The sequence below is a fragment of the Clinocottus analis genome, unplaced genomic scaffold, assembly GCF_023055335.1.
Source record: "Clinocottus analis isolate CAN_PGR_092001 unplaced genomic scaffold, fCliAna1.0.p SCAF_22, whole genome shotgun sequence".
Lineage (NCBI taxonomy): Eukaryota > Metazoa > Chordata > Actinopteri > Perciformes > Cottidae > Clinocottus > Clinocottus analis.
The window spans coordinates 7,870,717-8,014,895 of NW_027175954.1; the positions used below are offsets into that span (position 1 = coordinate 7,870,717).

At 39.5% G+C, this 144,179-nt stretch overlaps 10 protein-coding genes and 1 long non-coding RNA gene across 20 annotated transcripts in view; 6 read left to right on the forward strand and 5 right to left on the reverse strand.

Moving 5' to 3' along the window:
* Positions 1-1,293: 1,293 nt before the first annotated feature.
* lonrf1 (LON peptidase N-terminal domain and ring finger 1) lies at positions 1,294-12,976 on the forward strand. Its single transcript, XM_068588981.1, has 12 exons — positions 1,294-2,029; positions 4,419-4,528; positions 5,334-5,456; positions 7,140-7,331; positions 7,453-7,666; positions 7,858-7,963; positions 8,072-8,186; positions 8,299-8,420; positions 8,526-8,684; positions 8,852-9,014; positions 9,241-9,393; positions 11,403-12,976. Exons 1-12 carry the CDS (start codon positions 1,426-1,428, stop codon positions 11,559-11,561), a joined length of 2,220 nt encoding a protein of 739 aa, XP_068445082.1. The 5' UTR covers positions 1,294-1,425; the 3' UTR covers positions 11,562-12,976.
* Positions 12,977-13,909: 933 nt separating this feature from the next.
* On the reverse strand, positions 13,910-30,862 carry LOC137793125 (calcium-binding protein 2-like). Its single transcript, XM_068589106.1, has 8 exons — positions 30,807-30,862; positions 28,916-29,017; positions 28,398-28,533; positions 22,729-22,759; positions 22,263-22,406; positions 17,686-17,795; positions 15,938-16,085; positions 13,910-13,938 (listed from the first exon to the last, which is right to left on the reverse strand). Exons 1-8 carry the CDS (start codon positions 30,860-30,862, stop codon positions 13,910-13,912), a joined length of 756 nt encoding a protein of 251 aa, XP_068445207.1.
* A 16,728-nt stretch (positions 30,863-47,590) lies between these two features.
* Positions 47,591-76,980, forward strand: doc2g (double C2-like domains, gamma). The gene is made up of 11 exons (XM_068588828.1): positions 47,591-47,761; positions 49,704-50,109; positions 50,593-50,672; positions 51,268-51,342; positions 54,711-54,820; positions 60,276-60,402; positions 60,618-60,674; positions 61,351-61,475; positions 70,005-70,086; positions 70,318-70,414; positions 73,084-76,980. Exons 2-11 carry the CDS (start codon positions 49,722-49,724, stop codon positions 73,221-73,223), a joined length of 1,281 nt encoding a protein of 426 aa, XP_068444929.1. The 5' UTR covers positions 47,591-47,761; positions 49,704-49,721; the 3' UTR covers positions 73,224-76,980.
* An 11-nt stretch (positions 76,981-76,991) lies between these two features.
* serping1 (serpin peptidase inhibitor, clade G (C1 inhibitor), member 1) lies at positions 76,992-78,018 on the reverse strand. The gene is given in 5 exon segments (XM_068589425.1): positions 76,992-77,329; positions 77,331-77,351; positions 77,353-77,383; positions 77,634-77,845; positions 78,008-78,018. Coding segments are annotated over 5 exon segments (468 nt in total). The 3' UTR covers positions 76,992-77,136.
* Positions 78,019-78,304: 286 nt separating this feature from the next.
* Positions 78,305-79,673, reverse strand: LOC137792970 (uncharacterized). The gene is made up of 3 exons (XR_011078176.1): positions 79,417-79,673; positions 78,604-78,702; positions 78,305-78,443 (listed from the first exon to the last, which is right to left on the reverse strand). It is a non-coding gene; the product is annotated as an uncharacterized lncRNA (long non-coding RNA).
* Positions 78,485-82,086, forward strand: tmem134 (transmembrane protein 134). 2 transcript variants are annotated; one of them, XM_068588829.1, is made up of 8 exons: positions 78,485-78,708; positions 79,476-79,729; positions 80,388-80,455; positions 80,545-80,631; positions 80,710-80,786; positions 81,185-81,229; positions 81,569-81,622; positions 81,730-82,086. In XM_068588829.1, exons 2-8 carry the CDS (start codon positions 79,520-79,522, stop codon positions 81,810-81,812), a joined length of 624 nt encoding a protein of 207 aa, XP_068444930.1. In that variant the 5' UTR covers positions 78,485-78,708; positions 79,476-79,519; the 3' UTR covers positions 81,813-82,086. The 2 variants fall into 2 exon arrangements, with proteins under 2 accessions (XP_068444930.1, XP_068444931.1); XM_068588830.1 differs by lacking the exon at positions 78,485-78,708 and adding an exon at positions 78,903-79,094.
* Positions 82,087-83,809: 1,723 nt separating this feature from the next.
* aip (aryl hydrocarbon receptor interacting protein) lies at positions 83,810-87,266 on the forward strand. The gene is made up of 7 exons (XM_068589453.1): positions 83,810-83,930; positions 84,476-84,658; positions 84,737-84,925; positions 85,062-85,238; positions 85,365-85,506; positions 85,905-86,134; positions 86,256-87,266. Exons 1-7 carry the CDS (start codon positions 83,832-83,834, stop codon positions 86,259-86,261), a joined length of 1,026 nt encoding a protein of 341 aa, XP_068445554.1. The 5' UTR covers positions 83,810-83,831; the 3' UTR covers positions 86,262-87,266.
* An 847-nt stretch (positions 87,267-88,113) lies between these two features.
* cdk2ap2 (cyclin dependent kinase 2 associated protein 2) lies at positions 88,114-92,455 on the reverse strand. The gene is made up of 5 exons (XM_068589090.1): positions 92,375-92,455; positions 91,167-91,322; positions 90,627-90,718; positions 89,399-89,519; positions 88,114-88,825 (listed from the first exon to the last, which is right to left on the reverse strand). The coding sequence occupies exons 2-5, from the start codon at positions 91,219-91,221 to the stop codon at positions 88,758-88,760; spliced, it is 336 nt and encodes a 111-aa protein (XP_068445191.1). The 5' UTR covers positions 91,222-91,322; positions 92,375-92,455; the 3' UTR covers positions 88,114-88,757.
* An 11,658-nt stretch (positions 92,456-104,113) lies between these two features.
* Positions 104,114-111,729, reverse strand: LOC137793262 (G-protein coupled receptor 83-like). The gene is made up of 4 exons (XM_068589300.1): positions 111,295-111,729; positions 109,895-110,020; positions 105,318-105,451; positions 104,114-104,825 (listed from the first exon to the last, which is right to left on the reverse strand). Exons 1-4 carry the CDS (start codon positions 111,727-111,729, stop codon positions 104,114-104,116), a joined length of 1,407 nt encoding a protein of 468 aa, XP_068445401.1.
* Positions 111,730-118,964: 7,235 nt separating this feature from the next.
* ankrd49 (ankyrin repeat domain 49) lies at positions 118,965-125,666 on the forward strand. 5 transcript variants are annotated; one of them, XM_068589369.1, is made up of 3 exons: positions 118,965-119,125; positions 120,578-120,802; positions 124,936-125,666. In XM_068589369.1, exons 2-3 carry the CDS (start codon positions 120,584-120,586, stop codon positions 125,407-125,409), a joined length of 693 nt encoding a protein of 230 aa, XP_068445470.1. In that variant the 5' UTR covers positions 118,965-119,125; positions 120,578-120,583; the 3' UTR covers positions 125,410-125,666. The 5 variants fall into 5 exon arrangements, with proteins under 5 accessions (XP_068445470.1, XP_068445469.1, XP_068445472.1 ...); XM_068589368.1 differs by having other exon boundaries at positions 118,966-119,121; XM_068589371.1 differs by lacking the exon at positions 118,965-119,125 and adding an exon at positions 119,284-119,499 and having other exon boundaries at positions 120,649-120,802.
* Positions 125,667-138,919: 13,253 nt separating this feature from the next.
* Positions 138,920-144,179, forward strand: part of LOC137793020 (glutamate receptor 2-like) — a 43,955-nt gene continuing 38,695 nt past the window's right edge. For 2 of the 5 annotated variants that reach the window (XM_068588924.1, XM_068588923.1), the window contains exon 1: positions 138,924-139,208. In XM_068588924.1, coding sequence (XP_068445025.1) covers positions 139,106-139,208 — 103 coding nt within the window. In that variant the 5' untranslated portion in view covers positions 138,924-139,105. Of the gene's footprint in view, positions 139,209-144,179 lie in introns of all 5 variants that reach the window. The other 3 variants (XM_068588925.1, XM_068588926.1, XM_068588922.1) reach the window with 3 other exon arrangements.

Genomic DNA, 144,179 nt, shown 5'->3' on the forward strand with positions numbered 1-144,179 from the left:
CACAAAATAATATTTAATTTAATAGACGGATGAGCTAGGCAGAATACTGATCTTTTTTTTAATTGTGACTTCACAAGACAAACTTGTTCCCAGTATTGGACTAAGGTAACAATTTACAGAAAAGCTAATTAATCCCGAACTTGACCAACAGAGCGTTTGCAAAATAATGGTATGCTTATTTTGTGGTACGCTTATCTTGCTTTTTAAATTATTGTTATTCTTCTGCTGTTTGGCTAGTGTCACGACAGCACTGTTTGGATGTTGTAGTCATTAGAGTAACACTTTCATGCTTTTTCATTGGAAATTATCAATATAAGTGACCTTCAGCACATTATGTTTCCTAAAACCAGAGCTGTTTTTATGGCTTCAGATCAGGAGGTTTAGTGTCGTTGACATTTATACTAGATCTGTTTTATTTGTTTGTTCATTGAATTGCCTCAATACACACCACTATATATGTGGAAGGTCAATTGCTTTCTTATTTTTTGTTGTTGTTTTGTTTTCTTCCTTATTTTTGTATTTATTTACACAAAGCAAATTAGTGGTTATAGGCCAGCAGTAACCCATTGCTCCAGGAGATGACAGTGCAACATGTTGTGACAACAGATATGTATGTATGTATTGGGGCTAAGATATACTGGGTTTGGGAAGGAGGCTTTGATGGACTTCTGCCAAAAGGAAGAAAATAAATGCTTAATTTGAAGGAACAATCTGCCATTTTCTTTACATTACATTATTCACACATCATTCGGGAAACTTATGATAAATAGAATATAATACAACTTGAATACATTTGGCTCACAACAGCATAAAAGCAGCACAAGCACATATAACATACTATACAGAAAAGCACAAAAGAATGTGGCAACTAGATAGTTAGTGCCATAATAAATTAGACAGACAGCGAAGATTACAATGTTAATATAAATATGGTAACGGGACAAAATCCTATTACATAACCTCGTATGACAGGGTTTATCGTGTACGTTTTCTGCCAGCTCCCAAAAACGCACAATTGATAAGAAAAATGATTATACAAAACAAGGATGTATATGAATTGTTTGTGTGATATTGTTTTGTTTTATATTTTCGTGCTGGTACAGCAAGGGGGGTTCAGAAGCAGAGGACTATGGGACAAATGGGTGTGCTGTAACTTGGCATATTTTCAATTAACTTCACTACGTCCTTTCCGTAGTTATGAAACTTTCGAGCGCAGGTTTTATAATCACGCCGTCCTGACCAATCAGGGCTCGAGTTTGCGTTCACGTGACGGTGTTTCTTTTATGCAACAACCCTGTGTCTAAGGGAAAGTCGGTCCTCTACACACTGTGAAGGACCGCGCCAGCTATTGAAATGAGTAGGCACGTTAAAATAAGAAACCCGGAATCCACATAACATTTGTATTTTTCTTATTTTGACGCCGCAATGTCGCTCCAGCCGCAAGTGGAGGACGCACAGGGTGCGAGAAGCGGCTTCTTCATCGGCGTTGACTCGGACGGCTTCTTGGAAGAAGAGCAGGACCACCATCCACTCATACTTCAGAAAGCCAACGCGCTGGCATCGAACAACTGCCTGAAAGAAGCCATCGACTTGTTTTCGGTAGCTATGCGGTACGGCCCCGTGCAGCCGGAACAACTGGGCACCTTGGTGGACTGTATCCTCCGCAACTTCAAGAGAAAAGGGCCATCCTCACTTTCGTGTCGCGGCCAGGACGCGGAGGAGAGCCGCGGGGAGGACGTTTTCGACTGCCCCAACTGTCACAGTTTTTTAGGCGAACCTGTGACGATAGCCTGCGGACATTCGTACTGTAAAAGATGCTTACAGCGACAGCTGCTCTCCAAATGCAAGCTGTGCAGCGCCGACGTCGGCGGCGGCGAGGAGAAAGCCAACGTCATTCTGTGCGGACTTTTCGAGAAATGGTTCCCCGACGAGATGAAGCGGTCGAAAACGCTGTGCGAAGTGGACGAGCTGTGTAGGAGAAGACGCTACCACGAAGCCGTGTCCTTAGCAACCGATGCAATTCAGTGTGGTGAGTGTATATGTACTAAAAGAGCCTCCATGCATGTTTCCCAGAAGTATGTGTTCCGGGTGACGCGTCAGCTGCGCACTCTCACTGAGCATTCCAGGAACATGAAGTGTCACTGGGACGTTTCTGCGTAGAAATGACACATTTACACGCGATGCAGCACTCTGCGTCCATCGTTCTCATTCGAGTAAGTTATGCTACTGACCCACATTTTTGCAAACCTGTAACGTTTTACCAGTCTGTTGCTCGCCTCCTCTCAATAAGCTGTGGTGGTATTGTAGGTCGAGCCTGCTTACGAAATTGCTTACACGCTGAGCATGCGCGACACAGTGCACGTTGCATAAGGCAGGTCGTGACACGCAGTGGGACATGTTTTGTAACTTATTAAAGGACATTTGGATTTTGTAACTGGTATCGCCCTGATGAACTCCATACATGCTCCATTCACGAGTCAATTTATGAGGCTGGTGGTCTACTCTGAGCCTGGCAGTGAGTTTACTCCTTGTCACGGATCCTGACATGTGTGTCGTGAGAGAATCACTGGACACAAAGCTATCTTTGTGTCCAGTGATTTACAGTTGACAAGACAGTGACGGTGGAGCTGGAGAACATCCCAGTAATGGTTGCAAAAGCTTGTATAAATGAACTCATGTGTTTCTTTCACCAGTCACAACAAGGAGCTCAAGTGCCATTAAGCAAGGCACTTGATGCCCTAGCTGTTCTCGTGGAAGTGACCTGGAAGTTGGACGTTACCTGTTTGTTCACTGTTTAAAAGAGGATGATGTGTTGTTGCTATGGTGGATGGATGGATTATCCTAAATGTTGTTTGTGGCAGCAACGAGCAAAGTTATGAAAAATACTCAATACTCACAGCAGAGTGTGTTCAAGTTAAGAGAATCGGACAACAAAAATGCAAGGTATATGAAGTGTATACAGAGAAAGATCTTGAGGAAGTAGTTGCAGATGCCAGAAGGACCAGGTGGTTATGAGCTTTTAACAGCATTTTTATTTATTGTTAACATAATGTGATGATTGTGCTGCACACTGGGCCTCACAGTGTAGATTCATATCTGAGCTGAGCTCCGACACACTGAAAAGCAGATGTCTGGTTGTCCAACAGTATGGCTTGAAATTGTTCTGGGCCTTCACCCGGTTTATGGGAGCTTATGGAAGACATTCATGGAATCTGGGTCAAGTGATGTAACTTAAATGTAACGCTGCTGTAACTTACCTCGGACATTCCACTAGTTGATTGGCAGTAGTGGACACACCATAGATCCACAGTGTCTATGGTTGGACGCATGTCTAACCGCCTCTCTCTGCTTGTTTCCTGTCTGCCTTTTCTGTCCAGTTGAAAATGCCCAAAATAATGTAAGAAAAAAAAAAGAAGTTATACATGCTATTTAGAGGTCAAATGAGGGTAACTGGTGTGGACCTTTCCAAGACAGTCACTTGACATTGGGTCAAAGATGCACACTGGCAGTTAGTAGAAGAGTGCTTTTGACAGTTCTGGTCCTCAGAGCTGCAGACAACCCGGGAAGAAGCAGGACAGAAACCTCCAGATATTTAAGGTTTTCATTGATGTTATATTGGCTAGACAAACTGCCTGTGGTCCTGCTTACATTAGCATCTGATAAACACCGGAACAATTAACTTAATCCCATTTGTCTCAGTGAGTGGTTATACATTATTTGCAATGGCGAGACTCAAAACAAAGTTGAGTAATGAGATGAGTACCGAATATCTGCTTTTAACGTGATCCACATTATTGAAGGTCATGGACACATTTAGACTTAATTACTGTAAAACGCAAAATAATTTAGCCATCATTGCAAATGTTAAGCGTTGGATAAGGCCAATAGGCCTCGTATCATTTGCTGTTGATTTTGAGTACGTGCCAGTACGTCAGGCTCTTGTGTTCCCTAATAATATAATGTAATATTTGCACAAATTCTGGAAAGATGTTCCTCAAGAAATCAATTAATCAAACAGTGGTCATATCTCCTTCATCATGCATTCTTGTCATAGATAATCCACCAAATAATCCTCCAAATCCATTATACCTCCTGAGAATCCTTTGCTTGTCATGTGGCTAAGTAGTGTATCGCATGGGAACTGACAGAGTTTAACAACTTTCTCATACCTAGAAAAGTAGAAAATGGTAGTGTATTTCTCTTTAAATTATAGCCCATTTAATTTAGTCAGTATACTTATTATTATGACGTATCTTGTGTTATGATCATAATATTAGATTAGAACATAAGATGTATTTTTTTAATGATATTTGTTGAAACTAAAAGACTGTGCTTTCCGATATATCTAAAGATAAACGCTCAAATAAAAACCTTTTCTTATTGCGAATAAAGATTTTTCTTCCACACTTCTCCTGCAGATCCAGAGACGACGGTCGCAGCACGACTGTCTCGTGCGGAGGCATACATGGCTCTCAAACTGTACCGTTTGGCTTTGGAGGACACAGAATGTAGTCCCTGTTCTGCTGAGGTACGTCACTCACTGACACTGCACTCATTTGTTATCCTGTGCTACAGAAATGTTATTTTGGATTAAATTGTCTTGCCAGTCCGCCTTCTCCGATATATTAGTCAGCCAGTTATTATGAAGATAAGAGGTTTTTTAAAGATTTCCAAGGCCACAGACAGTGAACACCTCATTAGTCATGTCATGGGAACATAGTGACAACTTAATTTTATGCCAGTTTAAAGATGTAAGATTGTGATGGTGAAATGTTGATGTGTTTCTTAGCATCTGAATTCATCACAGTCTGAAAAAAAAATTCTTAGGATTGACCCCGTTGTTTGTTTGGTTACACGCCTATTTTTAATGACCTGCTATTTTTAAAGTAAAAAGCCTCTTCGTAGGTTAAGTAGTGACAAGAGCATTGTGATTAAAGAAGGTTTTCTAGACCACAACTGAGAAGGTCAACATTGACTATTATATTTAAAACGTCTATATTTAAAACGCCAAATGTCTGGGTTGAAGCTTTGGATATTCTTTATTCACGGTGAAAAGTATGTCTTAAGTATGTCATATGAATTCATTGGGTATCATTGAAATATTTAATTTAAAGCTGCATCTTTTTTGAGTTTAAGAAAATAGTGTTCTGTCTGGCTGTTTTAAAACAAAAGTTCAGCATGTCTTGGAATCTGTTGTTAAGATGCATTTAAAGCACAAACACCTGTCATTAAGAGTTATAGTTAAAGATGGACCTTGCACGTGAGTGAATACACAGTGAAACACAAATATTGGTCCAGAAGTATAACTTTTCTCTTATCATTCTTCCTTTCAGGCTTTTTTTAGGAAAGCTATGGTGCTGCATGAGATGGGCCAAGTGGACGAGTCTCTCCAAGTCTTCCTCCACTGCCTGGCTGTAGACGAGGACTTCCCCAGTGCTAAGAGACAAGTGGAAAAGGTTCAATAAATTAACTACTTGTGATTAGTCTGCTGACAATGTGGGACAAGAAAAAACTAGTAGTCAGTTGAGTTAAAGTGGCACTGTGTTAATGCAAGTGGAGTGGAGGAGCTCGCTTCAATACAAGTCAAAGCTTTAAGTAAAACCTGCGCCGTTGCTTCAAGGAACCTTGGAACTGTTTGATTGGGCAGCCGGGAATGTAAAGCTCAACCTTTTTATTATCTTTTTGCACAATAAAACACGTTAACATATTGTGCAATAAGATAATATTATTGCACAAAGCTATTTGTCCTGTTTTCATAGCTAGCTCCTATTATACAACATTGACTTGATGATACATCTTGCTGAGGCATGGATCTTAAAATCACACTCAAGCTTTATTACTTGGATTACAGTATTTTTTTCACCCTTTTCCCAAAAAGGTTCCAAATGGTGAACCAAGCGGATTGGTTTCCGAGCAGGGTGTGTCTGTGACAGGGCCGGGGGGTGTGTTGTGAGTTATCGTGATAGACTACCGAGGTAGCGATAACGGATCGCTAAAACCGCTCATTGTCCTCTATGTACAAACAATGTCTGGTGTGTCCTTACAATGGTCATTTTATTCTGTCCATCCATATTGATTTCACTCAGTTAGAGCATTTGTCACACAGTCAGACACAAATGTGTATATTTTTACTTTCTCTCAGCCACGAAGGTTGTCCAGTCTTTGTTTAAACTTTATTTATCAGGGAAATGTGCAGTGCCGCAGTTGCAATACAAAGTGGGAAGAGTGCAAATATAAAAGTCTCAGGTTACAATAATGTACATATGAGGTGCAAATCCAAATAAAATGTATCCAAGTAAAAATAAGGTGAACAGTAGGGATCAGTCTCAGTCTGTCATGGACTTGCGTACACATGAATAATGTCTTGTGACTCTGTCTGTAATGACATTAGTACCACTTAATAGATTGACCACAGGATTGTAGTTATGTCAGAGCTCAAGTGGACTCCAATATGCAGTACAGCATACGTTTTGGTTTCAGTGTGTTGCATTCAACCCAGATAGTGTGCATTCATAGCACGTCTAATCAAGTTTGTGTCGCCTCTAACCGCACTTGACATAACCGCACTCAAAGACCTTCCCAAAACCCATATAATGAAAACAGCTCGATAATGCGATGGAAAATAACAAGATGACATGACATGGTCGCCAACTGATGCCGAGCATAAGATGACATGTTAGTTGAGGAACTAACTATAAAGGAAGTGGAGAGTGATGTGAAGAGTGAGTTTGAGAATACACTAGTATAGGACTAGCTGTACTTATTTTTAAATGGATGAACTGGGAGATGAGGTTGATGGTTTCTGTTCCTGGTCCTACACACAGGAGGAGTTACAGTATTGTGTAGTTGAACCTTTGGTCAATAACCCCTCTGAGGACAAAAAAGTCAATATTTTCTTCACCATGCACTACACGATTTGAGGCTTGGTTGAAAAAAAACTAAAAACTAAACCGTGTTGTTTAAACACAGTTTTCTTCTTAAAAGAATCACAGTTTTGCTTGATTTTTCAACTAAACCTGCCAATTTAAAAATAACAGAAAGTTTGATTTTGTTTTTGCACCCAGACCACTTTTCAAACATAATCTGCCTCTCACTTTTAACAATGATGTACTTGCTGCCAAACTGAATGCTTTTTACAGATCCTGTGTGACTTGCTCTCCCCCGCTGATGAGAATGTCAAGGTCGGCCTGAGGGAAACGACACAGAACACGTCACCTCACTTGCGTAACAAAATCCTCGTGGCCGATGCCGAAGCTCAACCACCGAGCCCGGTCCAAAGACAACACCAGGTCCCCGCCGCCTCGGCACACAACCATCTGGAAAGCCCTGAGGTACGAGCAGAATGCGTAATGGTATCGAATTGTTTGAAGAATGGCTTCAATGCTTTTGTCATCACGTTTACAATAGAATCATCGTTAACCTCTTAACGGTTGGCCTTCTGTTGTTATTCAGAAACGGCGGGAAAGCCTTGAGCAGTCTGGTCTGAGCAGAGCTCATTCGTTACGCGCACATGGCTTGAGTGGTGCCGAGGAAGGGCTGAAGAGAGTTTGCTCTGCCCCTGAGTTGAGGGACGAGGACAAGGGGAGCGTGCTGAAGAGGAAACTGTCGGTGTCGGACACAGAACACTGTGTTGTTGACAGTGGAAGTAACAAACTTAAAAAACAAGGTCAGTGGCCAATGTTAACGTTTTACTGCTTTCTGTTCTTCCTAATGTTTTCATTTCAATTTCCAAGTAAATTGTCTTCTGTTTCTGTTCACACCAATATCTTTTATTAGAACTTCTCATTTCCCAACAACCTACATAATGACTTCATAAAAAATTCAAGGTGAAATGTGTTCTTCTTTGGTTGACTTTAGGTGTGGTGAAAGGCTCTAAACATAAGGCAGCCAAAGCAAAACCCTGCAGAAGTGTTCCTAAGGACCAGCTGGACCCCAATGACTTGGAGTGCTCTCTCTGCATTAGGTAAGGTCACACACTAGTAGGCCAAATGCACACATTTACAGTGAAGGTGACCCACATTGAACACTTGTAACAACACCATTTCATGTTGTATCTCTGTGATCAATCGAGGCTGTTCTATGAGCCTGTGACGACACCATGTGGCCACACCTTCTGTAAAAACTGTTTGGAGCGCTGCTTGGACCATATGCCCCAGTGTCCCCTCTGTAAAGAGAGCCTGAAAGAGGTGAGAGACCGGCCTCTGCATGCATTTGCTCTGAACATTCGTCTTTTTGTGCTGTAAAAAACATGCGTTCCTTGCTTCCAATTGTAATCAACGCATATCCCGCTGTCTCCAGTATCTAGCATGTAGGAAGTACATGGTGACAACTGTCTTGGACATGCTGATCAAACAGTATTTGAGTCAGGAATCTGCAGAGAGGGCTAAAACGCACATGGAGGAGACCAGTGAGCTTTCTGAGTAAGCGTTTCTCTCTCTCTGGCCTGGTTAATTCCAATGTTCATCCTCCTGAAGTTTCTGTAGCAGAAGTTTATAAATGTTTACTACTTATCTCCTTTTGTGTAGTCTGACGAAGAATGTGCCTATCTTTGTGTGTACCATGGCCTACCCCACCGTGCCTTGCCCCCTGCATGTCTTCGAACCACGTTACCGCCTCATGATTCGCCGCTGCATGGACGCGGGCACACGGCAGTTTGGGATGTGTATAAATGATCCCCAAAAAGGGTAAGCATATTCATTGGTATTGATTATTGAATAATATTGTAGGAACTTAAAACCAGAAATATCTCCATATCAATAAAATTGTTTCTGTTTAGGACATCAGAGGAACCACTGGCACAAAACCCAACTTTCTAAAGAAACCAAAAACCAAATTGTGTCCTTCTCTGCAGGTTTGTAGATCATGGCTGCATGCTGAACATCAGGAGTGTCCATTTCCTCCCTGACGGACGATCAGTAGTGGACACTATTGGAGGAAAACGCTTCCGCGTAGTGTCCCGAGGAATGAAGGATGGTTACAGTATTGCTAACATTGAGTACTTGGGTGATACCAGGGTAAGAATTACAATACCGTTTAAATAATATTCACAATATGTTGTGCTGCTATATTCATAATCTGCTCTATTTCCGTGCCAAGTCTTTAGTGGTTGATTTTAGGAGGTGTTACACTTTAAGTAGATACATTTTTGACATTATTATTCATTGCCTATTTTTGCCAAAGGAATGTGTTTTGAAGTTGACATGTTGAAATGACTATATTTAATTGATTCGTCTCCACAAGGTTGAGAGCAGTGATGAGCTACAGAAACTACAAGAGCTGCATGATGCGGTCTATGAACAGGCCCGTGTCTGGTTCCAGAACCTCAAGATCCACTTTCACAACCAGATCCTGCAGCACTTTGGACCAATGCCAGAACGAGAAGCTGACATCCAGGTAAACATCCCACCTTCTCCTTCCATCGCTAGAGATTTGCCTATTCTTGTCCAGATTAGTTTATGTAAGGACGACATTTTAAACTGATTCCACATGAGTATAATCTTCAACTTCACATGAAATATTAGACATTACTGAAGAGTAATTTCTGCACAAGCGTGTAGATGCCTGAGTTAGAGCCAGGCCAAATATTCCCTTTTGAGCAAGTTTAAAAAATAGAAACATATTTTTTATTTCCTTTTTTCGAGGATTTACTGACAAATAAAGTGGTTCCTTGCATTTGTTGTCTTATTACGTGCATATGTTTGCACTATGCTGATATATTGGAGGATTTAATTGTGTGGTTCTCATTGGCCGTATTAAAAATAGTGCTTTATTAAACCTGGGGGGTTTCAGGATAAGAACTAAGAGGAAAAACAGTATTTGCATTGACACTAACTGTCCCTTAAGGTCACTGAGACCTCAATTGATATGGTAATTATGACAATGTTGAACACGTGTATACATTTCTAAAAGGATAAAATTATGAAGTGACGACATCTTCACCAGACGTGAATGTAAACGGCAACTTGACCGGTTGGTGGAGGCATACAACTGCGAGGCGGTAATTCTAGTTTTACAGTTTGTAATTTGTAAAAAGTACTGTGCAGTGAGTATTTCACATGTCAGCAGGTGGGGGGGGGGGGTCTGTTCAGAGCAAGAAATAATTTGGTTAATCGCCTTCCTCCAGTACGTAACTTTTCAAATATCCAGATAATCTCAGAAACACCAATCTATAACTCATATACTCATATTTTTGATGTATTATTATTATCAGAACAAGTGTCAGCTGATCTCTAGCAGTACATTTCTTTAACATTCTGCATGGTTAGTAAAGCTTTTATTATCTCATCTGGCACCGAAAGACCCTTTAGATTCTTAGACTACAAATGGATCATCTTGTAACCCAGTTGCCTTGAGAGGAAACCCACTTTACCAGAGATTCATCAGCTTGAGAAGTCATAACACCTGTGTGTGTGTGTGTGTGTGTGTGTGTGTGCGTGCGCGTGCGTGCGCGTAGCTCCGGCTCATAGCCTGGAGGGTTGAAAGGGATTACAGCTCCGCTCTTAGGACAACCACGGGGTGGAGTCCATTGACAATATAGGCTAAAGAGCTTTATGGGTGCTTCATACCTAATCCCACCGGCTCTGTTGCGTCAGAAGAGTGGCATGAAGAGAATCCCCAATTCTACCACATGCAGACACACACTATACAAGGAAACCAAGGAAAAAATTATGAATTTTGGTGTTGTGTAATTTCGGAACATGTTTGTTCCACAAAACAATTGTTGGGGATAATGGCTCGTGTAAAATGAAGTGCAGTAAGTGTAATTCACTGGAAATCCTTTGGAAGTGCACATTTTGTTACTAGGCATCTGTATCGTCTGTTTGTTTTTTTCCAATACCGGTGCTATAACGATACCGGTGCCTGAATCGATACTTCAAATTGAACAATTTTAAGAGTTTAAAGTATACTATAAATACAAAACACTTGACTTCAAACTACAGCTTCAAACTTTTTAACTTTGAACAATATATTTAAAAAATATATAATTGACACAAGCGTCAGGTGGCCGTGTGCAACAGAACTCCACTCAGAATCAGTTGGATTTTACAAACTGCTGATTTTTTGGACCACACGTCATCATTAATATCAACTGGGAGAGCTTTTCTGAACCAGACTGAGCTGCTCTTGAATTCGGCAAACATCAAAAGAACCGAGGTAAAAACATGTCTCATGATAATCGCACTTTGTGCCGCAGCTTGGAGGGTTTCTCATTCAGATTCCAGCGTTTAAAACAGATGTTTTCTCTCTCAGAGTTTGGCTCTTCTTCTTTAAACGCAATTGTTTTGTCACCGGTTTTTGGTACCCAACCCTATGTGTAACTGGTTCAGGCTGTTTTTTAGCTGTGTAATTCTGACACAAACATGCATTCCTCTGGGTCTTATACTGGTCCTCCTCTCTTCTAGGCAACTCCTAATGGTCCGGCATGCTGCTGGTGGCTCCTGGCGGTTCTGCCCATCGACCCCAGGTACCAGCTCTCTGTCCTCTCCATGACCAGCCTCAAAGAACGTCTGGTGAAGATCCAGCACATCCTCACATATCTGCAGAGCATCCCTGATAACTAGCGCTTCCTCTTCACATCGCCGCAAACATCTTTTGGACTTAAATGACTTTCAAGCAACCCATCTCACTAACTTTTGTTTCTCCCACCAATTGATCGACAAGACGGTTCTTCATAAAAGGTCTCCACGAGATTAAAGCTTCCTTTTCAGAAGAACATGATTGAAGAAAAGCCACTATTTCAATGTGTTCACATTTTGTTGTTGCTGTTGAACAATCAACCTTTAGTGCACCTGCTTGAAGGGCAGTACTTGAGGTTAAAAGAATAAAAGGACTTTTTTTTTTGGCTGCTAGCTCTGAGATTGATGTTAATATGGAGGAGTGAGGTGATTCTGTGAAACTAAATCCTAAATGCTGAAAGTCCAAAAAGTGATAGCAGGATGTGGTTTAGTTGAACCATTGAAAAGAGATTTGTGCAAAACCAAGTGCAACTTAAGATCAGCATATGTTTACCAAACACTTATGAAAGTATTAATCTATATCTTCCGAGCGTCTCTTTCGAACTCCCTCCTCCCTCATGCTGACCATGCACAACGTCCATCACTGCCTCTTAGTAATGGCGATGACTTTCTTGTTGAAAGAATGAGACAAGCTGAGTTCCTTTCCATCGTTTCCCGCTTTGAGTTTCTTCCAAATTGTTAGCCGTTTTACCCCTTCTGACATTAGGTCGGAGGAACACTCGGCGCTGTAATCTCCTTTTAATTCGAAGCTTTCAAATGCTTTTCTTCCCCCTCAAAACTAATCGTGCATAAGACTTATCTTCCAAAACGTTTGTTTGATATGGATCTCTGGAGATCCCGGTGAAGGGCAAGGATTAAGTGTTAAAGGTTCAGTGGTTCTGTCCATGTATTATTTCTCTCTCTTCTGAACCAAAAGATTTAGCTACCCGTTACATCAGCATATTCTTAATTAATTTATAAGTAAAAAAAATACTATTTGTACATTCTTCCCATGTATTTGTACGAGAAATGTTAAGAGGGGGGGGGGAGTCTTTTGATTTGTCAATATTATGACAAATCAAGACAAACAGTTTGCAGACAACTGATGGCTAAGCATTATTCTTCATTCTTTGTCTACTTGGAGGACGGAGGACTTTACTTGCAGTGCTTCAGTGTGGCCTGCGTTTGCCTTACACCACTTTGCATTGTGATTTAAATTACACGATCAGCACGTCGGCTTTATTCCCATTCCGTTTTGCCATAGTGAGAAGTATGTTTTAATTGTATTTTTGTTCTCTTAAGTTGGTTTAAGGCACCATTTGTTCACATTGTGTATTAATATATATTAAAGTAACACAAATCAATTCATGGCTGTTATGTAAATCATCTGTAAAAATGCTCTTTGGACAGATCTTGGCTTTTCAGTCAGATGTTTAAGTTATCAATTTGCAATAATAAATGCACTTCTTTTTTCAACTTCATCCTCAGTGTCCAATGCTTGATCAATTGCCATAGAAGGTGCTGAACCTTACAGTAAAGACCTCACTTAAAGCCCAAAAACATTGGATTCAAATCAAGTCATTCTAGATAATATCGACAATACATGGTTTAAAAAGCATCTCTATTTCTTATTTCTCCAGAATTTCAACACAAAAACTCAACTCGGGACTGTGTGGGTGTGGTTTTATTAGATTTGACAGTAACCATATTAACCATATCAGATTCTAATTAAAATATTGCTAAATTCTGTTTGGTGCATTGTAGTATGTGACATCACCTTTTCCCCAATAAAGCCCTGACCACTTCAGTCAGTCAGATTAGCATAGAGGTGAGAAAAAACACAAACCTATGATGTGAAATAACCAAAGATGTTCAATCTTTGGCCGATACTATTAAAATAATAATAATAGAGTGAAATTGACCCATTTATGAGCAAATAATATATATATATATATATATATATATATATATATATATATATATATATATATATATATATATATATATATATATATACATACATACATACATACATACATACATACACACTACACACTACACACTACACAGTCCTCCATGAATCTGAAGTGAATCTCTAATCATTGGGTAAAGAAAATGAATCTGGCTCCAGGCTGATGCTCTGAAGAGTCTGTACCCATCCTAGCCACAAGGGGGCGATAATGCAGCATTATTGTTACATACATTGAAGCGTTTCATAACTCACCCTTTGCCCTCTGTACTCACTAAAACTCAACTTTTATAATGAAGATATAAACAAATCTTTTTGACTACACATTGTGTATTTTTACAATCAGACATTACAAATGCACAATGTCCCAGAAAACCGAATTATAACAGCAGGAAGAAGAATATGCTGACATCCAGTGTTGTACTCCATCTTCTTCCATCAGACGTCATCGTGCAGAAAGCATCATAACAAACTCTATAGAGGGAGACAGAGACAGCAGCAGATCCATCGATAAGGACTAATGATACTAACATCATAAAGGGACTGCATGGGATGCAGCCACATCCCTTTCAGACCGTGAACTGGAAACTAACAGCGCATGGTGTGATGTAATGACTAAATGTTTCCATTATCACGAGTTAATGAAAAGTCGAAGCAGTGACGGCGTGATATGTCAAAGAAAAAAAAGGATGCAGGACCATTTTAGTTAAACATTTAAATATGTCAGTTTCCTTTTTTATCGTTAAAGTAAGATAAAGCATGTTGGAAATCAGTTTGATTAACACTTGATTCAGCTCCTTGTGGCCATTATTGCAGATTTACTTGTCAATCAAGACAGCTATTGATGTGTCCCTGTCAAAGAAACCCAGCTGCAAATAGCTTGAGGCAGGATTCACTAAATCAATCCAGTCAATCATGTCCTCCATTTCCCATTGTCCTCGCGAAGAGCTTTGCCCTGAAAGGCTTCTAACTGTAGGTGTGAATCTATCGATCGTCTGAGTAGTAAAGCTTAATTCCGGACTAAGCCATGAACATTATCTCTTAAGATACTCCTCCAAACATTTTATTCCAAAAGAAGTAAATCGAGCGGAACAGCAGCTCCGAGTCGACGGAACCCCTGAGCTTGACCTGCGCCTGTATGCTGAGTACGAGCTCCTCACTGCAGCTGTGGATGCTGGTTTTCTGCATGTGTGGCTGAGCTGGACAGAGACGCTCGAACACTGCCCTGGCAGCTCGTTGATGATTTTGAGGAGCCCCTGTTTATTGATCCCTTCTGGGACCGACACACTTATTCATATGTTACCAATCACTGCGATTGATTGGATTGCTGAGGCAAGACAAACAGGATCACACCTCGAAGCTCTTTGTGAGCTGCAGGCCAAGTATGTGCGTGTGTGTGTGTGTGTGGGGGGGGGGGTGCGGGGGGGGGGGGGGGGTGTCCATGTGTTCATGTGTGTGTGATTGCATCCCATTGTATTGTTTATTCGCATGCAAAATTTAATATAATAAGGGCATTTCTGCAAAGTCCTTAAGCTGCCAAAGTGTGTGTTCTTGTGTGACATGTGACAGGTGTCCAGACATGTGTATTGATTGGCTTATGCACTTGGATGGGCAATTCCAGCTCACCCACCTTGACTTAACCAACCCTTCTTTCAACCTTTTCCCCCTCCAGATTTCTTATAGATTTTCTCCTTCTGACCTCCTCATGCTGAACCCATTCCAATGAGATGCATTGAGACGTCTGCTTTGTCTTTCTTAGTTCGCTCTTCAGATCCTGTAGACCAGCCAACTTTTTTCATCTGATGAATTGGCTGTTTCAGTACTGTACATATACTATTAATATAACAAGTTATTGGCAGAAAGTTGGATGTTAAAACCATTAATACATTACTTTTATCAAATAATTTTAACAGTTATTTCCATTACTTCCAGCTAACTATTTCATCGTCTCTATTACTTTAATAATTGCATTTACATTAACAATCTATTTGAACCAGTTATTATTTCGCCAACTATTTTGACAGATCTGCTTGCTTCTTATTTTCACACTAAACTGACTCAGCGTGGGTTGCTCATGGTTCATTTGAACTCCTCCTCGGCTCAACGAGGGTTAGGGTTGGATTTAGATTAGATTATTTTTCTATGATACTATACAATATTTTTGATTAAAATCCTACTATTTGTGCCTTTTTACATTTACGCAGCATCACACCAATGTATTATCCTATTTAGTTTTTTTTTCCTGCTTAACACTCATCAAATCATGATTTTGTTATGTTAGTTAAATGTAGTACTTTGTTCATCTTTTCAAGTGCCTTCTGGCAACGGCAGAAGTATCTCCTGGGGTTCAAGTACCCCTGTGTCAGTGTTTTATTGTACATTGTTTAGTATTTAATTGTTTTAATGTCCCCTCACAACTTGCTTGTAGCCTGCACTCCTCTCCAACACTCCCCTCAAATCCCCAACCGCTCACCATCAAAGTCAATGTTGCCGTCTTTGTTGAGGTCAATGTCGCTGAGGATCTCCTCCAGCTCGCCTTTCTTCAGCTTCTCCCCCAGGAGGGTCTTCATGCCCTCCTTCAGCTCATCAAGCGTGATCTTTCCATCACCATCACAGTCAAACTGTGACGAATGTGGTTCGTGGGGAGAGCATCGAGGTTGGAACATGCACATGTAGTGAGGAGAGAAAAACAGAAAACAGATGAAGAGGATTAGAGATGACACAATAAATATATAGAACACTTATTATATGTCTCTGTTACTGATGTGGAGGGTGAAGATTGATTATTATGTGAGGAATTGGGGTGGAGGAAGTAACACAGAAATAGAGAGAGAGAAAGTTATCAAGAAATAGGCAAACGACGAGATACAGAAATAATGTAATGCAAAAATAGAGTTTTACATTGACATTGTGTAGTTACAAGATGGCTGCACGAGGTGCCTGGAAGTCTGAAAACAGCTTGAGTGGCAGATGGGGCGATGCTGACTCATGAGGTGTTAGTCGAGTGTTAGTGTTGGTACTGAAGTGACACCGACGTTTTAAGTGAATATGAGGTCTGAGTTAGGATGAAGTGAAAATGTATTCTCATCTGTCACAGAGTGAACTAAATTCTGAAGTTTGGAGGTTTCTGTGCACAAGTAGTGTCTGAGTGCTCATTAAACCATCCCCACCAATAATTTTGAAGGTCAGAAAATGTGAATCTTCTAGTTCGGACCTTGATGATGACGCACATGTGATAAAGACATGGCAGATACATTTGGAGATAACTGTGACCTTGCATTCTCAAAGTAGAGGACGCATTTTTAAACCCTTTTAGGCAGAGGAATAATGGGTTTTTTTGTGTCTTTTATACTGCCTTTGATAAAAGATGGATCAAGCAAGTCGGCCAACGGGTGGGAAGAGATGGTTTGGTTGAAATAGAAATATTGTGATAAAGCTTTCTGTTCATGATCAGTAAAAGAATAGGTTATTTGATTGGCACGATTCCCTTTAGAGTCCCAAACTGTTTTTACAATTTGAAGTGTACAATGGTGCGTTTCCATACATCCATATCAACAGCCATCACGTTAATGGCAATAATAACTTCACTAATTCAGCTGATGTCCTATTTCTCCCCTTGCTTTTAACAACAAAAATAGTCAAACTAATTGCCTGAGGCTACATTTATTATAGATAAATGAATCCTTGTAGCATATTGTACTCTCTGATTCATTTTTCCAGTTATAATTATGGATAGTTATTGATCAGTGTTGTCTGTTTAGCTGTAACCATTAAGAACCTATCCCGCTGTAATGTGTTCAGTGGATGAACTCAGATGTGTGAAGCTGTGTTTATAAATAACGTGATTGCCTTTTTTTTCTTGCTTGGTTGCTTGGACTACGTCACACCAGGGCTTGCCTTTAGGTGACAATCAATTTTGCACGTGTGTGCCTGCCTCTGTATTGACGTCAAGGAGAGCAACTCAATAAATATCTCCTCCAGACCAATGAAGCACAAATTAACATGTGAGTCAAAGAAGTGTATATGTAGTCTCACTTTGGATGGCAGAGACTTTTCTTTACTGAAAAAATAGAATATCTGAATATTTTCCTTTGCCCTTAAACCCACAACTACCCCTCTTCCCACAGACTGGTTGAAAAGGAGCTTTACAGGAAAGGTCCCGGAGCACACATCTGAGACTATGACACTTATTTGTGCTGGCTTAAAGTCAAACATCTTCACCTGTTTGAAGGCACAGCGAAGCTCCTTCAGCCCGACCATATGAGCCGTCTCTGCCAGCATCCTCGGCCCCATTAACTCGCAGAAATCATCAAAATCCACATGACCACCCCCTGCAGAATGATAGAGGTCACACACATACTAGATGTTGACACACACACACACACACACACACACACACACACGTACAAGTCGACTGGGCTGAGGTGTTGTTGATAACGCTCTTTGGGTTCATCACTGTGGGAACCCTTTCAAATTAGGCTACGTGTATCAATTTGACCAATTGTTAGAAATATTGATGAGATATGTTTTAGTAAAAGTAGCAACAACACAATTCATAGAATCAGTTCAGAAATGAACTGGACTATCACACATGTTGAATCTATGTCATACTTGAAAGCTCCGCTGCCACCATCTGCTAGCTAACGTTAAACTGAGAGAAAAAAAACACGTTAATAATTCATGTCGGTTACAGGCAGGTTACAGTAGTTTTTTCCTCCTCTCAAATATAGTCCATCTGTATTCACAGAGCTTCACTTTTTCCACATTTTCTCATGTTACAGCCTTATTCCAAAATGGATTAGATTCTTTTTTCTCTCTCAATATTCTACACACAACATCCCACACTGACAAAGTGGAAAAAAAAGGTTTTGGGGAAATTTTTGCAAATCTATTAGAAATAAAGAACGAAAATGTAACATGTACATAAGTATTCAGGATGCACTGCATGCATTTTGAGTGTAATGGCAAAGGCTGTGAATACTTATGTACATGTTACATTTTAATTTTTCCTTTATCTCTAATAGATTTGCAAAAATTTCCCCAAAACTTTTTTTTCCCACAAAAATTGAGCTCTTGCAAAATTTTTCCCAAAACCTTTTTTTATTTTGTCACTATAGGATGTTGAGGAATTTTTTTTTTTTTTTATCAATTTTGGAATAAGGCTGTAAGTAAAGTGTAGCACTGTGAATACTTCCCAAATGCACTGTATAGTGAATCAAAATATTAAAAGTACAAGTACCTCAATATTATATACTTAAATGCAACATAAGTAAAGGTAGTACAAGTGAACCATGGTCTTTATTGACTTGATGCCACGCTTCTGTGTTCAAAGTTATTAAATGTCTTAGTGCATGGAGGCGATGACAATACATTCATCTCTCTGCACATTATGTTCTTTTAATCAACTCAGTTAGAAACAGTTTTGTTGTGTTTGATCCCCATGGCAATTATCAACACAGACTGATACAATGGGAAGACTCATGTTATTAGTTTGACAAAAGAAAGGCCTATTTGATAGTGTAGACCAATAGACTCTGTCTGTTTCCATTGTCTGGGCTTTTGGTGGACGTGAAAGCGTACTCCAATAAAGCCAATACGGCCATTATGTGGTAAAAAATGTAATCAGCGTTCAGGGTCTGAGGACTGTTGAGGATGAAAATCCTCAAATGTCAAATTGTGCTTGCTGAAGGATTCTAAAAATAAAAGACCATTCATAATTGTATTTGATTATTCTCTGATTTTTGATTCAGCAGACGATTTTCATACCTCAAGGTATACTGGCTTTACCCTTGTGGAGCAGCAGTCTTTGGGGGGATTGCCTGACATCTCCTTGAAGAATTGTGCCTTAAGTGGGTCGGTTTATACTCATGGAGTGGAAGAAATTCTCCCAAAAGTCCAAATAGGAGATTATTATTAATTTTTAATTAATAGTGCAACGCTAGTTATATAAGAAAGACTGCATTTCATGGTATTAATGGCTCTGTAGGGATTACACTTCAGAGATTAAGCTAGGGATGTCTGAAGCTCATTCTACCTCATGGGTCAAATTAAGGCATCAAGGAACAGATTAATAATTCATATTGCACAGTATTCAACATAGCAGAAAATATCAAATGTAGTCACCACCACCACCACCAAAGCCCCAATGTTATGAACACTGTCCCTTTTCAGGTCGAGCTATAACATGCTTTTCGGCACAGTTTAAGGCATCACCTATTGTGTCATTACAAGTGCTGAAGTGCCAGTGAAAGATCATTTCAGACAGATTTCCCTGTTATTCAACATGATGTATTTGGCATTTTTGTGAATCTTGACAATAATTTAAAATATGACTGTAACCTCAATTTCTTTGCAATCGTGCACATCAAATGGGAACATTTATTGGGCATTCATTTGAGATGAATGCGGCGGTGGCTCTATCAATTTGTTTTACAAAGATCCTTGATGTTGTTGTTCTAACCATCTGATCAGAAAAAAACAATTACACCTGGGATCAGGTGAAGCTAATTAACTTGCTGGTTGTACAAAAGCCAGCTGCACCCTGGACACTGAGGATCACAGTGGAGAAACACTGCCTTACGCAATCCAATGTGCAAATGTTTTGAGGCTAATAGTTTGCATAATTATTAGTAAATATAAAATGTCTAACCACACACACCTGGTTAAAAGGTTGGTTCAGCCATTTACGAAAAATATATATAAAATGAATAAGTTTAGTTCTATTTTGCATACATTCCTTTCATAGTTATGTGACGTTTATAGCATTGGAAATAACAAGGCATAAACAGAAACATGGCTTTCTGAAACAAAGTTCTCATTACTCTGAATTTTCCACAAGTGATCTCATAAGGACTATTTAGCCATAACACATAAGAGATAGAACACTATAATTAACTATTTCGGTGAAATCATTATTAAGTCCAACTGAAATCACATCAAGCCAGAAGTAAAGAAAGTAAACAAAAACATGAGATCAAAAGGAAAAATCAAATCAAATCAGAAATGCTCCTTTTTCTACTCAGCGGATGGAGGGGCGCGCGCGTGTCGCTGTCCGTTTGATTGACAGCAGCTGGCAGGATGAGCTCCAGCAGGGCAGCCAGAGACTAACCCTCATGGCCCGAGAGTGTTCAATAAGCAGCTGTATTAAAGAGTGAGGACCCCACGCGCTTTTAAAAGAGCCGACATGACATTTACAGGTAAGTTTACAAGCTGTTTAATGTGCTGCAGCTGCTCAGCTAATGAGGAAGCTATAGCATGCAAACTGAGGCTGGCAGTGTGTGTTTGGTCACTCGTTCAACAGTTACAGGGTGAGGGTAAATGCTAACAACACGTGGTGTAGCAGAAATAGACAACAGTCCTTAGTGAATAGATTTAGTGATGTCAGTTACACAATATCTGTAAAATTAGCAAACTGAATTAACATCAGCCACTCCACGTTACCAAGCTATTACTTACTTAGTTATTAATGAATATTTATTCTGTCCAATGATATAGAAGTCTATTACTCTACTTCTTACTTAATTTATTAAGTTAACATGTTATTAGTTTATTTTCAATTATTAGTTCTAAGTCTTCTTCCTTACAGCATGATTTTTTATATGGTCTCACAAAAAAAGACAATAAAGCAGAGTAAGCTTTAAGCCGTGGCTGACTCTTGATTGACAGGTCCCGCCGCTGTCCTGTGCACATAGCTTTAAGTAGGTTTGTTGTTTCGACCCAAGGAGATTCCTGGCGCAAATTCCTCAAAGCAAACTTCTCCCAGGTGCTTGTTGGGTTCTTTAACAGTGTGTTTTCAGTTAATGAAAGTTAAGTGTAACATTTTTAGTTGCCTTAAAATGTCTTATTCAGTGGTTGGTTGTTTAGCACCCTCTCGTGTCCTTTCTGGTTGCAGAAAACAAGATGGCGACGGCGGAAATTCCGACTTTGAGGCTTCAAAACCGTAGTTGCCAAACTAATGGGTGACGACAATGTGAGGACGTCCATTTCTTACATACAGTCTTAGGCCGACCAGGCCAAGTAAGGCAAGGGTAAACTTTTGTATAATAATCCAAAATGTATTTTGTAAGAAATTCTGTGTGCGAAATTCTGTGTGCAATTCTGTGTGCGATACACATCCCCCAAAAATGTTTCGATGAAGTGTAGGTTTGCCATAATTAATGTTTGCGTAAATACACCTGGGTTTTTGCACCCATGTTAGAATGATATTTCAAAACATGCAAGGTATGGTGTCCTCCATGTGTCTAAGTCCTGTGTGTATATTGCAGGTTTATGTAAGGTCTCTTGGCAGATGCTCGTAGTTCAGCCTTGGCTCTGACATGAGGTAGGTGTTACAGGAGGTGGTTCTCCAGGCTTATGGCAAAAATCAGTGCAGTGATGATTCACCTTAAACTTTAATCACACACCACACTCAAATCTATACTTGATCATTCAGTAAAGATGGTAAAGACACAAACAACCTGATTAAGAGCAGAGAGTGGAAAGTTAGATCTCCATTAATCAGTCTGCTAAAATATCTTGAATGTCCCGAACTTCAACAACAAACATCAGTTCCTCATCGACTCGTAGGAAAGAATGTGCACGTATGCAAGTGCACGTGTTTGTACAACAGACACATTAGTCATGCAATCACACCTACTCACTTCAGAGAGAGTCTTGCACACATGCGTGAACCAATCAGGGGGAAATGAAACCCACACACACACTCACTCTCACACACACACACACACGCACACACACACACACACACACACACACACACACACAAACACACACACACACCCCAGATGATATGTACCCACATTTCATCTTGATTTGCTGGATGATCTCTATAATCTCCATCTCTGTAGGCATGTAGCCCATGGTCCTCATGCATTCTGCGATGTCTTTGTAATGGATGAAGCCATCCGCATCGTAGTCAAATTCCTTAAAGGCCTCCTGGAGCTCTGACAGGCAGACACACATATTATAGCAAGTGCAACAAACCGTAAAGTACGGTAAATATTTCTCCCCAGAGTCAAACAGGCAGGTAGTTACACTTTGTATACAAGTTTAAGCTTAAGTTGTTGACTCCAGCAGCAGATGGAACTAAAGCCATAGCTCTTAAGAAGAGCAAGTTATGTTGTTTTCATTAGTTTGGTATTCATTAGCAAAAATTTCAGTCTGAGAAACCTTCAATCTTTTTCATGATTAACAAAGAGTAGCAAAAATATCCATGTTTTTCATTGATCATGTGTTTGCATCATAATTACACTAACAACAGCTTACCATCTAACTCCTCTGGCATCAGCTCTCTCTCCTGTGGGGCAGAGAAGAAAGACGGCATCAGGGAACGAGACGTAAAATCAGGGTGGCTTTAAAATGGCAAATTCCCCAGGGAAATGTCCCAGTGATAATCTTTTTTTGACGACCAAATTCGACTAACATGCATATCATGTCAACACAGCTGCATGCTGACAGTAAATTGTAATAGGATTTCACCCTGCGACATGTCTGAACTAATTAGCAAAGTTACACAATACCACCACACACACTGCATGCACGCACACTCGCTACATCTGCAGCATCCCGAGGGACATGCAGCATGAGCTAATGTCTGTGTGCACACAAATACACACCCACGCACAACCACGTGACTATGAGTTGCACAAAACCTCTCACTGTCGCAAAGAAACGGATACATGTAAACTAAGACACGGATACACGCGCATACACACACACACACACACACTTGCCTACACAGACACAACACGTAGCATTTGCATAAGTGTGTGTGTGTGTGCGTGTAAATCATTGAGTATTCTCTGCCTTGTTTTGACATTTGCTGAGGGGGATCTCTCCTTATCTTTCTCCTTCTTTCTCTCCCCTTTTTATGTTTTTTCAGTGAAGGTGAGGCAAACCCAGGAGCAACATCTCCACACACAGTCATTCTGGGGAGATGATCGCCAAAAAATGTAGGTGTTATAGAGATTTAGTGATTCTAATACACGTTAGAATTTAATGACCAAAGTTGCAATACTGTACCAATGCATATCCTCAGGCAAGACATTTTCGTTTAAAAAAGTATGTTTGCCATAAATGTGCTGATGCATTAGTTTCTTTGAGGAGAGCTGTATTCCAGCACATAACACACAACAATGACAAACTCTGGTTCCAGCTAAACTCAGACAGTTATGGTTAGAAAAAGGAGGCGTTTAAAAGTAGGGAAAAGAAAGTACAGATTTAGACAGGCGGTGAGAAATGCTAAGTGACAGCACTTGTAACGTAGTGGCCACACAATCTTGACTGTGTCAAAAAAAATCTTTTTATGTGCACACAGCCTGTCTACGCTCGCTGGTGGCAAAATGTACTACTTTTTCGTGGGAATTACAAATGTTACCATGTACTCACACGAGGTGGAGTGGCACTATTTGGAACTTTTATCTCTGTACATTGTATATTAGTTAAGCCTTGTACTGTGAACCTTTAGTCAAATTTGCACATTTTTGCACAAACATACTAATTTAGATACATTGAAAAAGCGGATTCCTTGTATGTGAAAATGTACTTAGCAATAAACCTTTGATCAATAAGACATCCTACACATTATTCCTTAAAACAATGTTCTGATTAGCACATTTGTAAACGTGTACATACTTAAATTCACATTTGTAAAGCTTTGATATAAAATTCATCTATCATGTATAAAGAAGGTGTGTGCCAACAGCATCTTGACAATGGGGCCTGTCAGCAATCTGCAACTCTTCTACTGAGGGATCATCTCATTCAGAGGGAAAGCAAGACACATGCAAACTCAGTCATCTTCCTATAGAGCAACCAAGCTTGACATATAGATAACCCCAGGCATATGCAGTCGTTGTGCTCTGCAATATATAAGTTCAAAGACCCAAGACTGACACACAAGCTTTTGAAAGCTCTGATTATTGCGAGATGAAATTAGCTAAGGGCTTGTTTTCCTCCCATTTCATTCAGCGAGGAAGCCTCTTGAGACTGAATAGAACTGAGAAAAGGGCACACTATTGAATGGTATCCATTCATATCCATCTATGATACTATTGTTTTCTATTATGTCAGACATTACTTTTATTCCGCTACATTTCAGAGGAAGATTTTGTCACATTTAAATGATTTCCATATATGAAAGGTTTTGCATGAAGAACTTGACAAATGTGTTTCATTGTTAGAATATCCTCTTGAGAAGATGGAAAGCCTTGAGAGTTCAAACAATTTGAATGCATCAGCGTCAAGTGTTTAACCTTTGATCATAGTCAATGCTGATGCCTACTCTACTTCTACATTTCTTTTACGTAGGACCTTTGCTTTATTTGAGACTTTTTGTCTTCCATTAAAGAATCTTGTGAATTACAGGAGAGAGGGGATGACACGCAACAAAGGGGCTAAATATAACACGGGCCAATGCCGATAAGCTAAGCTCAATCCCGGTTGTACCTGGATCTTTGCTTTTGATCCAAGTGTCTCTTTCAATAACTGTTTGTAATTTTGACGAAGGAAAAGGATTTTTCTAACTTCAGATGTTTTTTACTGCTGAAAATGTGAGTAATAAGAGGGCAAATTAGAGCAGCAGTGGAACTGAAATACAAAGACAACTTTTATATTTTCCTCTTAATACATTTTGGCACTCTGGGTGGCTAATACATAAATCATACAAGGTCATCCTGCTCAAGTGCACAATGGCTTGAGGAAAAGGAGTGGATCCCAGTTTATTTGGAAGCTGCTTGCCATGGCATCTGTTCAAATGATTCTTTACTGTATAATATTGCCAAGAGAGTTGAAGCACAATTGTATTGCCAAGATGCAGTTACCTCACTGCATGTGTATTCTGCCTCAAATTCTCGAAAACCTTTTATATAAAGCTCTGATTCTTTTCTTTTTTCACGCTGCAGCATAACAAAAACACAACCCATTGTCCAAAGTCCAACGTTGCTGTTTATCCTGCACAGGATCCTTTAGCCTCCAAGGGCATATTAAGATAGCAAGGTCAACACATTAATTAGATTTCTTTTCACCCAGAAAGGATTAGACGGCATGCAATGCAGACTCTCAATTTATCCGTCAGAACGATCCCATTAACAGTTAATTTCATTCTGTCTGCCGTCTCATGGTCCATCGAGCGGCCCGCTGCTTTGCAAGCATGACGCATGACCACATGTAAGTGGTATGTGACAAGCACACGGTCACCACAGTTACACATGATGCTCTTTGATGGGTACAGTTGATTTTGCTTCACATCCATCTGTGCTGTGGCTTTGACCTGTAATGCATCGATTGTTTTTCTTTCACAATATATTTCCACAGGTCCACTCTTCAGTTGGGTCTAATGAGGGCTGACAGTAAACCTTGCTGAGGGGGTTATTAATACTTGTGTTGATGACTGCTGAGGGATGGATGGTCTCCCTGCCTCAGTGTCAGGGTAGCAGCCCAAACTGTGTGTCCTGTGGATACGTTGCAGACCTCTCCACCTGGCTACTACTGAATTCAAACCGGGGGATGTCGCAGTAAAACGAGGCAGATCAGTCGTGGCAGGTCAGGCAGTAACTCAGAAGAATGTGGAAATCGAGTCCACAGTAGCCCAAGGTCGCTGGGAAACGGTTTCTCTTCCCCATAAATTGCTCTAAAACAATGAAACGGACCCATTTGTTATTAGGACATCTAGTTATAAAACATTATTTTTAAAAAATCATCAGCATATAACTCCCTTTGGCATGGATTTCTTTGATCTTATGTTATCTTTTACACTAAATCCCTTTCCTGTGATGAAGGCATTTATGTAAAAGCCTTTAGCTCTGCTTTGTTATATGGTCTGACTATATGGTTCCACGATTAAAAGGCTCTGAGTATCATGCTATATGATGATAATAATTTTAATATTCCCTTTTTTTTAATGGGATAAGTACTTTAAACATGTATGTTAGGATAGTACCATATTCTTTCTGCCTACAGATTCCTACACATTATTATGTTTGTTGCAAATCAGATTGATGGAGCCTATATAAATACAATTATATTATACAATGAGTCCTTGTGAAGTCTACCAATTACACTACACATCTATATTGTTATGGGACTATTAACTTAACTAATTGTGTGTTTATTCTGAGCAGAAATTACATTTATATACAGTTAATTTGCAGCAGCAATTATATTTTGAGGGAAACCTATTGTTGGCCAGATTTATAGATGCCGTTATATTTCAAACCCACAACATAATTGGGGAATCAATTTAGTTCTATATGAATCTAATTTCTAAGATACAGGGTTGTAATGGAGCTTAGTGTCCATGCCAAACAATTATTTATACTGATAAATAACAATCATTCATGCAGGGATACAGCATGATAAATATAACCTGTCATGACTCACTGTAAATCTGTACAGTCATGTCAATGTTGTTTGCTTCTGCAACTCCCTCTACCAACCAAACCTCCTCCTTATATGTCATGTATAATTTATTTAAAAAGGAACATTTAGGGTAATAAATTGGCAGCATTGGAATATGATATTCATAACTATGGTTTAATCAGTGTATATTTTTATCAGAATCTCCTTGTAGCTACATTTACACAGGAAGTGGGTCATTTTCCATAAAGTCTGCCATCCTGTACCGGCATTTTTCTACAGCAGCCAAGAACGAATGCAGTTTGCATTATTTAAAAGGTAGGGATACGTTACGAAACCCGATATTAAACAGACACCGGTGCTAAATGAATGGAGTATTGAGAAACCCTGACTTTACTGGTGTTTTTATTAGTACTTTTTATTGTTTTGGTGTAATTTACTCTCACTCTACAGCACACATTTGGGCTACTCTTTGTTTGGCTGAGCCCTTCCAATGTGCACACACACACAAAGTGAAGAATACACAAGTTGAAGGCAACTACGCATGTTAGCGTACATGCAATTAAATATTTGCGAGAAAAAAGCCAATACTTTATCAATACATCTGTGGATTAAAAATGGACATGTCAACGAAAGTGAAACCTAATTCAGTCTCATCCACTACTGCTATGTTTACATAAACACATCATGCACACTGGGTCAAAAGCTTTTGTTAACTTCTTCTGCTGGCAGAGACAAAGCAGCCAGGAGTACAGAGGACAGGAAGAAGGACTCTTCATGTTCTTGATTCTTCATAAATTTCCCTCAAAAGTGTTATTTATTTTTGACGTCAAATTTAGTACATTTTAAAGATATACAAATGGTGCGCTCTATAAATCAACTAATGTGTTTAACAGAAATGGGAAAGGTGCAATTGAGCTGGATCATTTAATTGGCTCATTTCCAGTCGTAATTTTTCCCAAATATTCAGTGATGCCCTGCAGCAATCTGGGATCAGGGTATTGGGCTTGAACAGAGCCAATGCTTCACTTGATCCAGCCAGGGCAGTAATGGGAGCCAGCCCAGTGTCCAGGCAGTAAATCAACCGTGAAGTGGAATTACTGGAGTGACTTCTTGGAGAGGATGTTGTGTTTTCTTTTTTTCTTCTTTTTTTTAATAGCAAACACCCATCAGTCCCGATCAGATGGTCTGACATTTTATTGAATAGAGGTGGGAACTGATATTGTCTTGTCCTGATATTGTCTCGACAATTGCTGGTTTGTCAAATGGGGCATTCATTTTTTTGGCATTGTGAAAAATGTCAGAATTAAATGTAAAAAGTCAGGAAACAATTTACATGATGTTGACATTGATCCTACAAGCGGTTAAGGCGTGTAACATAATTGCATTAATTGATGCAACTGTTTAATCAGCTGCCACACTAAATGCTGATTCCTGACACATCTACTTGTTTCTAATGGTGTTTTATATATAAAAAACAGAAGCGTGAAACTGCAACTGCGTCCCTTTTTTGGGACGCAAGAAGTGCCTCAAGACTGTGACAACAGGCATTTGAGTATGAGTGGTGATGTTGAACTGACCTGTCCAAAGAGTTTATTGAGGAAGGAAATGTAGGCAGCGGCCACCGCCGAGCTGTTGCTGAGGCTTCTTTTACCGTTCCGGCCCGCATCCTCCTCCCGAGAGCCCTTCCCCTGGGCCGAGGACTCTGACTTTGAGCTGTGAAGTGTGTATTGGCGTGCCAAGTGTTGAGACCCGTCATCATCAAAGCCATGCCTATAATTTCCCCTCTGAACTTACTTTAACAAACACACTTAGATGCCTTTTGGGTTATGTTTTTACTTCCCTTGAAATAATTGCACAGCTTGAGCAAAATGATTGCAAAACGTCAGCAGTCCAATCACCCGACATTAGCAGTTACGTCAGTCACTAAAAAAGTAAGGAAGCGTTTATTCAGAAGACAATTTCAAAATCGTTTTTTTTTTTTCTTTTTTTTTCGTACAGCTTACGTACCAATCGGCACTAATTAGGTCCACAAATCTACACAACTCCCTCTCCTTGTGCTAATCAATGTTGATTAGAAACAGAAAATGATAATAACCAGAATTTCTTGGAGAGGCTGAGCTGAAGAGCCTTGTTTTTAAATCTCACAGACGCGGGCGATCTGCCAGCAGCTGCACCCTTCCCTCCTCGTGGAGCAATGCTAGGAGAGAAAGAAGCCGTAATTAATTGAAAGTGCACTAAACATTTTGTAATTAATGTCAATACTTCTATAAAAATATTTATCAAAATCAACACTGAACTGTGGCTTGTATTATGGATGGACCTGTTGAGGAAATCAAGGTGGATTGAGACTGCTGATAGACAGCAGCAGCAATGCGAGACAATTGTTTGGATTTTGGAAGTTTCACAGAGCTTCACCTAGAAACTGTAAAAATGTAAAACATCTTCTCAAAGCAAGCTAGCATCTCTTTCTTTCTTTTCATGAACAGCTCACTCGTTACAGGATGAACTCAATTTGATGTCTCTTGTTTATGTTGACTTAATCTAGTAATGTTTTAAAATGAAAATCCTATCAAGTAGGAAAACTATTGACTTAAAATAGATTGTTAATGTGACTTTATTTTTGACTTAATATGGACTTTTTTGTTGCTTTGGTGCCCATCGTCCTCCTGACAACAACTTATGTTTTTTTTTAATTTAAAATATAGATATTTATCTTAAATAAAGATAGTTATCTAATGAATATAAATGTTTACCTACTCTAAATATAGAATGGTTGCGCACAGAACCATAGAGATCGGAAAAGCTTATCTGGAGATCGGACATCTCACTTAATAAGTTCAACTTATAGTTCAACGGACTTTGAATTTTGGTTACGCTGAGACCCTGACAAACACAGTTGGGAAGGACCAACAGCACCTGCCGTGGGTGCCCAGCACAGCCAACGGAGATACCAGAAAGGACGGCTTTGTGGCAAAAGAGAGGGGCTACATGCTATGCTAAAGGCTAAGGCTACTCGACCACCACTACCTAGCCTGTTGTTACTTAATGTCCGCTTTCTCGAAAACAAGATGGATGAGCTGACAACTGGGACTACAACCCAGCGTGAGATGAAAGAATGTTGTGCTCTTATTTCCACAGAAACCTGGCTTTCAGACAGCATTCCCGACTCTACCATCCAGCTTGCAACACACTGTCTATCGTGGCGATGTACAGCGGCCTTGGAAAAGACGAGAGGTGCCGGCATCTGTGTCTACGTGAACAACAGGTGTTGCTCCGACATACAGGTGGTTAGAGATACTGCCCGGCTAGTGTTGAACTGTTGGTGGTGAAATGTAGACCCTTCTACTTGCCAAGGGAGTTCAGTAGAGTGTTTATACTGATTCACACTGGCAGTTTACATCCCGCCATGAGCGGACTACGCAGCGGCATTTGGACTGCTGCATGACGTCATCAGTAAACAAGAGACTAGACACCCGGACGCTGTGTTTGCTGTAGCCGGCGATTTCAACCATCGCAACCTCAAGAGTGTCCTGCCGAAATACCATCAAACGTGAACTATCCGACAAGGAACAATAACACCCTGGACCATGTATACAGCTACGTGAAGGGAGCCTTCAGGGCTGTGCCGCGGCCACACTTCCGGACAGTCCGATCACATGTCAGCATTCCTCACTGAACTGTGAACGACTGCTGTGACTTCATGTCATGACCAAACTTGGACATTGTAGCAATGCATAGTGTATAAAGATACAATGAGCATTACTATTATCATATTTTTGTGCAATACTATTATATCTTTTATATTTTGTGCCTTATTTATTTATTTTTTACCTTTACCTTAAATCTGTGTTAGGAGGACCGAGGAATTTAGCTTTTCATTGTATAGAATAACTGTCTGTTATCTGTGCATTTGACAGTAAAAATATATTAAATCTTTATAAATGCCTTTTCATTTCCTCCACCACTTTTAGTTGGATTTAACTGACCTGGCAGCAGAGGATGGTCTACTTTCTGGTCCTCCCTTTGCATTTTTCACTGACATCCTGGAAGAAAAAAGATAAATGTGGAAAAAGGGATGAGGAATGAGGGAATCTCCAAATGGAGTACTGAAAACAGACGAAGAGTCCAATTGTATTGCATTTTTTTGCTTTGCATTTTAGTCAAAAAAACCCTGATCTTTCACTACTAAATGAGGTCATTAATGCAGCTTCGAAAATATTTTACAGAATATATTGCCAATATATGTTGGCAATCTTTGCCAACATGTTTTGGCAAAGATTGTCCTATTTAGACATCCCTCAGACAACATTATTAACATTCATTTGTAGTTGTGATTCTGCCAATAAAATGGATTTAAGTCCGGTTGTCGTTTGCTCTATTTTGCTAAGTTAAATTCTCTGTTCATCAGCAAGGTGCCAACTCTTTGTATCTGCTGCTCGATGCTGGGTCTTTTAAAAATATACATTTAAAATGAGCATCCATTTAAAAAATCCTTTAAAAAATAGTTATTTAATAAATATTCAATCAAATGAAATCAGACATGATTGCACAGCGCTGTGTATACAGTATTTTTTTTTTTAACCAAACATGCTTTGCACTGGTTAGGGATACTCAAAGAAATTTTACATGGGGTACATCACTGAAAAAATATTGAGAACCACTGGTGTACAGGGACTTTCTCTAAGCTTTTTGTATTAAAACAGCTTCCTGCTGTTGTGGGAAACAAGGTTTACTAACTACAACACTAAATGTGTGGGCCATTAAATGAATAGAGTTGAGGAGAACAGTCAGAGTGATTTGATTCATTGTATATATTATTCATATAAAGCTATTGATTTAAGCAGCTTCAACCATTGTATTTTCACAGCAGTGTTCATTGACAAGGGAATGAATGACATCCACACGTGAGGAATTTGCAGAAAAAGAGGAGGCAAGACTTATGGCTGTCTGTTCGAGGGGCAGATTAATGTTCTGTCATGGGCCTCTGCGGTTCTGCCTATCAACTCCTGTTGACGAACGGCACTGTATTCCACACTGATGTCCTATAAATATATTGCCTCACTTGCATGCTGCAGAGACTTATACCCAAGATATGTTCCAGCGGTCGCTACGACGCCTTAAAGACCACAAGGGCCATAATGAGAAGTGCAACAAAGACATGCAGCCAGTCCTCTAAATTACACTTGATCGTTTAATGCGGCTTTGCCAAACAAGCCGCATTCTCAACTCCCACTGGGTCGAACAAAACGGGCCATGACGGGAGTGACTGCCTGCCTGTAATGCTTTCACACACTGAGAGAGTATGTTCTACTTGCAGATTGCAACACTCTAAGAGCATGTTAAGCTCTGTAGGGAGGAATTTTCAAGTCACACATAATTTACACAATTACAGTTATGGAAGTCTTTGAAAAGCAAACAGTATTTATATATATGTACTTATACGTACTTTATAGTCATAGGATAGCAAAGGTTTATTTATGTAAATATGTATGCAGCAGATGATAAATTCAGCTTTGCATTAAATGTATAATGTCTGTTTGATATTGCCCACATGTTTGTGCCCCCAAACATTAAAATTGCACATGTGAGTAAAGGGAGATCTGTGGATTATCTTTAGCAATGGTCTAAAAAAAAAAACTCCTCAAGAATTTTCTCTCATCTTCAGTAAGCACAATTCCCATCAGAGTAAACAAACGCACCGCTGGACGTTTCACTACACAAGCCATTGAGCAGCATTGTTGTGTGTCTGGTGCTCTCCTCCCTAAGTGGCCAATTGCTGTCAATCACTGAGCAAACACAAGCAATTTTAGATCCTAATTACGCTAATTGAAGTAATGAAATAGAGGGCCAGGTGGACCGCCCCAAAACAAACAACTGATGATGGAGAGCGGGCTGCACTTTAAGCCCTGCGATGTTGTGGTCTCACTTGATTTGGCATTTCTGGAGCATTAAGTGTTAAACACTAAATGGATATTCTAAATATATTTCACAAGGGCCACTAGAGTGAAGGACTCCAAAATGCGTTCTATTTATCAAACAATCAGGTCCCGCATATAATACACACAGACACACAAAACCGACTCACTCAGAGAGGTCATTACTCCACCAAGGTTGCAAGATATTTTTAACCTGTTATTAACTACTACATCCTACTTCTGGATGTGACAGAGAATACATATTGGCTTAAAATGATTACATTTTTTTTAGGCCCGATAATACTGAGATGCGTCGCTAAACACAGGTCACTCGCAAAACGATTACAAAATTCAGTGTAGCTAAAGATAACCCTTTTTTTTATTCTGTGCGTCCTTTTTCCTTGGCAAAATCTGACACCTATATTACCCACAATGCAACTTGACCACCAATAATGTGTTGGGAGAATCGGGTGCGCTATGCTAGTAGGGGCGAGCGTAGCCTCGAGCCACTTGCCTCGATTAAAGTTGAGGATCAGGCTTCAGAGGTCGAGCGAGCGCACTTCTTTTTGACTCTGACAGATTGGCATTTATTTTCCAATTTGTAGTGTATCGAGGCAATTTTTCAAATTTCAAGCATATTATGTTTCACGTATACAGTCGTACTCCACACATTGATGTGTAAAATGAGCAGAGTTGCTCTTGAAGCCGTTATGTTCCAACGTAGGTGTTAACATACACGTGTTAATGGAAGCACTTATTCATGGACATGATCTAAATGTACAGCACAATGTTTGAGATACCCTTCCAAATAACAAGCAAACAGATACGTGGGCACAAAAATGATCTTCCCCGGCAGACGTAAAAAAAACCCACACACAACATACAACCCTGCACCACTCAGATTGGCAGTGAGTTCAGGTGAGGCTTCACTCCTCTTTGTGCGTCTACCTCTTTGTTTTCGTATTATCTTTCTATTCGCCTGCTGTCCAGTCAGAAGACAATCAATCCCATGGGCCAAACCAGCCTGTGTCTGATCCATAAACAACCGATAGTAATGCAATCGGGCCTGGCACTCTATCTTATCTTCACCTATATCAACACCTCTCCACCCACTTCCCCCACATCACCCACCCCCCCCTCCTCCTCCCCCAGCACTGATTTCATGTCATGGCTCTGAAATGAGACTGTCACCTTCAGTATTGGCGCAGATGGGAGGGAACGGAGAGCGAGAATTACATTGTTCACATTCTCAGACATATTTTCCTGTCTCTTCATTTGGAACAATCTCCTTATTATATCTCATGGATGCTCCGTGTATTTCTCGTCTAATTACAACCTCTTCCTCGTATTTCTGGAGGCTGGCCTGATAATCACACAGTGGAGCTGGTTTAAAGTCTGTTGATGCGATTGCCTTGTAGCAAGTGACAGGGGCACAAATATTGAACCAAAACAAATATAAACAGTGGGCTGGCCATCTGTCGCCTTGTACAGAAAAATATGCTCGAGATCCAGATCATTTAATATTATAAAGCTGAGAACAGACATCTGTCAGTCTCTATTGAGTGTAAGTGGCTCCTTCTGGTTTCGCACTACAATGAACCTTTATATAAAACGTTGCAGATTAAATCCAGCAAATACGCTATTCACTACAAATAATTATCACAGAAACATAGACTTTACCTTTTGCTTACCTTCTGTTATCCTTGTTTGTTTTTGTTGAGTGATGTGAATGAGGTGTATCTCTAGTGCATGAAGCCTCACCTAACCTGAGGATTATACAATGCAAGGTGATTATCCAGCTAAATATGTCTGGATTAGAGATGTAACTGGCTGCCTCTGTCCTCAAGAACAAAAAGGGCAATGCTATTGTTTTACTGCAGATATGTTGGGTAGGCAGATTCCATTAATCTAGATTTAATTTGAATCTATTTTGGTTGGAATTACTTTCAAATGCAGCTGCAACATCATTAAACCTCTTAATCCCTGACCGACCAACCTGTGGGTCCATCATTACAGAAGCTTGATTCACAGATACACTTTGTCAAACACATGTATGTTTATTACAGATAACTAAACTTCCAGAATTGGTACAGGACCTTGTTATGTAGTTCCCAGGTAACAGACAGGACAGAAACAATGGCAGCCAGGCAGGTCTCCCTAAATAAAATCAGTGTGCCACTGGTTGGAATGGTTTGGACGACCAATTCAACCACAGATGTTATGCTGAGTTCGGTGGAAATGTTTATAAAATGATGCATTTGACATTTCGGAAATGTACACAATATGTGCACTGCAGTAATGTTACATCTATTAAACCATGTTATCTTTGGTAATCATTGGATGTTAATGGAGTGGAGCAAGCAGATGGAGAATATATACTGTGTATATGGTGATGAGATGAGAAATACAATCCATTTAACTAACCAAATAGAAAACTAGAGAGAAAATTCAAGGTTCAAGAGGTTAATTAACTATTAATAACAGATGAAGAAAATGTAAATGTTCATTTAAGCCTGATGTGACAGGTTCACTTACCAACTCATGGGATGTTAAATATCTCCAGTATAATGACAGTGGAGCTAAAGACTGTTTGTAAAGCTGTCTTGCTAGTGGTGTGTGTGTCTGTGTGCGCACTGTATCTGTGCGTGCTGTACTTAGACATAGCTTGAGTGACAATTCCTTCCTCTTTGTACCGTCCATCCTTCCATCGCAGAGTGTTTCCTAACTGGCAGAATTCACTGATCGACTGCTGTTTGTTCGTTAACTCGGGCAAAAGATGGATTTTATGAACCTATTTCCTATTGAACAACACAGTTTTTATTGACTCGTCACAAACAGTTCAACATGTGAACGAGGAATAGTCTTTAACTTAGTGGATTGGATATTAGTTATTTGATTGATAAAAGTAACATAAATGACACATCCTCAGTCCCTCCAACCATCCAAGAGGTGCAACTGTTCATACAAACTCAGTTCTTCCTGTCTTTGGCATTTTTGTTTGCCCTGCAGAGGTCAGTTTTGGAACTTTGTTTCACTTCACTGGACAAATCTGCAGCATGACCCATGACTCTTGTAAATGTCACACCTCGCTTTAAAATGCAAAAAAAACAACGCAAAGTTGCTTAGTCTTCTCTGCCTTGTTAATGAAGTGAAAAAATGCTGTAATGTTACAGAAGACTGAGTTGTCTCCTGAAACAAATGTACACACTAGGTAGAAATATGTTGTAAAACAAAATACTTTGTTATGCCCATGAGAAAAACTGAAACTGCAGGTGAGGCAGGATCTAATTTCTCTGCTTTCTTCCTCTGTTTTGGTTTCTCTCTCTTTTCCTTTTCTTCGCCCAGTGAGTCAGTGCTGCAGTGGAAAACTGTTGAGGAACCTATTCCCCTGTGCGATCAGACCCTCGCCACGCTCAAATATGCTTAGCTCGTCCAACCAAAGCCCTTATTTAGCGCTTTGCTTCTTTGAAGAAGTGGAAACTTATTTCACCCCTTACCTTCACATAAAAAGAAAAGGAGTGCAATAATGTTGTTGTATTTCATGCACTCGTCAGCTCCCAATGGAGTGTAAGTATAGCACTTTTGAATTGTTGAATCAACTTTTGTAATTGGCTTAGCTGTGATTGGCTAAGAGCAGTTTGAAGCCAAATCTTGGAAATTCCGCTTATAAAGCCAGGTGCTGTTTAAATGCAGCGATGTAGGGACGTTTTTCTAATTCTGACTCTGGGAATAATTTAACGTTAATTAGTTTTTCCCTTTCTATTCTGATTGAAGCGCACTAGCACCTACCAAAATGCAGTGCTTTGATACTTGAGACCAGGGTTTGCATTCTGGGTCCTGTGGTAACAGTTTGGGTAAGGTTGAGGAAAGATTAGGGTTTTGGTTCAACGTTAAAATAAACACATCTTCAAGTCACTGTTGACGAGAGACAACTTACGTTTCCAAACCTTAAGAAAGTGCCATGATTTGCCTAAACAGTTCCTTGCCACTTGAGAGATGACTGGGCCCACTGTCCACTTTCTGCAGTCGTTGTTGTCATGTGTGTTTGAGTCATTTTGTGTCTGGTATTTATTTACCTTATTGGCAGTGAAAATGTTACACTCAGCAAAGCTGGGCTGAATAAACACTTTTAGGGCTGATTTACTCTAAAAGACAATGCAAGTTGACTCGAAAGCAGTCACTGACGTGGCAACAATAAGGCTTCAGAGACAGTAATACGAAACGCTCTGTGGGAGGACACCCTTTTGTATTGAATCCTTGAATATAAGATTAAAACTTTGTAATTTCCCACAAAAAATATTGTCTTGTATTCAAACCAATATTATTATAATGTTGTATTTGCCGTGCTTTTGCCACATATTTTCCAAACATGCGTCCATGCTTACAATCTATAGATACTAAACGAAAAATGTGAATATTGGGGAAATTATCAATTGGATAAGTGTTTGATTAGCAAACTAATGACTTGCCAGATATAGTGTTAGTAACATATGCACAATATTTCTGGAGGCAGGGTTGATGTTAAAGGAGACATATAATGCTCATGTGAAAACATAATCACAGGACTCGGCTGCGGAGAGAGGGACACCGTGTCCTAACCCCAAGCACGACGTTACATCATGTTAACGAACTACGTACATATCATCTGTGCGCTCATGATCAGACTGTAGACGTAACCACCTAAACGATGTGCGAGTAGTTCGCGCTATTTTACAATGTTTGTACAGAACAGAATCCAGACGTTTTTAATTTGCAATATTTACTGATAATGACAATCAGTCAATAGCAGGTGTTTGTGTAGATTTTGAGAAGAACATTGATATTCTGTCAGTCGGCTGCACGGTGGTGTCACCTTACGGCAAGAGGGGCCCGCGTTCGATATCCGATCCCAGGCAGTCCTTCTGTTCGGAGGTTCTCAGACCCACAGACCAAAAGCATGCAGCTAAGGTTAACTGGAGACTCTAAATTGCCTGTAGTTGTGAATGTGTGCGTGAATGGTTGTCTGTCTCTCTTTGTGCCCTGAAATAAACTGGCAACCTGTCCCCTTCGCCCAATGTCAGCTGGGATCGGCTCCAGCGCCTCGTGCACTGACCCTGAATAGGATAAGAGGTTTAGATAATGGAATTCTGTCAGTCTGCTTGATGTTGGTTATTTTAAAAACGTGTACCCTCCGTTTAAGAGCACATGCATGTGCAGTTTGTATGTGAGCTAGAGACGGAGGCTATTGAGGGTAAGTGGTAAATGATGTGTTCACTTATTGGTGACGGATATATCATATCAGAAACTAATTGCCTGCACTGTTGCCCCATTAAGCACAGCATGACGTACTGCCACGGGGCACTGGCTGCACACCTCCGCACAATCACCATTTCAATACGTCCCCCTCTTTACTCTTTCATTTTCTGCTCAGTTGTTCATTCCCCAGTCATGTACTGCATTTGTACTCCTTCCATTGTTTGATAGTTGAGCCATTTTTGAAAGGATTTAGAGATATAAAGTTCTTTTTCACAAATCCATTTCTAACTGTGGAAATGCTTCTCACGTCCTCATCCATTCCAGCTTTTTATTCATCCGTCCTGTCAATTTATTCCTGTTTCTCTGGCATTTTTTATTATTGTCTCTTCTTGCCATTTTTATTATTTTTCTTGCATTTTCTTTCTCTTCATCGGTTAATTTTCTTGACTTTAACCTAAGCTTTTCACTTCGAATTCATCTCTATCTCTGTGTCTTTTTCACTTAAGTCACCTTCACACTCCTGATCTGAAGCGGTTGGCTCGTCTCTCTCTTCGTTCATTTTGCACATGCCTATTGTCCTGCCTCTGGGCCACACTTCCACCACTCCTCTCCCCCTCTTTTATTTATGGAAATATGCTGATGGGGCAAGACTAGGTAAATATAATATGTCCAGTTACACAGTGTGAGAAATTGAAATGTAAAAAGATGACGGGGAAAGAGTGAAAGAGACCACACAATTAATCATGGGGCAGTTATTTGTCGTAAAAAGTAAAGCCATTCATCAAAAGGAACAGGAAAAATAGGGAAAGGGTGAACAAGGGAAAAAGAAGAGAGAGAAAAATATGTATCACAGGATTCATGCAGGGTGTAATTGGGTCAGTAGGAAATAATGTGGCTGTGTTACTGCTGAGCCTTGCTTCAGAGCTGTAACAGCAGGCTGGTTGGAGAACAGTATCAGCAAGGTGATTCAATCTCACGGGAGACAAAACATGAAATAAAGCCACCTGGACAACATGAGTATGTTTCCAACTCAATACCACGTGATAAGTTGTCAGATAAAAACATGGAATTGAGTCAAATGTTATTTTCTCTCAGAGCACCCGAAAAGAGCAGGAGGAAAAGTAGGAAACAAACAAAGGAAAAACAAATTTAACCCGAGGAAATATCATTCAGTCGCTCTGTGATTTTATTTGACAGGGGTCATTCTTTCTTTTGCATTGCTGGCTGGGCTTGTCATAAAACATTAGAAAAATGAAAACTTGTTCAGTCACATTGTGTATGAATTTAGAGTACAATGTTTTTAAACATGTCCATTCTTTTTGTTTTAAACCCCTGCTTGTCAGAGTTTAGGACAAATCCTAGGTAGGGTCAGTGCGATCCGTCTGTGTCAGAACGGCCCTCAGAGAGAGGACGAGTTGTGTTGGTCATAGATGATGCTGGAGAAAGAGAGAAAGCAGGTGAGCTGCTTCTTGTGCGAGATCAGAAGCTATGTGGGTTCTGGCGTCTGGGATGTGGCGCAGGCTGAACAGGATAATGCACCTTGACAGAACAGCACTCTCTGCCAACGCGACCATTGATTCCCCCGAAGCAGAGTGATGTGGAGCGCAAGCAGCACCTGTGACACCAACTGCCACCCCAGGGGAACTCCAGCAACCAGCCACCTTTTTAAAAATGCACTCGCAAACATCACACTGCTAATTAAATTAATTTCAATTTCTTGTGATTTACTTGTGCCTGTTGAAAAGAGATGATTACTGATTCCTCTTCTGAATTAAAGTTATTAAAATAATTTGTCAGACATTCAAGGAAAATTAGCACCCTTTACATATTGCTCTTATAGAGAAATATCTTATTACTGCCACTCATTGAAATGCAAGTTTTAAAGGAATACATTACACATTCATCCTCAAATAAAAAGCTGAAATTATAAGGAACAGCATGCACACTGTGCTTAATGCTGTATTCACATGGCAAATGGTGGGCCAGATATAATTTTGGTGGATGAGAGCATGAGATTGGCAATACTGATGTGTTGGTTAATGGAAAAGTTAAATTATGTATTTAACTTTTTGCTGTCCTCTGATGGAATTTACAACCCAATGTTACATAGCTCCCTCACACAAGGAAATACGTGTTTGTTTGTGTTGGGATCTGACAGGAGCGTGTTTGGTTATCAACTAGTGTAAAAACAAAATTATCTACATCTATACAATTATTAATATCAATAAAACTATGAACATATATTAACAATAGCGGAGCACCACCCTGGGATAACAGGCTATTGTTTTGTAGCAGTTAGCATATTTCTTTGAATGTCTTTCTCTATTAAGGGAGTAGAACGCCACTGCTTCGGCGAGCTACTCAACAAACAAATCCTCCGTACGACAGCAGAGATATGCTTAATGGAAGTTAGGCAGGATTTCTCCCTTCCACATTCGGCAAATGGCAACTTGAACACGAAGAAAGCGGGTGTCATCCTTTGAAAAATACCAGGCGCGTTATCCATTTGTATGGAAGCCCATTTCCTCTACAAAAAAAAAAAAATCTTCTCTTTTCTTTTTCCGTTGACTTGAAAAAAGGCAACAACAAAAAAAAAAAAAGGTTTCCCGTTTCATTTTAGGAGAGAAATGAGAACTTGACTACTGATAGCAATTGTCAAAATTATAGTTACAGTTGCAAGTTAGGGAAATTGCAGTTAAAAGTAAAACACATGCAGTTGTGTATGCTGTGATTGTTTAGATATCTGAATATATAATTATTTAATATATGTGTGGACTTTGCATTTTACTCAGTTCTTAAAAATGGTCAATGGAAGGACAACAATGTACTTTGTGTGTACATATATTAGCTACAATTATATTTGGGTTGTAACTGTAATTTTTTTTTTTGTTGCCTTTTTTCAAGTCAACGAAAAAAAAAAAAGGCAACGAAAATTCCAGGGGAGATTTTTTTGGTCCTCATTTTTTTTCTTTTGGTCCCATTTTTTTTTTTTTTTTTTGTGGCTTCCATAAAAATGGGATTTCATAATTTAGCTCCAAAAAGAAAAAAAAACTTTATTTTTTTTCTTTGACGAAAAAACAAACAAAAAAACAAACATCTAAAACATTTTTATGGGTCCTCATTTCTTTTCTTTTTTTGGTCCTAATTTGTGTGTGTGTGTGTGTGTGTGTGTGTGTGTGGTGGAAATGGGCTTCCATAGGTTTCTATAAAAGCAACGTCCTTTCACCTTTTATAGAAACATTAGTCACATGGATGGCCCAGAGTCACGGTGAGTAGTAATCTATATAGCCTGGTTAAGTTTTGGTCGTGTCACAGGGACGTCCTGCAAAGTGAGCGCTGTCTCCGATAACTCGACACAATGTCAAACATGTTTCCTGTGCATGTCGTCCTCCGCCAGGGTTGTGCCCTGTCACCAATTCTGTTTGGGATTTAATGGACAGGATCTCAAGGCACAGCCTGGGGGAGGAGAGTGTCCGATTTGGAGACCTCGGAATTGCCTCCCTGCTCTTTGCAGATAACGTAGTTCCATTGGCTACTTCAGAAAGTGACCTTCAGCACACACTAGGGCAGTTTGCAGCCGATTGTGATGCAGTTGGAACTAGAGTCAGTACCAACAAGTCTGAGGGCATGGTTCTGTGCCGGGAAGTGGTGCATTGCACCCTCCGGGTTAGGAGAGAGTCACTGCACATAGTGAGTTAAGTAGATCAAAGATCTGAAAGGTGTTGACCACGAGTGAGGATAAAATGAAGCGTGAGATGAACAGGCAGTTTGGTGCACATCAGCACTGCTGCAGGTGTTGCACTGGACAGCTGTGTTGAAGATTTACCAGTTCAACGCTCAACTACAGTCACACGCTTTGGCTAGTGTGAGATAGCAGACAAAAGCAGCCAAGCTCAGATTAAAGCCGCTGTTCCTTCAAGTCAAAAGGGGCCAGCTGCTGTGGTTCAGGCGTCCAATCAGGGTGCCTCCTGGGAACCTCTCTTTAGAGGTTTTCCAGGCAAGTTCATCTACTAAGAAGCCCCGGAGTCGTCCCAGAACTGCTGGAAAGATGTGTAACTTTTTGGACCTTGGAACACCTTCAGGTTCCTCAGAAAGAGCTGGAAAGCATTGCAGGGAGAGGAATGTCTGGAATACCCCTGCTAAGCCTGATGCTCCTGCGACCTGGCCCCAGATAATCAGATCATGACTGGATGGTATACAAAAAATGATTTCACTTTATATATTTCATTCTATCATCATAGCACATGTCATCATGGGGGTTTTGTTTTACTGCCCTGTCATTTCATCAAAGGCTTGTTTTTCCAATGCCATCCAGTCACAGCTCGTTGGCCTAAATTGTTAATGTTAGCATTGATCCTCATATGCTATTTCAACACCGATTAAGACATTAGTCCAAGCCTGAATTTCTATTAAAGTGTATCACAATCCTGAACTTATTTTTACATGGAAATTGTCCCTTGCCATTTACGAGAAAGGAGGACTTGCGGTTAAGATAACAGTTGCAACTAATTATCCAATAAGATACTCATAGACTGTATAAAAGAAGTGGACGTAGTCGTTGTGACGTTAACGATTGGTTTGCAGATGTGTAGCATCAAGTTTGCCCTTTTGGCCGTCAAATCTTGTTTTTTTGCAACCAGTGAGTAGAACTAACCATATATAGACTGCAGAGTATTGAGTGACATGTATGCCTCCGGTACTGCCAGAGACCTTTCAATCACAAGGTAGCCCACTATTTTGTACTCTGAAGGGGACCATCATTTACAAAATGGACATCATGCTCTGTTGAAGGAGACTTGAAACTAGCGATTGAGACCATAAACTCATGATCACAATTTTTACTCTGATACTCAGTGTGTTTACATGATGGTATTAATTCGAATTTTGCTTTCGTCGGACTAAGCTATCTTTCGGGGGAACTGCTATTATTCTAATATACATGGCAGTGAATAAATCGAATCGTTGGTCGAAAGCATGTCATATCCGATACGATAGATGGCGCTGTTTTCATTACATCTCGTGGTGATACAGCCATCTCCGCTTGACCTCTTCATAATGGAGAGAACCCTGCTACCTTCGGTGATCGATAATTCGAATTCAGTCCGATTAGGCCAGTAATTCGAATGCATGTAACCACAGTGAGTAAATCAAGTAAGTTGGGTCTTTTTCACATGGACTACCATGCAATAAGACTTATTTTTTCAGCTAGAGAACGTGCCCATTCGAATAGCCAGTAGAGATAATAATAAGGCACTTCTTCATCGGCTTTATTTCGAGAACAGGAAGTTGCCGCCTGAAGGCACCATTACCACTGCAGGAGAAAAGAGATGATGTAATTAAAAGATTCTGGAAAAACAACGTGGAAAACATAATTTATGACGCTTCATAATTTATTTGCTTTTCTCTTTTCTACGAATTTCCAGCATTTTCAGTTGGATGGATTGGAACATCCTGAGACCTCTCCTTCATACTCAGTTCTAGGGCTGTGGCAGTGAAGGAATTTCCTTTGCAGTGATAATGATTGGGTCAAGAGCGCAATATGTGGTATTTGGGCTTTTTTTGTGTGCAAATATCTCAATATATATATATCCTGATTTAAACATTAAGATAAAGAGCAGTGTTACAACAGGAAAGTCAAAACCAACACCTACAATTTATATAAAAATTAGTTATAATGTTCAAGTACAACTCCAGCATACATTATCTTTAGGGCTGGGCAAGTTAACGCGTTAATACCTGTCAGCTGTCCTTCACATCTCCACCTCATTCAACACAGACTGGACTTTTTTCACTGAGTAAGAAAAACTGAACAGAAAACATGAAAAGCACTTATTGCTTTTGTATGAAGTTAATTAATTGCTGGTCTTTAACATCTTCAAAGGTAAGCAACAGACTGAACATGGACAAAAGAAGGAGTGGTTTGTGGCTCACAGGGACCCTTACTACTGAACAGTACCTGTTCAGAAAAAAAATAAGAAATATTTATAAACTATATATGTGTTTGTCAACTTGCTGTTGCTCCAGCATGCTGTTATACTGTCCTGATAACATTACTTTAAAATAAAAGCGTGCAATACACTAGTTTTTACTTCATTATTGAAGTTGGCGCATAATGCGATTAATCGCAGAAAAATCATGCGATTAATCAGTTAATTTTTTTCAACTTTGCCCAGCCCTTACATCATACACTCTGCACATAAGCCGAGAAGTTACTCAGGAATTCAAGATATGTCTGCCCATACTTTCAAGGTCAAATATAGGAGAGGGTGAGTAGTTCCTTTTGATCTTCATCATAAAATGTAAGCATTTTTTCCATCCTATGTGGTGCCAGTAATGTTGAAAAATGCAGCGTGCGGTAGTGCTACAGTATGTAAATAGAGGTCTATTTAATCTGAGAGCTACTGGCTGGCTGAGAGGCTGGCTGAGAGGCTCGGGAGGCTGTGGTTGTACACTTAATGGAAAAACGGCACTGCTTTGTGCTGTAGTAATGGGAGGAGATTATCTTGCCATGCAGAAGGACTGGATGAATGCTCCTCCACAAATCGGCCGTACCCTCTGCCTCCTTCCCACAAATCTTTCTTATTCTCGTTGTTTATTATTTATATTATACTCATGAGCGACGTGAATGCTTGAATCATACTGACGCGGCGGCATTAAGGACGTATGGCAGCTTGATGGATTTTTGGTTTGATCATGTGTTTTCTTTCAGACTCTATTTGTCACTGAGGTTGGTTTTGTTATTTTGTTTTGCAACATTTCAGTAATATTATTAATACTTTGAATTTGCCTGCTACAATCTGTACTTCATCATCCAACGTCACTCGTCTGGTATGAATCTCACATATTTTTCTTTCTTTGAATGTTGCTGACTATTATTTACTTTTGTCGAATGAGCAATGCCACTGTGTTAAATATCCGTCTGACAGGCTGCCTAATGTTTACTCCTGAGAAAGATCAATACTGCAGCGCCATTGTCCAGACTTCATCCTTCAAGCTCAATTGATTGTGTTTCATCCTCAGAACCATCCTGGACACGCTAAACCAGACAGATCCATGTGGTTTGGTGTCGCTGTGAACAGAAAGTGGTGTAAATTAAAGTCATGTGCCTGTTGAATGTACATATTACCTGGCTCACCACATTATCAATCTATAGTTATGATGTTGTCACCTTTCCATTCAGACAAGAAAATCATGTACAAAAGGATACTGAACACTTTCATATTGGGTTCTCGATTGGTATAATGTTCCTTTCCCTTGTACTGTGCTTAATTTTTCCATTACATTTTGCTTTACCTACAGTCTCTGCTCTGTCATTAATGAAAAGGGTCAGTTAACCCAAATATACAGATATAGGATACTGTACATCCATATTTCTGAGTGAAATAATTTCTTTGGTAGAAAGTAATTCTAATGAAGACTACCGTCTTGCGCTCTCTTTTCTCTATTGCTTGTATCAAATTGCATAGTTATTTTTGCCAATTCATAAAAAGGCCCTCACCACATTGCTAGAAGTATTGTATCGGCCTCAAAGATACTCCCCAACGTTGCCAAACCCTATAAATTCCCAGACCAAAATGTTAAATATGACCCTGACGAAATATCTCTGAGGGGAGATTTCTTTAAATTTAGTTCAACCAACCAAGCACAAGTATCAGCAAACTAATTAAGTGTAAATCCCTCCTAAACATGCAGACACTGCAGTAAGAGCCCTCTCCCTGTAGAGCAGTGTGTCTCTTGGGTTCCCAGCCACATGGAGAGCGTCTGAGAGTTTTGGTGGTCAGCAGGTCAGCTGTGAGTGCTCTGTAGCTGTCTGATAACTGCTGCTGTGGGTGGAGTAAGCCCACCTATGCACAGTTGCACTTGTGTGTGTTTTTTTCCTTTTCAACCAAAGGGACAAGCTGTTCTGTAAAAAAAAAACCAACACCAGGAAGACGACGAGACAGCTCTCGTCCTCATCTGACAAGAGCATTTCTGCATTCATTTCAGAACACTTAAAGCGTGTAGCCCATGTCTAAAGCGCCTATTTATAGCATGCTCGACTGAGCTTTCATTTATCTCATTTCAACTCATTTAGCCCTCATGTTCTTTCTGCAAATGAATGAAGTGTCATGGTCTGTTAACCCAATATTGATGAGGTGATAGTAATGAGATGTCCAGTAAATCAAAGTGTTTACAAATGGACCAGCACATATATCAACCCCACTTCTTCCTCCAGCTAACCATTCATTTAATTGAACAGGCTTGATGTTGTTCATCTGTTACTTATCGGCCTTGGGAAATATCAGTATGCTGATGGTTTCGAAGTAATTTGTTCCACACTAATATGTCAATACCGTCACAGTTTTATATTCTCTTGCGTTTGCTGCAAACAATGTAGCTGTCCTGCTAAATGTGGCATAGGGAATGTGGTTTTAGCTCACTTCTCACTAAGTGTGTCCATGTCTAATCCTTTGAATAATTCTTTCAACTTTACCTCTAGTACTTTGTACTTAAACATATTGACATTTATTCCCTTAAATCTTGTTTTAATTTAGCTTTATTTCCTCATTGTTTTAGATCAGACCCCTCTTTTCCATTCAGATATGCTTTTTTTCTGATGTAATAATCCCCAAAAAAAGTATTAAAGCGGTAACCCTTCCCTTTGCCAGAAACAAATAACCTTTGTTTGTCAAATAATATTTCACAACCAAATGAATATACACAGTATGTATACACTTTATGGAATTTTTTATGTTTGGGATCAGGTTAAACACCTTAATATAAACAAACTATTATTACTGTTATTAACGTTATGAAACGCACACAACATATCTCCAAATAGATTTATTTGAGAGTTGGGAGAGGCACGTGCCTAAGAACTACAGTCATCACTAATCACAGTTATAGATAATATGAGAATGCAGTGTATTTAACTCGGTTTTACGGCTGAGATCTCTGAGGCTGCAAACAGAAGCGTGTTTCTGTTGCAGACTGAAATATATCATCGGTTCAAAATCATGTTTTCAAGCCAATCTTAGAATGAACAAGAACGTATTTAAGTATCAAGGTCTAAACTTTAAGATCCTCACACCCTCATTCATCTATTTCATCTAGATTGTGTCCCTAGCACAAGTCCACTGTTATTGAAGTATTGTTGCCTTTGATTAATGTTATTACTCCGGCAGGTGTCGACCGCGAAGGTTGCTCCAGTTGGACGCATATGGACAAAGCGCACACAGACACAAACCCCCACACATGCCTGTGCAATTTTAATGCCTGGAGTCAGCGCCGTTAACACGTTGCATTTAATTTCCTTTCTTTGTTCTTCAGCTAGTGGATCCTTTCGTGTGCGTTCAATGTTTTCACACCCCATACATATAAAATATAAATGGATTACACACACACACACACACACACACACACACACACACACACACACACACACACACACACACACATACACATATGCTGCTGTTTCCCGGGTTTCCTTAAATCCCCTCTCCGTTGAGAAATTGAGTGACAGCACTATATGCACAGTCTGCAAAGCACTGACGAGGATTTTAACCAGATACGTCACAACTACTGGAGAATAGAAAGAGGGAGGGACAGAGGAGAGTAGAGGAGGAGAGCAACTGAACAGAGATGGGGAGAGAATGAGAGAGGGAGAGAGAGAGAGAGAGAGAGAGATAGAGAGAGAGGGTACAGAGGGATAAATTGACTGAAGCTGGTCTGCATGCTCCTCAGTGTACGAAAGACAGAGGACGTGAGAGCAGGCAAGATGGAGTGCTGGCACAGATGAAGACTGTCCCTGGGTACGTATTTGTGCATGTGAGTATGTGTGTGCGCGCGCACATGTGCTTGCATGTGCGTGTTTCCGCATGTAAGACGAGTGAGAGCGATTGAGTTTGTGGCAACATGCTGCAAGTGATCATTTGAACGCGGGTACCCAAGCAGTGAATTGTGTTGTTACATAAGAGCAGTGTGAGGGACTGACTGAGTGGAGGTATTGATGATGAGAACAGGCTGTTTGGGGTCTTTATGTGTGCATGTCTGGTCCTGACACACGTGTGTCTCAGAGAGAGTCGTACTGTGACTTACCATAGTGAGGAAGGAGGGATGTACTCCTGAAATTGCAAGTTCACAAATGAGTCAAGTCTTGATCCGTTTGAAGCTTTTGTTAATCGAGCCAGCACCGTGCCTGGTGTGTTCAGTACATAGCAATGTACGTCAGCGTCTATGAAAAGGAGCGACTCAAAATGTTTTATGATAGAGGTGTGTCAAAGCAAGTCTGATGAACACAATGTCAAACAAAATTCTCAATATTTTCAACCACGCTGAGGAGGAATCACCTCTATGCCTGTTTCATTCATTGTTTTTGCGTGGTTTCTACCAACCGACCGCTGAGCCGATCTGAATGTAATGGCATATTCCAATCTATTGGCAACATGCATACTGTGTCTGACAACATAGAGGAGGATATACATGATCATTTAAGCGTATAATGAAAAAGGGAAATCCCACTGGTTCAACAGCATTTGCTACTATAGTGGGATGAATGATGACGTTGAAACATTGAATTCATTAGACAAACGGCAGAGAATCTTCATTTTTGTTGAGCGATGGGTACTTTAAGACAGTCATTTGTTTTAGCAAAATGACAATAATTCTCCGATTTTTTTCCATGTTTTCTGACACTCGACAATAGAATAGTAATCAGTAGTTGTAGCCTTTGAGTCAACTGAGTTTTCAAGCCAACACAATTTGAATATCTGCCAATTAATTTCCGTTCACACAGCAGAGGCATCAGTCATAAATTAAGAGAGCAATATTATTTCATGTAGGAGGAAGAGTAGACACAAGAATCACAAGAATGTGCTAAACACAGACAAAGTGCACTATATAGATGGGGTTACATGCTGGTGTTATCTAGTGTTTAAAAAAAAAAAAACTTCATCAGTGTAATCTGGAACAGCGCCGGTAAACAAAGGGAACAGGTTGAGTTTCATCTCTGTGATCCCTGAAATCAAACCTGTTCTTGAAATAATTAAAACACGGTGGCACAGGGGGCAGTGCATAAGAGAAAACACATCTTCAGTCTCTCTAAATCACTGTGAGGGAAATAAGAAAGCATTTGGCTTAACAAGGTTGGAGTTTTGGCAACAGTTTTTTCGCTTCATTTGGTGACAAATAGGACTAAGAAAGTCTTCAAATATTATTATGTAAATATCGCTCAACGGACTTGCTGGGGAGAGAGAAAGAGAGAGAGAGAGATAAGGGAAGGATTAAAGTGAAGTGCAGATACACAAGTGACATCACTTGTTCATACTTTACAGCACTACATTTGAATAATAATTCAGAGCACAGACTTGGTGTGCTGACACAATGTGTGAGTCACACTTGAAGTGCCAAAGGTTCTGGCAGATTCTATTTTGGCTGTTGAGAAATCAGATTTTGCATCAATGGATAGAAATAGAAACATCAGTTTCCTTAAGATGTTTCAGATGTACTGTGATTTTTGTGTGTGAACATATTGTCAATGTTGACTTGCTTTGGATATGAATGACCCCATGGTGCTGCTGTACATAAAGTGTAAAGTTGGACTCTCGGAGGAGGCAGACAATGTGACAGTTCTTTAGTTTTTCTCTTCTGTGTGGAGCCTCTCGGTCCCTTCCGTCTGCCATGATCCCAGCTGTTATTCTCTTTGTCTTTCTCAAGCCACTCTTTTCTTTCCCCCTTTTCTTTTTCATCCCACAGTCCCGTTTGACAGTTCACATGAGCGTCTCCAAAGCCCCACCACCCCCCTCCACCTCCCACCTGGCCATCCCCCCATCCTCCACCTCCACGCCTTCCTCATCTGCCTCCTCCCCCTCGGCGACGCCCCACTCCACCGGTCCGCCCCCTCCCTCACCGGTCAAGATCTCTATGCAGGAGCACTTTGCCATCAACGTGTGCCCGGGCCCCATCCTCCCCATCCCACAGATCTCAGACTTCTTCCCGCGTTTCCACGACTACCCCTGCACGCCACCGCCTCCGAGGGAGAAGAAGATCCTAAAAGAGGAGACTTTCAACGGGGAGACGGGCGGAGGATACAATGAGGGGCAGAGACAGGGGGACAACGATGGAGACAGGGAGGAGACAAACGACTCTGATGATGAAGACAGTGAGTTCTAATGAGTTATGTAAAAGTTGTGTTTAATATTAGGTGTGTATGTTTATTCATGTGACATTTAAAAAAGACAATGTAAAAGAACAGCAACACCTCCAATACCTCAACTTTAGAGAGGAGAGTCATCTTGTTTTTCTTTTTTTTTAAATTCAATTTGAGTTAATGTATTTTCCTTTGAAGCGCAACATATGCTTTCAGAGTAATTGGGGAGTCAAGCATTTTCCAAGAGTGTTTGTCACTCCCACTTTATGTGACACAGCTTTTCCAGTGATTTATTAACATTGTAGCGATAGTGGGCCTCAGCCTGCAAAGTTTCTGCTCATTTCCAAACAGATCAATTCCTATTAGGCAGCATCATGTTTTTTAGAGGCCATCTGCTACAAATATGACTCAGAGCTTTTGAGTTTGTGTGTGTGAGAGACTGAGCGTTTTTGTGCCTTTACTGCCAGTAATTGCTGTGGTTTGTGTTGTTTTCAGCCTACCTGGGAACGTTGGAGTTCACCCTGCTCTTTGATCAGGAGAACAACTGTCTTCATTGTACTATTAACAAGGCAAAGGTACACACCGTTTTCATATCTTCATATAAACAAACTTCTGTGTGGTTGCATAATCCTCCTTGAAGTCCCAATGAAAACAATTTTCCTGTGCGTTTGCATTTGCACAAGACGTCAGAATACTTTCTCTCAATCTTTTTAAAGGCGCATGTTTGCCACACACCCTCTGCAGCTAGTCAATTCAAGACAAGATCATCTCATGGCACTCTGTAATGTTGGATAATGTTGCTCTGCTGCTGTGGCAGACACGTTTTGGTTTGGCCATCGTGCAAGGACACAAGCCTTGTATTACATATTGTGTACTGACACATGATGTTAATTATGTAAATCTCACTGAACGGTCCCTTGAGGACAACACAAAGGAGTCAAGGATGGTAGAAAATAGTGGCATGGAGAGACACGCCCACGAGCGATATTGAGATGTAACTACAGTAGAAGACGTCTGTCATATCCTCTGGTTCTTTTTTTGACCCTGTCAGTTGTGCAAAGTGTTTGAGGGCATGATGACGTTACCTTTGACAGTGCATTTTGTGTGTGTGTGTGTGTGTGTGTGTGTTTGTGTGTGTGTGTGTGTGTGTGTCTCTGCTTGTGTCCACAGGGACTGAAAGCCATGGACTCCAATGGACTAGCTGATCCATACGTCAAGCTTCATCTTCTCCCAGGGGCTAGCAAGGTCACTGCTCCAACCTTACCTCAGTGGCAATTAACGTAACATGCTTCCACACTGGGCTTTCCCAGACACTCGATCAGCAAAGTCCCACATCACACAGAAGTTGCTGACAAAAAAAAAAAATCATTGAAAAAAATAGGAAATATTTCATACAATATTCGACTAAATAAAACTAAAAAACTATTATTAAAAATGTCCCTTATTGATTCAGACGCCATGACAAGGTCAACATGCTTTTGCAGAAAACACAACATGGCAATGGACTAATTAAATGTGTCATTTCAAGCCATTGAGAGGGAGGAGCATTTTGCTTGGTTATCGCTTAATTTGGCTCGTCCGATGCTCGGCTTTATCGAGCACAAACACGTTCTAGTCTGCTGCACCGCTCTTGTCTTGTTTTCAGCTCAAGAAGCAGGGAAGATAAGGCTTACCACAACAGGAACCCCCAGCTACGGCAGAATGCAACCTGTTGTCAGCCATTTTGGCTCAAGGTTGACACGAAATGAGGTAATGATAAGGGCGGGGAGGATGCTGAGCCAAGATATAGGTTGAATAAGGCAACTGTCTGAGGTCTAAGGTGCTAACAATAACAACATCTGGGGGATTTTTGTCCTCCAGCCTTCCCCTGTCTGTTTTGTCTCCCACTGTTATCGCTCTCTTTCTCCCACTTTCACCCATATCTCTGTCTCTATCTCACTATCTGGCTGTGACCCTCTTTGACCTTGAAATACCAACAGTGTGTGGAGGGAGGGGAGACAACTGAGAGTGAGAAAAGGGGGGATAGAGAGAGAGTGGAGGAAGGGAGGGAGGGAGAGACAGATGAGGGGAGGACAGCAGCAGGTGGTTGTCATGGAAACAGGGAGGATTGTTACACGGCTCACGTCAACAGGCAAGTGTTGACGGGTGGGGTGGGGGGTGGAGGAGTGGTAGAGGTGGGGGTGCGCAGAGAAAGCGTCAATGAGTGGATAAGTGCCAACGAACAGCCGTGTGTTAAATACCCACCAGACAGGGGCCACGGCACTGAAAAAGTGAAAGAGTGCACATGTAGTTTAAGTGAGTATAGTGGACGTGCACCTACACACCGACATTATGTCCACATTCAGACTCAGCCAGCAAGCGTTGCACTTAGTAATAAAGAACAAAAAAGGTTTCTGCAAAATAATTAAGTTGTCAAAAAAGAGAGAGCAGAGGCACACATCTCTTCTGCACCGCTCATTTCGGTCTCTCAGTCTCTCATGCTCTCGTACATGAGCTTTAACCGGTATAGAGTCCTGAATGCTGTATTTGTGATGTGGAACATGCACCGCAACACATGTGGCGCATAACCTTGCATATATGCAGACACGCTGGCTCAGGCTTTAGTCACAGTCACACAGAGACTCTGCCTTTATCTGCTTTCTTTCTCTGCTCTCCCCCACCCCGTCCTCGCCGTCCCTCATTGTCACACACAAACATGGTCCCAGTAATCGCCAGAGCCTCTGTGTTGGAACTTGATATTTTCATTGTCCCATTTCGACATGTAGTGCATGGACGATCCCCTCAAAGCCAGACTCTTCATCCACACGAGCAGAGAGAGAGAGAGAGAGAGAGAGAGAGAGAAGTAAAACGATGTACAGACAGATTGAAAGAAAGAAGAAAGACTATGATGGACAGATGGAGGGCGAGAGATAAAACATTTAGAAACAGATGCACAAGCACTAGTGCAGAGGGAAAATAGAGGCAGGGAGAGGGAACTGGTGTTTTAAGTGTTTGTAGATGAAGCATGTTAAAAGATATTTGTTGAGAAAACCAGCCAAATTCAGACAAACGGGAGTGGTGATTATTTGTGAAATAGGCTATTTGTTTTGTTGAGCTGTGCTGGCACACATACAGCTGTGCAACACCGCTGTAAGTCGTGACTCTGCCTGTGAACGTCTCCTCCTGCACATTAATGAATCAAACAAATGACATGAATCGAATACGCTTGTTCCCTCCATGCAGCGAGCTCTAGGGGGCTGACTCTTGTAGATAAGCCAAAAGTTTCCAGCGGAAAATTGAGAATAGAAAAGGGACAGCGAAGAGTGTCAGACTGTGACTTTGGCAGAAAGGAAAAGAGAGAATGAGATGAAGCGTTTATCGACAAGGCTTCAGCCATAAGTAAGGGTATAGTCTCCACCAGCTGGACTTTCAGTAAGTGCATATATATACTGAAGCTCTGCATAAACGCCAGTAGTGGACGATCCTTCACTTGAATAACAATAACATAATGTCCATTTAAAATACTCTATTACAAATAAAGCTCCTGCCTACTTTAGTAAAAGTGTTTAAGTATTATTAACAAAAATAATGAAAGTATTCATTTTGGAAGAAAAAATGTCTTAGTCTGAGTGGTTATTTTAAAATTGGATACTTGTAACTGTAAAACAGCATTTTCGTGAAACTGGTCACCATTTTATATCCTATTTGAAATTTTAAAAGCGAAGGCTGTCGATTCTTCATTTTTTTAAATCAAATCCCATGAAAAGACCAAAAGTCCACCTCTCAATACTTTCAGACTCCTCTGTGCCAAGCCGTACCACTCAGCCCCGAACAAAATTGTTCCTAGATGCAAATCTTTTTTCTTTTTTTAAATGGGTCAGGAATACATACTTTCAAAGGAATAACTCCCCAAAAGCTGGGCACTTTAATTCTGACTGAGCATTAACTCAAGCACGAAAGTAGTTAGTGCCATTAGCTGGGGACTATTTTTAGTGGCGGTTTAATATACATTGTGACAGGGCATTCTTAATGTGGGATTGACTCAAAATAAACTGGCGTGCCTGTAGCTTCTTGTTGTGTTTTAAAGGGGCACTCCACAGATTTTACGAAAGAAGGTCAATTTAGTCGCCTGTGAAAACAGTCGTGAAAAATAACCACAATGATACCACCGATGAGTGGAACCCAGCAGCTTGTAGACATTTCCTCTTTTGGAAAAGCTAAAATATTTCATGCAGAATGTGTTGCACAAAATAATTGGCTGCTGTGTGTTTGAGACACTGCTTATTTTGGAGGTGAGGCAGTCCTATCAAGTTGGGGAGGGGACAGACAGGTGAGGCGAGGGAAGCCTTGCGTTCTCTTACTCTCCTCTACAAAGTAGGCAGCAGATGTCGGCGATTTCTTGAGGGACAGAAATAAATGATGCTTCCCCTCTCTTTCTTTGTCTCGTTTCTTGATCTTTTAGTGTCACTCGTTCCCCTTCCTTTTCATGATCTTTTATTCTCTTCCTCTCATATTCTGATCCGACGAGTTTGCTTCTTCACCCTTGAAACATTTTTCATTCCTCTTTTCTTCTTTTGATCTTTCCCTTTCCATGAATTTCTTTTCATATTTCTTCTTCTTCTTTGTCTCCTCAGGCAAACAAGCTCCGCACAAAAACCCTGAAGAATACACTGAACCCAGTGTGGAACGAAACGCTGATGTACCATGGCATCACGGCAGCCGACATGACCACCAAAACGCTCAGGTAGGTGCTCCTCTCTGAATTTTACTACGGCCAGTAATTAGCACTATTCCGCAGACAGCCAAAAGACAAGTCTATTATGCGGAGGATGAAGATCCAATGCTTCCAATCCTCCGCTGAACTGCCAGCAGCCGCCTTTGCTTCCCACTGGGCTTTTCCAGGTAATTCATTATTTCAGCCAGGCGACGCCAGCCAACTGTTCCACTTGCTGTTGCTGCGGTAACTGCTCAGGTGTTGGCTGCGCGGCGAGTCTCCGCCTCCTCCTTCCTACAGGGCTCTCCATATGGAGGGATTGAGGTCAGGCGCCACCATCTTGGCCCAAAAAGTCTGACGCACTCCTGTCATCCTGCATGTGTAAGTTAATTCAGAGATAGAGTTTTGCTTGTGTTTTGTTTGTGAATGTGCGTGTGCTGCGTCCAATCAGTGTCAGTTTGCTCAGCAGATTCGTAATAGGGTTGGATGGTATTGTTTATCCTGAGGAAACATAAGCATGGACGCTCACACACACATACATGAATCCTGTCTGCAGCGAACACACAAATGCAGGGAGTCAGGTGTGTGCTTATCCTCGTGTGTGTCAAGAGCAATTACTGGCAGGCAAAGACCACGCATGGCTCTGTATGTACACAAAACACACACACATACAACACAACACGCGTCCTTAAGCTTTTACGGACACATATTCAAAACATAACATTTATTCTGCCTCCCCAAAGACACACAAACACACAGATATACTCACAGGCAGCATGAGGTCACACCCCACAAACTAGAGGGAAGCCACCTGACCTCTGCTCAAGGACATTACACACAGACTTAAACCAGCTTGCAGGACTCTGGGAAGCCAAAAGGAGGAAGAGGAGGAGGTGTGTGACCAGTGGCAAGCAAGAGATGAAGAGAGAGAGAAAGAGAGAGACGTGATTGCCAAGATCAACAAAGAGAGCAGGGGAGAAAGTGTGAAGGATGTCAAGTGACAGATAAACCGGTGTGGAAGAGGAGACTAGGGAGGTCCAGATTTAGAAAAATGACAGAATAGAGGGATGGAAAGAATCTATAGGTTAATTGAAAGAGAGGCACAGAGATTGGCTCACAGAGCGTGTCGTGAGATGGGTAAAGTGATGAATGAGGAAATTCATTTAGCTGAAAAAAGGGTGAGTGATGGGGAGGAGTTTACTCAAAGGCGAGTCAAAAAAACGAAAGAATGAGGACAGTGAGAAATTCGCGAGACGGCAAACGAGCAGGAGTGAATGAAATGCTGTCTGACAGCGAGGAACAGGGGGAAAGCAAGCGACAGTCAGGGAGAGATAGAGAGAAAATATGCTCAAACTCTCTGTGGATGTGTTCAGGTGCCAGCAAGATCCCTCAGCCAACAGACAGACTTTGTTCTCATTACTCCACAGAAAGCAGTGAACAGTCAGAGAACGGAGAAACAGAGAGGGATCCCCGGAGAAGTGTTTACTCACAGGGCTGCTCTGCTCGTCCAAGCAGGGCTCACAGGAGGGGAATATGTACTCTTTGATCCCCACGCTCTGTGAACTGCTGAACGGGCGGACTCTATCCATACTCAGCCTATCTGCAGACCTGCCTGAAGGCCTGGGCAGTGCAAAGTGTATGGTTAAATTGGGCCATGCAGTCAGAGCAAACCCATTTGATTCTAGACAACTGTGTTTCCATGTGAGAACAATGATTATTTTTCAACAGCACATTTATTGAAGTGTTTTATCTTGTAATCTTTTCGATTTCACTCGAAGTTGGTGAAACCCTTGTTTCACCAACTGTTATCAATTACATTGTTCTGGATTATATTCATGTATCGTTTCCTGAAAGCCCCCCGTGCTCAAGTAGACTGTTAAAATCCAGTGTAGGACTGGTGGACCCCGCCACTTATAAACTATACTACTATACACTACTATGTAGAGCAGTAATTACTAGGTGTAAATATATTTACTGCTGACAGTGATACACATTTAGAGTCATGAAAAGGAGGAATGCATTGATACAGATATTGGATAATCGTTCGATATTACCTCAAATTGCTGGATCACTATTACAAACTGGAATATGAATTCCTGTTAACATTTTAAACCATCTGTTGCTGCAAAGGGTTTACACTTGAAGTGCAAATTCAGTGAATTCGTATTTACATATTTACATCATTTTTATTTTCATAGTGAATAAAGACAGGAAGGCAATGTTTCAGTCGAGCCTGGTGTTGCCTTACACATGAGTCATCCCAGTCTCTTCCACACACAGTGAGGCACACAGATGATGAATTAAACACTGGTATTGGATTGGTATTCTGCATTGGCGGATACCAACAGCCGCGGCGTCGTTATTAGTATTGAGGATTGAAGAACAGATCTGTGTATCCTTAATGAAAAGTTTCTTTGGTGTCCAGTCCATTCTGCTGCACCTCTGTGGCAGGTTTCACACATTTATTTATTTATTCTGCCATTCATTCACTCATTTGCAGCTACAATGATTATATAAACCCATTATGCTGGAGCAAAATGCACTTAAATAGAGAGGGATGACTGGCTATGAAATGGCTCAGAGAGAAAAAACATCTTTTAAAGTTGTAACCGCATTCTTTTTTCTATTCTGTATTCAACTATTCCTCAGTGTGCAGGCTTAATCTCTAAGGGCTACTAGAGGTCCAGTCTGTTATTAAGAATGAATCAGCCCAGTAAACTAATAACTAATGTCCTCAATCCAGACTTCACGGTTGGCCTCATACCGGCTAATCCTTCAAATGGTGCAGCAGGACTGCCTGAGGTGCTTAAGTGTTGAATGAAAAATCAACTGAACTGGATTTATTTTGTCTGTAACAGTCATACAATTGTAATTGTCTCATTTGAAAGAAAGTTTTACTGATCTCCAGTAAAAAAAATCTGCTTTTTTTCAGTGCTGATTTCTAGAAAAAAGCCGACAAATGAGAATCTGCACCGGGAACGAGTAGATTTAATGGTTTCCTTTGAAGTCTGAACCGTTTAAGTGGCCCTGAAGATTGTTTTACTGCAGTGAGCCTGACATGGTTTTGAAATTAGGTCCACACTTCTCTATCTACTGGCTGCAATCTGCCTCTGCCTTTGGGCAAATTGCAAGTCATTAAGGACGCAGTGACAGTGGTAATGTGGTGCCTCAATCCCTCCCCCCGATGAAATGGCTTGATGCTTTTTAGTGCCTTTTTAAAAGATGCAGGGAAAAATTTAGGTGAATTGTACATTCATGACTTTGGAGGAGTCTCATCTTTAAGACTCTTTGTGGCTTTTATCACTAAAATGATTTCCGGGCTGGCAGTTAACCGAGGAGAGACGGAGCATGTGGAGGTGTTGTGGCAAGAGGTGTGTGTCTGCACGTGCATGTGTGTGTGTGTGTGCGTGTGCGTGTGTGTGAGTGCGTTCGTGCGTGCGTTTCCGCGTGTGTGTTAAAGGACTACCAACATGATGTCAGTGCCCGGTCTAGTCTCTCTCTGAATTTCTTCCCTCTATCTCTCTGTCCCTCTGTCAGGCTTCTTAATAGACTCTTCCTGTCCTCGGCTGTGGGGAGATAGGGACAAATATAGGGCTTGATTTGGTATTGGATGGAAAGAGAGGCTGAGATTGGCTGCTGGATGCCTCAGGTGAGATGTGTAGTCTGGTACTATGGAAGGTGACATATTTTTTGATTAGGTGTTAAATGTCAGGACGAGTGATATTTTTGGTTGGCGTTTCTATTTGAATTGCTCGTGGCAATGTCGATCTGTCGGTCAGTTCTCCATATTTCCGAACATAAATATCTCAAAGACTATCAGATGAATTGTATGAATATTTTATACAGATATGTATGTTCCCCAGGCAATGAATCCTCCTGACTTTGGTGATCTTCTATATTTTTTTCTAGCACCACCACTAGGCTCACATTTGTGGTTTTGAGTCAAATGTTTCAACAACTATTTAATGCGTTGCCATGAAATGGTATACAAGTATTCAATAATAATCATCTTGTACGTTATCATTGCATATAGCCCAAAGCACTGGTGTGCCTTCCTACAGACTAACAACGCTGTTAGCACTATGGTGGAAGGCTCCCCTGCTATTATGTTTAAATGCCAAATTAATAAGTGGTTGAATACCAATGGCTCTATATTTTGTGACAATGATCCTGTAAAAACTAACTGTAACAATTAGCACAGCAAAGGTTGTTATCAATGTCAGTTATTTGACACTTGTTTGAAACCATCAAAGGGACAATTTCACAAGTCCAGACACCAAGCGGGAGTGCTAAAATGCCCTTGTTATTTAATACAACTCATGAGGTGGATTTTGTCAGCAACTCTACACTAAATTTGGCACCACAGGTTGAACAGACTCCACCGGCATCTGTTTGGTTTTTAGAGGAATTCTATCGATAGGAAGTAGTGGGAGAGGGTGCGAGGAAACGGATGGTGCATTTGAACGTGAGAAGGTTTGGCCGGAACTGCTGTCGTATTTCACCACCACCTTCATTTCATCACAGACACCCTGCATGTATGATGGAGCAAGGACTCATAAATCATCTGACAGCTGTGGTCATGAGTCAGAGTTATTCTGAAGCTTCTGCTAAAGATACTCATCCGTTATGACTAAAAGGCTGGAACCAGCATGTCAAACGTCCAAATGTCAGGAAGGGACAGGAAGAGGGGGAAGGTGTGTGTGTGTGCGGGGAGCCAGAGAAGACAAGTTGAGAATAGAGAGTGAAGAGTGAGGTAGAAATCAAGAGCAGTGACAGTCCATCTGGGAATGTTTGAGCACAGAGGGAATATTGAAGCAGGGGCTGTGAAGACTGTACTGTAGCTGATAGAATATTCACCCTTCATCAAACATCACCATGAGTTTAAGTAAGTGTGCTCTGCAGATGAAATAATTTGACATAACTGTGGCAACATAGGCAAAGTGATTCAGTTGTCTCTTTTTCAATTTCAAAAAACAACCATAGATGGAGAAGAAGTGTTGTATACTCAGTTACGCCCTGAAAAGTAACCTTGAATAATAAATGTAAGACTTAATGTATGCAGATCAATTCATAGCGGTCCTTTTATTTTTTTTTCCATACCAAAGAACAGAAAATCTATGTATTTTTAACTGAATACCTTCTTGAAACAATCTCTTTCCTATTACATGTTTCAATTACAATAAATTAGTGTCTGATGAAATAACAGCCAAGAAGCAAATGATTAAAAACCTTTTGAAAGACTCTGTGCTCTTCAGCAGTTGCTCAATTCTTTATCATTCACAATGCTGCGCACGTGAAACCACCAGGAACCCTGCTTTGGTTGCAGATGGAGGATGGTTCCCATGCACCTTGGATATATGTGCCAGTCTATGATTAATGAGCACAGCATAACTGCGAATCAGCTGTAACTTTTTACTGACTCATATGATTCTCTTCTTTGTATCTCTGCATCGGTGTGTGTGTGTGTGTGTGTCTACATGCGAAGGCTGTGTGTGTGTGACATGGACAGACTTGGACGAAATGAATTCATTGGAGAGGTGAGAGTGGCTCTGAAGAAACTGAAAGAGGGCGAGAACAAGCGCTACAATATGGGCCTGGAGAGAATTACACAGGTAGGTTCATTATGTATGGACGTGTGTGTGACAATATACATAAACTAAATGAGTTTCCATGGATATAGTATATATCAAAATGTGTCCTATCTCCATTGTTCATGTTTGGCTGGAGACTATCGGGCATCAATTTCAAATACTGCCTTATAATGTGTAATAGATATTCACCTTGGGGCTCTGTGGGCTATAACCGATGTACCTCTTTCTCATTTCAGAATAAAGAAGCTAACAATCAAACGGTGGAGCAGGGAGCGGTTGTGACAGAGGAGGAGGTAAAATTATCATTAGCTTTATCATCACGCTCTTATTACAACCAAAACATGGCTCACGGCAAGTTCCCATCACCCTCCTGTATCTGATACATTTGATCTTTTCATCAACTGTATTCTCTTTTCACCATCTTTAAAGGACAAGAGGGTTAGATTAGGCGTTATTTAATCGGTATATGTTTCTGAGGCATGAATTTTAATCGGCTAATGTGAAGGAAAACCACTCACAGGACTCCATACAGCAACATGTTGTAAATTACACCAAGACTGCCTGTCCGGTGTATTCCTCCTCTGGTGGTTGTTATATAATCTCTTTTATGAATTTAGAGACAGCGGCTAATAGCTTTTGGTCTCTGATTAGACTCTGATTAATAGGAGAAAGGAGCAGTGTCCTTTTGCTGGGCTCAGATAAAGCCTTTAATTACATGCTTCAATTTAAATACCCCAGTTGCTCGTATATATACGCCAAATCATAGGTAGGGAAAAATGTTGTACTAAATCCAAAAAAAAGTAAAATTATTTTGATTTCATTGTTATTATATCAATGTTTTATTTGTGCTGCTTTGAGAGAACTTTATTGACCCTGCTGCAGGATTCCCTACTGTGTATTTACTGACGAGGGAAACGTCAGGTTGAGAACAGGTGCTGTCTCTGACACTGTTGTTTTCTGTGTCCCCAGCGTGGACGCATCCTGGTGTCACTGTGCTATAACACAGAGAAGGGCTGCCTGCTGGTTGGGATAATACGCTGTGCCCATCTGGCCGCCATGGATTCCAATGGCTACTCGGACCCTTTCGTCAAAATGTAAGTCATGTCTGCTCTTCATGATCAAACCAGGTGTCCTGCAAGTGATGCTCAAAACAGCTATTCTGTTCAATGTTCTTATTGTACGGTGAATAGGTTAATTTCTACATAAATCATTTCAAACACTGTTCTGAGTCCACCGCCTGGAAAAGTCATGTTTTCTTACTGCTTAGGCTCTAAATTTAATTTAAAATGATCCATCCATCCATTATCTGAACCACTTATCCTCATTAGGGTCGCGGGGTGCTGGAGCCGATCCCAGCTGTCAAGGGGCGAAGGCAGGGTTCACCCTGGACAAGTCGCCAGTCCATCACAGGGCAGACCAATCTAATGATAATAATTTAAAATTAATTTTTCTTGAATGTCCTTTCGTATGACAGCAGTCCAATTTTTTTTTATGAATCCTTGGGTTGCATGTGTAGGTGCCTTTTGTTTCTTAATATTCATTTTTGCTAAGGAACCTGTTAGACTATTGGGATGTGGATACACTACTACTGTATATGGCCGTGATCTTTGACCTGACCTTGATCTGACCTTTACTGATAACCTTAGTTGAAGTTGAATAACCCTGGCAGTGAATATGTTCTCAGTATGGTGGCATATTATTAGTATGTTTACGAGTGGCTTGACAAGTTATGCACGAGCATTAACCACCAAAGAGTGCAAATGCAACCGAAACAAATGTACTTTACAGACCTGCATGCTATTAGTGAGTCTGTAGGATAAGTTATTTAGTTGACTAATATTTGGTGGCCAGGTAGATTAATTTATTTAATGAAGAAACCAAGTATGTAATGTTACACTAGGATTAAATTATGAGCATACAAGTGACTAGATTCTTACTACTATGTTATCTGTGGTCATGTACAGAACATCAAACACTGTGACATAGACTCAGAGCGTTGTGTTTATTGAGTTGTAAAATGGTTGCTACACATTTTGGATCAGTCCAGCGGGAGCCAACACATTTAATAGCCTACAGCCACTTGTATTTCAGTATAACAAGCTCGTAGTGACGGCAACATGTCAATAATCACTGTTTAATACATACTCATCTCCTTTTGTTTAACCACATCAATTATTTACTGAAGTATGGATGCATTCAGCTGAAAGTCACCAGTTACCATGGTCACATGTTAAACTGATACACCCGGTTATCTGAAACGGTGGTGATCCTGTCTGCAGGGCTCTCAGGTGTCACGCATTGAGCGTGACTGTCACTCATTTCGGTCTTAAGTCTCGCGCTCCCGCCACAGATCGTATTTCTCACGCTGAAAAAAACTCTAGGCTATTTAAAGTGCCTCAGCGCGCAAACATGACCTGATCGCGCCGTAAGGTGTCACTCATCAGCCAATCAAAAAAAAAAAGAAATGGGCTACACGGACAGCCAATCAGAAAAACGTATCTTTTGTATCTGTTGTATCTGGGTAAGATATAATGACAGGTGGGACTGAAGCTGTCCGACGGCGCGTATTTGTCGTCGTCGTCCCCCCTCACGCTCCCGTCAATGACTCCCGGGGGATATATGTCACTCTTGCCTGTCTTCAAAGCTTGAGCGCCCTGGACTGTCTGTATTTTGTAGAACTTAAGTACACGATGGGAATGATTGATTCTGACAATCAAAAATGCAACAACCAGACATGTTGACGCTATTAATGGGTTTAATTGAATGTTTTAAGCTTGCTAACTCATCTGATGAGTCGGGGGAAATGCCACTACCAACATGTGCACACATATTTTGATGACTCTGCTGTAAAAGTGCCAATGCGTCAAAATAAAACATCCTATGCTTGCATTAGTCTGTGGCTTTTCCCCTGAGGCTTGGCAAGCCTAGCATCACAGCTACCACACTGTGCCAATTGTGTTTTCCAGATCCAAAACTTAGAAAACATGAAGTTCCACCTTGCACATAGGAGCTGCTCACAATTGGAACAATTGCGAGATTTAATTGGCAGTGGCTTTCTACAGTCACAAAGAGTAAGCAGCATGTCTCCAAAGAAATAATACTTTTTATGGTTTGTTTTTCTGAGGAGTTTCTGCAGGTGTTTTATCACCAACCACCACTTGTATTTTCATCTGTGAGCAGTTCCTCAATTTCTTGTCTACATTGTGGGACAAAATAGTGTGCAAACAAAAAACAAAAAAGCCAGACATTCACTTTTTCCAGCTTTTTCAAGTGAGGATTTGCTTCTGTGCTCTTTTTTATATTATAGTGAAGCCAATACCTTTGGATTTTAGATTGATTTTCCAAAAAATCCATTTTTTGGGGGGGCTTAAGGAATTTGAGGTTCCCTTATATTTTATCGGTCAAACAATTAAGTTAAACCAATTAATTAAAAACAAATCTGATAAATAAATTATTAAAACAATTGTGAGTTGTGGCCCAAGACTTGTTCTACCATCATAGTGTTCTGCTATTCTGTCAGTCAACGCAATGTTTATCAAAGTGTTTTTCAGCCGAGGAAACTGCACACCTGAGCCAACCTGCCTCTAAGGCATAGGTGGTGACAAATAAAACCCACACAACTCAATCTCTGATCTGCCGGTGCATTTAAGTACCAACAGTGCAAGGAGGGAGAGAGCTCCCACACAGCACAACCAATCACGTAGCCAACGCCACCTCCAGTAGTGGGCGGCTTCGAGGCTCCACAATCCAGAAGGATGGAATTGCTCCGAAATAAAGTTTTAACGGCTCTTGAGTAGCTTTTAGTTTTATTCAGCGGATCCAACATGTATTTTTTCTTTACTGTTATCAACCAACCTCTTGACAGGAATTTTTATTAACTGATTAGCCTCTTGCCTCGAGTTAGCTGGGATCCGCTCCAGCCCATTCCCCCACGACCCTGAATAGGATAATTGGAAACAGATTATGGATGGATGGATAGATAGATAAAGGGATTGATGGATGATTATCTGTTTGACAGGCACAGCTGCATGACATGTTTTTTTAAATCTTAGAGTTGTGCACTTTGGCTTTCACACAAGATAAAACTGGTTATTTCCTATCAACAGTCAGCATTGGTTTCTTTTAACCACGGCCATGGTAGTTCCACAACTTCAAACACCTGAATATTGTTGAACGTATGAAGTAATTTAAACCCAAACCATGATGTTTACCAAGAGTTGGTGTTTCTATCTCCCTCCTGTGCACATGGTAAAGTGTCCTCGGGCAACATACTGGACCTAATCGCTCCCAATGGTCAAGTCGTGTGTGTGTTTCTGTCGAAAGATAAATGAGAGACAAATTGTGAAGCGCCTGGGGAAAAAAAAGAGCTTTACAAATGCAGCAACATTTTAACCCACTGCTTCAAATCTAACAAACTACTTATTTGTCCGTAAACCTAATCAACCTTCAAAGTCCACTCAGACCACCTTTGTCTTTCAAATTAGCAGAATAAATAATGGGTGGATGTCATGTTGATTTGCACTTGCTCACGTAAGCACATATCATGCTTTGTTTTGCAAAGATGTCTGGATTCTAAAATAAAAATATTAAGGAATGGCTTCTTTTTTTTTTTTACCATATATTGTTAAACAGGTGCACAATTATACTGAGGAAGAGATCCCCGAAGTATAAATGTGTATGCTACGATGTGTTGTTCTAGAGGGGATGGATGAAGAATTATTGTGTTGTTAAATTAAAAAAAAACTTGGAGATAAAGAGGCAGGGGAAGGGAAGTTTTGTCTGAAAAAGACAGCTACACTCTTCTTTTTTTTCATCTGTTAGTGTGTTGTGGAAAATATTGAGCAAAACTTTTTCAACACTCACCCACAGTATTAGGATTTTGAAGGTCGTCTGAAGTTTCTGTCAAGAGATGAGAGAAATAAAAAAAGGAGCCTCACGTCTTATATAAAAAAAGAATCCTCTTGCTCAAACACACATGAATATTTTCCTTCTTTCTCTCTGAGGTACAGATTTGTTCCTCTACTTTAAAAGTGATGCCTTGTGCTTTGTCAGATTTCTTTGATGCACAATGTATTTTTGAGTACATGAAAAAAAAATCACATATGCACTCAGAGTATCCATCTCTTCTCATTCTTTCTGTCACTTTTTCCTCCTCATACTATATTGAATTGCATTCTGTTTGTTCCTCTTGTTGGGCATCCTTTCACTGCATGTTTCTTTCTGTACAGACTTTTAGTTTACGTGACTTTCTTGAACCACAACTCAACTGAGTTGTTTGGATTTTACACTTGTCTGTCTGACAAAGATTCCTTTGTTCTCTTTTGTAACATGGTCTCTGTATCCATCACAAAGAGCTTAGTTTCCCCCATTTTGTGGTTGGTTTGTCGAGTTAATGATGTTTGTTTTTATGCATCCTTTTTGTGATTTCTACCATAGACCAGACCTAATTATTGCCCTGGAGTTTTTGTGAAGTTAACTTTAAACACACACAAAAAAAAGAAATTTAGGGGTGAATGTATTGCTGGCATAGGTGGAATACATCTCCAGAGTATACTGAGCAATTAGGTCGACATAGAAGTAATGAATGAATTTGCTCCGCAGGCCTTCTGGCTTACTTCACTGTCAGAGCGATGATGTCCTGCAGCTGTAACACCAGCAATCCTCTGGAGGAATCTGTAAACTGATCCTGAAGCGAGTCTGTCTTTCTCTATGCTGTGTGTGTATATGTCCGTGCATTTGCAGAGGAATTTTCAATTTTTTTTTCTCTCAATCAGCCTTTGGAAGGCACTCATATGACACAAGGTCAAAATTATCGCACAGCTAATTTGTCTCTCTTTCAAAAGGACACATTAGCATAAGCAAATGAGTTTACATCTTTGAGAATGACCCACATTCTTCTTCCTCCCGCTTCACACATTACCTTAAATGTTTTAAGAATAAATTATTCTGTCAGAAAAAAAGACATGTGAAGGCAGAAAAAAAGTGCAAAACATGTCAGATATTTCCTGCTGACCAAGCATACTGCCAAGCTTCACAGTTTTGTTCTCTCTCTCTCTCTCTCTCTCTCTCTCTCTCTCTCTCTCTCTCTCTCTCTCTCTCTCTCTCTCTCTCTCTCTCTCTCTCTCTCTCTCTTTCCCTCTCAATGCTTGTGTAAAGTGAAAATCCATGACTCCTCTCTGCAGCAGGCATAGCTCCACTTTCTAAATGTCATTTATCCATTACATTTTAGTTTGGGGTTTTTCCCTCTGAGTGCCATAACTTTGGTTCCACTTGTTTAGCCCCTGCTGCCTCCACTTCTATATTTTTATCATTTCTTACTCTCATTCACAGGGATGCTCTCGCTGTTCTGCTTGTCTAAACCTGCTGTCAGAATGGTTTTAGACACCAAATGCTTGTAAGCTTGGCATTTGGCAAATTGTCATGTGATTAAGTTATGAGGGTCCAACGACAAAGGGCAAAGACAGATGATGGATGAAAAAGTGTAATTGTGTGGCTACAGTTGTTGTACTGATCAAACATAATATCTCAGCTTACATTCTAAATACCTGTCATGTTACATAACCTGATTTCATTTCATTTCATTTGCATGTAGAAAACAGCATAAACAAACGCCAAAAAATATAGTAAAGTATTTGTTTTGTTTTTTAAGGACAGAAGAGTTCAAGAAGCCAAAGTCATTTTCTTTTTTTTACTTTATTTTTTAGCCAAAAACAACAAACAAAGAAGCCCACACATTTTGTTTTCTGGAGCATATCTGCATACGGAAACCCTTAATTATCTTATGAATAGAAGCTGTGTTTGTCCGAGTGCAAGTCTGCGGCATCTGTATTGGAAGATATCAGTTGATTTGCTAAAATGAAACTGCTGAAGCCTCATAGTTTAGGACTATTAGTACTACTAACAGGACTGTGGATTTTGTCCTCCATTTAATTTAAACTAAATGTATTTTGTATAGCCCAAAATCACAACTCACAAATTTGCCTCAGAGGGTTTTATAATGTGTGCACCTATTACATCCTCTGTCTGTGGACCTCATATTGGTCACATGACATTTAAAATAAAAGTAGTAGGCATGAGGAAAAAAAAAATATATAGCAACAGTGGATGAAATTTTTAAAAAATTACAGCGTAGTCCTTTGCGTTGGGAGGAGAAACACTTGCAGGACTACTAACTCTGTCACTGTACAATTGTAAGTATTGTATTACCATTTCATAAATAGAGCTTAAAATTAAAAAAAAATCAACAAAAACACATTTGATTAACGTACTTGGATAAAATGAAAAGCATGCAAGTGAGGTAATGACTGTGATAGCATGAAGACCGCATAGTTAGAGGAGGTGACAACACAATCATTATACCAGCAATACATATCTAACACATTTGGTCATGCTCTTTCTGTGTGGTGCTGTTTTATTTTTTTCACCCTTTGTATGTCATTTTTAACGGGTTTTCCCTTACTTGTCTCCACTTTGCTGTATGAGATAAACTAAATAGTTTATGAAACATATTGTATAGCACAGAATACTGTTAGTTTACTGTATTTTGCTGTGAACAACTTTTTAAGGAAACAAGAACTGCAACGATAATCCCCACTATCTCTATGGGCCAGCCTTCCATGTTATGAATTATTCTTCACATTGAATTTGCTTCAGTAATTTGGGTCTAGTTTGGTTGCTGCTGTACAGAAACAAATATTTGTGCCATCATTATTATGGATGTTGCTGTCAAATGATGTTTTGTTATTCTGGAAATTAGAATCGCTGTCTGAGCGGCCTCGAAGCCGCATGTAAAATGTGATTTGGCACAGCTCAGGCTGAGATGTCCCCCGGGCTCCCACCTCACCTTCTCACATGCTGCCGGTCAAATAGATGCTTTGTTTGGCCGGCTCTCTCAATGGATTTCATTCTTTCTTGTCGTTCCTTTTTTCTCTGGAAGGCATTAGGATCACTGTTTAAGCACCAGGTATTTTAATGCTGATTAGCTTATGGAGAAAATGATCTTTTTTTAAATACAATAAACACCTCACAGAACCTGTGACTTGTGCCAGGAAGCTGTTTCGTCACGTGTCATCAACTGAATAACACTACAATCATAAGTGAAACAGGTATACAGTGTGTTTAGTAGTGTATTCAGAATAACGGAAACTGTCAATGTCCTATTGCCTTATGCCCATTTCACCAAAGAGGAGAGACAGATGGTGAACATAATATTTTAAAAATGTGTGCAGACACATAGGCTTCATGCAAGTTTTCATGTAATTTGCACAAATTTAGACCGTTTGTATTTATTCCCCCAAAACAGCTAATTATTCCTGTGTTTAATGCACCATCTGACAAGACGAGACACCTCCCACCTATATGCAGATTCAAGTCAGCTCCTGTTACTAACCCACCCACCTCAGCATCATCATATTTAAATGTTTTAATCAATGGTTAATAATACAGCGGTGTCTACTTACGATCTCACTTCACATGTTGTTTAGTTACGTAAACGTGAGTGTGAGAGGTATAACCAAAGAAGAAGCTCTACATCTCAGATTATTTCAGAAAAAACACACCATTTGGTTTCACAGTAATATTATTGTTTCTAATGAATGTACTGGTCCCTTCATGTGATCCGTTTGATTTAGCTTGCAAACCCTTGACTGGTTAAGCCCGGTACAGTCGCTGTAGAATCTGAGGGGTTATCGTCAACATCTAAACAATTTTGGATATTGAGGCTCCTTCGGTAAATCCTGGTTAAGACAGATACAAAAATATGTTAATAAGTTAAACTTACAGTAAACCGTTTCTGTGCATGTCTTAGTTGACTTTACAGAACTGTAACTTTAGCCCAATCGTTTAATTCCATGAAAAATTATATTTTTGTCACTGACGACGTCGAGTGCCTCAAGTCGTTGTGCCTCAAGTCTTTGTGCCAACATTTATCAATTCCTCCTCCTCCTCTTCCTTTCCCACCTCCATCATTCACTCGTTCCGATTCTGGCTCTGCAGCGACAACCCCAAGCCCATCTCATGCATCAGCTGTCGGGCCAGGATTCGTCACTGGTTGTGGGTGGGGGTGAGGTCGGGCTAGAGGAGTGAGATATCTCAGCGCCTGAACATCTTGACTCTTGAATTTATGCTGATGATGACTCCCACTGCCCTTTAGCGATCCTTCTGCTGCCTCTTTGCAGGAGGCATGATTACGATCTTGCTGTGGTCCACTGTCTCTCTCGCTCTGTCACTCTTTCACTAACCTCGTCTTTGTTCAAAAGACTTCTGGGTCACACATATCTTGGAAAAAGATTTTGCTAAATCTCCGTCTACCATTCAGCAAAGTTCACTGTCAAAACAGGGCAAACGATTGAAAAAAGTAACCGATTAATTCCTTTGAGCTCAGCAATAATGATTGTTCTGGCCTTCTTTGAATGCATGTTAAGATCTCTTATGTACAAAATTTGCCAAACTGCACATTTAAATCTCTGTCTATATTTTCCCTGACTCACCAGAAAGCTAAATCACCGAAATTCACAAAATATTAAACCTATTTCCTTAAGTTCAAGTTATGTCTCATCATGAGGTTGGCCCAGATGAATTCATGTCTTCTTTAACTTTTGCTCTCTTTTTTCTCTTTTTCTCAGTATGTTGCAGCCAGATATGGGGAAAAAGTCAAAGAACAAGACTACAGTGAAGAAAAAGACTCTCAACCCTGAATTCAATGAGGTACTTAACTTTCTTTACTGAGCTCAATAGTATGTTTTGGGGTGTATCTGATGAGCATAGCAATTAAGAATACATTTTTGAAATGTGTAACATTCCTTTCTTGAATGTGTTCTCTTCCTCAATCTGCATGTTTCTTCTGAGCTTCCTCTAAATTACAAATTCAGTTTCTTTCAACTCGTATGTTAATGAATCATTGATATAAATATGCTCTCATGTGCACCACCTGCCCAGGAGTTTTCATATGAAGTTACCTTGGACCAGCTGGCAAAGAAAACCCTGGAGATCTCTGTGTGGGACTACGACTTGGGAATGAGCAATGACTTCATAGGTAGGCTTAAACAAAACTGAGGAGTGGAAGCTGCAGCAGCGACTGTACAAGAGAGCTGGAATGAAAGCGGTGCAGAAAACATAAAAACCAGGCCGAGCGTGGGCGGAGGGAGGAGTAAAGAAAAGAAATGCGGGAAGATGAGGGGTAATTATGAGCCTCAAGGAGAACGATTTGAAAAAGCAAAGGAAAGTTTGAGTGGAAAAGGAAATGGAGATGCTTTAGAAATCCAAAAAGGATCCCCATCCTTCATGGACCTGGCACATCAGATCGCTGCTGCTTTGTCAGCCTTCTTAACAGCTTTGCCATGGCCTGATGTGTACACCGTGGTATGGAGCACATGGGAGCTTAAGGAGTGATGGGAAACTAGTGGAGAGCACAGTACGAATGGATTACCACCCTACGAGCTTGAAGGCCTTCAGATCAAAGTGTTTTACTCGCTCCAATGTGTGCGTGAGGATGTGGGTGGGTGGGGGGGCTTGTGTGAGTGATACCAAGTGTTATGATAAGCCCAGTGAGCCATTAGCCCAGCTGAGAGAAAAGGCCATCAGTCTAACGCACGGCCCCAGATAGCGGCCATTCCCCTGACCATTATCATTACAGGTTTAGCTACATCAGCCTGCCAGTTAGGTTAATTGGGGCTGGGAGAAAAATGACACTGAGACAAAGAAGAATGGAGAGAAACAAGTTGATAAAGAGGCCGAGTGAACAATTCCAGTGCCCTTGTATGAGAGTAAGAGCAATAAGAAGCGGGTTCGAGCACGATAAACTGTGAGATTTCAGGTTAAAGCTGGACTGTGGGAATAAATGTGAGGGGAAAAGTACACAAAAACAATGCAATAAATCAAGTGGATGTCTTGTGGGAAAGATCGATACAAAAAGAGAGATTGGAAATTGCATCTTGACCATAACTCAAGCCCAAAACTAAACAAACCTTGAGTGAGCCGTGTTGTCGTGTTATCCCGGAGTGAGAATACTTGTTGGGCTGTCGGTTTTTTTGAAAGTTACAAAAATTGATCGATGATCCGCCAAGCACTTTGTTTTGTTTTTATCTGCAGTTCTGTTAGATATTTTGTTCACCGCATGTTCTTGTGTATCTTCTGTTTAGTTAATTGAAGCAACTGTGGAGCAGAGAGGACTATTGTGAGGAGTAAAGAGAACAGGGTCGAACCTGTGCAAGTGCTGCTGCACACCTGCTCGCCAGCCGGAGCGTCAGCCTCGTCCTTTTTTGTCTCTACTCCTTCGGTTCTGTTTCCTCATTTCTCTTCTGTCCCCAAACGTGTGTCAGGGGGACTGGCTGTTTTTCACGAGCAACCTCAGAGAACACAACATCGATCTCTGTTCGGAGGTGGTGGGAGTGTTGTGGGGGTGGAGTTGACCGAGTGTTGGCCATGATTCTTCTGTCGAAAAGTCTGTTAACAGGTTTTGACCTGCTCTCAGAGTCGTATGTGTCTGTCAGTCGCAGGAAAGAAAAAGAGACTGCAGGATAGGAGGCACCTAAGGCTTGCTCTTCTCTGCCCAGAAGCAGCATAACAGGCCGAAGTCGAACTCCTGATGAGTCGCTGATCAACAAATGAACCTTGTTTTCTAGCGTCATTTTTCATGACGCTGTTAGAATAAAAGGCAGCATTGCCAAATAGCCGTGTTTAAAACTTCACGCTCCATTAACTGTGCAATCACAGCCAAGGGAATGGCTTTGCAATAACCTCTGTGTGACGACCGCCTGCATCTCTCTGTTTTATAGTCTGCCTCTGCTCCAACGCCACCGTCACCTCTGCTCACGAGTCGTTTCCTGCTTTCCATATTCCCCACATCCTTTTTCAATACATATTTTGTTATGGAAATCTCTCTGTCTTGTAATTCCCCTTTTATCTGCCTAGAGGAATTTGATCTTGAATATTTTTTGCTTTCTGCTTTGCTCTTTGCCCACGTCTGTCTGCCAGTCAAATAATATTAATCATCTTTATTGGCATGAATGTTGATGCACATTATTGCTGAAGGTCAATTACGTTAATGAATAGATTTTCAAAAGAAAGAAAAAAATGTCTGTCAGTCTTTATCCCCTTGTTCGTCATCTTCTGATTCCCCGAGTGGTGGAAAGTATCATTCATGCCAACTTACGTACCGCACTTCAGTTTTGAAGTACTAGTACTTTAACTTACAATTTACATTTCATGCAAGTTTATACTTCTACTCAACCCCAGCTATAGTACTTTTTCAGGATGAGATTTTATTAAAATTGAATGATAAGCTTATAAAATAAAATGCATTGCTGAAAATTAAAGAAAGTGGCTCTTGATGTTTTTGGCATGTGACCTTTATTTGAAGTTCCACCAAAGGCTGATTTCTGATGAAACTTCTCATATGGTGTCTTTAACGCATCTCTGATAGCAATGTATGAAATGAAGACGTGAGAAAGAGGTCTCCAGTGAATCTACAGAGAAGAATCTGCAGCTCCTCTCAGCCCTGCAGATCTTTTGAGTTTCAGCTCATTGTTTTGCTGTCTGGCTGCAACCGTAAAATGCCACATGTGCATTGATGCATCTGTGTTGACAATAAGTTCATGTAATATTCTACATTAGCCTTTCTCTCTTTCATTCGTATCCTTGATTTCTGCCTCCTTTCATTCCACTCCTGATTCTTCTTCACTATTTCTGCCCATGTGTTTGTAGGTGGAGTGGAGCTCGGAATCAATGCAAGCGGACAGAGACTCAGACACTGGTTCGACTGTCTCAAAAACAAAGGGAAGAAAGTGGAGTACTGGCATACGCTCACACAGCAAGGGGCCCCGAGCAGTGACAAACCTGACTAAATTACTTAAGACATTAACGCACACACACACACACACACACACACACACACACACACACACACACACACACACACACACACACACACTTGTCTCACTGGAAGATGGCTGATAACTGAGACCAAGTAAAGCAGTAATAAGAGTGAAGGATAAAACATGCAATAATAATAATGTTGAAAATTATCATATGACGCCAATAATTACTGCACCAAGTATTAGTATAATATGGTATTCATACTAATATTAGCGATGGTAATAAGGTGTTATCTGAATACATTTCTTTTAGAGGTGAACCAAATTGTGACGATGTCCTCATTAAAGTGTTGAAGTAACAAAACAATACTCACAAAATTGTGCTTTAGACCTGTATTGTGGAAGTCGCTCATATTCTGTCATTCAAATTTACACCTTATGAAGAGATTTGAGATTAATGTACTCAAAATTCATTCAGTGAAAGGCGCCAAACGTATGTGCAACCTAGAGACTCATAATGTGGTGTATTGTTACAGGAGAGGGAACGTTATGAACGGTGATTCTGTACTAAGAAGTTTCTACTTTAGTGGTTGTTGATCTAATGCAAAACAACACACCGTAATATAAAGCACAAAATAATCCATTTGGTGGATTTGTACCTTTACCGTTTGTTTCAGTGTTCTTGTTCGTATGTCTTTCATTGTCTTTAAGTGACAGTGGCTTTCTATACACCCTCATTTCACACATTCATGTGTCAGTATATGTGTGTGTGAATATGTGTGCGTGTGTGCATGAGGGCTTTGAGAATATGAGTGCATACATTTTTTGTCTGTACTGTGTGTGTGTGCGCGCGTGTGTGTGTGTGTGTGTGTGTGTGTGTGTGTGTGTGTGTGTGTATTCACGTCACGCCCCATTGATGTCCCAATGCAACTTCAGAGCCAGAGAGATGTGTAGAAATAATCAAAGCAGTGGCGGACTCAGGCTGTTTGAGGGGCCGGAATTGAAAAAAATATACCTTGCAGGACCTTTTCGAGCATGTCGACACATGGCGAAATGTCTTCTAAATTCTAAGGCCACCCTAAAGGCCGCTTCAACGCGTTTTCTTCACCGCTAGCGCACCATAGAGAGCACTTTATCATATTTTATATACCCTAAAGACATCCATGAAGCATTTTTTTCTTCTTTTTTTTCTAATTCGTCTGATGCCCACACTCCCTCCCTTAGTGGTGTGAGCGTTCCTGGCTGGGGGACACTGACGTTGTCAATGATGTGAGCCATCTCTCTTTCCCATTGCCAGACAACTCCATGAATGGAATATATCTTGATGCGTTACCTCTTGCCGCTCTATTTGACTTTCCTGAGGAAAAGCAGAACGGATATTGCTTTTTGGAGGTGCCATTCGTACTGTCGCTTCACTGCAGCTTCACTGTTGTACGCCCACCAGTGCTCAAAGCGGGGCGGTACACACCGGTATGCAGTACCAGATCTGCAAGATTTCACACTTTAGTGGACCATGAGGTTTTCTATCGCACATCCACAAGTTGCCGGTATGCCCTTAGTGCATCTCTCTCTCTCTCTCTCTCTCTCTCTCTCTCTCTCTCTCTCTCTCTCTCTCTCTCTCTCTCTCTCTTTGTGAACACACATTATGCTACACTTATTCAAACAACAGAACATGTGGACTGCACGTAAACCCGGCCTCGGCTGTTTTCAGATGGTGGTAGGCCTCCATCGAACATCAAAGCTTGGACGTGGCATTTCTTCACATTGTTTTCTTCATCAACTACCTCCAGCGCCCTCGTCTAAGCTTTAACATCCCAATATCCTGTAGTAGCTTATATGTTATTCACTGTGGAACATTTAGAATGTAATGCTGATTTTCAGGTCAATACACAAGCCGACATGAGAGGAAGGCAGTTGATTACAAACACTTTTTTCACTTTTAGTTGTAGTATTAATGATTTATTTCAGTCCCCATTAACAAAAATTAATACACATAATAAAGAAGAAATAGCAATAAGACTTGAATTAAAATTGGGGAAAGAAGGCCGACCCTTATTTTACCTTCCTTTTTCTTTTTTTTACATTTAATTCTAATAAGTAACTCTTTCACTTCAAGGTTTTACTTCAAGCACTGGCTTCCCCAGAGTCAGGAATGATGCAATATGTTCTCCCTGCTCCGCAATATCGCAGCACTCGTGTATTAAATTAAAATGTCAGGCATTTGATTGGTCCTGTTATCTGATTTATGAGAATAGGGTTGCCCCGAAAGTAAAAAAAAAGTCCCATAATATACCTTTGTACGCCGTCAGATACTGTTCTTGAGATTATCTCAGAAGTTATGCAAGGAATGTTGCTGGAGTCTACATCAACCATTAGAGAGAGTCATTGCTGTGTTCAATGTTGCATTCATCCCATTACGTCCGACCTGTTAGATATCAGGTCCATAGTGGCATGTATTTAATCCCATGGACAAGAGACACTGGGACTACCATGTCTATGTCTGTGACATATGATTACCAGCTAAGATAAAACTTGTTTGTAGAAATGTCCCCTGCCTACATTTTACCCTCGGGGTAAAATGGGATTTCACCCTGCATGCATGCAGCACGGGACAGTGGATGATAAAAGACCAGGATCCAAGAAAAAATCCATCCAGATTGCAGATTTAACCCTCATGCCATGTTACGTGTCTCGAAACACATCTCTGAACATCGATGGTACATGGGGGCTAGACTATCACTGAATTGTCTGAATGCCGGACAGGATATCAAATGTACTCCCCTGGTTCGTCTATCCCGACAGCTCAGGCTATACACTGGTTCACATTTGCACATCCGCAGTCAGTCAGTGGGCTCCGGGAGTTTTTCTAACTGTTTAATCGATCCAGCTGCTCATATTCTTAGTGTCCTTCAACAACCTTGTGAATGTCTCATCGTTGACTGCAAAAAAAAAAAAAATGGATCCTTCAGTGGTGAATTAGGTTTAGGATATAAAAAAAAAGGGCTTGGGCATTATCAAAGCTTGGAACTAAACCATGTGGTGTTACAGTAGGCTTACACATATTTTCTGTTTGTCCATAAATGAGTTTAATCAGAAGGTTGAGCAAGGTTTATTCAGTACTTTCTCTATGCACATCAAAACTCCCAGCACGTTGGCAGTGAGATAATCAAACCAAAACGACATCATTATGTTATCCAGGCATCAAAGATGCATTTCTGGGAATACTCAGTACTTTGATTGGGGCTAGGCTGGGTGACAGTGATCTAATAGAGTTCACATTTCAGGCTGGATGGTTGCTTATTCTTGTTTCTGGATCTGCTGGTTTTGTTTACAGTCACTGAATTTTCTGACTCTTGTCTATTGACCCCGCTTTGCTTATGTAATCATTTTATCTGCAACACAGCTGCATGTTTAGCAATCACTATCAGCTTGTATAATAGAGTGCAACCATGGCTAATCATTCTGAATGCTGATGTGTTTACAGTCTATGCCATCAGTGTGTTTGTTTGTGAATACAATGATTCAGGGTATTTTTTGCTCAGTTGCTGTGCTTTATCAAGCAAGCTATTGCTTTAAGAAACAAAACCTTTACTGTCACAGATTTTGACACTTCGTCTTCCTTAAATTGATTACAGTTGTAATGATGCGGGAGGGCAGGGGCGATTGAGATGGGGAATTCACTACTGCAGTCCCTGTGTATTCACTGTCAATGTCAATCACACAGTATGGCTGCCATCGTGTGGTGGGTTTGTGTAACTTCTTCGCAAAATAAATTGAAGTTGTTTCAGTGGTCGTCTGTCTTCCTTTGATGTGATCCACAATTGTTCTTTATTCTTCAAAAACATAAGACAGTCACTGCTCACTTTAGTACAGTATCTCCTTGAAGCAATGCTGTTTCTGAATTTATATTGCGCTAATATAACATATCATTTCTCTCTCTCTCTCATGGGTCAGTCACTCTGCCAAAAAAGAGTGACACATTGGCCCGGTCACTCCACAGCAGCATGATGAAAGGCCGCAGGGCAGAGAAGGAAGGGAAGGAGCAAGAGACAGACGCAGTGGGGACGGCCCTGGCCTCGACTCCTTGTTCGGTCAGTGCGTGAAAGGCTCTGTGTCTGGCATCGTCCAGAATGACACTCTTCTGAGTAGAGACCACACGTTGGCACCCTCAAAGAGTGACGACAGTCGTGCTTGGGGGAACAGAGGGAAAAAAAATGCAGAAAGGTGATTGTAGGGGTAAAATAGAATGAATAGAAGCAAAGTAATTGAATCAGAAAGAAGGAGATCAAAGAGTAGACTGTATGGTTATTTCACAAATGAGACTTAATGGATGTCTACTGGCTAGAAGGTAAAGCAATATACACACTGAAGGCATGGGTGGGTTTTAATTTGTGGTATTATTGAGCTGAATGACTGGCAGATCATGAAAGATGAACAAACCTAATGTTTTTCTAAGTGTGTTCATGTTTGGCTGGATATCCAGCCTGATTTGGGGCAGAGTGACCTCGATATACTGAGGAGATGTTTTCATCTGTTCTATCATTTGATGCACAGCCGTGTCCGTCATCCTCTCCTCCACCAGCTGCAAGTCTGACACATTGCTGGAGCGAGGCAGCAGGATGTAAAGACTGCTGTCACCTGAAAGGGCAAACCTGTTGAAAAATAAAAGAATGTGTTACTGTTTGGCACATTGTGGCCCTATTCAGACAACATAAAACTCCTGTATTTCTATCTGTATTATATTAATTAGTTGTCTCAACTACATATGCCATAGTCGCCATGTATTTCTGGTGATAGAGGAGCGGCACCATCACCAGATCACCATCCTGTTTTGTGAAAAGTTCTTTCTTGGGTCAAACTTGACCTTTCACTGAACTGACACACACACACACACACACACACACACACACACACACACACACACACACACACACACACACACACACACACACACACACACACACACACACACACACACACACACACACTACTTTTGTCCTTCGTTTCCACCCTTTCCTCATGCACATACACATCTTTGGATACTGACCACTAAAGGAGACAGCGTTGAGCAGCATCAGCTGTGTACTGGGTAATACAAAGTCGACCAAGTGTTGGATTTTATTGTTGGTCTTATTTGCCACCCAGCTGTTGATCATCTGTGTGTTTTCCTCGCTGATTTCCAGCAGCCTGGGGGATTCCGCTTCATACAACTGATGGACTGGTTAGTAAATGACTCGCTAAGAATCTTTTCTGAGGAGGAGAACAGACAAATCATGATGAGCTGCGGCGATAGAGATCCCTTTGTAAGCACTGAGGATATCTGCATCTATCTCTTTGACTGCAGAGGAGACATTTTTGAGGGGATACGTGGATCATAGTAGATCTGAGAAGTCATCTGCAAGAAGCCTACCAACTTCTCTCTCGGCTTCTTCATTTGGAAGTAAACACAGTGGAAGTCATGAGGCACAGACGGCCCTCTGAATGGCTTTACGGGTATCACCGCTCGTACCTGAAGGTAACATGATGAAGAAAAGACAGTAGGAATAATTTAGAGGCTGCATTGAAGGTTGCAAGTTGTGTCTGACATTTTACATAAATATGCTTGTATTTAGATACTAAGTATACTTCTTCTAAAAGTAACTGTCGATCGACAAACCGACACTCAACTGGGATCTCGACGAGATCTTTGGGCGTAATCAGACCAGAGCAATCGAGAGCCGTGTGTTAAAAATAGAGCGAGACGCTCAAAACTTTTGCAAAGTCTCGTATCTCTGCTCTCGAGATCAAACGTGATAGGAAGGCTTGGACGATAATCTTCAGAGTGTACAAATATGTGACCTGTGTTTTGACAACTTGGAGTCGGGTTCAGCTTTGCCGGAGAAAAAAAGTTTACTTTAGACAGTAAGTTAAGTCTTCCTCCTGGTCATCTGATCGAGTAGCGGAAAGAGCACAAACAATGGCCAGTTGGCTGCCGGTTTATTTCAGTTAACTCTGGTCCAGTCTGCTCAAAGCTGGATTCGAGGCAGTATCCTGCAGTTAGATATATTTCCCGACTTCATAGCCACACTCGCTCTTTGAGCTTTGTAAACATACGTGTATTGCAGAGAGGCGATGTGGAGCGCCAGACTATTTATCTTTGCGTAACAGTTCACTTTAAATAGCCTCGGCATGTGTGCGTGGAGCAAAAATGGCCCTTAATTAATGTTAAAAACAACGTAACTACCACAAAGTGTTTGTCCACGCTGCGAGTGTCATGCACTGGTCTCTCCTCTGAATCCACAGTGAGCACCGAGCCACAGGCCCCCGGCGAGTAAAAGGCTCTCGCCATGGCGACGCAGTTTAGTATCGACGATGCCTTCGCATTGGAGGGAGAAGAGGACGGAGCTGCGTCTGATGGAGAGACGGAGGGATGGAAGGGCAGAGACGCCGACAGAGAAGGAGAGATGACATTTGGTCCTCTTTCTTTCTCCAAACCTCAGACTCATCCCTCGCCCGCAGCTGTCGGCTCTCTTGAACACAGTAACCTAAAATATCAGGTACACATTCACCTACTGTTGAAATATATATATATATATATATATATATATATATATATATATATATATATATATATATATATATATATATGTATGTATATGTATATATATATATGTATATGTATATATATGTATATATATATATATATATGTATATATATATATATATGTATATATATATATATATATATATATATATATATGTATGTATATGTATATATATATATATATATATATGTATGTATATGTATATATATATATATATATGTATGTATATGTATATATATATATATATATATGTATATGTATATATATATATATATATATATATATATATATGTATGTATATGTATATATATATATATATATGTATGTATATGTATATATATATATATATATATATATATATATATATGTATGTATATGTATATATATATATATATATATATATGTATGTATATGTATATATATATATATATATATATGTATATATGTATATATATATATATATATATATATATGTGTGTATGTGTGTATGTATGTGTGTGTATATATATATATATATATATATATATATATATATATATATATATATATATATATATATATACTTGAAACTAACTCCTTTATTATCCTTTATTATCTGCTGTGTTTTTAGAATCTAGAAAATGAAGGTGCTTTGGGCAGCTTTGGCAATTCCTCCTTCAATAACTTCTTCAAAATCAGGTAACTTCGGTTCTATTGGCACAACCTCTGACCGTAGACCTTCACACGCTTTGAAAGTGAGATGAAGTATATTTCTGCTCTCTCTCCAGCGACCCTGCCACTCTGTCTTACTGCAGCTCCCAGTGGTCTTTCAGCACCTTGAGTTCAGTCACACAGCTGTCTGCACACTGCTGCGGGTGAGTTCAAACAGCTCACTCACTCACACAAACAACGGCAATAACAACCACATTTACTTGAAAGACTATTTTGCTCAGGTGGGTGTCCCATCCGCTGGTGAAGAAAAACAGAAAAGTTGTTCTTGCTTCTTTCCTTCTCCTCATCACTGGAGTTGGTGAGTCTTAAGCAGAGTTGTTTACTTTTATAAAATATCCAACCAGAATGATTTTGCTGTGATGAAGTCTGACCTCAAAGAGGAATACTTTTGAAAATTCTGTTTTATGGCCCAGTTTTTCACATTTTTATAGGTTTCTCCTCATAAATATTCTAGTGTCACATGAATATTGTATGTCCTTCATGTTCTGTCCCCTTCAAAGTAGTGGCTTGAAATGTACAGTTGATGGAAATAAAATGTGTTATCTCTTTCTTTTTGGATGAAATGACGAAAATGTAAAATACTATTTAAAAAGGCACATACATGTTTTTGTAAGGCAAAAGAATGCTTCATATGAAAGTGTGCTCCATTATTTCATTATCTCGCTGATGTACTCTTTTTGTATTATTTCCTTTTAGCTCTTATTTTCACGGGCGTTGTCATACAGCTGAATCCAAATGCAGGTAAGGAAAATAAACAATTTAAATGTCCAGAAATGACAATAGGTGGATCAGTGCAGATGCAAAAATTTAATATTAAGTCAGTTTTCTGTAATGTGGAAATCTATAAAAATGAGTTGCGGTCAGTCTTTCATTTTTTTAGTTAATATAATTATGAATATACTGATTATATGGATAATGTGAATAACTGTTTGCAACCAGTATAGTACATTGTTTAATCATCTTTTAAAAGGAATGGTTAATTTCGGACTTCTATTCTTTTAATGTTCAAGTCCTTGTTTCATTGAGTATTGGTGACTGTGTTTTTTCAGTGGGTTATAACTAATGAAAATGTCCTTGCAGGCGTTTCAAGTGCTATTTTCTTTGTACCTGGATTTCTTCTCTTCATCCCCGGAGGTAAATTGTTTCACAGGATTTTTCTTTTGCTTGGCCTGAGTCTGTATCAGCAAATGCATGACTTGTTTTGTTGATATAAAAAACGTCCTAACCTGTATTTCCTGCAGTGTACCATGTGATATACATCAGCTGTGCTGTCCGTGGAAGGAGAGGCTTCAAATTGTTCTACCTACCCTATTTTGAAAAATGACATTTCATCAGACACTACATTTTCACCACATTTATTTGTTTGCTATCTTAAAATGAATTCTATGTTGTCACTTAGAACAAAACATGTGATGTTGCATTGTTTTTTCTTGTCATTGTAATGACCACTAATAATTTAACCACTCAGTGCCTCGACTATTATTCCACTACATAAACTGATATTGCTGTACACGAAAAAGGAGATTGGTCCTGCCTGTGTTTTCTATGTTGTGTGAATAATGACTGTGAAATTACAATAAAACTTTTTTATATTTTAATTTGTCCCAGTTGAGATTTTTTTTCCAAACAAGGACGTGAGCTATACCAAGTATGCTTTATGACCTATACAATTGCTTTTCATGACATTTCTAGGACTTTGTGTGTCATACTATTTTATGGCTTGTTATACTAAGTTTTTACGACTTCTCAATGACATGCTGTTATGATGTTTTTATGACTTTACTTTTTATGACATTGACATAACATTTTGTATATTATAATATAGAATATTGTTTTATTAAATATGATACTCTTATTATTATTATTAGTCTTCTTATGACAAAAAAATACCAATACAATCTTGTAGACATTAAACTATGACAAACTCTAGGATTTTTAATTATTTTTCTGACTGTCCACACCAACAGGCCAAGGTGTAACCCCGATCCATGGAAACCTGCGAGGGGAGAAAGCCATATTAGTAACATGCATACATGGGAAATTATAGATGGATAAGGAGAGCAGGATAGAGTGTATCCTCGGAAGTACTCCAGCCGTCTAAAGCCTATTCAGCAGCATAACTAGGGACTGGTCCAAGGCAAGCCTGAGCCAGCGTTATGCGTTTATAAAGACAAAACTCTTCAGCCTATACTCTTAAATTTGTCTGCCTCCTGTACTGAAACTGGTTCCGTAAGAGAGAAGCTTGATCACTGAAGGCTCACAAGTAACAAAGCATCAAAACTATGTAAGATACAAGCACACAACTTTCCAGGTGTGAAGTTGAGATCAAAACATAGTTTGAAGATGGATGTTGTCGGAGAAAGGGAGCCAATTGTTAATTTCTTGATTTTAGATATTGAGCTGCAGTTATGGCCTATTTAAACCAGCTCTAATTTTCACGGTGGCAAGATGTTAAAAAAAGTGAGGAAGTCGAGCGATTCAGGAACTCTAAAATATAGGGCATGAAGTGAGATATTTAGACAAAATCCATCTATTCCGATTTGAAGTGAACTGATTGTGATAAGAAAACGGGGTGACTGCAAAAGTAGGTACAATGCATCGTATGGATACATGACTTGCACACACAGCCTACAGGTGTATTTTCTTAACATAGTGACAGTTTTGCAATACGTGTCTGTATGTTAGTTGTGTTCATGTTGATCCATGCACTTCAATCACATTAATCCCTTCAGCCTGTACAAATGAATACATTTGTATAGTACATGTTTATTATGTCTGTAAAATATTGTTTTTGTGGACTCTTTATTGTTTTATTACTGTTTTACTGTATATTTATATTGTTTTTTTGCTTTTACTATATGTGTGCACTTATATGTGTGCACTTTACCCGTCTGCTGCTGTAATCGTGCAAATTTCCCCACTGCGGGAAGGAATATCTAATTCAATTCAGTTCATTTTGTATAACCCAGAATCACAAATTGAAAATTTGCCTCATAGGGCTTTAAAACATACGAACCCTGTCCCTGGAGCTAATTTAATATCTAATCAATGTGCAAGCAGCATTTGTATATAAAATATTCACCTGCAAAATAACTAGTGACTACTGCTGTTGGGCGATGTAAATGCAGACTAGTACTTGATTAAGTACGTACATTTTCATGACATGTTGTGTCTACTATTGGTGTAGTCGTTGAAAAGGGAGTCATGCAGCCCACGGCCTTCAATGACGCAGGCCACGCCTCGAGGGCGCTGTGGCGCGCAAAGGGACGTCTTACGAAACGACTCGGTCGGTGGCTTCGGAAAACATCGTCATCCGTCGTTAAATGAGACTCGGCGGTCAAGGATGGAGGAAGAGGCACACAAGCTTCTCGAGGAAGGAATACTGAAGAAAGTCACCCGTCCTGGGAAAGGAGAGCGCTCGACCTTTCCTAATGGAACCAAGGTAAAAAAACAAAAACTACAGCGTGTCGAAGGTTGAACTATTGAGGGCAGTCCGCTGAATTAGTTTAAGAAAATGCGACGCAGCACTTCAGCTCATGCTATCACTAGCTAGCTAGCTAACGTTAATGTGAACGTCACAGCGAAATGCAGTGCGCATGTAGACGGGCAGCTCTGACAGCATGTGAGCTTTGCTCCCTCTGTGGTTACACAACATTAGATTTGTTTGGGGCTGCCGTTTTTTTTAGCCGGTTTACATTTTTTTCCCCGTTTTTCTTCCATCTGATGGAAAGACGGGGTGGAACAGGATGGCATGTGTTTATGAACGCTGATTGGTCGACAGACCACGCCAATCAAATTTCCACCGTTGTGATTGGTCAAAGTAGGATGGAGCGTGGACTATAGGCCCGTCAGATCCGTACAGATTGCTCTTTTGTTCTAGTAAACAAGCGAATCGAATGAATATAGTGTCCTTAAACGGCGTATTTTAACCAGATAGTTCTGTTTAGCAGTGTGAGATGTGTGAATCGTTGGATCTTTGTTTACCAGGTGGTCTTCCACTTCCGCACCAGCCTGTGTGATGGTAAAGTGCTGGATGACTCCAGAACCATGGGGGGCCGCAGCAAACCCATGGAGCTCATCTTGGGCAAGAAGTTCAAACTAGCTGTGTGGGAGAGAGTGGTCATCACCATGAAACAAGGCGAAGTTGCAGAATTTACCTGTGACAATAAGGTTAGTAAGGTGGACATCTGGAATGGAGTGTCAATCCGGGTTGTTTCTGTGTATTTAACATTTCTGTTCGTCCCTCAGCATACAGCACTTTATCCGCTCGTGTCCCAGTCACTGAGAAACATCAGCGCTGGTAAGGACCCCCTTGAAGGCCAGAGGCACTGCTGCGGCATTGCGCAGATCCACTCCCACCACTCTCTAGGACACAAGGACCTGGATCAGCTTCAGGCCAATCAGCAGCCTCTTGTCTTCTCTATTGAGCTGCTGGAGGTTAGCAGGCAGAGTTTAATATCAGTGCTGGTCATTTTGTCTGGTCATTTTGTTGTTGCTGAACATAACTACAGTTATATTTCCTTGCAGTGCAAGCTCCGGCTGCTACTGATCTAACATGTCTTTCTCTGCTCAGGTTCTGCCTCCGGGATCGTTCCAGCTTGACGCGTGGGCTATGACAGACGAAGAGAAGCTCAAGCTTGTGCCTCAGATCCACGAGGAAGGCAACATGCTTTTCAAAAAGGGTGAAATTAAGGAAGCCACAGAGAAGTACTACAATGGCGTTGCCTGCCTCAAAAATCTACAAATGAAGGTTAGAGCACAGTTGAATAATAACGATCAGATCCAGTGTTATAAAATCCATTTATTTAGTATAAACACTTAAATACGCAATACAAAGCAATTTTTAACTCCTCTGTGACTTTGTCTCGCCTTTCAGGAGCATCCTGGGGACGAAGTATGGGTGAAGTTGGACCATATGATCACACCACTGCTCCTCAACTACTGCCAGTGCAAGCTACTCCAGGGCCAGTACTACGAAGTCATTGAACACTGCACATCCATAGTCTTCAAATATGAGGGTAAGGCTTTGTTGTTGGTGTGTACATGGTAGATTGATTCAATTTGATTTAATACAATTTAAACAACAACAGTTGTTTCAGGTTTTTTGAGTCTGCCATACCATTGTACTGTACAGCGATAAATCTTGTGGTCGGTACACTCCTTTTAAATTGCATTAATTTAACATTATTTAACTGTTTAAAGCAAATTAGGAAGAAAGTAATGTAAAGTCGTCGTACCCACTTTTGCTACCGTGCTATGTGACTTGTTGGTGTGTTCATAGCATTTCCTTAACATAACCTGAGAGCACCTTTTTCGTGGCTCAAAACTTGACAAATGTTTTCCAGGATGGGTTGAAGCCTTGATTTATGTCCAAATTAAGCATTTGTAATAAGTTTCTTTGTCCCCTTCCTAACAGACAATGTAAAGGCCTACTACAAGCGAGCTAAGGCCCATGCTGCAGTGTGGAATGAGGTAGAGGCACGAGCAGACTTTGATAAGGTGTTGGAGCTGGACCCCTCTCTGGGACTGTCTATTGCCAAGGAGCTGAAGGCCATGGAGGAGAGAATCCGCACCAAAGAGAAAGAGGAAAAGGGTCGCTACAAAGACCTATTTAACTACAACGCAACGCCAGCCACTGCCACTACAGTCAGTCTACTTTGAGTACTATTATATTTATTTGAATTGCATCTTCTATCTGGCCCCCGGATATCCATTTTTAAAACATAATGGTGAAATTCAAAGAAGTGTCTGCTCTTCCTCCTCACAGGGTTGAATCTCAACGGGCTGGAACAAGAGGAAGCCTGTAGATTTCAAGGAGGAGAAACAGCGCTGACTGGTGTTGTAAGTTTTTATCCAAGCCAAAAACTGTTGTCACTCTGCTCTCCATGGAACGCGCAAAGATATTGTCACAGGGAGTCAGGTCATACACACAAAGTCACGCATATATACTAAGTTGCAATTTGCATTCCTGCCTTACTCCCCCCCCCTCTCAAAGTAATATTCAATTCTTGATTAAGGCAGGCTGACATTATCAGCTTGACTTTAATGGCAGTCCAAAATCCCATCGAGACCCTAAGTATGTACTGGTCAACAGCATCATTATTTTCGAGCGTCATAGTTTCCTATCTTTAGTAAAGTCAGAATAGTCAACACTTTTGGGGAATAACTTGCTCACAGTAATGAGCTACTACTCCAGCATGTTATCCTGAGCAACATTTTTCACAGAATTTTCTTTTGTCTTCATTTTATTTTTCATAGAAACAAGTAGTTTAAGCATTTTATGTTGTCTTGCTTTCTCTAACATATGTGCAGCGCTATTAATAATCCTAAATACATTTTTAAGAGATTACAATGGAAACCAGAGGAGTTTTTTTTGTGCACAAAGAACGATGTGTACTCACATGCACACCTCTGCCTTCCACGCCAGAACCCTCTTTGATCTTGGTAACAGCGGCGCATTGGAATAAGAAGGAGAGCATTCTCCTGGTAGATGCGACTGGGAAACCAAGCTGTCTCGTGACAATCATTATACTTCACACATGGACTTGTCCTATCTTTGCTTTCTCCTTTGTACTTATTTTATATACATAAGACCTATACCATCACATTGCTTTTGTCAAGATGTACTTAACAAAGCTCTCACTTTCTCATTCACTTGCTTATATAGAGCTCCTCATCACTGTTCTTGTGAAACAGCTCGTTGTTAGGTTGACTTTTCTGAAGTGAGATTTTATTGAGGTTGTGGTTATGTAAATGACAATAAATGTGTTTATCCCCAGTTTTGAGTTTTACTTGAATATGTTTGACAATTTGCACTGCATCCTGGAGCAAAAGATGTTTTACATTTTTAAAAGGTCAATTGAGAATTGACCCTTTTCACAGCAGCCATTTTGACGTGTCATAGCAAGGTAAATACACGTATAATTGATTTAAATAATTACGATCGCATTCAATTTGTGTCAATCGTTCCAGTGAGCCAGCATGCACAATTCCCTCATAAACCTAAACGAGGTCAGAATGTAAACAAATTATCCCCTGTGGATGAATTAACTATCTATTACTGACGTGTGTTCACCCTGCAAAGACATGTAACAATAGATTTTTTGAAAAGTGGCCAATATTTAGCACAAATCTATAATTGGTGGATTGCTTTCTGATGTGGTCGTGGCGGCTAAAAGCTTTTGCTGCAAAAAAAAACACAGCTTACAGTGTCTACGACATCGCTACCGTGTGTGAGCGCGGAGCGGCGTTGAGTAGCTGGCCGGACGCTCGGATAACAACGCACACAGAGGGCGTGTGACGTTATTCTCTAATCAGCTATACGTTACTATATATTTAGCAAGTAGTTGTTTCCTGCTATATTGATGCTCTGAATGTCAGAGAACTTATAAAGAAATTGTCCAAAAACATCTTCTGACCTTTTTAAGTCTATTCACTCAATGCCCTTAAGGATTTCAAACCTTGTGCAAAGTCTCAGCCAAACATTAACAATAAACATTTTAATTGAAATTAAAAAACATTTTCTGTGAAGGTGTCTACCGGTAATCACTGTCTGCAGTATAACTGGAAAAGATCAGTTCCCTAACAACCTATAAACATGTTTCACAAATGAAACGGACACTGAACATTTTCTCTTATTTAATTAAGATATACATACATAACTGCAAAAATCCGGTTTACAAAATTTCCATACTAACAAATTGACTTGATGTACAGTGTGTTGGGGATTGAGAAACATGTAATGTGTGTTTACATTACAAAATATGGAAAAGCATGAATGGATAGAAATTGGGGTATATTCAAAATGTCCATATTAACAAAAAATATTCAGTGGTTGCAGAGTGACGATCAGAAAAGAAACTTGAACGATGGTGCAGCTACATTGATTTCATCATGGAAAAAACCCAACTTTCTTGGCCAATTGCCACTATCGAACAAAAATGTATAAATCAAACATTCCCATCTATTTTAGTAAGGGTTTTACCCACAGCTCCACTTTAAAATGTGTAGAAATTCACCACACTAATTTCAAACTGGATACAAAACTTTGCATACACCCCACAGTTCACAGAAAGTTTGTGATGAACACAATGGTGTGGCGGAATGCAGGAAACAGTGGGGACAAGAAGGACAAAGTGCACCTATAAAAGGCTGTTGAAGAAAGTGCAAAAATGGAAAAGATATGGCTGTATAAACCGACGATGGGGATCTTGATGAGGACAGATTTATATTGGGAAAGACTTAGCACTGAAGGGAGCTTTTGAAAAGGTTATGTGCGGGCGCTTCTCTCCGTCTCTGCAAGACACTCCCTGACCAGTGCACGGGCATGGATTATACCTGAAAAAGACCAAGTGCAAGTAGGCATTAAATCAACAGTTACACATTAATGAGATGCATTGCTAAAATAATTGGCAGCAATTGGTAGAGTATACCTCAACTAAAACAATCGACTGCACACAAGATGGCCTTTGTTGCTAAGATAACAATAAGCCTGCAACAAAAGTTAAAGTCTAAATTGGGTTTAGCCGCCTGTCCACCTTTTTAAAGTTAACACCACAATGTCTGCAGTTGCTGAGGTTTCTAATGCATGAGATTCTATTTCAATCACGCAAGTCTATTACAATTATACATCGTCATTACTTTCCATCTGAATTTAACAGCAAAAATATGGTAGTAGCAAAATGATCATTCCTTTTGTTTTGTTGTCAATGGTATAACTTTCTCTTTGTTTGGTGCCCACACATCCCACTGCTGTATGTAATAAAATAAATAACGATAACGATAATAGAAAAATCAACAAAACTTTTTTTGTTTTCTTTTTGTTTGGCTTTTGGTAACCAATACAAATAACAATTGAGGTACACACCAATCAAGACTGTACTATAATTCTTTTTGACAAATTAAACATACCTCTCTTTAGCCTCTCCATAGCGCTCTTGCTCCCAGCGTATGTCGGCCTGATCTCACGGCTCATTTCCTCAATGACAGACAGAAGCTCACTGTAGGTGGATCCTTGAGACACTTTGACAGGCTGTTTTATTTTCACAAATGTGTCATGTTTGATGGAGAAAAAATATATATAGTATCAAGATTAGTCGTCGCTGGAAATTCAACAAAAACAAGGTTATATATGTTATGTTTAAAAATGCATGCAGCCGACCCCTTGGCTATCGCAACACACCCATATAAGTCCAATGCATGCAGCTGCCTTTAAGTAACTGCCTTCTAGACATGTCAGTATTTACTGTACTCCATGAATAGAGAATTACGCATGCTATTTAATGGCATTATTAATAAATGAATTGCTGCAGGCCAAGTGAGGACATGTATGCAAAGTGGCTGACAAGGCATAGTATTGAGTACAAGCTCTACTTTTTCACCGACACCGGCTCTCATAAAAAACATCATTTAGAGTGGTTGTGGTTTAATTATTGGTTAACGTATGTATGCATACATGTACTTAAGGAGGGGCAATATACAGTATAGAATATACTTGATGTAGGATATTCAGAATATCGAGTGCGAAAGTGAAGGGCCAAAGTGAGTTTGTGAGTGAAGGATGATGTCAACCTTCACATCAAACAAGACAATAGCCCCCACGTTATGTTGCAGTGGATGAATAAACTAGGCATTATGGTAAGGGGATGTCAGAACTGACCACAAAATAAAATGATCTTTTGGTGAACATGATAAGCAATTTCCCATTCATTTAATAAGTCTGAAAATAGGAGTACATATGTATTTCAAGTGTGAATAATTAGTCCAACTTAATAATACAGAATACATTTCCCAAGACCCGTTCCACTTAAAAAAAGAAAACCTCTGTATGCCACTAAGACCATATCGGGACATTTTGATGTGAAATTTAAAAATGAAAGCGCCTTAAATCTTAAATACAAGTGGTGTTTTTTCTAAATTCATATTGGTTTATTACAATGATCATGTTGGTATGATCTTACATGTAAAAAGGTTTAGATGAAAAATGTATGTTATTTCAGAGACAATATAAAAATATCAAGACAGTGCATCACGGTATGGCTGAAAATGATTTAAAAGACATATTGCTTTGTCATGTATGTACGTTTATGATATTACCATGGACTACACAACAGCGTGAATAACTGTACTTCAGACATACCTGAACAAAGCCCATGGATGGTGGGCCAAAGTCACTGAAAGCCGGCCTAAAGTTGGATGACGAGGGCAGGGAGGGAGAGGGAACTGAGGAGCCTAGACAGAAGATGGGAATAGATGTAACACACTATGGTTGAAACTTGTAACACCAAGAACAGTGAGGAGAAACTTGCCTTCTGAAACATTTTCTAGTAAGGTATAAGTCATAAATATCTTGGTTTCAGTGATACACAATTGCCAAAGTCTAATATTTGTTTTACACTAGTGTCACCTCAGAGTGTTTTATCACTTACATACCATAGCCACACACTAGTCCCTTAGTTAGTGTGGTGAGTATCTTTAGGGATGAGTTATTTTATTGTAACCATTATGTCAGCATGATGATAACTATGTGGTGTTGTTATAGTTCCTTACAATACAACACTGGCTAGACTAACTAGTATAGTGTTGAGCAAAAATATGTTCTCTGGCCAAGGTCATGGTGGAGCATGTTCACATCCTTAACACAGATGTCAACTGGCCACTAACGGAGTTGTGTTAGAACCTGGAGGTGTGTGGTTGGAGCCGGAGGGCGCAGGAGCTATAGGTTTGTAGCTCATGGCTAGTTCAGTAGGCAGCTCCCCGTAAGATGCGCCACTTCCTTCCGACCCGTCGACCCGGTGCTTATACAGCTTTACTGGTGGTGATGAGCTCCAGAGAGCTGTTTTAAAAAAGACAAACGCACACACAAACACAATAAAAGCTGATATTATGAAATGTTTATTCATCAGGTGTGCAGTTATCAGAGCAGTACATATAATTGCGTTGAGATTTTAGGGCCTCTCATAAACCAACTGTAGACAGAGGAGAGAAAAACAAGGGAGACGTTCATGCAACACCAGCTACAAGTGATTAAGTGTAATTCATGACAGGCTTGTTACGACGTCCAAGTAGTCAGCTGAAGTAATCTGTTCGAAATAAGTTACATTACCCTAGAACTAAAATTCACTTCAAGCGCAGTCAAAATCACAAACAAACTGGTTTCCATAGTTAAAAAGCTGCTGCTTTTCTTATACAACTTGGGACCAAAATGCATGTGACTGTCACGGTAATAACCGTCTTAGGTTACCCGGTAGTACTCTAAGTAGTAGTCTAAATCTAAACTAATTATTAGTTTAACCACGCACCACTGACCACCATTATATAGCTTGTGCATCTTATTATTATCATTATTTTTTATCTTTGGCTTTGTTGTTTTCCTGTTTTTGTCCTGAAGTTTACTTTGGAATGTTTTCTGCCCCTCAATGTGTTACATATTGCAGTTTCTGCTGTATTTAATTTAGTTTGTGCATTTTTAAAGCATTATTTTGAGTCGTGCTATATGAATGAACAGTAACCAAATGAATGCACTTATTTCGTCCCATTTATGACACATGGATTTGACTCGTTCATTTTCGTGTGTCCGGGTCAACGAAACCCTTTCCAAAGGGCGGATCACCTGAACGCGATCGGTCACTAGTAAGCAGAGTCAGGTGGTGACACGAAAGCTGACGTTAGCTTTACAGGAGGGTGCCAAGCTAACCACTACTTGATCATGTTAGCTAGATTAGCTAACAGTCGCCGGTTAGCACAACAACATAAGTAGGACGCAGGGGAACAGTCGTGACGTAACATTGATATTCTACATACAGATAGCGAACGACACAAAGGTTGTTTACACTCGTGCCCATTGAAAAGACTAGACATGCAGCAAAATAGTGCTATTTTAATTACCTTTTTAAGCAGAATGGATATCCTCTATGGGAAGCGAGACTCTCGTCCCTGTGCGAGTCTGCGCAGTAGAGACGCGTAGTGTATTACATTTTTTTTTTTTTTTTTTTACTTTTAGAGCGATCCGATTGGATGATGAACGACCCTATAACGTCAGTTCCAAACGTTTTTATCACGAGGACTTACTTGACTCTGTGACAATATTGACAATATTGAGAGAGAGAGAGAGAGAGAGAGAGAGAGAGAGAGAGAGAGAGAGAGAGAGAGAGAGAGAGAGCGAGAGAGAGAGAGAGAGAGAGAGAGAGAGAGAGAGAGAGATCAGGCTGTAAGATAGATATTGTCTAAAAAGAATGCACATTATGTGGGAATCAGTTGTGCTATATAGCTATATACTGTATATTTAAGGAAAACACACACACACACACACACACACACACACACACACACACACACACACACACACACACACACACACACACACATACACACACAGTTGCATAAAAAACAGGTACTGTATTTAAATCTTCTTTGTAATTCAATTTATTTAATGTAAAATGTTTTTTTTTGTCATTGCATTTCAATCTGTTCATAATAGAAATGTGTTTTTTTTTTTTTATCCAAGTATGCATGCACAGAATCTAAGAATATTACTGGGCTGGATGGTATAGGCATGACTGTTATGTGCACAAATAGTAGACAAAAGGTATACGTATAGGAGTACACACTTCTATACTTATTTATAGAAAGCACCAATGACAATTAAATAGAAATTGTGCATGACCTCAGTTGAAGTTCAAAACCTACATAGTCTGGAATTAACATGACATTATACTGTAAACTTGCAGATAACCCCTTGGAGTAACTTAAGGACGCCAGTATCTTGTTTGTCCACGAGAGGTTGTGAGGAGATAATTCAGTTTCTTGCTAGTATGTGCAGTAGGCACAAGGCCAATGGGACTGTAAAAAAAACAAACAAAAAAAAAACTGAAAATGTGAAACTTATGATGCGATATGTTTTGTGATATGTGACATGCCAACCGTCTAATTTGCCTTACCTGTGATTCAGTCGAGTTTAGAATTAACTGATTTAGTTTCAAGTGAAAATGGCGTTAAACTCATTTGTTAATACACATGTATTAGAACACTTTTGTTTATTGATTCCCACAGCCGGGGATGTAGAACATGTTTATGTTCAACTTGTTTAAGTATTGTTCAGTTTGAATTCCTATAACGTATGCATATAGTCAGAATGAATAATGAATGACGGGGATGACCGACGTTGCCTGTAACGTCTTTACAAGTTTCAGAGTAAAGAAACTAATTATACAGAATCCTGAATGGTGTCACTCATCTTTTAACACGTAGCATATAAGCCACATGAGGGATTTAAATGTGTATATTGTTCCAATAGTTGCAGTCTACATAGAACATTGGCTCTGTTATGGAAGGCTAGAATACATTCATTTTGTTTAACCAACCTCATGCAATGGTTCACATGATATCTTGCAAAAAAGGTTCTCCTCAGAAACACTATTGTAAAGGTAGAATGAGTACGTAGACAATATCCTCAACCACTGTGTGTGCTGGGTGTAATGCATAAACATTCAGTGCTTAAAATGGTACTTCATTACATCTTCAAGAAGCCTGGAAGGTGTGTGAAAGAAAAGACTAAATGAAAGTGAGAAGCCAAAAGCACTTAGTGCTTTTGGCTTCTCCCGCCAGGTGCAGATGATTCATCATGAGTTTTTTTCTGATATTTCCTGGATAAAAGAACATGTAAGACGAAAACTAGTCAAATTCCATGAATGAAAAGAGTGTGAGTGAATTTTCCTCCCCTCACAATGAGGTTCATATTTTGTTCAGTTCTTTTTCTGACTGAAAGGTTTCCATCTGTCTGAAACATTTGCTTAGACATTATGCGACTCATCCTTTTAGGCCTTGTTCTCCAACGTTTAACTATAATTTTAGGCAGAATTTAATGGTTTTCATAATGAAAAAAATACCTTGCTGATGTTTTGGCCATATCTGATACATAGTTTAAAAAATGATGGTGCTTAATTGTCTGTTCCTCTAAATGACGGTCGTCACTACAACAGCCAGTGACAACAATGTATGATCAGCTGTAGCGGCGTGGCATTAAAGCCTTTGAAAATGTGTCCCCATTTTAAAACTTGAATACCCCCATGACTCAGAACTAGAGTAAAATATATTCCCGAGTAAAATCATCATGCACGTCTGTAGGAGCCACTAGTTACGTCCGTGTATTTTATTTTAGTAGAGTTTATTTTATTGTGTTAATTTATATGTGGGGCACATGTGGGTAACGACGCATGGGTGACGAGGAACTCACACGGTTTTAACCGCAAGCACAAGACTTCAGGAGACCAGGAAATCAATGTAACAATTTGTATAATCATAAAATAATATTAAACGGGAATCTCACCCAACCTTCACCTTCTAAAAAAGCGGAAAAAAACAGGAGCTCCTCCCACGCCCTGCTGAGTAACTGGATGGAGATTAGTCACAATATCTATATCTGTAGAGCCCCGATTTCTGAATTGTATCGTTCGGCAAATACATGCTATTTTTCTGATGTCCAAGGTATATGCTGCCGTGTTATAGAGCACTGCAGCAATGATTGTTGATATTTATGTGAGAGTGATGTGTGTGTGTATTAAGATTGTTGTATCTCATACTGCATACAATTATATTTATTCATAAAATCAATAAAAGAAAAATCCCTCTCGAATTTAGTTTACATAAAAATCATTGGTATGATCAGGACTGATTGATTTTGGTTTAAAAAATGTAGTCCATGAAAGTTGGAAAATTATGATAACATATCATATTTTTTTATGTCGGGCATGTTTGTCCTCCAAAAACAGTTACATTTTTTATAGTGAGGCACAATAGTTGATAAAGAATGATACAGTGTCCTGCAGTTTTAGTATCATACTACTATACCTATAAGTACTGTAAATGTCCAGTACTACTTCTTGAACAGAAACTCTTTATGATGCTATCTGGTGCCAAGACATGATCACCTAACGAGTAACATTTTAGTGGGATAGGGACTTGTTTTTAGCTTCTTGAATATCTTGTTCAATGAAAAATACTACTTTTGAGTATTGCAGGCTCCTAATGAAATAACTTAACATGAGCTGTACTGACGAGTTTAAATGTCCTTGTTATATTGAACGCCGTAAATTTTACATCTTATTTTAACAAATCGTACCAAGCAAATTTTTACTTTGTCTTATGGCATATTTTTTTCATATTTCTGACAAGCAAAAATATCTTCTATTAATTATTACAATATTGGTCTTTTTTTTTCAAGAAGGTCAGGCCCAGGCTCCATAGTGTGTCAGATTGCTTTCAAATTACACCAGTGAATGAATACATTGCTCACATTTCTGCAAGGCTGAAAAGGCTTAAGCAAGTAAATTCCTCTTTTAGTCCAAAGTAAAGGTCGTGATCCTATGAACGAGCCATGACAGAACTGCTGGCAAATCAGTCTGCTTACACCTGACATAGTTCTTATGCCAGAGAGTATTTTACATTATTCTTAAAATAGACCGTGGTGCCATTATAGTTTGTACGTGTACATCATTGTTATTATATGTTTTGACTATTAGTATTAAAAGGAATACATTATTGGTGTTTACAGGTGTGTTCCTCTGCTGCAAGAGAAGGGACTGCAGCTTCCATCATAATGCTAAAGCTGTTGAGTGCAACCCCGTCTGCCAGAAATGATATGTGTATAGTATTAAATTGCTTCCCACCAGTGGAGACAAGAATCTGGGCGAAATTATTATTCCTTGAGTTGTATTTGCTTTTGCATTACATTTCTAGGAAACTTGGTAGGAAAGAAGTAACTTTCTTATCTAAGAAAGTTACAGAGCAGGTATAGGAATTAGCAGAATCACATGGAAATACATTCACTACAACTGTGCCTTTTATTTGTCGTTCCACTGTTGTTATTCCCCGAAGTGTTTATAGATGTAAACACGTAATATGTCCGCTTGTTGTTTCTTTTTTGGCTTTTCGTCTCTGAAGGACAAGTTACTGAGACATTATCATTATTAAAAGGCATTTATTGGTTAACCTATGGTGACATTTCTCTAATGTGAAGCAGTTTAGATCTTTAAATTATTCATCTTCGCAAGTCGGACAAATATAAATCACAGATTTGTGCTCAAAGCCCAGTGTATTTTAAATATACGGTGGCTGTCACTATTTGTTGAATACAATGTTTGCCAATTAAACATCTGCTTGTACACACGTCAATACTCTTGATGATTGTATGAGTGAATGCATTTTGTTAGCTGCGAAAGAATATGCAGCTATAGATTGTGAGGATAATGTTTTCATGACCGGAAAACCACTTACTTCCATAATTGGCCTTCAGAGACATTACCATAACAATTTGCTCTAACTGCACACATGCTTTAAATATACCTCAATGTTCAGACAAAACGATCGGCAGGTTGTTTGAGAAATACATGAAAAACCTTTTGCACTATTAGCGAAGGCAAGGGACTCATCTTCACTTCATGAAGGTGCTCTTTTGCAAGCAGGAGTCAGCTATTTAAGGCATACATGACAGAAGTAACAACGGGTTGGAAAGAAAGTGATGTGTTCAGCTAACATGGCCAAACATCTGACTCCAGGTTGCCTTTCTCATAGTTCTCTTTGAAGCTGTGTTTGGAGTCAGATGTGTTAAATTGTTGAAAAGTCTGAGTTTGCTAACTTGGGCCACTTTGTAGGTCTGTGTTAATGAGATTTGTATTTAATCCTGATCAAACATGCTGCTGGGACTGTAAAGGATTGCATGCATCATGAAACTGGAATTCTGAAAAAAAAAAAAAAGAATAGACCAAGACCCCAAGGGTGGTTTTACTCAGCCCAGCCTGTCCCTTTCCCCTTTGCACTGCAATGTTTCAGAGTTAGGGAGGAACAAAATGTCCCCATGGCATGACATGATTCCTGTTAGTCTCCTATGTGAAAACTCATTCAGTTCTACATAGAGCTACAGTATATACGCCAGAGTACATGTGTTTTCATTCTCTACTTCATCATATAAAGAGATGATGCAAATGGTTGTTTTGTCGGACTACTGACATGATCATTAATAGCAAAATAATTTGTGTTACATTATTTTATCCGCTGTAAAAGAGACCGACGGTGTCTGCAAACTGAAGCTTTAGCACTAGCAACAACTTTGTTTCATGAATATTTTGTGAAAAGAAGCCAATAGCTGAGCCTTTCTTTGACTTGCTTGGTGACGTTTTCACCCTTACCGGAAAATTTCAGAAGAAAACACAAGAAGCCCACAACTTTTTTTTTTTTTACATAAAATCATTAGTTTGCTTCAACAGTACATAATTATGCAAATTATGAAATTATACAAGGTTCTGCTGAATATGCACAGTGTCCTTAGTCTTTGCTCACCTGAATACACAAGGCTAAATGTTCTTATTCAGAAACTCGGTCGGATGCTATTTATAAATCTAATTCCTAAACATTATCCCTGAAATGAATGACAAAGATAACATTTCTTTGTCAAGCAGTAAAATCAAAATAATATTAGTCTGATATAGTACAGAAAAAAACAACTGTTAACAGTTATAAAGTAAATTCAGTTAACCTTGAAAATAAATGCCAAATATATTAACACTAGAAATTATAATCTTTTTGGCATCATTTAAAAGTTAGCTGGCTGTAACCATCAAGTGTGCACAAATGGAAAGTCAGTGAGGAATCATGTCCATGATGTTGGGAACCAGTGTGAAGGAAAATGAGGGCAAAATGCAAATGAATGCGACAATTTTGTGCTTCTGCAAGTCTTTTTTTTTCATGCTTGCAAACGCTATCAAAAGGAGTCGTGGCATTTTCAAAATGGCCATTTATACTTGTAGGTCAATGCTTGCTAAATCAAATGACTCATGCCGAGAGTGCAGTGTGCCTCTGTCCCATCATCCCTCCTTAATGTGCAACTCCTATTTAAGTGGTGTTTTGTAACTGGCATTAGCACAACTGGTCAGAATGACCTTTATCAGCTGAAAAACTTCTTCTCGCATATGGTATTATCCATGTTCACTTCTCCTTAAGTTCCTACATGAAAGGTTTGAAGCAGATTTTCAGGTTGACTGAGTTTCAGCAATTCACCTGCAATTGAAAGTAAGAGTGTTTTAACAGAGTTTTATTCTGTAATTGAATTACAACCAAGGAAAAACCTGTATTTACTGTTTTTTGTTTTGTATATGCTAACATTTATTAGTTAACTGAAGCTACAAGGGATTTCAATAGTTTTGTTGGTGCATAGTCATAAAATCCAATCAAGCGTCGGATGTAGTGAAAATGTAACCTGTTGATGTTGCTAGATGAAAAGTCAAGGGATCATATAATAATACATTATATTCTTTGGGGGAAAAATAATGTTTGTACCCAATTTCATGGCATTAAATTTAGTTATTTTTAAAGAAATGACAACCACATGTTGGTATTGAAAATAACCTCATCATGAGGTCATTGTGATTCATCCTCGAATGCTCTGAGTGTCTATTCAAAATCCATGAAGGTAATTGGACTAAGGGAAGAGAAAATATCTTCAGAGCTTTTGTTTGCCTGAAGATACAAGGACAAATGTTTCAGAAACCCTCAGTGACTTTAAATAAAACTGATTCACCATTGATTGACAGCATGTGCAACCAAACTATACCAAAAATCCTTGAAAGGCCTAACATGCCCCGCGCATGGAGGTAGAAGGACTCTGTCTGCATTTATAGTTTCTGTGAATCAGAATCATTTGATAATCTCATCGCTGGGACCAGGATCTGAATTAAGTTTGAGGGACATTTTTCAAATTCCAAAAAATTGTCTTCACCTTTCTGCCAAAAAGCCTCGACCCTGCTCTCTTTTCTTTAGTAGAGATAGCCAAGTGTCACTGCTGTTTGCTATTGTGGTTTTTAATTATGTACTTTTTGCTCATAATTTCAACATTATGTTAGAGAAACATAATGTATTATTTCATTATTCTCATATGGGCATCAAACTTCAGTTTACACACTGACACACTTGCGCTCGAGAGGAGTTAACCCTTTGTGGGTTGGTTTATTTAATCACAGGATACAGCAGTGGTCGTTCTGTCACACCTGTGGGAGATCTGCAGTCTAATGTGTGCACCTTTCTAGTTCTGTGGCTTCAACACCACGAGAAACTGCTTCCACATACAAGAAGTCAGGTAATTAATTGTTAATATAAAATTATTCATTATAACCGCTTTAAGATTAACACTGTTTCCCTCAACCATGACCAAGAAGATTGGTATTCACCTAAACATAAGAATATAGAAACATGAGTTGTTTTGGAAGGTACTGTAAACTAACCTATTTTTTCAAATTGTTTTTTGAGTATTTGTATCTCTGCTGCTTCGACCAATTACTCAGCTCTCCCCCTCCATACAGACAAATACCTGTTAGTCCTACAAATCGCTTGTCTGCATAGAGCGTTACACTTTCTTTGCTGTCACTCAGACCCTGGACAAAAATGTATATCATAAAGGGAAATAAATGCCTTGTGCTTTGAAAGTATCGACAAGTTTCTAAAAAAAACCAGTTCTCCCCATTATTACACTGTAGTGTTTTGTATTTGTTGCTCTGCTTTTTCATAGATATATGGATGTATACAGCAGCTGTATGTCTCAACTCTGCTGAGTTAATACGGTCAAGTAAACTTTATAGTCCAATATAACATATCACAAATTTGTCTAAGGCGGCTCTACCAGCTCTGCATTTTATGACATCTTTGTTCATGGGTACTTTGCTTTGGTTTTTTTAATAGATATTATTACATAACATTTAATTTAGCTGACTCTTTTATCAAGAGCAACATGCAATAATCTTTCCCAGCACATACATAATATATCTTTTATGCCCAATCTCCATTGTCTTTGAAAGTATATGTTGTAGTTCAAATGTTCTTTATTCCTAACATCATAGGGATGTTAAAAAACTAAGCAGTTGTTTATTTTAATCAGTGCCTTTTTATAATTCCAGAAAAAAAGTAATAGATGTCTGAACAATAAAACCCAATGCATCAGGTTTAGTTGTTTTAATTGTTGGTGTGGAACATTCAACAGCGACTGCAAAATATCAACAATAAAAACATACACAAAATAACACAATGTTTTTCACATTCCTGAACCATTACCTGTCGAAATATATAAATTAGTAGAGACATAACGTTGCTATTTTGCCATATTAATTATTTCCTCTGTTGCCCACAAGCCAACAAACAAACCGAATATAAAGCAATTGCTTCATAAGTACACGTTTGCAGTTTCTTTTATGTAACACATGGAGGTAAAGAAGAGTATTTTAACATTGAATATCTTTTGTTCGCAAGAAACATACAATATGTTTTCTACATCTTTCATTGCTATTCGTGATTTTTGTTGTGTGAATGTATAAATGTTAGGAAGTATTGTGAATCTAAATTCTTTATTTTCACTGATTGTCACGAGACAATGGCATATTATAGCAGAAAACATGTGTTTAATGCGGGGTTGTCAAACATACGGCCCGCCTGGGTGTTCAATCAAAAAAAGAAAAATTTATATATATATATAAATGTATATATAAATATATATATACATCTATATATATATTATATTGTTAAATATAATAACAAATATAATTAACAAAATTAGCAGGGCTGGGATTCAAACCTCTGATCCTCTGCTTATTAGATGGACATGCAAACCATTGATCCACAGTCGCAATTGATGTGAGCACTGATATTATTGTGTTGGAAGTCGTTAAACATGGATCACGTCATGAAAGTGGCGCCACAAACGTGTCACAAAGCGAGGGAATCTGCAGAGGAGAGCCCAGGCAGATAAACAGAGGGCTGATGTCTGAATTTTTGGTCTTTATGTTTCTAGGTAATTGTTGAAAGACCTTAAAATAGAGTTTATCATCTAATAACCTTTATCAATAATTTAAACATAGAGAAACATTGTCATTAATTATGCATTATTATGCTGTGAGTTTGGCCCACTTGAGATCAAAATGGGCAGCATGTGGCCCCTTCACTAAAATGAGTTTGACACCCCTGGTTTAATGCTTGTCAAACATACATTTCTATAACATGTGGATCAGCTACAAAGAACGATTTGAATGTGCTGATATGATTTTTGGAAAAATATTAGCTTTTTTATCAGGTAAATGCTGCAGTTCCCTTCTACTCCAGATGTTCAAAAAAGGATCTGCAATGTATGGTAGTCCTGTCAGATGTCTGGGTTGAACATTTTTGTTGGACTTCATGTTTCTCTTAGATCCGTAATGTGGTGTGGTGAAATATTACATGTCTATCAAAAGGAAAATATTTTTTACTAATTAAATTTCTCCATGATTTTGAAAATAAGACTGTAGCAGTCAGCAGAAAAAGAAACATACAAAGATGACCAGTTGGAATAAACACTTCTTTCTTATACAAAAGGTGTCAACATGACTTAGACCTGCAAAGGCATGAGAACGTAAAATATGCAACAGTTGGAGAGCTGTCAGAAAAGTACAGGTCATTAAGTTATGTGTTCGCTTCATTGTATTCGGCCTTTGAATTGAAGTTCAAGTGAGTGTTGCTGTCTTTTTACACAGACATGTTAATTAACAAAGAAACAAAGAGACTGTAGTACTTTTGTCAAGTCCTTGAGGTACATTGCCTTCCACATAACAATAATAAATAACTATTTTCAGCCTACGAAAGGTCAGAGCAAATGTTACATATTCCATGCATATGGTTACATTGATACATTTTTAATATGAACAAAAACAAACTCAACTTAAGCAATGTTAAATGAACTGTGAGCATGTTCTAATGTTGCACCTCAACGTGCACACTGTAATGCACCTGCATGCTTTCTTTTAAGCAAGCTTTTAACAGTGTGAACCAAAATGAAAGTGGTAATATTTATTCTGCATCATAGTGGTATTTATGTTCTGAGGTTTCTCTTTGGATTGTCAACTCTATCACAGTGTAAAAGCACTTTTCAAGCAAATACAAGACTAAACAGATTACGATGAGAAAGATGAACCATGTAGACCAGGGGTGTCAAACTCATTTTAGTGAAGGGGCCACATGCTGCCCATTTTGATCTCAAGTGGGCCGGACCAGTAAAATCACAGCATAATAATACATAATTAACAACAATGTTTATCTATGTTTAAATCATTGGTGAAGGTTTTTAGATGATAAACTCTATTTCAACAATTACCTAGATTACCTAGAAACATATATATATATATATATATATATATATATATATATATATATATATATATATATATATGTATATATATATATATATACATATATATATATATATATATGTATATATATATATATATATATATATAATATATATATATATACATATATATATATATATATATGTATGTATATATATATGTGTATATATATATATATATATATATATATATATACGTATATATATATATATATATATAATATATATATATATACATATATATATATATATATATATATATATATATATATATATATATATATATATATATATATATATATATATAATATTTATATATTTTTTTTCTTCAATTGATCACCCTTGCAGGCCGGATCCAGCCCGCAGGCTGTATGTTTGACACCCCCGCTGTAGACAGATGTTATATGTTTGGTGTGTATTTTCTTTCCCAATGTGTACTCTAAACCTGCTGGGTAAATGTAAATCAAAGAGAAACATAAAACCAGTATGAGCTGTTAGATGGATCGGAAATGGCGTGCGGATCAATGTGAACATGATTATACTCTCAAAATGTTTATTGGTCCACTGAGATTCGGTCCTTGTAGGCAGAACAAGGTTGTGATGGCAAATATGTTATGAGCAGTCTTGTTAATGTCACAAAGTGATACATTCATTTTTTACAGTTTCAGAGAGCTTTGGGGGATGAAGAAACTTTGTTGCTGTCCCTTCAGTCATGCAGACCTGCGAAGGCTGCAGAAAGAAATGACACAGAAAGACCTGACAGTTACACCATAATATGAATATCAAGAAGGCAAATAAATTACATCACACATGTTTTTTTTCTTCTTTCATTAGAACATATTAATGGGAAACTTTTACTTGACGTGGGTCCAGTTTGCATCATATTTTATCGATTGCATGTATATCGTGTCAGTTGTGCAACAGTTTGAAGACACTTACGGACATCTACGAAATGGACCTGCTGCTGAAATAGTTTCGCCAGCTGTTCTTTACTAAATAAATAAAAATGCACTCCTAACTACAATTTGCCAAAATTAAAGCTATCTAATAAGCCAATTTGGAGGAGAAATCATTAATATGCACAGAAAACAATCTACATTTTAACGACTGTGAAAACTAAATTTAACGGGTGAGGAGCGTGCATTCCAATCGCAATATGATAATTGCTGCTAATTATTTAAGGACTGAGGCCAAAATGGAGGGAAAAATATTGTGGAAAGAGATAACATTCTTTAAAATAACAGGGAAAGAATTTGCTGACTCTTCAGTTCAAAGCCATCACTGGAACCTTGTCCTCTCTGCTCCGATTAACATCTTGTGTCGACACGCGAGCCAGCTCTAAGATTTCATATAATTTTGGGACATGACAAAATTTTACAATAGGATCAAGGATCTCCAACACCATAATCCCATTCCATTGGGGCAGTTTCCAGTCAGCTCACAGCAAGGATAGGCTCCACTGAGAGGATGTCAATTTTCCCTTTGGGGACCTGCCTGGCCATGAAGAGCACATGTGCATCTTTAAGGTTGTGGGATTGACTGGAAGAGGTGTGACTCTGCTGCGAGGAGGCATGGCCCGTGTGGGACAAACCGTGCCTTGGTCTAGACGACTCTCGGTTTTCGGGCCAGGCAATCCTGTGACAAGGAGCGGCGACGGGGCGGAGCTCGGCCTCTAACCCGACCACCGCCCTTCGTTTCCTTCTGCACATGTTGAAGATGAGCCTCAGCTCCTTGCGGAAGGCGGGATTCAGACAGCAGTAGATGAAAGGGTTGTAGCAGGTCGAGCTCATAGCCAGCCAGTGAAAGCAGAAGTACAGGGCGTTAGAGGAGTGGATGGCCTGGCTGGATAGCAGCAACACGTAGCAGTTGAGAGGGAACCAGCAGATGGCAAACACCCCGACCACCAGCAGCAACATGGCCAATGTCCGCCGCCGCTTTCTTCTGTGGGTGGCGTGTTGAGCTGTTGTGGTGTCACCGATGGTGTTGTGGCGCCACAGCCGGCAGGCCACTGTGGTGTAAGCGGCGGAGATGATGAGGAGTGGCAGCATGTAAAGTAATATGAAGGTCAAGAGGTCAATGTACTGCCAGTAGACATCTGATGGCTCTGGGAAGTCTGGGACACAAAAACTGCGCTCCTTTTCCTGACTGGTGAGGAGTGTTAAAGCACAGAGGAAGCAAGAATGACAGATTAGTGAACAGGATGATAATTAAGTCACAGAATAGTGTAGGCCTACATTTAACAATTATCAATTATTCATTATAATTCTGATCAATGTTTTGGCAATAAATGGACAAAAACTGTGAAATTGCTTATTGAAATTAGCTTTGTTTGATTAACAGCCATAAAACCCTTCAATAGTATGTTGTGTATGAAAAAAATCAAAACTAAATTCTCACATTTGAGCTGCTAGACCGCAGCATTTTGATATTTTTGCCTAAAAATTGACATATTCTTTAATACATCAGCATATTTGTTGCTGATGTACTTTTACACAGGAGTCAACAGACATTGAAACTCAATGGGCTTTCACTCAGATGCTTCACTTGCTTCACAGTCTTCCTCTACTGCAAGTGTTTTCTTTATACACTTCCACACAATCTCTTCTTATTAAAATGTTTGCATGTGTATCATTTTACCTGTATGTAAATGTCAGGAGTTTTTGGTAGATGGCATGAGGGAGGGAGAAGCAGCTGGCCATGATCCATATGACAGCAACCCAAACACCACCTTGTGACGGGGACATGCGAGGTCTCAAAGGGTGCAAGATCACCTGAAACAAAATCCCCACACACAGATCAAAGTCAGTGCAAATACACAAATACACCGCGCACACACACACAAACACACACACACACACACACACACACACACCACTGCATATATGGATGAGTTGCATAATCCGTCCACATCTGTGCAGGCTATTCATCAGCGGGTCGAAATCAAATTTCAGCTCCAGTTTCTATCTGTGAAGCATTGCACATCCACAAAAACTAAAGTCCAATATTACATCCACAAAGGAATAGTATCGTAGGACCAATTTGAGAAGTGTTTTTCCAGTCAAAGCTGCAACAAGTATAAGACTGCATCCTGTTTTATAGTTCACCAAACTCTTGCTCTTTTCATTGATGCTGTATTGCAAACTGCTGAGGTTCTGTTACACTAAATTAAATATAAAAAAGAAGGTGTTCGTGTTATTTTCACAGTGAATTATGGAGGTGAGTCACATTCAGAGCGAAATATTGTTATTTTTACACTACATTAATTTGACAGTTACAGTTTGGCCTACTAGTTACCTTTTCTATAATAACAAGCAATGAAACATTTTATGAAACAAAGCTAATCAAACAACATTTTCCTGAGCCTAAACTAAGTACCCTTGTTGCGTAAGTAAACCTACAAACTATTTTGGGAGTTCATTTTTAAAAGGGACTGTATGCATGTAGAATGAGTAGAAACTGTCATGTCCTAAACTGACTATGGGGCACCGAGAGTCATAGTTTAAAGTGAAGGGCCATCGACCAAGCTGCCGGATTTTAAGAGTTTGGGGTGAAAATGTGAAGACGACTGGAATGAGAGTCACTCTAGCACTTTAGCGCTTTTAACACTATCTAATTCACTCCCTCTCACGGACAAAAAAATATAAAAAGTTGTATTGCATTCATACAACACCTTTTAAGTCGCCGGACCACTCAAAGGGACATCACATGCCAACATTTACCCATTCACACACACATTCATACACTGATGGCAGACGCTATCATACAAGGTGCCAAGCCACCTGCTGATCAGGATTTCAACGGATGCTCCTTCACACACACTCATACACTAATGGCACAGCCCTTGGGAGCAATTCCAGGTTCAGTCTTTTGTCAAAGGACACTTCAATATGTGAACTGGAGGAGTCACAGCCGCCGAGTCAGTGGCTTCACAGGGTCATTAAGCAAAGACAACCCTCAGAACTGTTTTCAAGGGGGCAGCAACATCCTCTTCCTCTCTCTCCCACCGAGAAAGCAGATTCAAGCAGAGTTTGACTATTTGGAGTTTGTTGGTACTGACCGTGAATCAGATTCCCTGCAGTGGTGAAGGGGCCACAAGGAAATAGTTACATGCCATTGAGCATCTCCCAAGCCAGAAGACAGTTATAGGCTTTTGTCTAGAGCCCATGACGTGACGGTTGTTATCGGCAGCCTGGACTCTGTGGTTCACAAAGTATGATATTTTTTGGTCAAGTTTTAGTTCACCTGCTGTCACAAATATGCATAAAACCTGCGCTTTAATAAAACTGTAAATACATTTATTGAAAGGTTTCTTGTTGAATTCACTTTCTTCTGCTATTCATTGTGTTTATTGTTGAGCTTGAATTCAATAGATTTTTTTTAAATCTTCTTTTTAATGGAATGTATCTTTACTGGAATTATGATTTATAATTCTTAGTTTTCTCCCTTAATTTAGCAGTGTGTTGGATTTGCTGTGGTATGAGAGACAGATGAATGTTTCATGCCGACCAGTTTTCTTAGCTAAAATGTTCACTTTACTGTAAATCTGATGAAGCCGAAGTTTGACACATAGAGGAATCCTGTGACAGTGGATTAATTTTCAGGTCTACTGTTCTCCATTGCAAGTTGTGATGCTAAGTTTACTATATTTGCTTAAGCACTGGGTGGGCAATGTAGCCTTTGAATAATATTGCAATATTTTTATCGGATATATTGCAATACCCTACAATATACATTTGGATGTTTTTAAATCTCCCCTAAAGCGCTTAATAAATTCTCAATTCAACGCTTTGATGCACACAATCCTTTTATTCTGATTATACTTGCCCCTGCAACATACTCTTTATATTTATTAGTGGTTTCTTTAGCAACAATTTAAAACTTGCATGAAAAAAGGGTGAAATCACAACCAGGTTAAATTGAAGAAAATGTTTATTTTTAGTTGCTAGATTTTTTTTTAATGGCTAATTAAGTGAAGCTGAATTTTTCTCCTAAGAGTCATCGTGATAAGAGAGTACATCTATTATCTAAGAATAGCTAATGGCTGAAATGTATTTCCTCTGTTGCAGCTGAGGTCCCATTAGTCTTCAGAAATGCCAACAATTTTACCCAAAGTGGTTGAGATGCTGTGTGTGCATTCCTCTTATGGACTAACAATCTGTAGTTTGTTAAATTACAGCTTGTACTTAAGTGAACATGTTTTAATATGCTGGTTACATGAATCCTAAACAGGAAACGATTAAAAATGCTTTCCTTTGCATTTACCACTTTGTGTTGCATATAAAGGTGAATGACAGTGTGTGCATAAAAAAAGCATGGTTAACGGATGTAAATTAAGCACTTTTTAATATAAAGGGAGCCATTATAGCACTCAAAAATGCAATTCAATGACATATTTTGGAAAATGTACAGCAAAGACTAAGATATAGCAGAGGAGGATCACATGCTGGACTAATGGGGCAGAAAGAGGGAATGTACTTTCATTGCGAATGAAATGGGATAGTGGCCACACGTCTACATTTAAGTCACAGACTTGCCCCATGTCCCTTTAACTGACCTTAAATATAGCAAGCATGCTGTACACTTGACATTCACAGACACAACCACATCCCTGATCTCATCGGAATACTAAAATATTCACTAAAAATCAATATTCTCCATCTCAACAATGTTGCTTCTTTTGAATTCAGTACCATGGACAGCGTCACTGGGAGCACAGTGTAACTGTGTCTTCCAAGATGTGATCTAAACTGTGTTTTTAGAGTATTCCATATGACTGCATACTAATTAAACTTGTTGCCAAAAATATTTTTTTAGATTTGGTAGGCTTTTATATTACTGTTGTATGTGGCATTGGCCCATTATGAGTTGGAATTGTATTTTCTTTCACTATCTATGTGGCTTTGCAAGTGCCTGCATCATTTCAAGTGTTGATTTCTTTTTGCAATTTTTTTGCATCTACTTTCTGCTATTTTATTTGAGTTTTTGAACTATTTTTTGTTTTAATTCTTTGAACCAGATAATGTGTCGCAAGCTGAGTGAAGGAGAGGGACGACGACTCCCTTGCAAGATAAACAGCTCAACAATGTCCTTTAATTAAACTAAACAAACTAAAATTAACAAGAGAAAGTTGAAATCATCAGCAATGGATGTTTAAATTATTAGCACTGGAAGATAAGCATTGAAAAACACTTCTCTACATTAATTACCAAAATAGAGGTTAACATTTTTATCAACTCTTATTATGTATGCCAAGGTGGACCAGAAGACAAAATTATGATGAGTGAGAATCTGGAATCCATGTTTACTACTTTCTGTACTACCCCATGAGGGCTTATCATGTGGAGAGTGTTTTGTTGATAGATTTTTGGCAGTCAGAAATTCACTGTGCAAACTCTGCTTTGCTCGGATTCATGTAAGGAAACGTCAATGAACGATTTCAGACACAGCTTTAAAACCTGAAGAGGTTCCCAGGCATCTCTGCCGTGAACATTTTGCTATGGTGAGAGAAGTAGAGGGAGGGAGGGATGACTGGCTGGTGTCACGATTTCACTGATGTCTTCAGATACAGCGAGACAACTCAAGTTGTAGCTGAAAAAATACCCAATGCTTTTGTTCTTTGCTTTCTTGTGAAATATTGGATAGTAACAATGTTTAAATTAAACCATCTGAGAAGTTTAGAAGGGACGAGTCTCTGTTTTTGGTGGAACTGCTAAAAACTCAAAGATCTGAAACGGGACAAAATTAGACAGTGCGTTTCTGTGAGCAGTCACAAAGAAAATATATTGTACTTTAAACTAGCATATTTTTAATTGTAAAATCCTAATCTGAAAAATAACTTGTAACTAACACTGTCAGATAAATGTAGTGAAGTAAAAAATACAATAATTATCTCTGAAATGTGGTACGAGTCAGAAAATAGAAACGTTCAAGTCAATTAAATGTACCTCAAACTCTGTTCAAGCACAGTATTTAATCTAACTCATTCTCCACCACTGTTGAGGATAAATGGGACTTCATAGCAAGCTAAAAACTCATTTTATCAAGCCTTGCATTACTTTCGTATTAACAGAATATAGAGCGCACCTTCCTGCTAAAACATTCACCTTCATGACAAAACTTCACTTTAGAGTTCTCTGTACATCACACAAAGGTATCAAGCTTTGATGCTTTCCAGGGACAGAAGAGCGTCGCTTTGTGTCCTGCTTTAGACAAACCTGCCGACGGTCCAGTGCGATGGCGGTGAGGGTGAGCGTAGAAACGTGCAGGGAGCAGTACTGTACAAAGCGGCTGATGTGACACATTGTCCTCCCAAACACCCAGGTGCTGTTCACAAACCGGACCTGAGGGAACACACACACAATAGGTCATGCACAAATTACCAACCTTATCAATCCCTCAAGACACTGTCATGGTGTTCCTCTAATGATTGATAGGTTTGGCCTCTAAGTCACTGAAACATTCATGAAGCTGAGCCTAATGATTAGTATTTAATAATTTCAAAAATTCTGTTTCAAAGTAAGTCATAAAAAAGTAAGGTCTCTCTCTCTCTCTCTCTCTCTCTCTCTCCCTCTCTCCCTCTCTCTCTCCCTCACTCCCTCTCTCCCTCTCTCTCTCCCTCTCTCTCTCCCTCTCTCTCTCTCTCTCTCTCTCCCTCTCTCTCTCCCTCTCTCTCTCTCTCTCCCTCTCTCTCTCTCTCTCCCTCTCTCTCTCTCTCTCTCTCTCTCTCTCTCTCTCTCTCTCTCTCTCTCTCTCTCTCTCTCTCTCTCTCTCTCTCTCTCTCTCTCTCTCTCTCTCACACACACACACACACACACACACACACACACACACACACACACACAGAGTTGAGTTTACATGACATTTGGGGACATGACGTTGATTTCCCTGAACCGCTACTTGCTTGATCCTAATCCTAACCCTAGGACGATATACACTTTTGCAACTACAACTGCGGCTGGTCACGCAGTTAGATCCACGGACTCGTTTTGGTTTATAGTTCCCGCCTTTTCCATACGCTATAACAGCAGGTGGCGCAACGACCGTATCGTCAACCTGCACACCGACGTTCACCGATATCTCCCGCCGGGAATTTACCCCCATCTGCGTGTCCTTAAAGGCTGGGTCGTCTCTGCGTCTCTGCGTAAAACCCGAGTATAAATGACCCTTAAGGAGATGTATGTTCCAATAAACACACACACACACACACACACACACACACACACACACACACACACACACACTCACACACTCACACACACACACACACACACACACACACACACACACACACACACTGCAGGTATGGCTCCAGTGGTGGAAAGTAAATAAGTGCATTTACTTAAGTACTGTAAGTGCAAATTTGAAGTACTTTCCCGTCCAGTACTTTACATATTTCTTGATTTAAAAAAAATAAAAAAATATTACACTGTAGTTAGTATGCCTATACTGCGATTTTTTTTTTTTTTTTTTTTTTTTACCAAAGTAGAAGGTCTGAATATTTCTTCCAGTCTTTTCTTTGTAAAGACACAATTGCCTAACACACTATTTCGGGATTTGCGGCTATGCGTATCGGTACGTATTTCCCAACACTATTCAAGGTGAAAGGTGCTCCTACCAGGGTGAATGGCGTATTGAGGACAGTGATGAAGATATCGGCCACAGCGAGATTCATGATAAACAAGCTGGTGGCGGACAAGGTGCGCTTGTTTTTGACCACCACATGGCACACGAGAGTGTTCCCGAACAAGGAGATCACAATGATCAGAGTGTAAGCGGCCACCAGCAGCGCCTTGACTCTGCTGTCCTGCGACTCCCCGTCGCGCCGCTTCTTGCTGGCCAGGGTGCGCCAGTCCTCCAGCATCCCCTCGTCAAAGTCCATGAGGAGAAATCCAGAAGTCCGGTTGTTCAACTGCCTCGAAACGTTCAGTAAATGCGCCGTATCGGAAAAGACACCCTCTCCCAGGAGTGAGGAGTCGTTGAGTCTGTCTCCCGCTGCTGAACGGGTGCACATCCAGTGCACCGCGCATAGCCAAACGCACACGGCTCTCATTTGAGCACTTTTTCTCTTTTTTTTTTTTTTAGTTTAATCTAAAAGCTGCAAATCTGCTGCGTCCGTAGAGTCAGCGCGGAGAGGCTGAAGCGTGAGCAACAGTTTGATGAGACTCAGCGGCGCGACTGCTGTTGTTAAACCTTTCTTAAAGAGAGAGAGAGAGAGAGAGAGAGAGAGAGAGAGAGAGAGAGGAGAGAGAGAGAGAGAGAGAGAGAGAGAGAGAGAGAGAGAGAGAGAGAGAGAGAGAGAGAGAGAGAGAGAGAGAGAGAGAGAGATGGAATAATTTGTGTTTGTGCTTTATTTGCATGAACATTTAAAAAAAAAAAAATGTCCAAGGCGTCAAAGTTGCAAAGAAATAGTGGACATGACACAAACTATAGTAACGGTGGAAATATCATAACGTAGATCAAATACGGTGAACAACACGATAAAAATGAATTTAAAAAAAACACCCATAGTGTTCGTGCGTGTGTGTGCGTGCGGATGTGTGTGTGCGTGTTGAGATGATTTGTCACATTGAGGAATCTGTCGCTTTTCACTGCCATAGGTTTGTGAAGCTTGGGATAAACAAATCACATTTCTGGATGTGGTGGAGAAGAACTGGCTGTCTCTGCCTCACCTGCAAGAAACTCTTCCCTCTGTTACACAATGTGATGTCCTTTCTCCATTAGTCCTGTTTGTTTGTTTGAAAATAAAGTTTGAGAGAGTGTTTTTGGCCCTTTAAAGACTGTATGAATATATTGCTACTGTCAGAGATCTTTTTTTAAAGCAGTCATATCTTAGCCTTGGACTCCACAATTTGGTAATCAAAGCAACGCTGTTCAATAGGGAAAGCTTTTTATGAAATAAAAAAAAGGACAATTTACTTTGCAAGCTCTTTCAACTCTTCAATTTAAAGAGCTTCATCAACTCTCAAAATCAAAGAGGAGAGGAGACATCTCTTGCTGCTCAATATCAACATGCCACAACTGGAGCCACAAACACACACACACACACACACACACACACACACACACACACACACACACACACACACACACACACACACACACACACACACACACATACATAATGTTGTGTGAATGTTCATCGCTGTAATTGTGTTACTTTCCAAATATTTGGAAAATGAACACTTACAAATCAGAATTGCATTCTGGATTCTAGATTATGGGGCAATACATTTGGTCAACACACGTCTCTCACTCAATGTTTCTCGTTTCATTGTTGTCTGTTCTCTTACTAGCTCTGGAATCAATTAAAATGCTTTTTTAATAGTTTCTGTGTGGACTTTACAATAATTGTGCGGAATAGCATTATTAAGAAAGGGAAAGTCCTCCGTTTTGTGTCCATCCAAGCATGACTTTAAAAGCCCATCATGCTGATAATGCTGCTCAACATGCTGCTAGCTATAACAGCTGCTTTCTCCGTATGTCGGCAGGCTAGTAGGATTGTAAAAATGCAGAATTTAACTGCAAAACAGATTCTAGTTTAGACAACAAGATCAGGAACGCCTGGTATCCGATATCCATGTTGAATTAATCAAAGGTAGTCAATGAATAATCAAGGCTGTTGTTGTTTATGTTCTTCCGGAAAAAGGTCACATGATCAGGATGTCGAATCAGGCAAAGACCCGCCGTTACTGCCAAGACTCAATCAAGTAGCGAAGTTGTGTGTCTGTATCGTATGCATTTTTGCATACGATACAGACACAACTTAATGTGGACACTCAGTATAAACTGCAGAAAAAGATATGCGTTTTAAAATGGAAACTAATTAGTGTGGCCATGACATGTCTTTCTGCTATTTGATTTTAGTGTACATTTGTCTACTGCTAATCTGGTGGGTAAAGTGGAACTGTAATTAAAATGGCATCAACATATCAGGAGTGTTAATAGTGAAAAAAGAGAATGATTCCAATACATGTTTGAGTAGATATTCTATGATCTTTTCATTAGGGCCCTTCACACGTTTACAGTACAGATATATTTTACTAAGTATTATAGGGTGATTATCTAAGTCCCAAATGTGGTTGCCTGCTGCTTAGTGTTGGAAATTGTTCCACAAATTTGTTGTGCTGAAAACAGATTTCTGCTCATGAACATGATGTGGAGAATAAAAAATATAATTTAAAAGGACTGAAGAGCTCCTAATTCATCAGTGATGTTTTGTATCATCGTCTGAGTCACAAGTGCTAACCATGTCAATTAATAATATGTGTGAATGATTAAAGCAAAAATATTTGAATGTTATAGTGTGATATCCATTCACACACATATCGGTATTCCCAATCCATGTTTCAGTGATAATTGATAACAAAAGTGTGAGGACACTTTTACAAATTCAGTATTTTTTACATTCATGCAACACCAAATATGTGGTAAATGAAATTTATCTTTCTCCATGAATATCATATCATCTCCAGGAGCGTAGTGTGGGAATAAACATTTGCAAATGATTTGCTTTTAATGCTTGTTTTATAGTTACTAAAAGGTTTCTTAACGGGTGTGCAATTTTCCTTTTACCCATTAATATACGGTATTCAGTATTGTGTTTCCCCATCAACAATGTACGCTTACGCGTGGGCGGCTTGCACGTCGTGTGTGTGAGGCTGTGACGTTACTGTCTCTCCACTTTCCACTGTGTGTGATTGGTAAAACCATTATGTGGCACTCGGGTAGACTGGTCAATCCGCCACCAGTATGGCCAATTTGCTGACAACCGTGTGGTTGCGAACGATCAGTGCATCTCAAATCCAGAAACAATTTACTTTAATTATGCTCTGGTTATGCCAGTACAAGATTGCTGAAACACTCTTAGTATAGAGAGGTGGAACACTGTGTAAGACTTAGTAGCATTTAGAAATTAGCTTTCAAATTGAAACAAATTACCCCTTCCCCACTTGCTCACTCCTCTCTTTCCAAGCCTTATAAAAATAGTTATCAATATTATATTTAATTTATGCCAATACATCCGCCTTAATTCTACACACTAATCCTTCTAAGCTGATGGATGTACCTGCGACAAGCAACATGTTCTTTTACAGCATCAAGGATACATTACCTATTACATGACAGAATAAATATATTTTCTACTACCCACACAAGTGTGCGTCATCGATCATTCTCTGTAAGAGCTCTATCTCTTATTTGGCTCCAGATCAACAAAAAAGTTACTTCCCAAGGATCATTTATTACTTTATTTCATATATCCATTTTCCCAACAATGTTTTTTTCAAATAAAGTGGTTTAAAACGAAGATGGTTATATGAACAGACTATTTACAGATATCTCTCAATTAACTGAAGGACGATGGCCCAACATCAGTGAATATTCCTGTCGTGTTTCTGAGTCTCTCACCACTATGAGCACATATCATACATTAATGCTGAGATTGTCCTCTGACTATCATTCAAGAGGGATGAAAATGAAGACGCTGCCATAACAGGCATCAACAGTGTCATTGGCTTCATCAACACAAGTTCTGTATTGTTATGGAGATCCATAGAATCTGATGTAGTAATGTTTTTTTTTCGCAAAATCACTATCAAACATCAGATCACTAAACAGTGAAGGCACTGTGTCTAACTCATAGAAATATTAAGTGGAGAGAGAGACCAGGCGTACTTTATCATAATGCTTCCATCCAACAGAGATGTGGAGTTTGATGAAAACAGGGTTTGTTCGGACCAAACCCTGCATATCACAGTGATCATCGCTACATGTTGTGTAGCTGTTATTGTGAAGATGTATTTTTTTCTTCCAAGGTGATTGATCAATACTGAGTGCTCTTTTTGCAAATGTGGACTAATGCATTCAAGTGTCAGCCTTTTCTCCTTTTTTGTTCAATGAGTTCTTTAGTCTCCATCTGCACGTTGAACAGAAATAGATGTTTTGGACAATGGATGTATTTTAATAGATTTATTAGTGGCAGGCCGTGGAAATGGTCACTACGCCAGCTGTTAAATTTAACCAGCGAGCTACGCAGACCTGCTTTCTAGTTTCCATCATGCGTGTCTCACAAGCAAGGTGTGAAGCGGGATTTATACTCGGGTTTTACGCAGAGACGCAAGCACGTAAGACACGCAAGGAGCCCCTTGCGTAGTCCCAGCAGCCATTTTGCATACTTGCATGCGTCACCCAAAATTTCTGACTTTTGGCTGAAGAGGTCCGCAAATATGAGCATTTATATAACCCGTCGTTGACGGAGTATAAGGACACGCAGATGGGGATAAATTCCTAGCGATATCGGTGAATATCGGCGAACAGGTCGACTCTAAACGGTCGTTGCGCCACCTACTGTTCTGGCATACGGAAAAGGCGGGAACTATAAACCAAAACCAATCCGTCAATCTGACTGCGTGTCCAGCCGTAGTTGTAGTTGCAAGAGTATATTTCGCCTTTAAGTCCAAGTGTTACACAGAGTCCACAGGGAATAGTCTCCAAACTTCTAGGCCAAACTTCTTCTTCTTCAAATTAAAGTGGCGGTTCGTAACCAACTTGACTAGGTGCATACAGCGCCACCTAAAGTACTAGAGTGGGTGTGCACAAAAGGAAAGGAGATAATGCATACAAACAATCCGTTTTATATACAAGAACAAATGACCGTCAAACGCAAATCATGTAAATAATTATTAGTGTAACTTGGAAATACTTTCAATAATCTGTTAAACAGGCTGGCAAACTACAAACATGACATTGCTGTTACTGAACACGGCTGTAAAGTGATCAAACTGCTGTATTTGATATTCTGTCTCTGGTGTTGAACTGCAGCCTCAGTCCTCATTCTTTTATTTTACTTTAGTTACAGAAGAAAGAACAAAATAGAAGAAAGAACAAAGAACAAAATAATGAATGTAAAGCAATCATCATGTTAAACAAAGATGTTTGTCACTTCAATCCAATTAACTACATATTAGCATTTGACTGCTGATATTTGCGAAGGATGAAGAAAAACATAGAAAGATTTTGAACAAGAAAACAATTTAGGGAGAAAAAGTGAAGTCACACAGTTGCCAAAAAGAGTGGTGGAATAATACCCTGTGTTTCCACAAACAATATCATATTGAATATGTTGTGTCATAGCTCTGAGAGAAAGCAGTTCAAGTTGCTGAAGCTTAAATGTTCAGTAAGTCCAACAACTGTGCTGTTCTCCAGAGCATACCCTCAACAGATCACGCCACAGACGTCAAAGCAAAGGATCTCAGATTCATTGACCAAGCCTTAAAGAGAGCATAAGGAGTATACTGAAACATCAAGAGTGACTTTTTCACCTTCGAGGTCTCATCAAAAAACCAGCTCGCAACATAACGCTGCATCCTGACATCTGTCGCCTTCATATATTACCTGTTGGGCTTCGTAGCTCTATACCTCCTCAACGGAAAGAATATTCTCCAGGATATGTGCCATTAAGGAACCAGATGGGATGACCCAATTCCAGAGCGAATGAAGCCTTGGTGGGAGAAATGGCAAGATGACCTTGTTATGATGGAAAGGATACAAGTAGCTCGCTGCTACCAGCCAGCTGGCATTGGAAAGGTGATAAAAAACATTAGTTCTCAGATGCCAGCACCATGGGCTACGCCAATGCACATACCTGAGACTGAAGAATGAAATAGGAAAGGTGAAATGAAAATGAAAGGTCATGACTATACCCAGGTAAGAACATGCCACAGCAGTTGTCACAGTCACGGTGAGCAATATGGTCAAAGAAGAATTAGGCTACTGTAATGTAGAAGAGTTATTTTGGAAAGATTCAAAGGTTGTCTTAGGCTATATTAATAATGATGCTGTCCACTTTCACACCTTTGTATCAAATAGAGTGCAGAAAATCCGTCATGCCTCAGACCCCAAGCAATGGTTCTATGTACCAACTGATGAAAACCCAGCAGACTACGCATCAAGGGGGAAAACAGTAGACAAGTTGCATTCTTCTGATTGGTTCACTGGCCCCAGTTTTCTGTAAAAAAAAAAAGGAAGATAGAAATGCCAACAAAGGAGCCTTTAGAGCTACTTGTCGGTGACCCAGAAGTTAGAAAGGCTCAGACGTTCCAGACAAAGCCCCTAGAACAAGTTGACCTTGTAATCACACTGAAAAGGTTCTCATGCTGTTCTCGGGCCATCAAGGTCTTATCATGTGACTTCTCAACAGTGCGTGAAAGACACAGTTCAGAGTGACTCATCATCAAAGACATACAAAGCCAAACATATACAGAGAAGAGATAAAGCTACTAAACAATGGACATCAGCTTCGAAGAAACCACAAGCTGTATCACCTTGATGCTTTCCTGGATGCAGAGGATGTGCTTGTAAGTTCTGACGCTCATCTTTCCCTAACACATTCAAACAATGAACAATCATTCCTCAGGGATATCACGTAACGAATCTAATCATCGCCCACTAATATGGAACAGTTAAACATCACGGCAAAAGCTTTACCATCAATGTAATTGGGTCCAATGGCTATTGGATCTGTGGACTGAGCAGAGCAGTCGCAACCTACATCCGTCACTGTGTGACGTGTCGAAAGCTGAGAAGGCCAGTTGAAAGCCAAAGGATGAGTGACCTGCCTATTGAACAAACAGAACCCACCCCACCACTCACTTAGCGTGGAATGGACTGTTTTGGTCCTTTTTGGACAATACAAGGGAGAAAACAAGAAAAATGTATGGGTTGCTCTTAACCTTCAATGTTATGATAAACAATATCATTCTAGATTTAAATATAAATATGAGTGTTTTCCAGGTTGTTGAAAGCTGGTCATGGAGTTTTAAGAATTCAGTTTCTAAATTATGTTATATGTTGTCGACACAAAAGTAAGTGCCGATGAACATTAACTTTTTTCTATACAAACAACGTTTAGAGTTCTCCTGGACACCAACGTCTCTGCTGCCTACTTCTCTCTACTGCTCCACACAGGAGCCCGGAGGTTTAAGGTTAAATCCATGTACTTAACCCAAGTATCAGAACATGTATTTCAGTATAGGTTTAGGTTAGGATTAGATTAGGCAAAAATGTAATACACAGTGCTGGAATACATACAATTTACACTTATATTTGAAGAGCATAATGAATAGTTATGAAATAATTATTTTCAAAAGATTTTTGAATTGATGCTAATTCTTGAAGTTTTTGTATTTCTTTATCTCACCTTCATGTGCCTCTATTTGAGAGTCACCGGTTTACCTTATGGATCAGCAGTTAGGTCTCTGTGATTTAGGCATAAGTAACGTTACATTGAGTGTCCAGCGGGGTTTTTAATTCCGCATTGACTCCAGATCAACAGGGGGCGGTGATGCATTATGAAGCTTGATGCTAACCGGCATCAAATGAAGAAGAAGAAGAAGAAGAAGAAGAAGAAGAAGAAGAAGAAGAAGAAGAAGAATCCACTAAGCTAGTAGGTCAGATGGTTAAATATTGTCAGCTTCTGTTCCTTTTAGTAGTTAAATCTCCCGGGTGTGGGGAAATTGTTGTCTTGACATAATGATTGTTACTCAAATGACAGTTTTTAATGTTGGAAATCAACGTAAAGGTATATTTCCGACATGACTACATTGTTGTACGTAAGCTAACGTCAACGTAAAAGGGATAGTTGGCTTCACCACCTATCTTCAGGCACATGGCAATTTAATTACCCGTTCTGTGTTGGACGTTGACGTAAATTTCGTTAGTGCCGTTTATGTTCACTGAGCTGAATCCACTTGTCTGGCTTCACGATGGCTACGACATGTAGTGACGTCCCACGTTTGCCAGTTCATGAATTTACGCTCGTCAGGTAACGTAAACATTACACGGTTAACGTCAGGTAACGTAAACATTACACGGTTAACGTCAGGTAACGTAAACATTACACAGTTAATATTAGGTTAGCTCAAGCGACGTCAGCCCTACAGTTGAAACTGTTTAAAAAGGTGTTGATTCACTTACTAGTTATAAAATAGTAGTACAAAAGAAGATATTCATTTTTCCACGGGACTATACGGGAACTAACGGAAATTAACTGGACATTTTGGGGTAATTTAAATGTATTTACCTTGTCATAAGCAAACAGGCATGCAAACATTTATAATACAACTTTTAAAAATGACTTTTTCGACATTCCGAAAGCCGCGAATAATCGAGGTGATGGTGTACTTTTGTGTGGACATACATACGTAATACTCTCACTGCTGTAAAAAGTCTACTGTATACAAATAAACTTGGTATTAAAATGAACATGGCTTCAGTTTACCAAGTAATGAATGAGCTAATGACAAACAGTGTTGGGAAAGTTCACTTTCTACAAGAACAAGTTCAGTTCGTAGTCCATAATTCAACATTTTGAACTAAGTTCACAGCTCCAAAAAAAATTAGCTAGTTCAGTTATTTTTTTCAGTATGTTGCGAGCTGTAATTGAAATTTCTGTCTGTCTGCAATACCTCTCTCACACTAACCAGGCGTCGGGCTGAAATGTTCAGACACAACACTGATGACAAAAACGTCAAAAACAACACAATGTTTTAAGTTCACGTTTATGTTTCTGGAAGACAATGTTCCCAACCAGTTGCATTCAGGGTCCAGCTGAGCTCGGCGTGCATAGTCTTGTTCTCAACCACATTTAAGTTCCCTGTTATATGCTTTTGCAAAAAACTTAGGCACATTTATTTTTTTCAAAATTCCCGAGCCAAAATTCCCGTGGAAACTTTCCAGAAATTTACCGGAAAATTTCCACCCCTTTGCAACGCTGGTTACAACATTATCTCCGTTATATCATGTCCACTTGTGATATTGATTCATCATTTGTGAGGACAGCACATCCGTCTGATATCTGTGGCTCTTTGTCTTTTTTGTTTTGAATTCTCGAACAAAAACAGTAAGTGATGGAGTTTCCAGAAGATTTCAACCAGCTTGAGCTTCTGAATTCACATGGTAACCTGATCCCCAGGGGGGCTAGCAGCCTGTGGACCAGAAGCAAGGATGAGGAGGAAGAGGCGGAAGAAGAGGAGGGGGACCACAGCGAGGAGTGGTATCTAGAAAAAGAAGAAACTCTCAAGGACAAACCAAAGGTGCTCTTTCTGTGGGCGGCGGAAAACAAACGCGTAAGTGCTATTTTGTTCTTGCACTAGGGCTGCGCAATTAATCAAATTTTAATCACGATCACGATTTTGTCTGCAACGATCAAATAAACATGATTGTCAGCAATATTGAGGTTTAAAATGCTGCTTAGCCACACATTAAATCAAGCACTTCCTCAACTAACAGTCAACCAATCACAAGGGGGAGAAAGAGATGGGTGTGTCAACACAACTTATTTATTTAACCACCTCAAAAACCACCATAAACCACAGTATGGCCAATGTGTGAGGGCTAACGCTACTGCACTGAATCTCCGTTCATGTGCTACGTCAAGACAGACAAGCATAACCGCGACTCTGCATAGCATGACAGCGTATACGTCCACCTCCCAAAGACACAATAAAATAGCGGCTGCAATCACATTTCATTTGGCCAATGACGTGTCCAATGAATATCGTCAGCAATGAAGGTTTCATAAAAAAGGTCAAGACACTAAACAAGAGATACGTGATCCCCTCGACATTATTTATCCAAACATTACCTGCTCTGTATAAAAACTATCGGGGGGGAAATACAAAGGGATGTCACAGCTGTCGAGTAATTTGCAACATTGACTTGTATTCATATTTTGCACTTTATTTGGGGTAAACATTTAATTCATATTTTGCACTTTAGTTTGGGTAAATATTTTATTCATATTTTGCACTTATTTTTTGTAAACGTTTTATTCATATTGTGATGCAAATACGTGTACATTTGAATATTAGCCAGAATGTAACACAATAATGGAAGTAAAAGCAGTGTTCTTGTTCTTTCAAATGTTAAAGTGCAATAAAAAGATTTTCCTAAAATTATTGAATAATCGTGATACATAATCATGATCTCAATATTGATCAAAATAATCGTGATTATGATTTTGGCCATAAACGAGCAGCCCTATCTTCCACCACTTTCAGAACTCATATTTTACCTGCTTTGCTCCACAAGAAATAAACAAGGTTTAAACTGGGCTGGAAATTGAGACGATCGCTACAGGAACAGTACAGTCCTATACTCGTACAATAAAAACAATTCAAGAAAAAAAAATACATTCACATCTCCAACACATCTATCTACAAAATTGCTACTTGGTTTGTTTGTCTGCTTGTTTGTATTCATGTAGTTTTGAAATAATCAGAAAAAATGTTCTTGAACATAACACCAAACGGCTAACGTGTTTTTAAAGAAATGAATTACGAGGTGCATGTGAGTGCACCATTGCTTGCTTTTCCAAGTGCCCTTCCAGTTTTTTTATTAATTGCTTTTAAATTGAACCAGTGTCGGTATCTTGTTGGTGTGGCCGGCACAGAGCAGCAGAGTTTGAATCTGTCCTAGCTGCCTGTTAACAATTTAAGTTTCTGCTGGCAAAAGTAAATTAAACTGCAAGTGAATGTTTAACATGGCATGCTGTGGCATTTTGACAGCCACTTGGTCCTCTGTATAATGACAAAAAACTATTGATGTTTTATTCAACACGAAAAAAAGGTCAAACAATCTAACTTCTTCTGCTAGCATAACACTGTGTATATTAATCTTTCCTCCCTCAACACAAACATTGTTGTTTATGAGGTTAGTTTCCTTCTAATTTAAAACAGATAATTATGATTAAAGAAAGTTTCGTCAACATACACAAATATTTCTGTGGCACGAGTTTATCACAGATACATTCACACCTACGGGCAGTAATCCCTAATTAAACTAAGCTGCATGTCTTTGGACTATGTGTGTATATATATGTGTGTGTGTATATATGTATTTGATATTAATTCCAAACTCAAAACACTTTCTCAATGCCTATTTTTCAGAAAAATGGATGTTTGTAAGGATTTGCTGCTCATCCTTGTGTTAACATGATGGGAAAAACTGTATTTTTCCATCATAAAAAAGAAACAGCCCTTCGACCATGCCAAAGCAGGAGTATGTTCTGCAGAAGGATTTCATCATCAAATAATGTTCACTTTTTGGCTGCGGTCGAATAGTCCTTTTTGATTAGGAACGTTCCTAACTGAGGGAAATGACCCGGAAGTACCTAAGTGGCCGCCATGATAAGTGCCGGTCGAATTCTCTAAACGCAAAGGAAAAAAGCTTCATGCCTCCTAATTTAGCTCCTTTAGCTGAGGACCCACTCAAACTTCCTTATCGAAAGGAAAGGCGATAATGCCGACCCACAATTCCTTGCAGCGGCAATTTTTAAAGTGACGTTTCATTCGGCCGTTCACAAGAACAAACGATCATGACCGACAATTGCAGATCATGTAAATAATAATCTAGCATAATGTGAAGTGTATTATGTTTAATGAAAAACAATTGGAGCGTATTAAATGTGTTTGGGAGAGACTGGCTGCTAAATTGATTAAGAATAAAATACCCAGCATTAGTCCATTAAATGGGCTTCACACAGCAAAGGATGATGTTAAAAGACTTTGCAAAGAAATTCCCTGTCTGTGGTGAGCAAATTTATTGAGTGATAAAACTCACAAAAAGACGTTCAAATGTCATAAATGAAAAATTATTATAGGGTAAGTAAGAACCGAGTGGTTAAAAAACACAATTTTCCCCAAGTGGTTTGGACGTCAGCTGTTAGCAGGGTTTTGATTGTGGTTAATTTAATATCACTCTCTAGTGTTCTTTCAGCTGATGTTTAGATATCCTTTAAGACTTGTTATTCTTGTGTCAAAAAAGAATCAAAATCACATTTTTTAAGATCTGATGTAAAAAACACTTGGCAACATTTTGCCTTACTTATTTTTATTATTATTATTATTAGTAGTAGTAGTAGTAGTAGTAGTATTGAACATTTTGGGATTGTATTCATCTTTTTAAAGACAATCATGAAATTCCATTTCATCTGAATAGTTTAAACCTTTTCTTAGTACTAGCCATGACACTAAACACTATTTTTCAAAGTGTCTACAGCTGCCCCTTGCAGCAGGTCAACATTTTGTAAGTAAATATAGAACAGGATGAATAATTGAAAAACTGCGTGACTTTGCTTATCATGAGGCAATACATGGCACAGAGGGAACAGTTGACAATGAGCAAACACAATTTATAAACCCTGAAACCTCAAACTTGTTACGGCCATCAAATGAATAAGAACCCTGTGGATAATTACACAATGCTTATCCTTGGGGAGAAAAATAATCTGAGCCAACCGAATTTAATCACAATTCATTATACACAATAACTGTGCACAGTTAATATTGTTGCCATGTTACCATTTTCAATGTTTTGTGTACAGTCACAGTATCTTTTCTCCTTCTTCAAGGAGGCATTGTAATACCCACTTGACTGTCAATGTTTCTCATCATCCCTGTTCCACCTTAACAACCCCAAAATACCCTTTAAGGTTTCGTAATGGTTTTGGCCAGATAATTGTCACGAACCAGGCTGCATAGCCGTGACAAAAGGAGGGGATACACACAAAAGTGAGTGGTTTAACAACAATTACGGTTTATTGACTCGCACCTAACAACAAAGACAAACCCAATCATTGTACACAAACCCAACCTGGCGTCTCAGGGAGGGAGAGCGAGAGAGAGAGCGCTCAGACCCGAGGGCCTCTTAAGTGCGGGGCCGCTAACGAACACAGGTGTCCCCACTCTCCTGACGACCCACTCTGCCCCGCCCACCTGCACACCTGCAGGGACAACGGCCAGTGGCAGAGAGGATCGTCACAATTGCATCGTTGTTTTGCCTCAGCGAGTGCTGTCATGGTTGTCCACCCTATCTTCCACACTCTTTTAAAAACATTTATGACTGTAAAACTGAATAGATTGCGAAAAGCTTCAACCGACCCTACTTTGAACAAATGTTCAAGCGTCCGTCTTTGCTGGGATGGTCCGGCTTCAGAAATATTTTTCACTGTGGTCTTCATACAGATGAAGTAAGAAATATCCTTTAAATACTAATGTATGTATTCACACAAGAGAAGTGGGACCGGAATAGAAGATAATTCAGTTGGAATATTTTATGTACAAAGAGGTCAAATATACCAACATGAAAGGCTAGAAAGGGGGTTAGAATAATCAAAGTAAAAGTACTTTTTCCAATTAGAGATGAGAATCTCAAATTGGAGTTTCCTGACCTTCAGCATTTCTACTTTTTTTTTATCCAGCTTGCAACAGTCCACAGGCTATTAGCTGCCGATCCCTTGCTGGTGCACTGTTGTGATGAGGATGGATACACTCCATTACATCGTGCAGCATACGGAGGCCATGTAGATGTGGTTTCCACGTTAATCGGCGCTGGGTCAAAGGTTAACCCTCGCACCATCGATGGCTGGACGCCACTTCACAGCGCCTGCCGCTGGAGCCGTGTCACCGTGGCAAGTTTTCTTCTGCAACATGGAGCCGAACTGAACGCCCAGACCAACGGTGGACTTACACCACTACACCTGGCCGCCTCCCACACCACCCCTTCCAGAACAGACTCTCCTCACACGCTAGAGCTGCTCCTCTCTCAACGCCACCTGAAGCCACGGCTCCTCAGCGGCAGCGGGGAGACGGCCAGTGAGGTTGCCCGGCGCACTGGCCCACATCACTTCCTGTTTGAGATGGTAGAAGACTGTGTTAATGTGGTAGCACCGTGAATGAAAAAGAGATTGGTTTTTCTGTTTTTTTACCTTCTTGTAAGTACAATGGACCACAGTTCGATAAAAATCTTTTTTGCAGATGTTAGAGAAGATTTTGAGTTCAGCATTATATCACTTACCATTCATTACTTGAAATATGTGAAACTGCTGAGGTTTTCCGCACTGAATTTTAATAACATAGCTTTATCAGTGTACACATTCAAAGATACTTGCCCTATAGGGTAGCAAATTATTAAACTGAAAATACTGAGAAATGATGGTCACAACTGTTTATAGACCAAACTGACATATTTGCCATGCATGTTATGTCCAAACAAAGCTGTTAAAATAAATATTCTTAATATAATTAGACTGATTACTATAATTATCAAAAAAGCTGTACTGGTTTATACTGCTTTGTAATTAAATTTATCAACTTTTGTTAATGAGTTCTTACTTTTTCTTTGTGTGCAAATGAATCTTAATTTGAAAAGTAACTATACAAACTATTAAATAATTGTTGTGATTTAAAAAGTTCAATACTTCCCTTTGAAGAGTAACATTAAAAAAATAACAAATACCTGACATTTTTAATTAAGTACAGTATTTGAGTCAATGTTCTTAGTTCCTTCCTACAACTGGACTATATAATACAAATTCATAATACAGGTATGTCAAATCAAGCATTCTGATTGGTTGAGAGTGAGTCCCGGGGTTTAGTTTATTAAGCTATAAAGTACTGTACAGCCTGTTTACATTAACCAGAGCGTTCTATATCGGTGCACGCTCAAAATGGGTGATTTAAATTGCGCGACCGTTAGTTGTCATTTCAATCTCGACAGTGACCAAACGTGTAGCCGAGGGTTTCTCTTGCGCCTACTTGTATAATAATAAAACGGCACACTGCCATTGACGAGACTGGCAGCAGTGAATAATGTATTTGCGGTCCCTGTTCCTGCTGTACAGTCAAACGTTAATACTGCTTACAATCAGGAGAGGAGAGCAGATAACTCTCTGGGCAAGTAGACCAATAGTGGTAATAACTCGAGGCAGTACTGTATCTAGGCCCGACGCTGCTACCCTTGAACAGTAAATTATTGACAATACAGTACTGCCTCTCGTACCTTATTGCTTAAATATAATATTGTGGTTTGGAGTCAGAGTGCAGGCTTTTCTCAGATAAACAGGTTGCTATGACATTTATCTGCTGGACACTGACTGACTCACAAATCCTTGAGAACATTTCAACACAGGTAGATTGCATTTGGAAGGGTCCTGATAATTCTCCCTGTAATTGTAAAGTGCACACAATGTTATGCTCAGTCAGAGAGCGAGGCACTAAAATGTATTGTTAACTTTTTGTTTTTATTATAAAACACTAAACAACTGGTCTCAAAGCAGATTGTTATCTCTCAATCGTTCTCCTACTAGCAGCAGTATGTCTGTCAAGGCGACTAATACTAATAATAGGGCGAGTATGAGCTATTTTAATGAGTGGGAAAAAGTAAAGATCAGCTCAAAGATCTATCCTCATAAGGTGATGTTAAAACAGAACGACGCCCTTACCTGCAGCAGTGGTGGTGGAAGTAAAAGGAGCAAATACTGCTCGGTAAAAGTTCTCTGACTAATTGTAAAATTAGTCACACAGTTAAGATTTCACTTAAATAAAAAAACAAAAGCATTTACAGAAATTATATTGACCCCTTTTTAGACATCACAGCTTGAAGGAAATGTGTCAATTCTGTCTGATATCAGGCAAGTGACAATCTGATCATGTTTCCTCGTACATGTTTGGACTATAAATTGATAAATACTGCTTGTGCTGCTTCACAAGTGGCAGGATGTTTTTCACCACTTAAACATATTAATAAATGTGAATTTGAATAGTTGGGAGATCTGGATTTGCTATAATAAGATATTCTATAATACATTGCTGCATTCTTTTCTTCTGTGGTGTGTGAGAGTTTCCTTCATTAGCTCGACCTCGCGCTTTGTGTAGCGAGAGACTGTACAAAAGCTGGTGCTGGAAACTTGCCTCAGGCTATTGCTTGTCTCGCTTTGTGAGGATGAATCGAACGCTGCGAGCGAGGACATTTTGTCTTTGAATAATATGATACGTTTTGCTTAGGTTTTCAAAAGGCTGTTTGGAATCAGGCATGTAAGTGGTGAAGAAGTTCAGGTGAATAAGGGTCTAGTTAAATTTCAATTAAAGAAATATGATATTAATAATGTTTCAGCAAAGTAGTTGTACTTTTGTTCTTTTTGGTCAATCAGTTGTATTACAGTAAGCTGTAAACCCAACACATAAATATACATACAGTTGTTCTGGCGAACAAGCAAGCAAACAGTCCCTCAGACAACAGGCATGCTGCAGCATTATTGATATTAGTATTTCTCATCCAATATTTACCCTCTTGGCATTGTCTCTGGCCTCAACCAAGAACATATCTGTCTCTTTAGACGTCAAAGACCCCACTATGTTCACCAGCCACTTGCTAACTGTGTTTGACTGTTGTTCATGATGGCCAAGTACTGTACGGTGGTTTTTTTTATAGCTTTTTCTAAATCTGAAACAACATGACCATGAGAATGAACCCAAACGATAAAGTTGAGGACCATAAAACCTGTAATTATCTGTGGGTTCATCATTAATAGTCTATCCTTTCACATTGTCACAATTTTTTTGTGATGCACATAAATATTGATTATTGCAGCTTTTGCAAGGTTACAGAGTGAAGACATTTACAGAGTTGATCCGCTGGAGACTATCCTTCAAAGAAGAACAACAGCAGTAATTTTTGCAATTGCACAACAACAAGCGTTGACATCCAAGTAGCAAAACCACAGTTGTATTTATGATGGGGGCTAGTGCAGAAGTCCACGAAAGGAGGAAGTTGGGTATAGATTCACCAAACAGACTTTCACATGGGAAACCGCTGTTGTTCTCCCTTGTCCGTCTGACGGTGAGCAATGGGTTCAATGTGACCAAGAAATACGCGTGACATTTCCATCCAAACAACAATGTTTATCTTACCTTGATAGAGTAGTCATTTTAACCCAGAACGATTCGTTTAGTGTCTAAATCTAACCAAACCTTTGCTATGTTGTCACAAATCATAAAACTAATATTTGTTTATTATAGGACAGGTATGGATGGTAAAGGCCTATTATGTGTTGAGTTTAGTTTCTTAAGGATCCCCATTAGTCTACACCGTAGTGGAGACTATTCTTTCTGGGGTGCAGGCAAAAGCATTACAATACAAATCATAAATGCAGCACAGCGTGATCAATGTTGGTGAACAAAAACACAGACTTAGAGTCAGCATTTATATTCAAAGTAAAATGATAAATAAAAACTAAAATGAAAAATAAATTAAAAAAAGTTCTTGCTGGAAGGAGCACCTGATCAGAACAAGTGTTTTTCTGCATTTCCTGGTGTCACCTGAAGGACTTTATCCAAAAACAGCATTATGCAAGCTATTTCAATCCTTCAGATGTCTTACTGCAAAAGGAACGATCACCCTCGAGGTAGGTTGATGAGATTATTTTTTGTGGTTATTTACTTTGGAGCGGAGAGCTCTTGATGAATGATTTAACATTTAATCAGGGAGGCAGCTGGTGATTCTAAGCCAAAACACTCACACATTGAAAATTATTCCTAACATTTGATCATGTACGTCTGTTAGTTTTTAAGACATCCCATCGTAGAGACCTGCTCAGGTATTTGCATTAAAACATGGCGAAGCAGTGTCTTTAACTTGTTTTATTGATCCTCCACACACATGCCTCATTTCCACTGCATGATACAGGTGTAACAGGCCAAATTACGCCCCGCCCAGATTAAACCCAGGTATACTTTGGCCCAGGTATACTCCAGGTCAGAGTTTACCCCGGGGATAAACTGTCCTTGGCTAAACTATACCCGCGGCTGTAAAATAGCTGCTAAAATACAGACTCAGTCTTTCATAGTTTTCCTAATTTATGTTGTTTTATGTTAGTCTCTTTTTTAAACTTTTAAATGGTTTTGCACTGTATTATTCACTCTGTGTTGGACAGAAGAGAAACATATTTTCAGTCTTCTGTATGTTTGCACCTATGAAAAGTTGACAATAAAACTGACTTTGACATAAGGTTAACATAGCCATGTTCAGCTGTACTGCAATTTGCATAATTTTCGTTGTGTCATAAAGTTGAAATTTGAGTAATAATAATGTCAGTCTTGGTGTAGCGAGCTAGACAGTTTAATCAAATCTCGAGAACGCCTCAGTGGTTAACCGTGAGGTTGATGGTCAGATTTCATATGCTGTGATTAATGACATTTTGCATTTATATTGTAGCAGAAGTAGAAGTTGAAGTTTCAGGTTTCAAGTTTCATTTTTGATCTTTGTGGAAGTCTAATATGTTTTCAGTTTTTCTGGTTGAAGTAATAAAAATCTATGTTTTAGAGTTTCATGATTTAGGTCAGTTAGCTTTCTCACTTAATTTGTCAACATTTAATTTAATAATAATACATTGTTCTTCCTCTTCACAGCAATTTACTGCTGTTATAAATGCATCTGATGATTGCTGTTATCTTTAAAGAATGAATGTAAAGAAACATAGCAGTGGATAAATGCTAAGAAATATGTATATGTTCTATGTTTAAATTATGTCATGTTTAGTACTTAATCCTTGAGCAAGCTCCTTTAGTATTAACACTGTCAACACTGCTTTGGTCAAAGTGATGCTTCCTGCATCTTTTACACCACACGTCCTTGATCACATTTAATTGCTTCCACCTGGAGGCTATTAAACGCAATCAAGGCCTGTCATGTCATGGTCATGTGGTCCAATCACCATATGACTGGAGTCATCGGGGTATTGGGTTTTACTTTTTTGTGTTGCTGGATTTATACATTGTGCTCCTGTCACATTCCAAGCAACTTTAATACAATTTGGCAAACAACAAACTCTTCATAAGCAAAATACCATTTATATTTTTACAGATATTTTTCTACAGCTCCCTCCACAATAGTGTTTACTCCAAAATTGTTGCATATAAATATTCACAGTGTTGTTTCCAATGCAGATTATTGCCTCCATTTTCTACCCAGTTTACTATGATAAACCTCTAACGTGAGTTCAGACTCTCTGTCTCTCTACATTTATAGTATGTTCATGGTGAGGAGTGCACCTCCTCCACCTCCTCATCATTCCTCTCCCCAGTCTTAGCTGATTCATCAGTTGCGTGATTTCATCAGCCACCACCACGACATTCTGGACTCCAGGGAGGGATTTATCTTTCTGTTCCTCAGGGCCTAAACGCCTCAATTACAAATCTACTTGTAGAGTGAGCCAAAGACTGGACATTGTAATCACATATTTAATTGAAATGAACAAATATAATTTCTTCTTTTAGCTGTCTGTCCTGATTGAAACTGCAGTGGTCAACAAATTATTCCCCCTCATCGTGTTACAACTTGCAAAGGCACTGGATTCAAACCAACACTTTTAAGAACATCAATTATCCAGAATAATTTGAATCCGAGCGAACGAAATTTTGGATTAAATTAACAGTTGGACATTTTGGGAACTAAGAAAGGCCTTAAATTAGGAAAACCTTCTAAAAACGCAGGCAAATGTAGAAAACTAATTATTACATCTTTGCTCTTGCTGTAAAGTTATCAAGTGGCAGTAAACCATTTTAGTTAGTAAATAAATAAAAACTGCAGCTCCTCGAGTAATTCCTTTGTCTTGCTTCTTAAGGGCTGGGGGAAATGAAGGTCTTTAGCCCAGAAAGGAGCATCAACTTTGGTCCGAAGCGAAAGCAAAGTTTCCCCTCTGCTTCCCAGCCACCAGTAGAAACAGCTGCACGTTCTTTTATTACAGAAAGGGTTGGTACATTTGTGAATTTTATTCATGTCATTAAACTGCAAGTTATTTTTACTTGTTTTAAACAATAAGCAGATTCATAGAATGAGCAGAAAAGATATTTTTGCTATTTTTGCCAACAAGAAAACTAATTATTTCAAATTGATGAGGATATTCTAATACTTATACAGTTGTAGGAGGAAAGGATCAGCAGTCATGCTTGTTATTTAATAGCTTTAAGGCATTTTCTCTCATCAACAAATGAACAGGGAATAGATATAAATCAAAGATGTATTTTACCATAAAATTAAACACAATATTTCCGAGCAGTGCTAAAGTTTCTTCCGCTGGATAGCTTTATAGTTTTAATAACATCACAGAAATATATTCAATCAAGAAATTAGATTTATACTGCAGTCTCCATAATTGGCTGGTAGTTGATTGAACACGAGAGAAAATGAAGTCTACGCTGTGAATTTAAATTACAGACGGATAAGAACACCCAGAAGCCTCGGGGGAATAAGAGAGCACTCGCTGAATAGCATGTTAATTTTGTTGAAAGCTGGTTCGATGCTCGTAGAAAGGGGATGTCATTAGAAATTTTAGATTTTAATGCTTTGTTGTTCCTCAATTAGGCTCTTTTTTTCTTCTTTTGGTCAAAGCTTCCTGAGATAAAAAAATTGTGAAACCAGAATAAACCAGAATCAGTCAAATCAGCAATGCAACTTTTTTCCACAACATTTCAACTGCACCCCACAGTCTTCATTTTCGCTATAAAAACTGAGCCACCCGTGATGAAAACAGTGTGTTACTGTGAGAGTTTGTGAACACCATTTTCCTCTATTGTTGCCAATGTTTCTTGCCATGATAACTGCATCGAATAGCAACATAATCACATCACACTCAACACCTCCAAAGTTACTGGCCTCCCCATTCCCAACCTCTCAGACCTCCACAGCAAAGACATTACAAGTAGATCACATACACCATATCACATGACCCCAGACATGGCTCTCCTTTTGGTCATAGATACACATCCCTGGCCTGGAAGCAGAACAATAAAGCAGAAGTTTTGTCCTGCTGTATTAAAAAAGCGACACCATCCCACCAGACTGGAGTCATAATACAAAATGTATTTTAATGAACAGAAGATGATAATTGATAGCCCTATGACTTAATTGGTCCAGGGGAAATTTACAAGCTACCCGGCAGTATCAAGAGTGTATAATAAATAAATTAAAATATATTAAATTATCAGTTGCAATATTAAAAAGGAGTATACATAATTGTATTGTAATAATAATCCTAATTCAGTGGCGGGCCCGTCAGAGCTTTCTAAGCCTTCTATGGTGACCTAAACAGAATCACAAAATTATAGCTATTTGTAATTCATATATTTTTTATAATTAAAAGTCATAGCTATTTTATAATGTAATTGTTTTTAATTATAATTATTTTTCCCTATTAGCTTATTTTCTCATTGCACAGCTGCCTTCATCTGTTCCTCAGCTCCTTCAAGCCTCTGGTACGACTTCTTTGGACCCCGTTAACAGCATTTCTATCCAATCACATTTCACCTCTCTTCCTCTTTGGAAAAAAGCTGATGGACTAAACTTCATTTCAAGCGTCATCTTTTTACAATAACTGGTGATTTATTTTATTCTCATTGAACTGTTAATCTCTTTCTTCCCTTTTAGTTGTCAGACAAATTGTACAGGGTTTTTGACTTTATTTGCAAACTCTAATACAAAATGAATTATGGGGCCTAGTCGTAATCAGGTACAACACAGGGTTCACTCTGGACAGGTTGCCGGTTTATCGCAGGGCACAGATAGACAGACAACCCATTCATTCACACTCACTGGCTATTTAGAGCCTCCAATTGACCTACACTGCATGCTAACACGCAAACTCCACACAGAAGGACTGTCTGGGATCGAACCCTTCTTGCCGGCCCCTCTTCCTGTGAGGGGACAGTGCAAGCCACTGCACCACTGTGCAGCCCCTTTCGTACTTTTACTGAAATGTATTGTTTTTTGGGGATTGTTGTTTTTTACTTAAGTAAAAGATGTGAGTATGTCTTCCACTAATGCTGCGATCAGGTGACTCCACCTATCCCACAGACTTTCCACATGTCAGTGCTATGTTGTCTTGTGTCGATGCGTGTTCCTTATGTCGAGGGTGAATGTGGAATACATCTGTTTTTTATAAGTTCAAGATGCATTGCAAAGAATCAATCATATAATCATGGAAACTGCACTTGGATATTTTTTGTGTTTGCAAAGCAAACATCTAATTTAATTTCATGAAATGCCGTCTGCCCTATCTATGCATTCATTTTGTCAGGAATGGGGAGAACTCATCAAATATATATAAAGATATAGCGTCTCTGCACTTCAGACCCTGTGTACACAGATGGCTTACACCTCCAGACTGTGAGTCACAGTGTCGTGACTCAGTCGCCTCGTATGACGACAGCGGGTTCAGTTACTCTTTGACGGTACATCAAAAAGCAAAAATGTAAACTTTTAGTCAGTAGGATTTACAAAATATAATTACATATTATGTTGCTCTATATAATCAGCTGATTATATTCGTTCTGTTTGACCAAAAATGGTCATACTGAAGAAATGACAGTAAACAGGATGTCAAACTTACACAGCTTTAGGGCTATTCGGGTGTGGTATCCAGGGATACCCCTGGAGACCTCGTCAGTGGTTGTAAATCCCATTTAATTATGTCTTTGTTCCAGTTGGGTGTGTTCAAAAAACAAAGTTTGAACAGATGTAAAAGCTGATTGCTACAACAAAACAACAGCACAACCAGGAAATGCTAAAATATGATGATATCTCTGCATGTATTCCATAAAATATTTTGCACATTACCTCCGGTTTTCAGTACGGGTCTAAAGCAGTGGGGGCAGAGACAATGTATCCAGAGCCTGCAATCAGTCAAAGCCGCTCTGAAGTTTCTGAGCCTGTGGCCCAAAGAGGAAAACCCTTGCTGAAAGGCAGCCCTGCTGCTGATGCACAGCACATCATGTGGGATGGATCAATCATAGAACAATTTGTTCTATTCTACCATCTGAGCTTATTATCACAATTGCAGATATACAACTTAATTATCTGGTGAACCTAGTCGTAATCAGGAAGAAGAATGTTTTATATTGTAGATTTGGTCACAGTTGAAAATAATTGCTTAGTTTTCCAGTATGAGGTAAAATCATTTATTGTGCATCTGATCATCCTGGTGGAACAAACCAGCAATTAGGATAAACAGTGTGGCGAGAATAAGATGAAAATGTGTCACCAAGCTTCAAATGACAAGAAAAAAGAGACAGAGTAAACACATGTTCTCAAAGAGGTAAATCTTCTCAATGCAATGAAGTGCAAGAGATCAAGTTGCATGTTAAGTAATTCCCGAAAATTTTACATTTAGGGTATTATACCTATTACCTGTTTTCTATCTGAGAGTTAGGTCAATACCACCCTCTGTCACAAATAAAGGCGATGGACACGTACCAGTAGATGGAGACAATCTGGCAGAAGACTATATATATATATATAACTATATAACAATGTATGAAAGGGGAAACACAGGTGGAGGGCATAAACAACAAGGAGACACACATACACAACTAACAGGGTGTCACACTCTCTGTCTGTACAGTAAATGACCAGTTAAACTGGTGATGAATATCACTCTGGCATGCTTGTGCACCGGTGAATTAACACATCATTTCTGTTTGCTTACTTACACATGTCTGAATAACAATTCTTGCCTTCCCAATCTTGAAAGAGATCTTTGTTTTCTATCTCTTTATATACAAGCAACATAAGCTTCACATAATATACTTCCTCGTGCACCTGTCCTATCAATCCATTTTCCTTACCCACTTGTTTTGCTCACGATCGAGGGTTACCCTCGGCCCACCACAAGGATCCGCGCCAAGCAAACACATTCACAGCTATGGGATGTTTTGATTGTCATGTGTTTGGACATGCTGTCATAAGGAAGCTGGAGAATGCTAAATAAACCAACAAAGGCTCTCGTTGAGGCTGCAGGCGAAATCTGTGTTTCAAAGAGTTTGTTCGTTTATATTTTATTCAAGGTATCGTTTTTTTTTGTTGAACGATGGATCGAATCAGACGCAGCATAAATCCCTTGTGCGTTGTTGGCTGATTGATCCATCGAATGAAATATTGCTTGTATTGCCATTACATTTGGTATAGATTCCCATGATGGACGCACCCTTCTAAATTTGATGATCCTGTGACCTTTCCACTACTCACCAGATCAAGATTGGATCCTGTGAAATAAATTCACTTTTACTTAATCCGGGAGTTTCCTCGAGTGCCACCTTTAACATTTTTGTTTGTGAAATGGCTCAACGTCTGTTGGATGGATTGCCGTGAAATCTGGTCACAGAAATTCATGTTTACATCAGGATGAATTTTAGTAACTTCATCTTCTGACTTTTCCTCGATTGCCGTCATCGGGTTGAAATTTCCATCTACCTGTTTCTGTTAAGGCAGCCACGGCCATCCCCCATGTGTATAACTGTTTTGGGCAGTTTTTTACAACAAGTGGCATGCGGTTCATAGTTGTGTTGAGGCTTTTGGAGGCTGAGAATGTAATTGAAATACAATTTTCTGAAGACTTGGTCAAGAATAATTGTTGTGTATTTAATTACTTATTCCACGCACTGAGTTTAATCCTGTTAAAAAAAACATCTTGAGCAATGGGGCTGTTTAAGTTATTTTAAATGTATCAGTGTGAGTCAGCATCCACTCACTCTAAGGATGACACTGCCACCTTGTTTCAATTTGTTGTTACCATGAAACCTTCGATGTATAGATATATGTAGTCGCCTACATGCAGCACAATTAAAAACAACGCATCGTTGAAAAGATGATATCTGCCTGGCCACAGTATGAGTCGCATGCTTTGACATGTGTTGGTTGCCCGCTGACCTACTCTGTGTCCGCCTGAGTAAAGAGTTCATAGGTTTCAGCATGTACTCATTCCCATCTGTCCATCAGGTAAATGATAAATCAGTTTCTGGTTGGAATTTAATTAAAGCCAGAGTTGCTGTTCCTAACTTTTGACCCCAAATAAAGACTTGAGCTTCTTTGATTTGGATCCCCAGTAGTTGCTGCAACCTGGATGTGATGGTATTCTGCTCAATGTAAAATGGTGAATGGCCTGCAGATATATGTCAGGTTTGTCCTGAAAGCAGTCAAAGGAGCTTTTCAATTCCTCACATTCACCCACAGGTCAAGTAGACATGCAGATCTGAACACACATCAGCTCTGTGTACTCAACCAATGGTGTGTGACATCTGGAGAGTTTTGCGGCTCAGTGTCTTGCTCCAGGACACTTTGACAAAAGAGGAACCAGGAATAAAAAAACAAACAAGTTAATTACCAAACAAAAAAATGAAATACATCCTTCTGATATCATGCTCTGATGATGATGAAGTGTTGTGTTAAATGTCAAGTTGCTTTTTTAATAGGAATGCAGGCTCACAGACAGTTTTGTTGGCAGCTCCACTGATTTATATTCAATGTGTGTGTGTGTGTGTGTGTGTGTGTGTGTGTGTGTGTGTGTGTGTATATATATATATGTATATATATATATATATATATATATATATATATATATATATATATATATATATATATATATATATATATACACTTTGGTTTGATTATGAGAAGATGGAAACCAAGATGATGTCCCTTTGCTACCATCTTCTGGACCAAAGGAAAAATAGCAGCCTGTCTTTCGATTTTTCAATGATTACTGCTTTAAAAAAAAATGTCATTCAGCAAGACGTAATGAAACCGATTAAGTAATTGACTCCCCTATTTTGTAATACTTTACTTAATGTAATGCATGCTGGTACATAGTCACCATTCAGGCCATCTCGTTGATAAATGTTAAACAAAAACAATAAAGGTGGGGCAGTAAAGCAAAATGTGTGAGGAAAACATATTTTCTTGTTAATATGTTGTTACCTTAAGTAACAATACAGAGTATTTGTTTTATTTAAAAAACAATTATATAAACTCCACTGCGGCTGCTGACTAAAAACACACATGGTGAAGCAAAAAAAAAGAGCTGCACAGTTTTTACAGAGCATTTTACTGTATAATTTGGAGATCTCGTTGGCCATGTCAGAACACATGTGTTACCTGCTTTTTGGTCCTCAGAAGAGAGGATGGACTGAGGGTTTATACTTCTTCGTTTAACAATGTTTGGGGAGAGGAGAGGAGGAACAAATATCCAATTTTAATCAGCTGTTGTTGGTGGTTACATATATGTATATATTTACAATTTCAGAATTAAATTGTATACATTTGTTTGACAAAATTATCTCATAAATGTTCTGTGTATACAGTGGTTTCCCCAACTGGTGTTTAAAGTCCACTCCTGATAACTAGCTGCAGTTTATATAAATGGTGGTTGTGTGTAACGTTTTATTTACGTCCCCATCCGCAGAACATTACTTTTCTCCCACATGTTAGCTTCTTTCTGCTCCTCCAAGCCAGAGACGTGCCCACCCTCATTTGTAGGTACCTCAATAATCCCCAATTCAAAAGACCCAAACTATCCCTTAAAGTGTAAAAGTCTGTCAAGTGTGGGATGGTCTAGATATTTGGATTTGGACTTTGAAATCACTGTGCTGAAAATGGTTCATCGTACTTCAATCATTCTTAATTATTTCAATCACTATGGTGACATCGTTTGATCAACCCTTGTTATTACATTTCAATAAAACAAGTCAATACAAGACCCCATGATGAAAGTGTGAGGCAGAAAATCAGTACATTTAACGTTGTAATCCTTGATATTTTGTTTGTTTGAAAATATTATAGAAAGTGAGTAAAACCCAACATCAAATTTTGTGACAGTTTTGCAGGTCCATCACATCTTCAAAACACCACATGTCCCAGATACATGTAACATAACAAAGCCTTGCGACTTTTAACTCAATTGACATTTTACCACGATACTTTTGCTATAAAAGCTGACACTGTGTTGAGTAGTCTGCTTTAAGCAGAACTTTCGCTGAAGAATCCTTGTGCCTCCTCATTCATTCAAGTGTAGTATTTTTATGACATGTATCCAAAACAACTGGCATTCTGCTGCAGCTGCATTGCACTTAGGGTGGCACTATTCCTCCCTGCCTACTGCTTGTTCAGGTTCAGGTGCTTTAACATTTTTAAGGTACTCTTTTCCTATACATTTATTTGGTTTATTTGTATATGTTGATGCTATTTAGTATACTAGTTAGTTTATGTTGTCATATGACTAGAGAAGGCATTGTGTGTACGTCATATTATTTTATTATTCGTATTTGTATGAAAGATGTCCCTGGACACCCAAGAGACCAAACAGAGAGCTAAGTGGCTGATTACTCAGATGGGCTAGCTGTGTGATATCAGGTAAAATCAATGGTTAAATGAAATTTAAAAAAGAAAATGGAAGGCTATGTAACAGTCCTGCAGTATGAATATACCATGCCTACCCCAATGTTAACGTACTGTACTGCTCTGCTCTTCCTATAGCCTAATTTTGGTCTCAGAAACGCTGGTTTGCGTGAAGCTGTCGGCTGCTCTCGGCTCTGTCTCGTGTCTCATCGGTATTCCTGGGCAATCCTCTTCGCGCGCGCGCCCCTAGTCCAGCAGCAGCAGCAGCAGCAGCAGCAGCAGTAGCGGCACGCGCATCTCAGGAGGAGAGAGGAGGACAGGGCATCTGCAGAGCTCGAGACGCTTCTGAGCGAACCTGGAATGACGCCATGAGCTCGCATCGTGTGTGATGAAGGTAATGTTTTGGTAGGAACCGCCACCGTAGGCTGATGTGGCGTCGCGCGAGGAGCCCGAACACGACCATGAAGCTGCTGTTTGTGGTGACACTCTTATGGCGCGAGGCGTTGTGCGGATCTCCGAGCGTCCAGATCGGTAGGATTGCCTTCTCTGTCATCGCCCCACCGTTCTCATCTCTACCTCCACCGTCCATTCGTCTGTCTAAATTGTCACCACCGTTCGCTTTCCTCCTCCTCTCATTCATCGTCGCCCGTGTCTTCCTCCTGCTAAAATGGGCCTATATCGTCTCTGTCCTCCTTGTGCCGCTCTGCGTACCGAGAGGCCTGCTGGCTGCACGGCGGCTGCTACTGCTGCAGTGCTCTAATTATGTCAACATTTTCATCTTTTATATGTGTGTATGTGCTTGTATGCGTGTGTGCGTCTTACTGTCAGTGGTGCGTGTGCGGGGTTTGTTTGTCTTCAAGGTGTTGCTTGCACAGCAGACTGACAACTGGCTAAAGCCAGGTGAAGCCACAGTAATTCAAATCCGGCACTTGAGACGTAATTCCTGAGCTCCATTCTTCGTTGGACTGCAACCAACCCCTGAAACAATGTATTAGCTTTTCAGCCACATACAATTGCGTTCAAATATATTCATAGGCTATAAGTAGACACACAATTACTTTCTTTTTTTTTCTATTGCTAGAATTTAAATATTCCATTTAGTTAGCTGACAAAAGGATTTCACAATAGGCCACTTTGTCAATCATTTCACATTGGAGAGGTTGAATTTACTTCATTTATTTTGCTGTAAACTATTTATTGTGAAAGTACACAAACCTACAAATAATTGATCCTATTATCAAGTAATGTGTATCCAAAGCATTCTTCCTGTGTGCCGTGAACCCTATTTGTCCAAATTATGTTAATACAACAAACACTTTGGCTACATTGAAGATGCAACTGATGTGAACCGTGTCTTTCTACTGGATACACCTGCAGCGCATATGCGGTTAGCAGCCATGGAGTTGTGTTGAGCCAAACTTACATAGAACTATTGATTCAATCAATCAAATAAGTCACCACCTGACAAAGGATTTGAACATCGCTGGTACAAATCAAGAAGAAATGAAATGCTGCTGCGATCTACTGCATTACTATACATGCATAACATGTTACTTACCTGCTTTACTTACTTTAGGTGCCTGTGCATGCTAATATATGCTAAATTAGCAACAAAAACACAAAGTACAGCTATGGTCGTATTGTTTTGCCAGTATTTGAAGATGGCCCGGGATGAAGAGATAAATGATGACCATCGTTATTGCAAGTCGTCCTAAGGCGTCAACACCACCTTTATTGGGAACCCATCCAATAGTTGAGACTTTTCAAATAAATATCACATATTGTGCAAAATGCACTTTTCCATGGCTTTTAAACATCATTTATGTCCTTGGTGTGACCCCCAGAGAAAAGACCACTCTCTCTTTTCTCTCGCTCCATCTATCAGAAAACAAGTGAGAAAACAAGCAGATCAGATGGGTTTCCTCTTCTGACGTTAGATGACGGTTATATGCCCCGTCCATGGAGTCGCTGCTGAATCATAGACCTGCTCACACGGTCACGTGCAAAGCTACTTGTTCTGTTGTAAGCTGCAAGGACCAACAGGAAAGTATTTAAGTAACTCGCTCCCATCATCTGAGGATGTGAAGACCCACAACAGGAAAACTCTTGCAATTGAGGAGGGTTTCCCCTTAAAAACTGAAGCTAAGGATGGATGTGTTCCTGCCTCCCGCGACCCAACTATAAACTTGAAAGCTGTAAGTTTCGCCATTTTTATGCTATTTTAAAACACTGTGTGTTTATCAGACTTTTAGCCTGTTAACATTAGCATGCTACTCTATTGTGTGTGTGTGTGTGTGTGTGTGTGTGTGTGTGTGTAGGTGTGTGGGCGTGTGTGTGTGTGTGTGTGTATGTGTGGATTTACTTGACAGACTGCCTTAAAGGGCCAAATGTGAAAAACAAATGGCAAAACTGTATGAAATTTTGAAGAAACAGTGACATTGTTGCTTGACAAGATTGTGTAGATAAATTACTTTATTTATGTTACATTTTTAGACTTTTACACTGTTTCTTGTTGTGCACCAAATACTCAACAAATGATGTGCTACCTGGCAATACAACTCTTAATGTAGCGAGTGTAAAGGCAAGCTGCGAGAGAGCAGAGGATAAATTAACAGTAATATCGTTGAATGACATGACAGTATAATGGTAACTGATTCTGCCGTTCTACAGGTGATCTGAGGGGCCAGAGGCTCAGTCCTGAAGCTCCGGTCTGATGAGGTGCTCCTGAACCAAGAAGATTCTCCTCCCAGTATGAGGAACCATTAGAGGAGAAGACCACTGACCTGCGAGCACCCTCATTATCTGACACAATTTCAGTATATAAGAAACCCTTTCAAGATGGAGCACGTGATCTGAATAGTTTACATACAAGTCATGGCCTTGCTACTTTTTGCATTATGTCTACCCAATTTATATTTTATTGTGTACAAATAAAGACTTTAAATGTAAGTTGTATTTCCTATCAATTATTTTGTTGTTTTCAATTAATAAGCTTTATGTACGTACACTGCTTAAAAGGGTGATAATAATAAAACATTTTTGATGCATATGGAGGGGTCAAAAACTTAACATTACTTAACATTCAAAAGTCTTTTACTCCACGCAGTAACATGGTGCATGATACACGGTAAGTGGAACCAGTCTGACATTCATGATGATACATGGGGAAGCTCCTGCAGTAATCAATACACCATTACTTTGGTTACATCTGTATGTTTATCAGGTGTCTTTTACTAGAAATCAGTAACTGTCTACTATTATGATCAAGGTTTTTGATCCCAATCTTAATCAATAGTATTGAGTACCCAAGTCACAATCCAATACATCTATTTTCATCAATAGTATAGCTGATTAGTGCACACTTCCAGTACATTGAAGGTATTCAAATCCCTTCAATGTACATTTTTTAAATGCTCTACATTTTTTAATGCTCTGCATTTGCATGAAGCAAAAAAAAAGTTTTTACTTCCACATTTGGCCAAATTAAGTATGAAATAAACCATCACTGTAATATTTTGGCCTTGTCACTTTGGCCTTGTTTTAAAAATGTCCTCCAGCATTTGTTGCTTTGGTTTAGCTTTTGTTGAATGAACTGTATATCGTTGATTGTTGATTGGCTTTGTGCTTGCGGTGCTTTTGTTGCCCTTGAAGTGGCGTGATGACTGGTTGTTGTCGCTATCCATTGCTGTCTATCCATGCTGTCCGTGGAGGAACACTATGCATCCTAGATGACAGCAGAAGAAGAGTATCACACTGAGCTGAAAGAAAACAAGTGTACATGTACTGCATATGGTAAAAACACACAACTACACAGTCTCATACTGAGTTTTGTTATAGTTTGTGGTGTTTAAAGAAGGGCCTATCGTGGCTGGAAATACAGACCACAGTAGAGAATCCCCCTAATGTCTAAGAGTGCTCTACCCACTAGAATCATCCATATTAGAACAACGATGCTGGAGAATCAAAGTAAATACAAACCCTGTTGCTCTCAGGGAAAAATACTATTTTTTTTACTTTCTGCGAGAGGGATCAGAAGATCAATACCAGTGATACTTGTGTCTTAAAGAGGTTGAAAGGATATTTTGTTTCTGAAACCTAACCAACATTAGCATAGTATGATAGCACATGATTAACTTAAAATTAATTGTATTGCCTTCTGTCTCAATCACCAGTTGTGGTGGTTCACTGTTACACCGTGATTAATAGACCTTAGTTTCTATCTTTATCTTCTTAATGTTTTTTTGCAGCTGAATCAGTTTGACATCATAAATATATCCGTCAAACACACATTGTAGACATTTCTGCCTGCTTCTTTCTGAAATTACTTTTTAGTTTTTCCCGGAAATTATATATTTATTCAGAAAGTGAGTTACAGTGTGGACTCCACGTTAGGTCTGACATCTTGACGGAGTAGCAGTGGTGAGGCGGAGCTTAGCGAAAGGTCAGTATGACTTCCATGCCAGCTTTCTGTGTATGGACGTTTTTTGGGAAGCTTGTTTCATCTTGCTTTCTTTCCCGTGCCCTCTCGTTTCCTGCTACCTCGTGTGTACAATTTGCCTCCTCTTTTCTTTCTTCTCACTCTCTATCAAGTTAAACTTTTAAAGCATTGCTTGGTGTATTTTATAACAGAGAAGGCTGGCAGGTTTCCCCCCTGCTTCCAATTTTTCTGCTAAGCTAGGCTAAACACATCCTTACTATTTATCCTACTTATGTACACAAAACTGTTAACTGTTAATAGACTGTTACCAATCCACTTGTCTCCCTTTTATGAAGAAAGCAAATAAACATGTGTAAATATTGGTACTACGTACAGCATTGAGAGTAAATGCATCACAAAGTGGCTTTTAATATGTTTGCAAAAATTTGAACAACCACAAACAGCAACAGGACATATTACATAACAATAACAACAGCGACAAACATCAGGAAATACACAGTGACATTCACGCACACAAACAGTTCACACTCCACTACCTCTGCTTATTTCCAGATGGACTGGATGTGTGACATAATTAAGCCACATCTTAGTCCCAGGACCGGTGGAGGAAGTACTCTAATCTTTTACCTAAAGTTACTGTGAGAAACTTTTCACTGGTTATGGGACCGTCTCAATTTAATAATAATGCGACCTACATAAATAAACGAGACCATCCATGAGAAGATTGGGTATTTCTATGTAGTTATTCTTAATGCGTGCCATCTGTGCCACCATTGTATAACTGTGTATTGCTCTGATAAACAAAAAAAGTAAAGTAGCCAACTAGTGCAAAAGAACATGACGCCATCCCACTCTCTCTTGTGCACTCACTCACACACACACACACACACACACACACACACACACACACACACACACACACACACACACACACACACACACACACACACAAATGCATTTATTTCTGAGAAAACTATAAGAAACTGATACCCAATAGACGAATACCCGAATAGTCGAAACGTCTGTGAAGTCTAATGTTGTCTTACACATAAAGAAACGACCAG

What these genes read in the sequence shown, in the direction of transcription:
- lonrf1 (XM_068588981.1), top strand. Translation starts at nt 1,426, where the DNA reads ATGTCGCTCCAGCCGCAAGTGGAGGACGCACAGGGTGCGAGAAGCGGC. An exon ending in CTAAGAGACAAGTGGAAAAG is followed by an intron (nt 5,457 to 7,139) that starts GTTCAATAAATT and finishes TGCTTTTTACAG; the next exon opens with ATCCTGTGTGACTTGCTCTC. An exon ending in GAGTGCTCTCTCTGCATTAG is followed by an intron (nt 7,964 to 8,071) that starts GTAAGGTCACAC and finishes TGATCAATCGAG; the next exon opens with GCTGTTCTATGAGCCTGTGA.
- LOC137793125 (XM_068589106.1), bottom strand. Translation starts at nt 30,862, where the DNA reads ATGTCAGTGAAAAATGCAAAGGGAGGACCAGAAAGTAGACCATCCTCT. An exon ending in TCAATAAACTCTTTGGACAG is followed by an intron (nt 22,760 to 28,397) that starts GTCAGTTCAACA and finishes TCTGCCCCACAG; the next exon opens with GAGAGAGAGCTGATGCCAGA. An exon ending in GATGCCAGAGGAGTTAGATG is followed by an intron (nt 22,407 to 22,728) that starts GTAAGCTGTTGT and finishes TCTGCCTGTCAG; the next exon opens with AGCTCCAGGAGGCCTTTAAG.
- doc2g (XM_068588828.1), top strand. Translation starts at nt 49,722, where the DNA reads ATGAGCGTCTCCAAAGCCCCACCACCCCCCTCCACCTCCCACCTGGCC. An exon ending in ATGACCACCAAAACGCTCAG is followed by an intron (nt 54,821 to 60,275) that starts GTAGGTGCTCCT and finishes CTACATGCGAAG; the next exon opens with GCTGTGTGTGTGTGACATGG. An exon ending in TCGGACCCTTTCGTCAAAAT is followed by an intron (nt 61,476 to 70,004) that starts GTAAGTCATGTC and finishes TCTTTTTCTCAG; the next exon opens with TATGTTGCAGCCAGATATGG.
- tmem134 (XM_068588829.1), top strand. Translation starts at nt 79,520, where the DNA reads ATGGCGACGCAGTTTAGTATCGACGATGCCTTCGCATTGGAGGGAGAA. An exon ending in ACAGTAACCTAAAATATCAG is followed by an intron (nt 79,730 to 80,387) that starts GTACACATTCAC and finishes CTGTGTTTTTAG; the next exon opens with AATCTAGAAAATGAAGGTGC. An exon ending in ACAGCTGAATCCAAATGCAG is followed by an intron (nt 81,230 to 81,568) that starts GTAAGGAAAATA and finishes ATGTCCTTGCAG; the next exon opens with GCGTTTCAAGTGCTATTTTC.
- aip (XM_068589453.1), top strand. Translation starts at nt 83,832, where the DNA reads ATGGAGGAAGAGGCACACAAGCTTCTCGAGGAAGGAATACTGAAGAAA. An exon ending in TCTCTATTGAGCTGCTGGAG is followed by an intron (nt 84,926 to 85,061) that starts GTTAGCAGGCAG and finishes TTCTCTGCTCAG; the next exon opens with GTTCTGCCTCCGGGATCGTT. An exon ending in CATAGTCTTCAAATATGAGG is followed by an intron (nt 85,507 to 85,904) that starts GTAAGGCTTTGT and finishes CCTTCCTAACAG; the next exon opens with ACAATGTAAAGGCCTACTAC.
- cdk2ap2 (XM_068589090.1), bottom strand. Translation starts at nt 91,221, where the DNA reads ATGAGCTACAAACCTATAGCTCCTGCGCCCTCCGGCTCCAACCACACA. An exon ending in CTCCAACCACACACCTCCAG is followed by an intron (nt 90,719 to 91,166) that starts GTTCTAACACAA and finishes TCTTCTGTCTAG; the next exon opens with GCTCCTCAGTTCCCTCTCCC. An exon ending in CATCCATGGGCTTTGTTCAG is followed by an intron (nt 89,520 to 90,626) that starts GTATGTCTGAAG and finishes AAAATAAAACAG; the next exon opens with CCTGTCAAAGTGTCTCAAGG.
- LOC137793262 (XM_068589300.1), bottom strand. Translation starts at nt 111,729, where the DNA reads ATGAGAGCCGTGTGCGTTTGGCTATGCGCGGTGCACTGGATGTGCACC. An exon ending in TCAATACGCCATTCACCCTG is followed by an intron (nt 110,021 to 111,294) that starts GTAGGAGCACCT and finishes GTGTTCCCTCAG; the next exon opens with GTCCGGTTTGTGAACAGCAC. An exon ending in CTCCTGACATTTACATACAG is followed by an intron (nt 104,826 to 105,317) that starts GTAAAATGATAC and finishes ACTCCTCACCAG; the next exon opens with TCAGGAAAAGGAGCGCAGTT.
- ankrd49 (XM_068589369.1), top strand. Translation starts at nt 120,584, where the DNA reads ATGGAGTTTCCAGAAGATTTCAACCAGCTTGAGCTTCTGAATTCACAT. An exon ending in GGGCGGCGGAAAACAAACGC is followed by an intron (nt 120,803 to 124,935) that starts GTAAGTGCTATT and finishes TTTTTTATCCAG; the next exon opens with CTTGCAACAGTCCACAGGCT.